This window comes from Gorilla gorilla, chromosome 11 (genome assembly GCF_029281585.2).
Source record: "Gorilla gorilla gorilla isolate KB3781 chromosome 11, NHGRI_mGorGor1-v2.1_pri, whole genome shotgun sequence".
Lineage (NCBI taxonomy): Eukaryota > Metazoa > Chordata > Mammalia > Primates > Hominidae > Gorilla > Gorilla gorilla.
In genome coordinates, this window is record NC_073235.2 from 19,539,299 (window position 1) to 19,683,477 (window position 144,179).

The 144,179-nt window shown below is 40.1% G+C and overlaps 1 protein-coding gene and 2 long non-coding RNA genes across 12 annotated transcripts; 2 read left to right on the plus strand and 1 right to left on the minus strand.

The window, feature by feature from the left end:
• Nucleotides 1–302: 302 nt before the first annotated feature.
• Nucleotides 303–61,735, minus strand: LOC129532028 (uncharacterized). Of its 6 annotated transcripts, XR_010129527.1 has the most exons (7): nucleotides 61,547–61,657; nucleotides 49,215–49,274; nucleotides 35,639–35,798; nucleotides 20,785–20,850; nucleotides 20,330–20,422; nucleotides 4,174–4,243; nucleotides 303–3,550 (listed from the first exon to the last, which is right to left on the minus strand). It is a non-coding gene; the product is annotated as an uncharacterized lncRNA (long non-coding RNA). The 6 variants fall into 6 exon arrangements; XR_010129528.1 differs by lacking the exon at nucleotides 20,785–20,850 and having other exon boundaries at nucleotides 61,547–61,653; XR_010129525.1 differs by lacking the exons at nucleotides 20,330–20,422; nucleotides 20,785–20,850 and having other exon boundaries at nucleotides 61,547–61,735.
• LOC109025911 (uncharacterized) lies at nucleotides 19,294–32,686 on the plus strand. Of its 2 annotated transcripts, XR_002004868.3 has the most exons (4): nucleotides 19,294–19,475; nucleotides 20,033–20,111; nucleotides 29,449–29,519; nucleotides 32,364–32,686. It is a non-coding gene; the product is annotated as an uncharacterized lncRNA (long non-coding RNA). The 2 variants fall into 2 exon arrangements; XR_008677616.1 differs by lacking the exon at nucleotides 29,449–29,519.
• On the plus strand, nucleotides 61,690–82,442 carry INSIG2 (insulin induced gene 2). Of its 4 annotated transcripts, none has more exons than XM_004031664.5 (6): nucleotides 61,690–61,837; nucleotides 68,967–69,355; nucleotides 75,577–75,701; nucleotides 79,143–79,309; nucleotides 79,496–79,595; nucleotides 80,693–82,442. In XM_004031664.5, exons 2-6 carry the CDS (start codon nucleotides 69,112–69,114, stop codon nucleotides 80,732–80,734), a joined length of 678 nt encoding a protein of 225 aa, XP_004031712.1. In that variant the 5' UTR covers nucleotides 61,690–61,837; nucleotides 68,967–69,111; the 3' UTR covers nucleotides 80,735–82,442. The 4 variants fall into 4 exon arrangements, with proteins under 4 accessions (XP_004031712.1, XP_063550780.1, XP_018878318.1 ...); XM_019022773.4 differs by having other exon boundaries at nucleotides 61,810–61,962; XM_063694709.1 differs by lacking the exon at nucleotides 61,690–61,837 and adding an exon at nucleotides 61,871–62,276.
• The last annotated feature ends 61,737 nt before the right edge of the window (nucleotides 82,443–144,179 follow it).

Below are 144,179 nucleotides of genomic sequence, written 5' to 3' on the forward strand. Positions count from 1 at the left end.
CTGATAACAAGACACAGTTGTTTTTATTTAAACAACAATAGTAATAAACTAGTCCTATTTACCGAAGATTTACGCAGATCACATGAACTAAAAGGCATTAAAATATTTGATCTAACTGCTTAGGTTTTCTTCAAGCAAATTGGAGCTTTTTTTCATATATTTTAGTAGAGAAATATCACATACACGTAATACATATAGACATGTGGACACACAGAGAGAAGCAGATCTTACAGCTTTTAAAGATTCTTCTAGCCAGTCATGGTGGCTCATGCCTGTGTAAACCAGAGTATCTAAGACAAGTCTCAATCAATTTAGGAAGTTTATTTTGCCAAAGTTAAGGATGCACCCATGATACAGCCTCAGAAGGTCCTAACAACAGGTGTCCAAGGTGGTCAGGGCGCAGCTTGGTTTTATACATTTTAGGGCGACATGAGACATCAATCAATATATGTAAGATGTACATTGGTTCAGTCTGGAAAGGTGGGACAACTCAAAGTGGGGAGGGGGCTTCCAGGTCACAGGTAGACAAAGAACAAACGGTTGCATTATTTTGGGTTTCTGATTAGCCTTCCACTGAATCAAAGGAGGCAATCAGCTGTGCATTTGTCTCCTGGGAGCAGAGGGATGACTTTGAGTTCTGTCTGTCCTTTGTCCACAAGGAATTATTTTGTGGACAAATTGTGAGGGAGGTATGTAGGTTTTTATCTTTGTAGCCATCCTATTTAGGAATAGAATGGGAGGCAGGTTTGCCCTTTGCAGTTCCCAGGCTGACTTTTCTCTTTGGCTTAGTGATTTTGGGGTCCTGAGATTTATTAATTTTTTCGTACCTATAATCTCAGCCCTTTTGGAGGCTCAGGTGGGAGGATCACTTGAGGCCAGGAGTTCAAAGCCAGCCTGGGCAACAAAGTGAGGCCCCGTCTCTACAAAAAAATAAAATTAGCTGGGCATGGTGGTGTGCTCCTGTAGTCCCAGCTACTCCAGAGGCTGAAGTGAGAGACTTGCTTGAGCCTGGAAGTTCAAGGTTACAGTGAGCTATGATTGTGCCACTGTACTCCAGCCTGGGTAACAGAGTGAGACCCTGTTCCAAAAATAAATAAATATTCTGCATTTTCTAGTTTTCAAGATCTCTCTCTCTCCACTTTAGACTATCAATCTTATGATTGCTTATTCCTTGCTCTAAACAATTGTTAGGTAGGTGACCTTAAATGTGCATTTCCAAAGGCATGACGTTTGTGTGAAACAAGGTGGAAAATTTATAGAACTTAGGTCTAAATGCCATTATTTGCTGCGATAAAGAAGGGCATAGGTAAAAGACTCAGTTAAGACAAGATGGTGAGGAAAATTACCTTAAACAAGAGTAAAATTTGTTATGTAAGCTTTAAGCCAATGTCTTTCCTATTGTTGTTTAGGTACGGAAAGGAAGATACCTTTAGAAATGCAGATTTCGTTTATAGATGTAAATTTATTTTTTTACAAGGAATTTCAAAATAGCTAGCTAAATGCAGAAAGTTATATTTTGGAGACCAAGTTAGTTCAACGGGCAGTCTTTTCAATTTAGCTTGTTTCTTAATTAGATTACTGACTTTAGGATGGAGTTCTTCAATGAACAGGGCTAAACAAAAAGATAAGTAGATTTAATTTTCTTATCAATCACTTAAGCTTTTTATTTGGTATTTTGTAAAAAGCCATTCAAAAGATGCAATAAATTTTTTCTGAAATACTTTTAGAAACTTATGCCTATTGAAGGCATCCCTGGGTGGGCCTAATTTGGGAGCCCTGTAGATCAGCTCTTCATGAACCACTCCCAAAAAACAGCCAAAAACCCCAGAGATTTAAATAATGCTTTGAGAGCTGCAACAATTGAAGCGGCCTCATTGTCTGGGGTGACATCTGAGGTCCGTTTTCTCTTGGCCATGGAGAGCAAGGATGCAGACATACAAAGAGTAAGGTTAAGAGTGGAAATTTAACAGGCAAAAGAAAGAGAATAGCTCTCTGCTACACAGAGGTGTCTGGGAAAAATGGGTTGCCAATTTGTGGTGAAATGCAGTGGTTTTTATAAATGACTTAAGAGGGAGGCGATGTCTGATCTACATAGGACAAAAAAAATCAGTTAGGACCAGGTGTGCCATCTGCATAGGGTGTGAATCTCTGGCAGCCCCCACCCCAATCTTTTATTATGCAGGTGGATTCTCTGCCTGAGCTTCTCCATGTTGCCCATTTCATTCTTACTGTGCGTGTGCTAACAAAAAAGGGAAGATGGAGCTTCCATGGCAGACATGCCTGTCTCCCAGGTAGCCCTTTTCTGTTGGTGCAGTTGCTGGCATTCCTCCGTGCAAGCTTCCAGCTTCCTTTTTTATGTTTTGCATCCCTATTTCTCAGGCTGCTCTTTGTTAGAAAAGACATGATTTCGAGGGCTGCTTTTTGTTAGAAGGGAAGTTCTGCCAAGGACTCTTTGCCATCACTATCTGCCTAAATAATTTCTTTATCTCTCCTGTATCACGATCAGTCTAGCCGCAAATAAGGTTCAACCCACATTTCTGTCTGGCCATATTTTGCTAGCTGCAAATGGGATGCAGCTCCATTTCTGTCTAGCCATATTCTTGAGGCTCCTAGCCTTTTGATTGGCCACCTGTATACACAGGCCCAACAACCCATGTACCCCTGACAGATGGAAAGTCAAGCCAAGTTCTCAGGACAAGAAATGAGAAGATCAGGAAAGTGATTGCTGCTCATGGAAGGGAAAGGATCAATCTTAAAGTATAATTGTTAGAGTAGGTAGTTGGGCAGATATGAGCAGGGCAGAAGAGGCCCCCCTCTACCAAGAACGTCAGGTGACTATCAGGTGATGGTCAGGCAGTTGTTAAACTGTCTCTCTAAAGTTATAATTGGTCACAGCTGTTGCCAGGGAACATGCCAACTCTCAGTAGATAGAAAACACCTGAAGCTGATGAGCAACCACTTCCCAATAAAATCTCAGGAACTGGGTGAGTGGGCCCAGGCATGCACGCTAAGAGACAAGATGGCAGTTTAATTGGTATATGACCTTCTTCTAGGAATACGTGACCGCTAAGGGAAAAATGCCTCAAATGAGCATGTGCACAATTTCGGTAAACACACTGTACATGCGGCCCCTCCCAAGTCCTGGCAGGCCACTGCGCACGCAGACAGCCCACCCCAAGGGAAGAATCGGGAAGAAGAAACGCAAACCCTGGAATCATACCGACATATAAACCCCAAGTCAAGGGGAGGCACTTGAATCTCCCAAGTTGCATGCTTGGCCCTTTTCCAAATATACTTTACTTCCTTTCATTTCTGCTCTAAAACTTTTAAAATATACTTTCACACTGTGCATTATGCTCAGATGAATTCTTTCTTTTAAGGAGGCAAGAATTGAGTTGCTGCAGACTTGTACAGATTCACTGCTGCTAACTCAATGTTGAGCCAGGTGCAGTGGCTCTTGCCTGTAGTCCCAGCTACTCGGGAGGCCAAGGTGGGAGGATGGCTTCAGCCCAGGAATTTGAGCTCAACCTGGGCAACATAGCAAGACTTCCTATCAAAAAAAAAGAAATAAAGAAATTTTTTTTAAGTGTGATGTTGTTCATCAGGAACATTCTATGCAATGGCCGCTATAATTCTGATTTTTTTAGTGTTATTTTGCCACTGTTGTAAAATTTGCAGCTTCCAGACTCATAATTCCCATTCATAAAAAGGAAGGTATAGCTGGAAAGCAGAGTACTTGGAACTTTAGAAATTAGGATCCCATTTTTACATTGCATCTTGGCTCTCTTGGAGCTGAGATGGCTTTGACCCTGACATCTTGGCCTGCATGAAGAGAAGAAATAAAGAGGCCTTTCAGTAAAAACCACTTACTGCCATCAGTTACCTTAAAAACTGCCATTTTTTTGCCAATGGCTTGTCAGTCACTGTAGACCAAAAGACCACGTGTCCTGTAATAGCACAAACTAACCCTTGCTATCCCATGGTCAAATGCCCTCTCACAGTGGAAACTAACCTTTGGTACCCCCAAAAGGCAAAGAGATCAGGGCACCAAATGCAAAAGCGAGCAGAGCTCAGATCTGAGACTGACTTATGAGTCTTAGGGCTCCTTGGGCTCCTTGAGGAAGACAGAGGACACCCCTCCCACCACCCCCTGCTCAAAGAGGTGAGTAGTACCTTATCTGTGTTCCTCATGGGGTCTCAGGTCATCAGCAGTCTCCTTCAGGTACCTTCGTGGTCACCAGATCTGTCAAAAGACAAATGTAAACACATTGAGTTGAAAGAAGTCAATTGGCTTTATTGTGATTCTAGAATTGGACAATACTTCATTCCATAAAATAGAATAAGAGTTCCAATGAGCTGAACAGAGGTGGGTGGCTTTATAGCCAAAAAAGCGGGCCAAATAAAGCAGAAACAAAAAGCAAAAAGTGGATTGATCATTTCAAAGTTACTTTCTTTGTAAGGTGGGGACAGGGAAACAGAACAATAGAAAGATAACTAATTATTTAACATTGGGTTACTACATGTTACTCTGTTGTAGGGTTAAAACAGAGGGAACTTTATTAGCATGCTGATTGAAGATTGAAACTGGCCTATTTGGATCATTAGGTTGTTATCTCTTTCTCTCTTGATTTCTTGGAAGGCTAGATAACAACTCAGTTTCCGTTTGGTGAGCATTGGTGATTGCATTCTAATTTTTAGTCTGGTCTACTGGAGCCTAGTGTAGGAGTTTAGTCCAAAACAATGGCCTCCTATAGCTTTTGTTTAGCAATGGAGAGGAAAAAAATAGTCTTGCTGTGGTTCTGAATCTTCAGAAATGTTCTTATTACACGGTGGAATCAACTTAGGTGATTAGGTGACTCACCTCTGTTACCAGGTTGCGTGGACAAAGGACAAAATTTAGTGCAAGAACTGGCACATTTCTTGTTGCTAGTGGAAGGTGTCATGGGCCATTGAATATCATTTTCTTTTTTCTTTTTCAGGACTGAGTCTCGCTCTGCCGCCCAGGCTGGAGTGCCGTGGTGCGATCTTGGCTCACTGCAACCTCCGCCTCCTGGGTTCAAGCAATTCTCTCTGCTTCAGCCTCCTGAGTAGCTGGGATTACAGGCACCTGCCAACACACCTGGCTAATTTTTGTATTTTTAGTAGAGATGGGGTTTCCTCATGTTGGCCAGGCTGGTCTCAAACTCCTGATCTCAGGTGATCCACCTGCCTCAGCCTCCCAAAGTGCTGGGACTACAGGCGTGAGCCCTGGCACCCGCCTGCTATTGAATATCCTTAATGTAGAGAAGTCCTGGGGGTAAGACGGGGGTCTTCTACTTAAAAACTGCACATGTGGACAAGATGCCCATGAGAGTGTTCATGGCAAGCATTGTTTGAAATAGAAAAATAATGAATATGACCAAAATAGTCATCAAAAGAAGAATAGATATATCATTTGTGATAACTTCATATGGTGGAATAATATACAGTTGTGAAAATGAACTAGAGTTTGTATTGAATATGGATAAACATGAAAAAATATAAATAGGAAGTTGAGTTTTAAAAAAAGCAGCATTCATAATGATTTGCCAAATTTACAAACATTCAAAATAATATCCACTGCTATGGATACATAAATGGGTAGCAAAAATGTGAGCACATGCATGAGAGTTATGATCATGACCTTGCTTTTCTCTGCAGAAACAGAAAAGGAGGGAGCAGGAAGGGAGCAGAAAGGAGGAACTGAGAAAATCACCATCTGCGATATTTTATTTCTTAGGGCAAGAAGATCTTTTAAAAAAAGACAATGTCAGTGATAAAAAGTGGGTGATGAATACATAGGTAATTATATTATGCTTATTTTCTGAATATTCTTAATTATTTTACAATAAGATATATTAAAAATAAAATAAAGAAACAGAACCACAAAAATAAGTTAGAGGCAAGGAAAGGGTTTCAGAGGGTATAGAGTCCACTTTGAAGAAACTTGGCTGTGAATAAAAGGAAAGAAATAAGAAAATGGTTAGGGGTAGCATGATTTATGAAAAGTTTGTTTGTTTTTTGGCTTTTTTCCCCTTTAATATGGCAAAGACTTAAGTATCTCATTAAATTCCAGGGAAGAAGCCAGTTGAGATTTTTTTAAAAATCTTGAAACACAAACTTGGACATTGGAGACTTAGCTTTTAGAATCCTCCCTGAAAGAAGAAAAATACATGTTTTTCTCCCCCACTATATTGTCACTTCCTTGAGGAAGGACAAGGGCTCATGTATTCTGTTTATCTGCATGCCTGGAGCCTAACCCAAGTAAGTGCACCATGCATGTATGTGTAGACAGATGGACGAAGTGATGATGGATGGATGGGTGAATGAATATGAGTGATGGGTGGAAGGATGGATGAAGGGATAATGGGTGGATGGGTGGATGGATGGCTGGATAGATGGATGAGTGAATGAATACGAGTGATGGGTGGAAGGATGGATGAAGGGATAATGGGTGGGTGGGTGGATGGATGGCTGGATGGATGGATGGGTGAATGAATATGAGTGATGGGTGGAAGGATGGATGAAGGGATAATGGGTGGGTGGGTGGATGGATGGCTGGATGGATGGATGGGTGAATGAATATGAGTGATGGGTGGAAGGATGGATGAAGGGATAATGGGTGGGTGGGTGGATGGATGGCTGGATGGATGGATGGGTGAATGAATATGAGTGATGGGTGGAAGGATGGATGAAGGGATAATGGGTGGATGGGTGGATGGATGGCTGGATGGATGGATGGGTGAATGAATATGAGTGATGGGTGGATGGATGGATGAAGGGATAATGGGTGGGTGGCTGGATGGCTGGATGGATGGATGGGTGAATGAATATGAGTGATGGGTGGAAGGATGGATGAAGGGATAATGGGTGGGTGGGTGGATGGATGGCTGGATGGATGGATGGGTGAATGAATATGAGTGATGGGTGGAAGGATGGGTGAAGGGATAATGGGTGGATGGGTGGATGGATGGCTGGATGGATGGATGGGTGAATGAATATGAGTGATGGGTGGATGGATGGATGAAGGGATAATGGGTGGGTGGCTGGATGGCTGGATAGATGGATGGGTGAATGAATATGAGTGATGGGTGGAAGGATGGATGAAGGGATAATGGGTGGATGGGTGGGTGGATGGCTGGATGGATGGATGGGTGAATGAATGAAGGATGCGGGGGTGAAGGATGAAAAGCTGTAGGCTAAGTGTTAGCATAATGTGTGCATCAGAGTGGTCACTAGGTGGCAGATGTGACAGTCAATGATTATTCTTTCGGAGAAATCAGTTCAGATGCTTAGCTACAAGATAATGGACCACAGTTATAGTTTTTCTTTCTTATTTTCTTTTTTGTTTACTTTCTTTTTTTATATTGAGATCGGATCTCACTCTGTCAGTCACATTGGAGTGCAGTGGCTCAATCACGGCTCACTGCAGCCTCGATCTCCCAGGCTCCTGAGTAGCTGGGACCATAGGTGTGCACCACCATGCTTGGCATAACTTTTCTTTTAAGTGAACTTATGTAAGTGGAATATGCCCAATATTTGAAGTGGAAATTTGGACTATCCTGTTAGCTATGGATTTTTCACTCAAATATCAGTAGGTCAACTTAGTGTTTCCTGGAGAAGGAGCTTTTGGGCCAAAAACAAAGAAAGAAAGGAAGAAGGAAAGAAAGGAAGAAGGAAAGAAGGAAAGAAAGAAAGAAAGAAAGAAAGAAAGAAAGAAAGAAAGAAAGAAAGAAAGAAAGAAAGAGAAAGAAAGAAAGAGGGAGGGAAGGACGGAAAGAGATAGAGAGAAAGAAGAAAGAAAGAAAGAAAGAAAGAAAGAAAGAAAGAAAGAAAGAAAGAAAGAAAGAAAGAAAGAAAGAAAAAGAAAGAAAGGCAGTTGCATTGACTTGTTGTTTAAAAAGGGTCTGAGCACATGTGTCCATATTTTCTCTTGCCTGAAATCCCACTGAAACGATGGCAAAAGTATGATTCTACAAGGACACAGAGAATGGAAAAGGAAACAAAAGTGCTATTATAACCACTTTCTTAAATGGATTGTACTTAATAAATAACAGGCAGGAAACAACCTGGTCATCTTCAAATTTTCTCTGTCAGATTTCCTTTCTTCCATGCTAGGATAATATCTTGTGCAGAGTCTAAGGCTTTTCTGGGCACTTTTGGAGGTTAGAATAGTCTCATTTCGGGGTATTGAAAAGTACACCCTAATATAATCTTCCATCTTTTATCTAATTTACATCTTCTCCCACTTTCTAGCTTGGGTCTGATCCTGAATTCTGCCAGATGGAAGTGGGGGTTCATGGTCTATTCTTTTTGTTTCCATCATAACCCTTCTTTCTCTATTCACCAACTGATGCTTCTATGCCCCCCTTAGTATTATGCCCAAGGGGAGCAGGGATTAGAAGAGAAAAAGACAGTCCTATATTATTGGGCAGTTGTACCTGACATTGGTACCTCTGTGTGGCAGGTGCCCCAATGCTGACCGTTTCTGCTGGGGGTGCTTTTGCATAGTTATTTTTTGCTCAGTCTCCCGTGGGACTTTTGACTTCACACTGTTCTCTCCATACTTCACTTGGTGAAACCCCATGCAGCTGAGCTTTCATGATTTCCCCTAATTCTCTTCCCAAGTACTCTTGATGCAAGCTCATTCTGTTGAGCCAGAACTCTTGGGTGGAAACTCAAGCTCATTATTACTTTCCTGGTTTCTTATTTAGTTCTTGGAAAAACTCATGAATCTCTGTCCATTTCAATGATGAAAGTTCAGACCATTCCCACTGCAGTCCCTTCTTTGTTCTACACAAGCATCTCCAGGCAGCCTCAGGTGATTGGAAGGCACTAATCCTTCTGCCCTACCACCCATCTGACCCCCTAAATCCAGAGGACATGGGTCTAGATCTCCCAAGAATACTCTTTCCCCACTCTCTGCTCAAGTAGAAGCATAGAACAAGTCTACACATTTCTGCAGCTCAGCAGCAGCTGACTGGGGACTGAGATGTTGGTCTCCACCCCTGGCAAGTAACTGAGTGTCTTGAGTGTGCACCATGAAGCCTCCCCTTGCTTGACCCAAGAGGTGGAGAGAAACTTCTACTTTAAATGTTCATACACCCACATATGACGCTCTTCGAAAAAAAAAATCCTAACTCACTCTAAAGAGTCTCTAGCCTTTTTATGGATTTTTCTTTCTTCAGACATGGACTAAAGTTGGGAGGTGGGCTATGGGCACAAGACTTATTTTACCGTAAATGCATGGTATGTTAGTCCTTCATGAATGTCTAGCATCTTCTTTTGGAATACGGACATACATGGCATTCTAGGCTTTGAGCCTCAGACACAACTCCAAATTTATGAAAAACCTCACTTAAAAGCTTGTTATACTATAATTCAAGATAATTATTAATTATAGTTAGTAATTGTATTAGTTCATTCTCATGCTGCTATGAAGAAATACCCAAGACTGGGTAATTTATAAAGGAAAGAGGTTTAATTGACTCACAGTTCCAGAGGGCTGGGGAGGCCTCAGGAATCTTACAATCATGGCAGAAGGGGAAGCAAACACATTCTTCTTCATATGGCAGCAGCAAGGAGAATTGCAGAGTGAAGTGGGGGGGGGGGGGAAGCCCCTTATAAAAATATCTTGCAAGAACTTGCAAGAACTCACTCACTATCATGAGAACAGCACAGAGGTAACCACCCCCATGATTCAATTACCTCCCACTGGGTCCCTCCCACAACATGTGGAGATTATAGGAACTACAATTCAAGATGAGATTTGGGTGGGGACACAGCCAAACCACATCAGTAACAATTAGAGAAAAAAGAAGGGGCTCTTGGAAATTAAAAAATGATAGCTGAAATTTAAAAATTCAGCAGAAGAGTTGGAAATAGAATGAAGAAAATGTCCAGGAGGTCAGATATCCTAGTATAAAACAGTAGGGGAGAGGATTTTCACAGAAATAATAAAGCAGTGTCATGATTGAAAAGATCCTCCCAATGCCATGCATAAGAAATGGAAAAATGATCTACACAAAGGCACAGACATTTCAGAACATTAAAGAGAAGAAACTAAGATTTTTACAGGGAGAATGATCACATCACCTAACAAAGAAATGAGAATCAGAGTGGCATGATTTCTTAAGAGTAACACTGGAAGTTGGAACAAAACTGAGCAATGCTTCAAAGTTCTAGAAAAATTATTTTTAAAACAGAACTTATACTCTAGGAAGCCTTTAATCAACGAGAAGGATATAGTAAAAATATATTTATTTATTTTATTTATTTTTGAGACAGGTTCTCACTCTTGTTTCCCAGGCTAGAGTGCAGTAGTGCAATCATAGGTCATTGTAACCTCAAACTTCTGGGTTCAAGTGATCCTCCTGCCTCTGCCTCCTGAATATCTAGGACTACAGGTGTGCACAACCACGATTGGCAAATTTTTATTTTTTGTAGAACCATGGTCTCACTCTGTTGCCTGGGCCAGTCTTGAACTCCTGGTCTGAAGTGATCCTCCTGTTTTGGCCTCCCAGGATGCTGGGATTATAGGCATAAGCCACCATGCCTGGCCAAAAATATATTTAAATATGCATTTCTGTGGGGTCCCTGGTGATATCCCCCTTATCATTTCTGATTGTGTCTATTTGATTCTTCTCTCTTTTCTTCTTTATTAGTCTAGCTAGCAGTCTAGCTCTTTTATTAATTTTCGGCAAAAAAACAAGCTCGTGGATTTGTTGATTTTCTGAAAGGTTTTTTCACGTCTCTATCTCCTTCAGTTCCCTTCTGATCTTGGTTATTTCTTGTCTTCTGCTAGCTTTGAGATTTGTTTGCTCTTAGTTCTCTAGTTCTTGTGATGTTAGGTTGCTGACTTGAGTCTTTCTAGCTTTTTGATGTAGACATTTCAGTGCTATAAATTTTCCTCTTAACACCACTTTAGCTGCATCCCAGAGATCCTGGTATGTTGTCTCTTTATTCTCATTAGTTTCAAATATCTTCTTGATTTCTTAATTTAATTTAATCTAATTTAAAGTTCTAGGATACATGTGTAGGATGTGCAGGTTTGTTACATAGGTAAACATGTGCCATGGTGGTTTACTGCACCTATTAACCCATCACCTAGGTATTAAGCCCTTCATGCATTAGCTATTTATCCTGACATTCTCCCTCCCCTCACCCCTCAAACAGTCCCCAGTGTGTGTTGTTCCCCTCCTGTCTCCATGTATTCTCATTAGAACTTCTTGATTTCTGTCTTAATTTTATTATTTGCCCAGGAGTCATTCAGGAACAGCTTGTTCAATTTCCATGTAGTTGTGTGGTTTTGAATGAGTTTCTTTATCTTGAGTTCTAACTTGATTGCTCTGTGATCTGGGAGACTGTTATGATTTCTGTTCTTTTGAATTTGCTTTTGAATTTGCTGAGGAGCTTTTTACATAATTATGTGATCAATTTTAGAGTAAGTGTCATGTGGCGATAAGATGAATGTATATTCTGTTGTTTTGAGGTGGAGAGTTCTGTAGATATATATCAGGTCCACTTGATCCAGAGGTGAGTTCAGGTCCTGAACATCTTTGTTAATTTTCTATCTTGATCACCTGTCTAATGTTCTCAGTAGGATGTTAAAATCCCCCACTATTATTGAGTGGGAGTCTAAATCTCTTTGTGGGTCTCTAAAAACTTGCTTTGTGAATCTGGGTGCTCCTGTATTGGGTGTATATATATTTAGGAAAATTAGCTCTTCTCGGTGAATTGAACTCTTTACCATAAAAGTGTAGTTGCTAGTTGTCTAGGCCATGTCCATTCTTTCTTGCCTCTTTTCTAGAAGAACTTGTTAGGCACAAAAATATGCTCAGTTAAAGTCTACATTTCCCATGCTTTCATGCAGACTAGGAATAGACATGTGACCCATTCTGAAAAATAAAATGTAAGTGGATGACTTTGAGGAAAAATCCTTCAAAGGGAGTAAGATTAACATACATATTGTTTGCCATTTTCCATTCTTGTCTTCCTGCCTGGAAAAGTGACATGAAGCTTGAGTTGGAGCAGCATCTTTTCCCATTTCTTTGCAAGTTCTTGTTGACCTGTATGTATCATCCTGAATTTCATGACTTTCCACTTTTGAGGTCTGTTAACTAACTTTGAAACCTTTCCCTGCTTGAAGATGATACATTCCCTCTTTGATCAATGCTGTTGACTTAATGTGTCTTATTGGTGTTTGCCTCCCCAGTGCCCAGCGGAGTAGGTTCTGAATTACAGGCCTTTGAATGAGTACATGAACCAAAGAGTGAACAAACATTATCCTCATCTATCGGCTTCCTAGACACCTCCAACTTCTTTCAAGGCTTTAGCACTTGATTCATTGTGTCTTTTCCTCACCATCATTTGCTCACAACTTCCATGACTTCAACGCCCACAAGATCCTTATAACTCCTTGACCTCAATGTGCCATGGCTTCTCTTAAGGGGATAAACTAAATGATTCCCAAGTTCTGTTTCTCCTTGCTGCATCCCTATTTTCCTCTCCCATAATTTTTTGTTGCCTCTCACGAGGGCAATTGCAATATCTTCCAGTAATTCCCTCACCCGCTATGGCACTGCAACCAGATATATCACCTGAACAACACAGCTTTCTGGCTTAAAACCCTATTTATTAAAAATTGTCTGTGCACTTTACATCTCTCCTTCACAATCTGATCCCAACATACCTTCCTCTCCTAACCTCTCACAGCCAACCCAGGCTTCTTACATCTCCTCACACCCACTTGGAACTTTCCCAGCTCTTTGCAATAGTTTGTATATTTTCTCCACCTAGAATTGCACTTGCATTCTCTCAAGCCCACAGCCATTAATCTTGCCCAATTGAAAGACCAACTCTCATGTCACTTTCTCCCATGAAGCATTCCCCAGTGATTTAAGCAGAATTAATCCCTGGAGCTGCTATGACTGCAAAAATACTTTGCCAGTATGTCTATTATAGCATTTATTAGAACAGTTAATACTGTATATGGCTACCTGCCCATGTACACTCACTGAAGAAGCTCCCTTTCTATTACCTTCACAGATTTAGCACACAGTGCCAGGCATGTAGTACACTATCAGAAAAAACTGTTAGATGAACTGAATTGAGATTCAAGGAGCTATCCCTGACTGTGAGTTAAGTCTAGTGTATTCTGGAAATAGGAAAGGCAATGAATATCTACTCCCTTAGGAACACTGCCTCATAATTATTTTTAAAGTTTTCTATTTTATCAAAGAGCCTTAGAAATCACTCCTTTTCAAAGCTCCACCAAAGCATTATTTTCCTAATTAGTTATTGTGGAGGGATAACTATTGCATAAATCAATTCCCAACTTAGTTTGATCATGATCACTAACGAAATAGATTGGAGATCTGGAGACCCAAAGAGAATGTTTTCAGATGAATAATATATTTTATTTGTCAGCAGTCCTCAGGCTCAATTTATGGTGAAATTAACTGAAAGTGGATTGCAAATAATTGTCAGTTCATTGTCAGTCTGCATTTCCAAGGCGCTGAATAGATAGAATGACGAAAGGTAATTTCGTTTTTCTTCGTAATTGCTTCTGGGTAATACCAGAGCCTTTGAAAGAGAGTGTGAGGCTGTGCATGTTGAAAATTGCAAAGAAAATGCAAAGCTTGAGTTGAATACCAAAAATTCTCCCTATGTCAGATGTAGTAGAATTAACATTTCTAGGATTCTTTGCAGTCTATTCCGCTAAAATTATCTACAACAGATAACATGGTTTTGGACTTAAGATATGAAAAACACTATTTTACGTGTCAATGGTGATAGTTAGAATGGTGATCTGACTCCCAGTAGTTTTATGGTAATTTCTGAAAGGGGTTAAAAAATACAATTTCTTTCACATAATATGAGGAGTCAGTGGAAGGTTTTTTAGCTACTTAAAATCACCAGAGAAGAAAGTAATCAATAGCCAATGAAGATGAATGAGGTTCCAAAGACAGGTGAAGAAAGTGAGCAGGTAATGGTGGTGGAAGAAATAAGGCTTCATGAAAAACAAAAGTAAAAGAACAACCTCAGCTTTCTGTCATTTCTTTATATTTATTCTAAAAATTAATTAAGATAAAGGAGGTTACTGTGTGATGTAATGCCACAAATCACTAACTAGTAGGGATTACCTATGCACTGTGTTGTAACTCTTCAGATTAACATAGTATCTTGACTTGTTAATACCGTTCACCTCACAAAAGGGTCCCATGGTTCAAATAAATTTGGGAATGTTGCATGTAATTTCCCCCTCTTAGAGAATCATAGTGCACATTAACATAGGAAACTCTGAAAAGTCCTGCAATAGGAAAACTGTGTAACTTTGTCTGAACAAATATTTCCCAAGCATATTTTACTGCAGTTTCTAATCAATGCCTCATGGACCACCGTCTGAGCAATGGTCCACTGGAAGATCAAGCTGGCTGGTTCTGCAGAAGAGTCTTGGTCTAGATGTTGTCCATTCTTAGAGTTATGTCTGGGGGAGGTATATGGGCACTATCCTGTGTGTATGTCAGACACTGACTCAGTGGTACTGTTGTCCTGAACAGAAGAGACAGGAAAAGTGAAGAGAGAAGTCATGGTTTAAGTTTATTCTTGCACTGCGATAAAGAAATACCTAAAACTGGGTAATTTATAAACAAAAGAGGTTTCATTGGCTCACGGTTCTGCAGGCTGTAGAGGAAGCATGGCTGGGGAGCCTTCAGGAAACTTACAATCATGGCAGAAGACAAAGTGGAGGCAGGCACATCTTCAAATGGCCAGAACAGGAGGAAGAGAGAGAGTGGGGAGTGGGGAGGTGCCACACACTTTTAAACAACCAGATTTCATGAGGACTGTATCAGGGGAACAGAACCAAAGGGGGAAATCTGCCCCCAGGATCTAATCGCCTCCTGCCAGGCCCCACCTCCAACACTGGCGATTACAATTTGACATGCGGTTTGGGTGGGGACACAAATCCAAAGCATATCGTGGTCTATATGAAATGAGTGCATACCCTAAATGCAAATTGGAAAATAAAGTATTGCTACAGAGACACACTCAGTTGCTAACTCAGCTAGTAAAAAAGTACTTGAACATTCGCTCTTTTCAAAGTAATCTATGACATGTCTCCTGCTTGGAAGCCCCTCCATAGGTCTCAGAGATGAGTGCAATGTCTTTATCATGGACTACAAGTAGGTGCCCTCTCTGGCCCATGCCTGTTTCACACCACAGCCCCCCGGTCACCTCCTGTGATCAACCTCTCTGGTGTTCTCTCAGATCCCACATCTCAGACCAGGCCCTCTTATGGAACACTGTAACTTTTCTTGATAGCACTCACTGCAAATGATTAATGCTATGTAGAACATTGGTTAACATTGTATTGAAGTATAACATATTCTCTACAAAGTGCCTAATCTTGAAAAACTTTTACTTGTGGATACATCTGAGGAGCTACCACCCTGATCAAGCCGTGGAACATTTCTAGCATCCCAGAAGGCTCTGTTCCTGCTGTTTAAGCCACTTAGTTTGTGGTACTCAAACACCTAGTTAGTAGTTAGGGGTGTTCTCACCACCACCACCTCCACCTCAGTGATGCAGGTGACCTGCCAAGGAAGCCAGAGCATTTCCCAGCAGAGCTGTGCCATGCCCCACCTGGAAGGAAGTCTGTGGGGGCAATGGAGCTGTGGGTCTGGCAGCCCCGCTATAACACCAGAGTGAGCTAGCCACCAGTGACAATGTTTGCGGGCTGTGGTGGCACCTAGCACGCTACACCCACATTCAGAACATGGCAGAGGCAGCTTCCCTTTTCTGCTTGCCAAACTTCACACAGATCGTCTTGTCAGCCCAGGCAGAACCACCCAGGGAAGGGGATTCTGCTAAACATAGTTCCCATTTAGCTAAGTCGCCACTGTACCAACCACCACAGGGGCATCGTTTCTGCAGAGAAGCTCTTTCAATGTCTTGCGTGGGGAGCATACAGCAGGCTCCTGGTGCCCTGGTCAAAGATGGGAGACAGGATGGGGCTCTGGCCATGCATACGTGGCCCTCTACTAATCTTCAGTTTGGGGCACAGAGCCTCATCCATTGCCTCTACTCTGACACATGTTCCAGAGTTGGGATTCTGGCCCTCTCAGGGTCTCCAGAGAACAATTCTCTGGTTACTTGTGAGAATCAGGGGGTTGGTGATGCAACTGTAAAGGATGGGATTGAGCAGGGATGGGTCCAGTGGCTCTAACAGAGGCTTTCAGACTACCTCCCTGTTTTCAGCTTTGCCTGAGCCTTAACTCCTGCTCTCCAAGCTACCTGTGCCTCAGCCCTGAAGTTGTCAGAGTTCTAAGTGGTGAATCGCTCTCTGCCATTACCCCCACTGGGCTCCAAGGTATCTCTACATTCTCTCCTCTACAATGCCAGACACCAGTTCTCCATCTTTTTTTCCACTTCTAGAAATTTGTTGACATTTTTCACTTGCTGTTGCTAATTTTTATCCATTGTGGTGTTTTCGCTTGTTCTCATTGTCCTTGCAGGTTAAAGATATATATATATTTTTAATTATTTTCCTCACACTTCAGTTGTGTCTCAGAAGGAAGTCAATGCATACACCCAACCTACCATTTTAAACACAAGACTTGAAAATATATTTTTTTCTATATGTTATTGGGGTATAGGTGGTGTTTGGCTACATGAGTAAGTTCTTTAGTGGTGATTTGTGAGATTTTGGTGCACGCATCACCTAAGCAGTATATACTCACCCTATTTGTAGTCTTTTATCCCTTGCCCCCCTCCTAACCTCCCCTCCAAGTCCCCAGAGTTCATTGTATCATTGTTATGCCTTTGCATCCTCATAGCTTAGCTCCCACATATCAGTGAGAACATACAATGTGTGGTTTTCCTTTCCTGAGTTACTTCACTTAAAATAATAATCTCCAGTCTCATCCAGGTCGCTGCAAATGCCATTAATTCATCCTTTTTATGGCTGAATAGTATTGCATTGTATATATGTATATATACACACACATATATATATATACACACACATATATATACACACACACACATATATATATACATATATATACACACCACAGTTTACTTATCCACTTGGTGATTGATGGGCATTTGGATTGGTTCCACAATTTTGCAATTGCAAATTGTGCACCTATAAACGTGTGTGCAAGTATCTTTTTTGTATAATGACTTCTTTTCCTCTGGGTAGATACACAGTGGTGGGATTGCAGGATCAAATGGCAGTTCTTCTTTTAGTTCTTTAAGGAATCTCCACACTATTTTCCACAGTGGCTTTACTAGTTTACATTCCCACCAGCAGTGTAGAAGTGTTCCCTGATCACTGCATCCATGCCAACATCTAATGTTTTTTGATTTTTTGATTATGGCCATTCTTGAAGGAATAAAGTAGTATCTCATTGTGGTTTTGATTTGTACTTCCCTGATCATTAACGATGTTGAGCATTGTTTCCTATGTTTGTTGGCCATTTGTATATCTTCTTTTGAGAATTGTCTATTCATGTCCTTACCCCACTTTTTGATGAGATTTTTTTTTCTTTTCTTACTGATTTGTTCGAGTTCATTGTAGATTTTGGATAGTAGTCTTTTATCAGATGTATAGATTGTGAAGATTTTCTCCCACTCTGTGGGTTATCTGTTTACTCTGCTGACTGTTCCTTTTGCCGTGCAAAAGCTCTTTAGTTTAATTAAATAGCTATTTATTTTTGTTTTTATCGCATTTGCCTTTGGGTTCTTGGTCATGAAATCTTTGCCCAAGCCAATGTCTAGAAGGTTTTCCAATATAATCTTCTAGAATTTTTATAGTTTCAGATCTTAGATTTAAGTCCTTAATCCACCTTGAGCTGATTTTTGTATACGGCGAGAGAAGAGGATCCAGATTCATTCTACGTATAGCTAGCCAATTATCCCAGCACCATTTGTTGAAAAATGTGTCCTTTCCCCACTTTATGTTTTTGTTTGCTTTGTTGAAGATCAGTTGGCTGTAAGTATTCGGGTTCTTTTCCGGGTTCTTTATTCTGTTCCATTGGTTTGTGTGCCTATTTTTATACCAGTACCATGCTGTTTCATTGACTATAGACTTATAACATAGTTTGAAATCAGGTAGTGCGACGCCCCCAGATTTGTTCTTTTTGCTTAGTCTTGCTTTGGCTGTGCAGGCTCTTTTTTTGCTTCCATATGAATTTCAGAATTGATTTTTCTAAACCTGTAAAGAATGATGATGGTATTTTGATGGGGATTGCCTTGAATTTGTAGATTGCTTTTGGCAGTATGGTTATTTTCACAATATTGATTCTATCCATCCATGAGCATAGGATGTGTTACCATTTGTTTGTGTCATTTATGATTTTTTTCAGCAATGTTAAACACAAGACTTTTTTTTCTACTCGTTCTTTAACCCACAGCCCCTTGGCTTTGTTCCCAACAAACTCCTGGTGTAATTCTCCACCTCCTAATTTCCAGGTCAGTAGACTCTTTCCAATCATCACTTTGCTTGAACTTTCTGCATATCTGGCCTTGCCCACACCCACACTCCTGTCTTCTGCTCTTACCTAGTGGACGCTGTCTCCTGTGCCGGGTCTCCTGGAACCCCCGATCACTCCCTCAGTTTCCTTTGCTGGCTTCTCTTCCTTTTCACTCTCCTTAAATGAAATTCCCTATAGCTTAATCTTTGGATCTATTTGCATTCTCACCATAGTTTTAATGGTCATGTTTACAGAATGATTCACAAACCTGTATCAATCAGGACCCTTTGTCTCAAGAAATAGAAACCTGATTTCAGAAACAGAAACATAAATTTGCTTTGCACGCAGAAAGAAGGCTGAGGCAGCCCAAGAAACGTGAATGACAGGAAAGCCTACTATATGCTCTCTTATGTTACTTCTCTGTATTGGCCAACTACTTATACTGAAAATGATGATATAGAAGTAAAGAGAATTGTAATTCCTTACTCATCAATAAAGTGAGCAATGTTGGTAGAATGTGCACATATCGAGTAAGATGAAAACAGTCGAGTAACAGAAACCTGATTCGAATTTGGCTAAGAAACAAAGGGAGAGGTTATTAACTCATTTATGTAACTCAGGACTCAACTGAGATGCTCAAAATCTGTACTCCTTGAAGGGTTTGTTTTTGTCTGTGTCTCTCAGCTCTGCTTTTCTCCACATTGGCCTCATTCTCAGGCAGTCCCTCTCTACCTGGTGACAAGTCCAGTGCTCTATGATGTCATGGTCCTCATGTCTCATCATCCCAGAGGAAAAGGGTGTCTCTTTCCCCACAGATGTAACCAGGTTCCTGTGGGCGACACGGCTTTGCTAAGCCTGCCTGCCTTCTGTGTCCTCCTCTGGGCCTGAGTGCAGAGGGTGAGAGTCCACATCCCCAGAACCATGGGGACTGAACAGGATTACTACAGAGCAGCAAAGAAGTGGGGCACCAAAGGAAAGGTGGGTTGTGGAAGGGATGGAAAGGGGAAGGAGATAATACATTCATTTTGACAATTTGAGGAGGTCTAGATTCAGGACATCAGGGCTGTCATCCTGGTTCTTTGGGTTTCTTGTCTTTTGTCTGTAAAATAGGAAGGTTGGAATTCTAAGGCCCTCTGTCCACCATCATCTTTCTTTAATTCTATGAATAATGGACACATAAAGCAGAAGCTTTTGAAGGTGCCTCTGGGCATAGTCTGAGGGGCAGCAGAGCACAGTGGTTAGAAGTGTGAACTCTGGAAACAGATGTGTCATTCTGTGTGTGTCCATCATCTCACGGTCTGCTCAGTGGGCGTAGTCTCACAGAGCCCCAGGCTCAGAGAGCCTCACACTTATTTTAATGCTCTGCTGTCACTGTCTTGAAATTCTCAACAATTTTATGTTTGAACTTATGTTTTGCAAGTGAATTCTGACAGACATTGGAGCATACATGAGAGTAGGGAAGATAAGCACAATATGTTAAGCTCAATAATAATAATGGAGTATCTGCTGTTCCTTGCTACCTTATTTCCTTACAGAGTACACAACACCTTGTGAACACAGAATCCTGGTGGACCCACAATATGTGGGAGTTCAGTGAGACTTAACGAGGAAAAGGTGAGCATGGCATATTGGCATATCTGCATATCTACCACTGACTTTTCGCTTGGGCCAGAACTTGCTTTGAATGCAGAAAGAAGGCCAAGGCATTCCAAGAAACATGAATTACAGGAAAGCCTACCATATGCTCTCTTATGCTACTTCTCTGTGTTGGCCAACTACTTGTACTGAAAATGATGACATAGAAGGAAAGAGAATTGTAATTCCCTACTCACCAATAAGCCCAAGGTGAGCAGTGTTGGTAGATTGTGCATATATCAAGTGAGATGAAAATAGTTGAGTTGGTTTTGTGCAGCATTTCTACCATTCTGGAGAGAGTGAAATACACACACATGAGTGACAAAATAACGAATTGTGAAATTTTGATTATTCTGCATATGAGTTACATGCTCTTCTATTTGCATTGAAAACACATTGCACAATATAAAAATGAATGGTAAAATTCATACAATGACAACATTAAATTTTTTATTAAAATAACATTAAATAGCAAATTAAAACATCATAACAAGTTGAGAGAGAGACTTAGAAAGAAAGGAAAAAGCTTTATATTTTCGTACCTTTAATGGCACTTCTTTCCCTGCTTTTGGAACAAAAGGCTCCACATTTTGATTTTGCACTAAGCCCCACAAATTATTTAGCCTCCCCCTGAATCAGCAAATGACTTTACCTCCTAGTGATTCTGTTTCCCTATTTGTAAAGTGGGCACAAACACAGCAATGTCTCCATTATTGGACTGTTGGAAGAATGAACAGTGCTTAGCATTCAGTAGTTGCTCAATAAACATAAGCTTTTATTATAAAAATGAGTTAGTATAAGACATATCTTTATAATTTGAAATAGTCAATCTTTTTTTTTGTTTGTTTGTTTTTGAGATGGGGCAGGGTGGGTCTCACTCCTGTTGCCCAGGCTGGAGTGCAATGGCATGATCATGGCTCACTGAAGTCTCAACCTCGGGGCTCAGGTGATTCTCCCAACTCAGCCTCCTGAGTAGCTGGGACTACGGGCATGCACCACCATGCCTGGCTTTTTTTTTTTTTTTTTTGTATTTTTAGTAGAGACAGGCTTTCGCCATGTTGCCTAGGCTGGTGGCTTATTAGATCTTAAATTTCCCTCGATGGTGACTTTCTGTAAACCAAATTTGATAGCAAACTCCCCTCTTCTATACTTTTCCTATGTTGGAAAAGTTTATTGGAGTAGTTTGAATTTTTCACTGTAGTTTCATTAATAGGCTCACTTAATTTACTACTTAAATGATGCCATTGGCATTAGCAGAATACTTTATGTAGTCAGCAGCAGAACAAATGAAGTTAAGAAAAATATTTTAGGGGGAGAATATTGTGGATCAATCTTTTTTAATTCCAAATAAAAACTGAGGTAAGGATTAAGCTATTAAGTGAAAAAGCAGAAAAGGACATTTTCTACTTCTCAACAACAGATGGCGATGTAGCTAAGCAAATCGAGGACATTGTTCTCGGAGAAATTCTGTCTTCAAGTGCGAGGAAGCAAAGCTATAAACAACATATGGAAAACAATGAACATTTTAATTAGGTGTTAATAACTGAATATTGAATCCTTGTCTTCCACCTAACTCACAACAATGTTATGACAGCTAATTAATAAGTGATTGTAAAGGAAATGATTAATTATTTAGAGTAATAATTAGAATAGCTTACATGCTTGTAATCGTAAAATGGTTTTAAAAGTAGACAGAGGCAAAGCAAGTTATTATTCTGTTGTTACAAGAATATTGCGGTGCCTCTTTCGGGATGATTCCTATTATCATTCTGCATTGTCTGGATTTAATAAACAGGCACCATCCTGCTTTTTTTTTCCATCAAGTTTCATTTCAGCCATGGAATAGAAAATCATGTATGTGTGGTTTTTAAAGGATTTTCTGTCATACTTATTTGAAATTATGTACATGGGAGTAAACTGAAGGCCTACCCATGTGGGGGGAACTTTTTGGAAAGATATTAACCACAGAACGAACCAAAACAAAACCCTGGACCAGAAGAATAAAGTCTCCCCCTAGAGTCTCTGTCTGTAGCGTCTGATTCTCATATATAAAATCAAAACTAAAAAGCAAGTGTATAATCCCAAACTTCTCCTCCTCTGCCTTCTCATTCCGTATTTCAAATCTCTTTGAACTGTCTCATGTCTTCAGGATATAATGAAATCCCTTGCTCTGGAAGGAAGCCACAACAGATATATTTCAAGACCTTTCCCTTTCCTTTCTGCAGGTAGCAGAGCTAATGTAGTTTACTTATTAGATGAGTCACCATGGATACTGATACACTCAAGCCAAGTCTACCCTAGTGAGGGGAATTGGAGAATTGTGGCAATTATCTCATAATTTGAATAAACAAAGCTTCCCTCATTTTGGTTTCGGTTACCTGAATTTTTCAAGTGAATGTCTAATTTTAGTTTTGAATTATTAGAGGTTGTTCTTGCCTCAACCCTCTTATTAGCTAGCAGAGCTCTGGACGGCTTTGAGGTGAAGTGCTTTAAGAATGTGCACCCAAGGCAAATGTATTCTGTGCTTTCTATTTTATCATCCCAAGCATTTCTACTTGGCATTTGGGGAAACAATGTGAATAACTCAAGTCTAGGATGAAACATTTCTGGAAGGCAGACAATATTGAGATCTGGAAATGGTTGTTTGGAGAGCCTAGATATTTCCAATCAGACAAAGACATTCATAATACCATGTCCTTCCAGACAATACGGACCCCAACACGTTTTGTGTGGACCACGTTTCTCGGCTGGCCCCAGTCCAAGCCACCACCTGTACTGAAACTTCCAATTGGGAGTTTACGGCTGATCTGGCTACCTCTCTTAATCCCATCTTTCTTCTCAGACCATGTCCCCACCTTGCCAATGTGAATTCCTCCATCTTATTACCCCTCACTTAATGCGAGTGAACATTCGAGGGAGATAGAGGAGCTTTGCAAGTGTAAGGCATGGCTGTCATTTCCGGGTCCTAAAGCATCATATTGTTATTTAATACTTATATTCAATGTCTTAATTATTCAGCACCTTTAAGCCACAATTGTTTGGCTTCAAATAGAACCTGGGTGATGGTAGTTGCTAAGGTGTGAGCCCAAAATGACTATGATCTGCATTTCTTTTCATACTGTGCGTTTTTGAAGACTGACTCTCAACTTTCAGCTTTTGCCACTGCCTGTGATATGTCTTGCTCTATGTGACTCAGCATGAAAGGCTCATCTGGCAATCCCATCTCTAATTTCTTATCATTTGCCAGCAGGAGATAGCTATGTCGCCTGTTCAGAGAAGGAGCATCTGTCTGATTGACAGGATGCTGTGGGTGGAAAGGCTAAATGTGGGTAGAAGTGGACGCTGGCAGTTGACGGACCTGGGTTTGAATCCCATCCTTTCACTTCAGTCATGTGCAATATTTCTTACCTTCCCTGAACTTCAACTTTTATTTCTGTAAAACAGGGATAATAATACATATCTGGCAGAATAGTGATTAGAAATAACTTGTGTAAAGTGCCCAGCAAAAGGTGAAAGCTTAATAATGGTAACCATTGTTAAAACTGCTCTTTATGCAACAGGAGAGAAGATATTTCTATTCTTTTGCTATTATGCCTCATTCTCCTTTCTCCACCGTAGCAGGACTTTACCCCTCAGTTACATATTTTCTAAAAACATACTGTGAGCCCAACACTGTAGGGAACACAAATAACATGTGGTGCTGTGACTCTGTCTTTAATCAATTACGCTCTTATGAAGAAAAGACAAAATGGACATGCATGAAACACAATAATAATAATATCTAATATAGATGGAGAATTTTACTCTGTGACATATTTGTGTTAATGCTTTACAAATTAGATCTCATATCATCATCACAATTATCCAGTCAACAAAAGTATTGTTGTCATCCCAATTTCACAGAATAGAAAAACCTCAGAGAGGTTAGGAGTCTTGCCCAAGGTCACACAGCTAATAGTGGCAGAATCAGGACTTAAACTTGGGCCATCTGACTCTGGAACCTGAGCCCTTAACCACGCTGCTTAATTGTTCACATGGACAGTATGAAGTGGTGCAAACAAAAGGGCTGTCAATTTTCAGAGACTGGACAGACCATAGTAGGGTGGAATTTACCCAGAACATTTTTTGGAGGGAGTGTACCTTCATCTGAGTCCCACAAGGCATTCTTTAAAAGGGAACGGTTAACAGTAAAATATAACAGTCACAAGAAGGTGAGTTAGAAGTTCCCCGTGAAACCACATGTCCATCATTTTTCTGCTTGGCTTAATGCCAGGGCCTGAATCTTCTCAAGTAATTCATGGCTGGTTCAGGTGTCCCCAGCATCCTGTGATCTCATTTCTCTTACATCAATCATTTGGACATCATTGTTTAAGGAATCAAAGGATTTCTGTGCTGGAAGGGATGCCAGGAGCCCCGTCATGACCTCGAGGGAGAGGGTGGCAGTTGCCCAAGGTGACACAGCTGCCCCAGCTAGGAATTGGGTCTCTTGACTGCCATACTCATTCTCTTTCTGCTTTGACACATTGGGACCCTGCCTTTGATGGCATCAAGGATGGTGGTATAGGTCTTACACAAATTCTTCCAGTTCTGTTTCAAGTGGTTAGCACATAGCACTGTGCAATACTCATTTCCTCATTGGTACTTACCTTCTCTTTATCAAGGCAGTAAGAATTTCCCCAAAGACGTTATTGGTCAGTCTGCATCTCCCTCATCAAAATGCTACTCTATTGTCTTGTTGAGAATCAAACACAATATGCTGGGGGCCCCTTCTCTCCTCCTCAGAAGCCATGCTTCCCCCCAAACTGGAAGCAAAGCATGTTCACACTCAAAATCCTGAGCGTTTGATTAGATTTTAAAGTTGGCTGTACACCCTCTTCCTGCCACCCAATATGTTATGGGTTTGGCTGGAGAGGCTTTTGTTTTGAACTAATGTCTTTATTTAAAACAAAAATTCAGAGCCTGGTTCGACAAATGCATAAACAGGTATCCGATTTAGAGTGACTTCTTTGAAGAGGCAGCCTCTCGCCGGCTGTCAGTGGGTCCCTGCTGAGTTGTTTGATGCATTCACTGCATTTTATATTACTTAATGTGGCTTATGTATCTGCCAATAAATCTGAAATACAGGTCACAGAATATGTAGCTCAAGGAAATCCATAAAAGTAGTAGAGAGAGGCTTCACTAACTGCTTCAGATTGCCAAAAGCTGAGGTCATTTCCTCTTGCTAAAAATGTAGAGCTCCATAAATTATTTTTATCACCTCCAGAGTCAAGCAAACAGTTTTGCACAGATGCCAAAGGGGTTTCATTGCCTTTTCTCCTCTTTAAGCTGAAAACATTTTCCCAAGTCTTCTGCAAAGTGATCGTGTTTATCCTCCCTGCACCACCCCCCGCGGCATTATTAACATCCTAGTTTATTGCATGTAAATCTAGGAACATAAACACAATTGCATCTGGCTAGGGTCTTCAGTGAAAGTGATGCAAACACCTGAGCCTAGAGGATGGTTCTGACCTTGGTTTAAATATTCCCCATGACTGGGAGTTGACATTGTCTCCTTGAAGATATTTTTAAGGAGATGTTAGGTATGCAGAGACAGTAAAAATGAGCAGTGAACATTCAGTGGAGAACTTTATAGAAAACACTACTGAATTAACTTACAGTACATTTGTTAAACATGAGCACCTCTAATAATGACATTTCATTTAACAATGCCCTTTGTCTTTTCAGTTCATCAGTTACCTATTTCAGTAATGAACTGCAGTCATACCATTCTGATTTTCTCCTAATGTAAAGGCTCAGCTCACTTCACCGCCAGTGAAGCATGATGCTATTATTCAGTTCCTGGCTTAGGAAAAAAGCTGTAGAATATATCACAATTCTAATTGGCTAACAAATATTAAGCCCTACAATTGTTAAGGGCACCCAGTGATTCTGTTTAGCTTTTGATGGGAATAAGTAAAATAAAGAAAGGGGAACGGTTTGAAGGAAAAAAAAAAGGTTAGCGTGTATACTTTATGAGCAGTAACCGAAGTATCCATTGAAAAAATATGAGCACACATTATATTTAATAGCTCAAATGTTATCTTAATTCTTTATCAACAATTCATGCAGATAGTTTAATACCAAATATTTTAGTTAGGATTAACAATCTGTGAAACAGAAGGTGTAGCAAATGAGAGATGGAATTTGTTCTACCTGCAGCCACACGAGGAGGCAAATGTAAGCTACTGGAAAGCTGGGTCATGCGTGAGACATTCTTTTTCTGCCAAGTAAATGCAGGCAGATTTGGAAAATATTATGTCTCTCGTAGCCCCTATTTATACTTCCCATGGAAGGTAATGAAGCCTGGGTCCAAATTTATTTTTGTCCCTTTTGCAAAGCTTTCCTCGGAATGAAAGATGGGCCCCTTCCTTGTTTTCCTTTCTCCACGTGGCAGAATTCACTAAGGCATCTCCCCCCTCTTTTTTGAGCTCACAACAACATCTCATTAGTAAAGGCAAGATTCAGCTCACCATAATCTTTCCCCAGCTGAGGCAAAGCTGCACAATTTACAATAGATCTTTGGAAAACTGCTTTTAACCGAGTGCTGCTGCATCTATAGATCTCTCTCAATTACCCACAGTAAATTTAGGCATTGTACAAGAGCAAATTTTACAGTCCATGAAGAGATGAAGTGAAATCTAGATGAAATTCATAGTGACAGATTCCCAGTTAGTGCTCTGATGTGTCTGTATTACAGAAGATAGACATTCTATTAGCATGGAAGCTCCCATAATGGACTGTGAATCATCTCAGGTAATAGAGATGCCAAGCAGAATGACTGAAAAGCACTATTGAATTCCATTAGAGCTCTTTGTTTTTAAATCAGTCATTTCTTGTGAATAACCAACTATACACTTCTTGACCCTATCTCCAAGTGATAATTGTGGACTAATATTACAATACATTAATCTGAGTTACTGTGCAATTAGCATTTCAGCTGCAGGCTTATTTGGGGTCTCCTAAATGCAAAGGCCCATTCCTTTGGAAGCCAGAGCTTATATTTCAAATGCGCAATTTCAGAAAGGGCCTCTTCCATGATGCCATTTCTAGTTCTGTTTCCACATTCTGGAGTTGTTCCTTGGTTGTCTTGTTTTCAAGGATTTTGTATTGTAACTTTGTGACTTCCTACCCCTTTTCATTTAAAGATTTCTGCCTACACCAGGCCAGATATCAAGGGAAAACAATTATCACAAAGGTAAGTCTATAAAGGAAACCATTTTAAATAAGCCAAGTCAGCAAGTCTTTTCTTCCTTTTTAAAATCTCAAATATGTAGCTAATCTTTAGGAAAATAAAGAACATCACATTCTACTGCATAAACAGCCCCATCTAATCTATCAATCAAATATGAGTGATCAGACACAGTGATTACTTGGATAATTAGTACAGGGTTTAGGTTTATGCAATACTCTGAAGCCTTTGGGATGTCTGCATAATTACCATTTGTACAGTAGATCGAGTTATAGGAATTCTGCTAGTCGATTATAAACATGAAGCACTTAGAATAGACAACTGGAACTAGCACAAGTTTCTTAATTCATTGCATTTGATACAAATGCAATAGCTTGTCATGAGGCAAAGCTTTATTTGGCCAAAAGCTCTGAAGTTAGCATATATACATTTAAAAAACAACCTATCTCTTCTTGTATCTAGTGTCTCCCACCTGATTTGCAAGGCAGGAGAGAGGTAATTTCACAAGGGGACGTGGCATCCAAAGCACAGCAACTTGAGTTGAGCCACTTCAATATTCTCCCATAAATTCCCTGGGACAACTTTAAAAAGAGTCGACTTTACATCTTCTGTCTACAATCATCTATTTTCACATCAAGATGAACAACATTATCCTCATCTGCGGGAGGATCTGAGACCAGCGCCTCGACACGAGGCTTTCTACTTAATGTTGTAATGACAGGTGTAAGATTAACTTTGTTAGGTGTCTAGCCACTCATGCAAACTAAATTAAATTAATGGAACAAATTTCTCTCATAATTAAGATAAAAATTCATGTCAGCTGTAACCTTGCTGTACACTAATTATATACAAATGATTTATCATCTGCTTCGCCCAGAATATTAATCCTTACCTCATTGATAACTGCAGCCAGTGTTAAGAGATGAGAGTTGATTAACTATGACAGATTGGGCAACCACAGCCCTCAGTGCCGGCGCTACCAGTGAAACCAATAACACTCAAGCAGCTCTCTGTGTTTAAAATGCATTCCCATGGAAACAGATGCATGCTTAATGAAGGATACTGGGATTATTTTCAATAATGACTGATATTGGAACAGTGGGCAGAGCTGATCAATAACAATTAACCACTTAGTCTGCTAAAGACATGGTTAGAGAAAGCAGGTTATTTACACATTAGCAGAACCTTATTCGAAGCCGAGTGCTCCATAATGTCTCTATGCTGCACCGTTTCTCTTTTTCCCTGCCTGGGAGGGGCTCCATGGTGGAGAGATTGTATTGTGCCAAGCGCCCTCCTGTCGCCTCTTAGCGCCTGCTTATGAAATGAGTGATTGATGTTGCCAGCGGTTCTTTGGATGCTCTCAAGATAGCTGCCAAATGTATCAAGGAAAGTCCAAAAGCAACTGTGACCATGAAACTAATATTGCTTTGTATGGATTTGGTTTGGTGGAAAACTTTACTGCCAAGGCGTAACTCAATTGTACAGAGATTTCTTTTGATCTTTCATTGTATGCTTTTTAATTTAATTTTAAAGAATCCAAGATGAGTCGTGCAGATATTTAAGGAAATCTTTTGCTTTGGACTCCTGTCATACTGGCTGGAAAGGGCTTTAATAACATAAATTTAATAATAGATATGGCTTTCAAAGCTATTTGGAAATTTGCACTTTTATTTTGTATTAATTTGAATCACCCCAGGAGTCAAGATCTTGCAATGCTAATTACTAATATAGACTCCCAGAATCCCTACCCTGACAGTCAGCTTGGAGAAATCCCAACTCCCTGGGCCAAAAAGTGTTAATAAAAAGTGATTAGCTACTTAGGCCAAGGCATATTATAATAATGCATTATATTTCCCTTGAATGGATGATGTGCATTCTCATTTCTCTGAATGAAGAAAACGGTTGAGGGAGATGAAAATTCAGTCACTTCGACTGACATTATTACTGAAAGAATCAAGCTTTTAAAACAAATAGGAGAATGCTGCTTTCTCTGCACTTCTTAGATTTAAGACTCAAATCTGAAAATGCAAATAAACAGAAATATACTCTATTTACCAGTCTAGTTCATCTGTTTGTTCTACTTTGCAGACCTACGTGTGAACTGATGCAAGCAGCTAATGCCAAGCCTAACATGCTCCATATGTGTTAGAAGTTTTAAGGTGAAGAAAAGAACTGGCCTTTTTCTTCCTTTAGCCCTGTGAGACAGACCTTCTCCACTTAAATTATCAGCTACAGGGCATCCGTGGCTGGGAATCCAAACAGATGCTAATAAATTTGGAACAACATTTAAGTGGCTGAACAAAAATGGATCCTAAACACCCCAAATCAAGTGCAACAAACAAGAAATAGGCTGAAACATTTCTATCAGGAAGGCAACCAGAATGTCAAACTCTTGAATGATACTGGGTGATCTCAGCTCTGTTTTATCATCTCAGTAAATAAATCTAGAGATGATAAACAACCATAAATACCTGTAACAAATGCTCCATAAAAACCAAATCTTAAATATATTCCACACGTTCCCCTCCAATCACCATCCTCCACCCCTGCCCCCCATCAAAAAATGACTAACCTTTTGCCAAACCTCTAGGTAGACATAGAATTACATTTAACACAAAGGTAGTAATAATAATACTATATTTTTGACCTACAGAAACTAGAGTACTAGAAGAAAACAAAATGACATTCTCAGAGTACAGGCTCACTGATTGTTCTTATTGGGGGTATCTGTTTACTACCTTTCTGAAAACACCATAATCTTCCCCCAGTGCTGAGGACTTGAATCCTTACTACAGCTAAAACAGTTACACCCCTCCACCCTGGCTGGAAATGCAGTAGAGGCAATTACTTCCCTACCATCTGAACAACACAATTATTGGGAAGATAATAAGATTATCCAGGCTTTTGCTTCTTAAAATTATACTGAGGAACACAAACTGAATACTGTTTCTTATGCATTCATCTTAAAAACAAATAAGGGAAGTAAAAATGTGCCTCTAAGCTAATGAGGACTGTGAGACAGAGCCATAGATACATTTTCTCACTTGCCTAATGAGCAAAGTGACAGACAGTGAAACAGTTCACACTTGAGTAATTCTCTAGTCATCAGCAACTGCAGAGGGGCCCCTCCTGCTAGGGTTGTGGAGGGGGGGTGGTCGGGAGATGTAATAAATAGACCCTGGCTCTGCTGGCCAGAATAAGTTATCACAAAGAGAGAGGTCTTAGGGTACACTCCCCAAGGAAATTTAACCCGAAAAAAGAGCCCATCGAAGGCATCTCCAGCCTTACATTCAATTAGAATTAAATTAAAACAATGGAAAAAAAGAAATCACCTGCTCCTCATCAGGCCAGCTGCCTGGAGGGGTGGGGTGGCTAGGAATCCGGAAGGCAATGACCCCTCCCCACTGGGATCTACACACTGTTTTTAAACGGCGCTGTCTTCTCTAGACCTCGCTGTCGCGGAAGCATCCTTTCCGGGGAAAATGGGGAAAGTGGGCAAAGGTTAAAGGCAGTCAAGGTGGTGAAGAAGGGGGGTGGGTGTGTGTGCACAAGCACACGTGCGTCCAAGAGATAGGTAGAAAGCATCTTTTTATTGACTACTTTCATGGGCCTATGCAAGTGTGCATATGGGAAGCAGATCTTGCAAATCCACCACGTTTCTGGTTTGATCGTTAGAAGGAAGGGAACTGAAACTTGTTCCTCGACAACTATGCACCAGGCCCTGTTTGTCCTTATTGCAACCTCCTGCTGACACTGGGTGTGGGCTCTGTGCTAGCTTAGCCACTTTAAAGGAGAACGAACTGAGGTCTCAGTCTGCTAAGCTATTTCTTTGCTGAAGCTCACATGGCCAGTAAATGGAAGCAGAGATCCAAATTTCAGCTTGCTTGGCTCCAAAGCCCAAAGCCTATGCTCTTTCCACTCAAAATCTCCCGGTATCCCTCACCAGGAGGCTGATAAAGGAAAAGTGCCGAGTGAGACGTTGGCCAGAGAAATGGGAGCTGAGCTCAAAACATGATGTCTCTTGTCCATTATCACTAGTTTATCCCTGGGCCCTAGCGGGTTGGTGTGATTCAGGACCAAAGCTCAGCACCGGGGTTCCCAGGATGCCAAATATACAACATCTGCAATCTTCAGCCATTTATTTTGATATCACTTAATATCACACGTACATATGGTTTAAAACCTGTTCAAGATATTTAGCACATTCTGTGTCTTTTTATCTTTAGTGCTTTAATTGCCACAGTATCTTCAAAATTAGTGGGCCGATTCTAGCACTTAGAAGAGAAGCCTGTTTAATGCGTGCCTGTGCTCCGTCTTCTAGAGGTTCTTTACTTTATTCAAATTACTAATCATTTAGAGCATCACTAAAAGCCTTTTTCCCTTGCTCCCCATGCATGCTTAACCTAATTAACTATAAATGAGGAAAATGCTATCCACATTAAAAGGAAATGTTAAGCTATAAATTATCCCACTATTTCTGGTGAGGCTAAGGCCTCCTTTAGAAAGCTCAACTGTGGGGCAGAATTTCAGTTTGTGTGCATTCTCTGCCCTCCCTCACTAGAATGGGCTGCAGAATCTCCCATTTCTGGTGGATTCCTCTGTCTGTATTTATATTTTCTCAAATTGACTCCCTTTGTGTTTGCTTACATACTCTCAGGAAACTCGAATAATCTATAAAATGCCCCTAGGAGCCCACTGGGGTGGAAATCTATCAAGTGACAATCTAGATTTGTCCCTCAGTGCAGAAAATTCCTCATACACTTCTCCCAGACAGATCCAGCCATAGGAAGCCAACAGTGTCTTGAGAGCCTCAGATCATAGATCCCAAAATATTCTCCCTCTGGCTGACCACATCTGACCGGGCCTTGTGATGGCTTCCTTCTGAGCCACTCCATTAGGGGGGTTGACACAAATAGGGCAACTCTCTTGAAAATTCTTGTTAGAAAGAATACCCATTAACACATTAATCTGAAAGATCAAATTAATTTGTCAAATTATCCTAGATTTGACCTTCGAGAGCTGAGGGCAGGCCTCTGTCAGAACAGAGTATGGAACGGGAAATTGGTTATGGAGCTGGACGAGAGGCTGAGAATGTGGATCATCCTCCGAAGACGCTGTCCAGGGAAGACCTGGAGTGAATCATGGGCCAAGGGTGGAGGCCAAGTTACGGGGACACAGAGGCGAAGACAAGGGCAGCAGTGCCCACCACAGGAATTCCTACCCTTCAACTTTGTTCATAGTGGTCCCTACTTTTAATATATGTAATGTATTAAGACAGACAATTCTGAGGTTGTAGTAACAAGGGAAATGCAACCGGCACAGACAACTCCTGATTCTTTTTTTCATGACCCCCCTATTCGTGCTAACCTTTGTTCTGTGCCAAGTTCATGACAAACCCCAGTTCATTCCTGCAGCAATGGGGGAAACTCTAATCTTTGAGGGTATTGGAAGGCTTCTGCCCTGCAGTCTTGTTGTGGGTTTATGCCTCCAATTCCTACCCTGGGCTCTGTGAGATGGGGAGTAGTAGAGGCTGTGATCAGGCCACTGGGGAATACCCGAGTCCAAGCAGGCTTGACATCCACATGTGCAGTCAATTCTTGATTATCCACACCAATGGTCTGTGACCCAGGCCCAGGTAATCCCAAATAATTGACAATCCAAAAGGAATTTTCTCTTTGGTTTTGGAATATGCTTTGCTTTATCCAGCTGCAGATCCCCTCTCCCACTTACACTTTCCTTGTCGGATATTAAGAATCATTTATGTTCCTTTAGTTGGGCACTTGGTCTGAGCAATGGCTTGAAGTCAGCTTCATATTGAAAATTTGCCTACTCCATAGACAAATGATTCCCTTGCAGGCAGTTGAATTTGACAGTATCATATATTACATAAAGAATCATCTGTCCAGGCTAGTGTTGTTAATTCATTCATTCACCCATTCGACACACATGCATTGAGCTCCTACTGTGTTCTAGGACTGCACGATAAATTAGAGCTATGGAGATGAAAGATGGAGCCCCAGCTCTCAAGGGATGTACCTTCTCGTGGGGCTTAATGGAATAGATTTTAGTATTTTCCTCCAGACCTGCACAGACCCACTGCATATTCACTTATTCCCATTTTCAGCTCCTCATCTAACTCCTTTTGTGTCAGGAGTTTCAGTATTTTTGGGAAAGTGCTGTAGATGATTGCTGGGTTGGACAGTGTTTCCCAGAGATGGAGAGAACCCAGGCCACTTTCATTTTTGAGGGTCCAGATATATTAAAAATAGAAGAGATGCCAAAACAGGGGTGCAAATGTGTGGTGGATTTTAAATGTTTACATTTAACAAATTAATATTTTGATACTCCAAAATTATAGTGATCATATAACTGCATTTGGAGAAAATGTCAAAAGTCTAAATTCCAAGCCCTTTATGAACGTGAGATCTGGCTCCTGTCTTTCCCCTTCCCCGCTCATGCTCAACCCCTGCCAAGAAAAGCCCTGATTGTGGGAAAGGAAGTCTAAATGGGACTAAATGGGGAGCCATTTTAACGCTCAAAGGAACCTCTACAGACATGAAGCACAGTTGGTCCATGGCTCTGTGCCTTGTGGTCACAGGGAATAGTTCTCAGCAAGGCAGACACATCTTAAGCTCTTTGACTCAAGAGGCATCAAATCAATTTGTTTCTACAAAGTTCTCCCATTCCCGTGGCATCAAAAGGACCCTAGCGGAGTGCGTGGCTAACAGCTACCACTCTGTTAAGGCCATCCCTTCTGAGTATCACCATCTTCTTCATTGCCACCTCCACACACCCCAGTATTTACCCTTAGCCCTCTTATTGAAAAGTCCACGGAAGATAAGGAACTTCTGACATGAAAATTGGAGTTAAGGCTCAGAGGTTGCTACTCATCTTATATTTTTATGTTTCTGAACATAAAACAATAAAGAGAGCATATGAAATAAATTTCTGGTGACATTTCACCCACTCAGTTATGATGGATGCTGTATAATTATTTTTATCTTAATATCCATTGCTTATTAGGAACTTAACAGGAATTCTCTCCCAGAGAAGATCAGTGTAATGTTTGTAAACCTTTTTTTTTCAGATAATAGGAACAGGAGGAGGCATTTTCTCTGTCTCTTTCCTCTTCCTAAATGTTCTGTGTTTGTTCGTGTTTGAACTCGGAAATATTAACTCTCACAACCAAGACCCCGGGTCCCCTGTGGTCTAGAAACACAGACTAGTTAAGGTGTGTAAGTTGGAAAAGGCCTTGGGATACTTTCATGACTAATTTGGTTTATTTGAAATATCTGTCTAGGAGCCAGGATTACAGCTTCAGCTCTGCCTGTAGCCCTATTAATATATAGCTTAGCTCTTTGCTTCCTGGAAGAATCAGGCATCTTGTTCTTTTTTCAACTTCCTTCAGAGTGTCTCATGCTTCATTGCAAAACATCTACTCCTCCTTTGCCTTATACTTTAGTCTTTATTTCTGCTCCCAATGCCTAATTTCTTTATTTTTCTAGTTATTTCAAACAGGAGTGATTCACAAGTCATGCAGACTAGAATCGAAATGCTTGTGGTTGCTAACAGGGCATTCAGAACTCAATCCTTTAATACACACATTTCCCACAGGACAACTTGTGGTTTAGAAGCATTCTCTTGTTCCATGTGTGTGTGTGTGTGTGTGTGTGTGTGTGTGTGTGCGTATGTTTGTGTGTGTATGTGTGTGGTTAAAGGTTTGTAGGTCGAATAGTCAGAACAGGAGGTTGGAAGCCACAAAAAGAACAAAAGGAATGGACTTGTGCTTGTGAAGGAGCAGGTAAGAGGAGAAGGCCTCATTAGTCCCTGTAGTGGGGAGAGATGAAGTTAGCACAAACTTTTGTGAAGTCAGACTCATTTTACACAGAATGTGACGATTTGCCATCCATTGAGAGAAAAACTCATGGTTTAAATGAAAGCTAACATTTAGCAAGCATTTATTGTGGCAGGCACTGCATAAGTGCTTTACATAAATGCATCTCACTCAATCTTTCTCAACATCTCTATGAACGGAACCTGTAAAAATCCCTATTTTACAAAGCCACAAAGTAGAGAGGTCAAGAATTGACCTTGGGTCTGTATGACTCTAGAGTCTGAGGGCTTGACCGTCACCATGACACAAAACACATGCTTAGGAGCTACTCTCAGAGCAGAGGTCATCCCTATCTTTTTATTGACTGGGAGAGGAAAACCAGGACTAGTGCTGTAGTCTGTTCCAGGTCCATACTGCTGGGTAACACACTGCTATAAAACTTACCACTTTATAGTATCTCACGATTGTGTGGCTCAGAAATTTAGGCAGGGCTCAGCTGGCAATTCCACTTCTAGTAGCTTTGACGTAGGTCACTCACTGGTATTCAGCAGGTGGATGGGCTGGTCTACAGGCTCCAAGACAGCTTCAGCTGCACGTCTGCTGCCTGGCAGGCACAGGTGAAATGTTGGGTTCATTTGAGACCGTGATCACCGTATGGTGGTCTCAGGCTTTTTGAACATCTCATATGGCTGCTCAGGACCCCAGAGAGAGTACTCCAAGATTCAGAAACGAGAAGCTTGAGTCCTGGGCCCAGAGCTGGCACAGCCTCACTCCTATAGTATTCTCAAGCTTATTGAAAGGAGAGTCACTCCCCGCTGACCTTCCTCCTATGGTTTCCACATGTTCCCCACCCTCAGGCTCCTGCCCCTACCAGCCCTCTGACACTGCCCTCCTTGAGGTCACCAAGGATCTCTTCATCACCAAACTCAAATATCATTTTGTTCCTGTCCGTATCTTACACAATTTCTCAGCAACAGCTGACTTTGCCAATCATTTCTTTCTTGCAACTCTGCTTTCTTGGCCATTCACACTACCTTCTCCTCCTCTGCTTTGTCTTCCCCCAGGGAGATTTGGCAATGTCCAGAGACATTTTTAGTCATCACAACTGGGGTGCTACTGACATCTAGTGGGTAAAGGTCAGTGTTGTTGTTAAATATCCTATAAGGTACAGGATGGCCCCCACAACAAAAAAATTACCCAGTCCTAAATGCCAGTAGTGCTGAGGTTGAGAAATCCTGCTGTGGCTTTTAAAAAGAGGGTACTGGAGACAGGATGAATCTTGGCACAAAGGAAACTCACTAATGGCAGAGTTTCTGGCCTCCTTGGGGAATTATCTCTGAAAAGGGACTCCTTTCTGGTAAACAACATGGTGTAATGGAAGGGGAAGGGTTTTGTGGTCAATAGATCTAGGTTTAAATCCTAACTTTCCTAAAGTGGAGGTCATAATTTCTATTTTGTGGAGTTGTCTTGATGAACAAATCAGATAACCTATATAAAGTATACAGTAAGTTCATAAATGGTAGCCCTCCCCCTTAAATCACATGATATAGCAGATGTCATGATATAGCAAGAGGTGGCTGGCACATAATAAGAGTTGAATAAATATATGCAGGATGAAATATAAATAAACTCATTGCCTTACTCCTTTAAGAAGTTGGTTGCCATGAGAGCTCTCTAGCTAGAAATGATTTATTTTTTTCTGTCCTTTTTGGACCTAAGGTTTAGAGATAAGTTTCACAACTCTGAATCATAGTCTGGCCCCATCAGTATAATAGCTAGTGAGGTTTTATGAGGCTAGGCCATTGGCTTGGCATGCAATCCTCCAATTAGAGGGCATGTGACTGCCCATAATATAAAACAGGAAATATGGATAGCTTTATTCTCTTGTGGACACAGTAAAATTGGCAGAGAAGAATAATAAATTCAGAGACCTATGTGGTATCTCTTGTCCTCAGTATTGATACTAATAGTGAAAAGAAAAGTTTGTATATTTGGGCATGGGGAGTGGTCTCTTCCCCTTTACCTTTTTGGTGTCTATGAACAACGCATCAACCTAACTTTCTGCTGAGATTCAAAGACAGAATTACCATGGAGACCACCTCCTTGGGATTTTCTGTAGTACAAAATCATTGACATTAACATCTCCCTGTATCTCCTTGTCTTGTTCTGATTCACCTTCCATATTGTAATCAGGGTAAGCTCTTGGAAACACACACTTTATCATGATACAATCCCCTACTCCCTATTAAATACATTTCAAAACATGTCATACAAGCCCCCATGTGGTCAGGCCTTTCCATCCTTTGCTTCGGACTTCAACTTATCTCCCTACATCAAAGCCCCTTCATAGAGCTGTGTCTCTCTCCTTCACGGTCCTTGGCAAAGCTATACAATGGTTCATTTGTTAGTGTCCTTCTTTGATTAGCATCAGTCTCTCTCTCATAAACTCTTTGCTCCATGACAGCTGGGATTGTGTATCTTTTAGCTTTCATAGTATCCCCAGAGCCTGGCACATCCCCTGAGCCTGGCTCAGTCAAGTCTTCCTAAATAAATGAATATTTAAACAGATTAGATGATATCATTAGTAAACATTACTTTCCTACTTCAGCCTAGGACCTAACCAAAACCCACTTTTTTTTCTTCCAACTTTTATTTTAGGGTTGGGGGCTACATGGTGCAGGTTTGTTACATGAGTAAATTACATGCCACTGGGGTTTGGTCTACAAACGATTTCATCACCCAGGTAGGGAACATAGTACCTTACAGGTTGTTCTTCCATCCTCACCCTCCTCCCACTCTTCACCCTCAAGTAAACCCGTATCTATTGTAGTTCCCCTCTTTGGGTCCATGTACATTTAATGTTAAAATCTACTTTTGTCTAAATATGTGACTACCACTTCTACACCAAGGAAGCTGTGAGATATCAATAGTACAAGTTTACTGATGATGATTATAATGATGATGATGGTAATATCTATGTAATACTAATATACAATTAAATAATACAATAATTATATAAAACAGTTAAATCTTCATTAATATTTGTTGAGTGCTTGCCCTATGCCAGATACTATACTAGGCAATGGGGATAAGCTCTTGAGCAAAATCGGACATGGTATTTTTCATGCATTATCTTATTTAATAGGTCTATTAATTAGGCACAATTATTTTCCCATTTTGTAGATGAGAAATTGTGACACTGGAAGCTTAACTAAATTGCTCATGATCATACAGCCCATAAATTGGTGTGATATAGCGGTTATTTGAACCCAGGAGTGACTCCAAAGTTATTAACCATTACATTGTATAATTGTAGAAGAAAAGAAACTAAGTTAGGCCTAAAAGGTAACATCTATTGGCAAGTGCAGCAGATACTAATAGATGCACCAGCATCCTCAATGGACTGGGCATTACTACACACCAGACACTGTTTAACATGTGGAATATATGTTTTCTCTAATCTTCACAGCGATTCTAGTGGTAGGTATTATTATCTTCATTTTACAGGTGAGTCAATAAAGGCTCAAGTAGGAGAAAGAGGCAGGGAACAGGGCAAAGTCAGGTGAGATGCTTGAAAACTTCCCAGCTCTTGAAGTCTTTACAGTATAACTTTTGAATTGTATTTTAAAGGCAGGAAAACTTCCTGAATTCAGACTCAATAAACCCAGAATTTGTAATACTGAGACACTGAATCATAGACTTTTACAACTGAAAAAGACCTGAGAGATCATCTGGTCTAAGCTCTTCATGGGACTTCTGATTGAGTATAAAATTGGATAAATCTTAGGTAGCTCAAAACTTTTATTTTATTCATATGTTATGATTTGTAGGCCAATCATGACTTGCTATTTTGAACAACCTACTCAATTTGAGTGAATTAGTAGCCATTTCAATCAATTTATAACTACATTTGTATGTAGGAAAAGTATACTTCATTATAAATATTTTACATTTGTAATATTTACTAATTCAGATAGGAGTTTACAAACAAGGTTCCTCTTGGTGGAAGAATGAGATATGAATGATATTTTATTATCCAAAGAAGTCTCAGGACCTGAGGCACACATATTCCAGGGTAGAAAAGCACATTCCCCAAGTGAAATAAAAGTCTTCTCTTTCTCTCTCCCTTCCCCGTCTCTATTTCTATTTCTTTTATTTCCATGCCACTGCTGCATTGTATTGTCTCGGACAAGTGAGGCTACGTTATGTTTTAAAACTTTTGTCCTCTGGTCATCCATAGGACCTAGAATGCTTCCCACTCCCAGGTCATTAAAAGAAAAAATAACTTGGGTAGAAAAGGTTTTGTTATTGGTGAAATTGAAGGCTCACCTGAATTTACTTTAATGGAGAACCCTAACTCCCTAGGGGAAAATGTCTGCAAAGATATCACTGGGAGCTCAGAGGAAAATATTATGTTCTAACCTTTTAAAAATTAATCCAACTATTAAGAGGGATCCCAACTGTATTTCATTCAAGCCATAATCTGAAAGGTATGATGATTAAAGCAAGACAAATGTAGTGTCATAAGCAAATGTCATGCCATAGATTTACCTACCAACAAGACATTGGCACGGTTCAGGTCAGAGGTTAATTAAAGACATCGAAAGGTCATTCTGTGATTAGGTGAAAGCAGGGTTTTAATAGGGCATCAGTCCGACCCACACTGACAGAAGATTTATGCCAGCCGTGATGACATCGCCACGAATCCTGCTGATAACAAGAGCCTCAATATTGGCCTGAACAGAATGATGAATGGAGCACATATCTCCTCACACTTCTCATTACAAGCTCTTTCACTCCTGGTGGCACTTAACAGCATTTATTTACTGAGGTTTGAAGGTATGGGACAGCAGAACAGGATATCTAATACTTTTAAATGTAGACTTGTGATATAAAAATGAAACAAGAGATAAGATTAGGTCTTTGAATAATTGCACAGCTTTTCTTCCAAGATTATATTCACTAGTACTAACATTATCCCCCCTCCATGTTCTGCCAGTGTGTGAGCAGTTCAAGAAAATTAATTGTCTGAGGCAGAAGGTCAGAGGGAAAAAATTACTGATAAGCATTAACCATGCTATAAAATAGCACCTCACCACATTTTGCCTTCCACAGCCCTCAGTATGTGAAACAAAAGATAATATAAAGAAAAGGATATACATATTTCCCCCTATGCCATATTTAGAGTTGTTAAGTGCTGTTCTTATTTGGATTAGATTAGGTAAAGGATCTAGAAAAAAGCCAAATAAATGAAAAAATAAATAAAAATCAAACAAACAACTTACAATATTCTCAGCTGAAAGCAAATATAAGAGAAACTAAAACCCTGATGAATAACGTTTACTTTTCCACGAAACTCCTTTTCAACATGTTATATATTTATCAAGCCACCAGTGTAAATTCCATGAATAAGTCCTATCATCTCTCAACCAGTAGACACCATGAAAATTGTAACTACAGAAAATTGTTAGTACTATAAAAGCGTACTTTCCATAGATCTACATATATCTATTTCTGTAATTTCACAATAGAAAATAAAATCATAATCTTTTTGCTTGGGCCACGAACAGGGGCAGGCCAGGATAGGATCCCATTACATCTAACCCCAAGCAATGCTCCCATTTATTCAGAAACAAAGATGAGTCACTCCGACGGAAGTGCTGGAGCTGGTGACCTGCGGCAGGAGAGCTGTGAGAATCTTGTCTTTCCTCTTTTGAGGCAATTGTATTTGTGGATAGAACAAATTTTAGGTGGCTTTACACCAATTAATAATCTAGCCCAGCACACACAACTGCTCGGAGCCATGAAAACGCACATATGCATGTGTCAACCACACACACAACTTTCAGTCCTGCTCCTCGGCACTGAACAAACTAAATAGACATTTTCAGTGGTGGATTTAACCCCACCTTGAGCATATAAAAGCCACTAATAAAGAGGGGGATTTCCTGGTTGACTTTTTGAAAAGAGACTTCTTTTGGCACTTTTAGCTTAGGATTTTCATTTGCCCTGACAAACGTTCATGGGAGAGGTCTAAAGAATAGATAATAAGGCCTTGCAAAGAGCTTCTTGTCCCTTCCAGTCTGATCCATTGGAGGTTTATTTATGCAAGCATCCTCCAGCATTAAGACGACAGGCAGCTGGAGAGCAGTCTTGCCTGGGATGATAGGTCTCAGCCAGGCTACTCATTCCACCAGATGCACGGAGCTGGACCGGGATTCCAAGTGGCCATTAGGAAGACTGGCGTGATGGCCATCAGAAAACTTTATTGATCAATTTTTGCCAGTCCACATTCTGTCTGCTAGTATACATGGAGAGCTTCAGTCTTGTGTGTGGCGAGAGAGAGGGGATTGTAAATGCTTTGGGGCAGTTGCAATCAGTGTACTGTATAGTTTATGGAAAGAGTACTAAGGTTATATAATTTGTGTAAAAGAAGATAATGTTTCCCCAGCTACCATGGAGAAATACAGTCATGTGTCACATAACAACATTTTGGTCAGTGATGGGACGTACATACAATGGTGGCCCCGTAATATAATGGAGCTGAAAAATTCCTATGGCTTTGTGGTGTCATAGGCATCTTAATGTTGTGGCACAATGCATTACTCACATGTTTGTGTTGATGCTGGGGTAAACAAACCTACTGCACTTCCAGTTGTATACAAGTATAGCACATACAATAACATACAGTTATGTTCCGTACATAATACTTCATAATGATAATAAATGAACATGTTACTGCTTTACTGTATTTTTGTCATTTTAGAGTGTACTCTTCAACTTATATTTTAAAAAGTTAACTGTAAAACAGCCTCAGATAGGTTATTCCAGAAGAAGGCATTGTTATCCTAGGAGATGACAGCTCCACGCATGTTACTGTCCCTAAAGACCTTCTAGTGGGACAAGATGTGGAGGTGGAAGACAGTGATATTTAGGACCCTGACCTTGTGTAAGCCTAGGTTGGTGTGTGTGTTTGTGTCTTAGATCTTAACAAACAAATTTAAAAAGTTAAAAAATATTTAAGAATAGAAAAAAGCTTATAGAATAAGGATATACAATTTCTTGTACATCTATAGTCTTTAAAGCTAAGTGTTATTACAAAAGAGTCAAAAAGCTTAAAAAGAAGTTCAGAAAGTTAAAAAGTTACAGTAAACTAAAGTTAACATACTATCGAAGAATTAAAAAATAAATTTAATGAAGCTTCAGTGTACAGTGTTTATGAAGTCTACAGTATGTACGGTAATGCCATAGGCCTTCTCATTCACTCACCACGCACTCTTACTCACCCATAGCAGCTTCCAGTCCTGCAAACTCCATTCATGGTAAGTGCCCTACAGAGGTGTGCCACTTTAAATCTTTTGCACTGTATTCTTGCTGTACCTTTTCTATGTTTCGATATGCTTAGGTACACAAACAGTTACCATTGTGCTACGATTGCTTACAGTATTCAGTACAGTAACACACTATACAGGTTTACAGCCCCGGAGCAATAGGCTATCCCATACAGCCTAGGTGTGTAGGAGGCTGTGTCATCTAGGTTTGTGTATGTATACTCTATGATGGTCACACAATGATGAAATTGCCTAATGATGTGTTTCTCAGAACATATCCCTATGGTTAAGTGATGTGTGGTTGTAAGTTGCCACCCCTTTGAGGTTTATCTTATTTTCAGAGAAAATTTGAAGCTAACCAATGTAAACAGCTTGTGTACACTTCCCATCTCAAACCACTAGACTGAAGTGGTATGAAAACAACATGACATATTTTATTTCTCCTTGTTGGCACCAGGAATAAGCATTCTTTTGCAGGGAATTTTGGGTTAATTGTGCTTTAAAAAATCAATTAGCTAGCTTATTGATAACCTGTTCTGTGCTAGATACTACAAAGGACTCAAAAAGTACAAATCATAGCCCTGCTCTTAGTGGGCTTGAAACTCATTGAGAAGACCTGTGGAAACACCGAAGTATAAGTATCAACAAGAAGCAAGGCTGCATGTGACTATTAGAGAAATGGTACAGACCAGAGTTCAGCAAGTTTTCTTTGTAAATGACAGATAGTAAATATGTTTGCTTGCATGTTGTATGTTCTGTCTTAGCTACTCAATTCTGCCATTGTCACAAGAAAGCTGCCACAGATAGTATGTACATGAACGGGCATGGCTGTGTTCTAATAAAATTGTATTTATAAAAATAGGTGGTAGGCTGAATTTGGCCAGAGGATCATACTTCCTGAACTCTGGTATCCATGTTAAATACTATGAGTATTCAGGAAAATGAGGACATGTTACAGTGGGTGGAAAGGAAAGTCTTCATGCAGTAGCAGGGGATTGAAGACTATGTAGGAATTAGCATAAAGAGGAGACATTGTTGATGGAGCACAGTGTAATCAAAAGCTACATGTTCTAGGAAGGCTCCATGTAGTGATTAGCTGGAGTAAAAATGGAAACAGTGGGCCTCTCCATGAAAGCTACCCAAGAAGGAAGGGCATTCCACTTCTGTTAGACAACTGCCCAGAAATTATGTGTGTAAGTCAGGTCCTGAGCTGTATTTTCCTAAAACCATGGTGCCCAGGTTAGGTCCTTTTGCCTTTCCACCTGGCTGTTTTTCTAGCCTATCTCTTTCTGCAGCATTGGCATTTCTGGCTCCAGAATATAGAGATGCCAGCCCACAGGAGGGATGACTTAAAGTTTTATGAGTATTTGGGAGTGTTTCTTTGTGATGTTTTCTCCATATTGTCAGGAGCTTGGTCACCAATCCAAGTGATCGAGGTAATTCTGAATGTCTGTGTCTCTGATGACAAGAGCTCCCAGTTTAAGCCAAACCCTTAAGTCAAATTGGCAGCATTTCTCAAAGTATATCAATAGAATACTAGTTTGCCCAGATGATCCCAGGAAAGAGGGTTCTTTGGTGCAAACCATGCTTCCTCTTGAAGATTGACAAGGTACACTGCTACATTAAAGGGCACGAGAAATCCTTTTGCAAAGACATCTTTTTAACTTGTACAACTATAACTTTTCCCAACATTTGACCACAGAACCCTTTTCCATGGAGTGTCTATGAACATCTCATAGAACTTATTTTGGAAAACAAAAATTTAGGGAAGCAGATGTGGAAATAAATATTGGTAACAGTTACTAGTCATGGCTTCAAGTTAACATGAAACACGCATGCACAGAGACACACATGCACAGGGGCACACACAGAGGTGAGGGAATGAGAGGAATGTAAAAACTCCAGTGACTCTTGAGGGATATAAGCAAAGGGTAGAATTGAGCCTTCTTATTTACTGTAGCTACTTTAAAAGTCTACCCACTCCTCATCCCCAATGTGCCAAGCAATTGTGGGTGAACAGGAGTACTAAAATGCTGACATATGATAGCAAAAAATGGAGAGCAGAGTATTTAAACTTATTTTCTTCTTTTTTCCTTCTTGTTGATGTTAAACTTCTGGCTTTGTTTCCTTTTTTCATATCTGTCTGGAGCCTTTGTTTGACTGAAAACATGAAAATGATTGTCATCTTGAGCTATTCTTGGCAGGCAGGACTAAGCTTAGAGGGAAAACAAATGTATGATTAGCAAGTACATAAATATCCCAATCCAGGGCTAACTCCCCTCATCTGTAGAGCAGAGAAAGAGCTGTGCAGAGGAGCAAAGCAACCATGAATTTCATTGAAGCATCTGGAGAACTCACTGGGAGATTCTGTGAAATCTGCTGCAAACAAGTCAGACATTATAATCTAATTAAACATAATCATATGTCGAAGAGGCTCTAGGTAGCATCTCATAGAATTTTCTTTTCCTTCTTCTGTATGCTTTCGGGACATCCTAATTTTTATGCACTGCATTGTTCTCTAGTTCTGTCGACTTGTTCACCTAGTATTTATTAAGGACCTACTAGATAACAAGCACTGGCAAATTAATGAAGGATACGACATGATCCCTGCCTTGGAGAAGCTGATAATCCAGATGGGGAGAGAGACACAGAAACCAACAAATGTAATCAAGCGTTATAAACGTTACGTGGATATCTGCATAGGGATGGGACAATCCAAAAGAGACAGTTGTCAGTTCTACCTGAAATGCCAGGAGAAGTTTCATGTAGGGATAACTGTAGAACAGAATCTAGAAAAATGAGCAAGTGGGAAACAACAAGCAACCTGTACCAAACAGATCCTTGCATCCTCCAGGAATATTTTGCTGGTTGGTTCCACGCACATTCGGATGATCAGAACATTCTTGAACCCATTCCATTCCTATAACACCTTGTAATTGAGAATACTGTAGCACCAGGGATCTTTAAAGTGCTTTATGTGAACCCTAGGGTGGCGGGTGTTCAAGAAGATCCACTAGACTGGGGAAAAAATGCCAAAACTTTAAAACTTTTATCTTATCTTTATGAAACATCTATTTTTGAGATTGTTTTATATGTGCATATAGCAAAATAGTACATGTTTATAACTTATAAATAAATATACCTATTGACGGTGCATAGTGTATTTTTTTTTAACTAATGGAGTGCATGATCAAAAAACTTGTAGACCATCAGTATTCATTATTCATCTATGAAGTGATTGCATGCTGAAGTTTTAGGTGGACATGGAGTTTTGAGAACACTCTTCAGCTCAAACCAATTTAAGTATATATGATTATCATTATTATAATTTTAGAAACAGGGTCTTACTCTGTCACTCAAGCTGGAGGAAAGTGGCACAATCATAGTTCACTGTGGCCTCAAACGCCAGGGCTTAAGTGAGCCTCACTCCTCAGCCTCTAAGTAGCTGTAACTACAGGCGCACACCACCATGCCCAGCTAATTTTTAAATTCTTTGTAGAAGTGGGGGTCTCATTATTTTGCCCAGGATTGTCTCGAACTCCTGACCTCAAGTGATCCTCCGACCTTGGCTTCCCAAAGTGCTGGGATTACAAGTGTGAGCCACTGTACCCAGCCCTAAATCTGTATTATTGATATGCAAAATGCTATATTAAGTTAAAAATGCATTAAATAGCAGTATGCCTGGTGTGGTTCCATTTTTGTGTTAAAAAGTGTATGTTAATATTTGTGTATACATACATAGAAAAATGTTTGGAAGATCATACACCAAAATGCTAATGATTATCTGTGTGTGGCAGGATTATGAGTGACTTGTTTTTCTCTCTATTCTTTGCCATACAGTCTGAATGTTTTGCTATAAAGAGAAAATTTAAAAAAAATTCTAATTCCTTTTTTTTTGAAACAACTCCATTTTTGGCTCAACATTTCCCTAACATTTTAATGATGAATTATGAAGCCCTATATCATTGTAAGTATCATCAATACTTTTGATGCTTACAGAAAATCACTTGGGGAAAAAATGGTTAGAAACGATTTTGCTTTATGTTTGTAAGAATAGCACTTCATCAGCTATGTCTTTTGTCACTATGTGTATCCCTCTGTCCCCCAATTAACTACAAAAAGTCCCTAAGTCCAATTTTTAACTTCTTGGTTATGGTTGTACATCTTTTTCCTCAAAAGAATCTTTAGATATCAGGCAAAAGATTTTAAAAGCATTTTACAGTGTGAATCAATATCTCTTTAATTTTTCCACATGCAAAACTTCATCTTCTCACTAATATTGTGACCCAAGGAAAAGATTGTCTTAGATTTCTTTGCCTTCCTACTGTGGCAACCTAGCTCTGAATAGAAATCAGCTAAAAAAAAGTGGTTATCTGAATGACCAATCTCTATATATAAAGATACCTTTTAAAAATAAATGTTTGGGCCAGGTGTGGTGGCTCACACCTGTAATCCCGGCACTTTGAGAGGCTGAGGTGGGTAGATCACTGGAGGTCAGGAGTTCATGATCAGCCTGACCAACATGGTGAAACCCTGTCTCTACCAAAAATACAAAAATTAGCCAGGCATGGTGGCACATGCCTGTAATCCCAGCTACTCGGGAGACTGAGGCAAGAGAAGCACTTGAACCCAGGAGGCGGAGGTTGCAGTGAGCTGAGATCACACCATTGCACAACAGCCTGGGCGACAGAGCGAAACTCCATCTCAAAAAATAAATAATTAAATAAATAATGTTGGGTTTCCATAATTATCTAATGTTTCATGAGAAATGGAAAGGTTTTCCCTAGTATATATGTCTTTTATTTGCCGCAAATCTGTTTTTCTCAACATCTTAGTCGTTGATATGATACAGTCAGCTATTTGGATGGAATTATCTCTCTACTTGCTATTTCTATGTTAGAGTTCCAATCCCTAGGAGTATTTAGACTATTTTTGTCACTACCTTTGCAATTTTAGTTTCATGTTTTGCAACATGAAAAAGGAAAACTTTGGAGACTCTTAAAATCAAGATTAATGCTGAGAATATTAACAGATGTATATACAAAATCGGCTATGAGTCCCCTACCAGGCTGAGAACTCTTCGAAGGCACAAACTGGATTTCTTTCCCTACTATAACCCATGTGTAGCACCTTACTGTGTAGATATCTGCCATTTTTCACTCCCCTGCATAGCTGCAGATTTTTTAATAGGCCCTTGAGCCCTCTACACAGTTGACCCTGGAATGACACAGGTTTGAACTATGCCGGTCCACTTACATGCAAATTTTCCTCTGCCTCTGACACTCCCAACACAGTAAGACCAACTCCTTTTCTTCCTCCTCTTCCTCAGCCTCAACAATGTAGGATGAGGAGGATGAAGTCCTTTATAATGATCCACTTCCACTTAATGAATAGTAAATATATTTTCTCTTCTTTGCAAGTAATATCACTTTTTTCTCTAGTTTATTGTAAGAATAAAATATATAATACATATATAAAATATATGCTAAACAACTGTTTATGTTATAAGTAAGGCTTCTGGTCAACAGTAAGCTATTGTAATAGTAGTTAAGTTTTGAGAGAATCAAAAGTTATGCATGGATTTTTGACTATGCGGGGGGCTGGTGCCCTTAACCCTGCATTGTGCAATGGTCACCTGCATTTGTTTTTTGTGTGTGGGGAGAGGAAGGCTAATATCTCCTACTGAACCATCTTGGTGATGTCACTGCTCTGTACCTAGCACCATATCTGGCCCATGGCGCTCACTGAATGTACTTGCTAATGTGACTTCTAAGACTCTAGACCTCTCAACAGCCTTATTAGACTGAAATTCTGAATATTCCTTTCCCATCAGGGATGAGCAATGACAGTGCCTGGCTGAGGCCAAGGAGAAAGAGGGCCAGGAATTTCTTCTTACCCTGCTTTTGAGCATGCAAACTCTCCCTTGGGATATAAAGCATGCAAGTGTCTTGTCCCCCAGCTCTGGACACACTTACCTCTAGCCTGTGATTTAGGGATGCAAGAAGATAAGCAGTGGGAAAAGGAATTTCTCTAGTGAGTATGAAAAGAATTAAAGATCAAGAATATACTGCCAGCTCCCTATGTATCCCACCCACCTCAGTCATCAGCCAGACACAGCATGTGAAACAATCCCTCTGCTTCTGCACCTCTAAACCCTGCCATACATATTCTCTAAAGGGACACCATGTTTGAACACCATGTTTGGCTCCTGGGGTGAGCAAACCCATGACACACATGCTCAGACAATGTCCACGAGCTCCACCAACCTCTAGGAAGAGTGTGGTGACGGACTGTGCTCACATATTATTTGGTGAGTGTGTGGTGAGGGGGTGGTTGGGGACAGCCAGGGCCAAATAGGCTCAGTGTTTCAGGAGGGGGGCAAGCACAAATACTGGATCCCATTATTTCCTGGAGAGACTGTGAGGACCCCAGAAGAACTTTGGTTTACACAGTGGGGGCAGCTGTTGCTTCAATGCCAATGGTAATTTCTTCAGTGGAGATAGTGAGACAGAGTCCTAATTGTAGAGGGAATTCTCCATCCCTTTCTCAGACTACATAAAAGATACAGTGCCAAAGCCTGCTGGCTGTTATCATTGTGTGACTGCTGGCATGCCTGAACTTGGTATTGTTTTAGCAATTATCTCTCAGAGAAAGGAGGTAACATTTGTTAAGAGAGGAGAACAGATTACCTGGTGGCTTCATTTAGAACAGTCTTCCAGATAATATCAGAAGTAGAGCACGCCTTCTTGCTAGAATATGAAAGAAAAGAAAGCAGCTGAATCAATTGGGAAGCTAAATAACTGAACAACATCCCATATAATTATTGGAGCAGCAAAGAAATGCCTATGTTAGTTATTTGCAACACTTCTTGCTTCAAAAAAAGAGAAGCTTAAAAAACATCAATAAAGACAGATGTAAAATCTCTGTTTCAAGACTCCCAGTTGACACTGATAGATTCCTATTGAAAAAAAAAAGATGTTTCCAAAAAGTAAAATAAAATCTTACTGCAAATATAGTAAAATTGCAAAGGAGGGGAGAAAAGTAGCCTCAGATCTGTGAGAAATGTCAATCTGCAAAGTCCATTATCCAAAGACCTTGTACATCAATACTAGATTTGAATTATGGAGCTGAGTTGCGCCTTCATTTAGATGGTGTTTCCCCAAGTAGCCAGATGATATCAATATCTTGCATTTATATGATGATCATCTTCCCAGATGGCTTCATTAAATTGTATGTTTTATGAGACCCACTTTCTGAAATGTGGTCATCTCTGAATGAGAATGATGCCCCTGGGTAACTCGGGGCAAGGGAAAAATCGTGTTTTGCATTTATGCTGTCTTTCTATCAGTGATCATAAAAATCTTCAGTTAGCAAGCATTTCCTGAGCATCTGCGTGGGAAGAGCCCGAGACGAGGCTCTATGTGGTAACATACGGAAGATTAAAAGGTGTGGTCCCAACCCTCCAATACCTCAGTCTCCATTAAGAACAATTTTTCTGTTTCACAAATGTGAAAATTTGTGGCCAGACAAGTTTAGAGAATTGGAGAAGACGATGTAGTAAATTTGTTCCAGAGATAGGAGCCCTAATTTCTAGGATTGGGTCTACACGGTTTTGAGAATAACATCTAAAAATATTTAAAACACGTCAAACCTGCATTTAAGTGTTCACACTTTGGTTTTTGTTAAGGGAGAAAAGACTAGTTCCCAATTAGGAAAATGAAAAAGGGTCTGTTACGTTGTCAATATGAATTTGTAAATATTTCTAAATATCTAAGTCTTGTGGTAATTGTAGTGGAGGGACAAAAGGAGGGCAGGCTTCCAACTCTGAAGAATTTGGCTGATTTTAGAAGTAAAATCATTGCTGATATGCGGTAATTTCAAAGAAATAAGAAGTCTCCCTTGTGCCTTGAATGAAGATTCACTTTGTTGGCTTATTTCTTCCTACCTTGTAAAATTGCTAGTACTCTAGGAGAAGTCCCACATTCAGCCAACCCAGAAAAATGTCTGGCACACAGCAATCACTCCATGAACAATTATGAGGAATTCACGCTGTGTAGATGAGTTTCTCAGAGCCTTTCCTAAGAACCTAGATTTTAATGGGTTTGGAAGTAGGGTGGGGTGGGGAGAGGTCAGAGGTAATAGGTGCCAAGGAAGGAAAGAAGAAATAGACAAGAGTGAAAAGGATAGCCTAGGGGATGGGGAAAACTTGTCTTTTTAATCTTGTTTAGGGACCATGGTGTGCAATGTACTGTATATCTAGAGATACGGAGATATAAGACTAGTATACTTAAAATACCTGCAAGCTCAGAGATTAGAAATCCCAACTCTAATTCTGATCGATTTGGGATTTGGGGCAAGTCACTTCACTATACCTGGGCTACAGATATTCCATCTGTTAAGGATATAGACTAGATAATCTCTAAGATCAATTTCTTTTACATAGGATTCTGTTATTCTAGCTACACGAGAATATCGGAGCATTTGAAACAGGAAGTAGAAGAGTTGTTCTGATGCTTACTTATCTAGATGGAGAGAAGAGACAACATTAAAATCCAAAGGCTAATGATCCTTTCTTAATGTAAGTCTAGTCTACCAATCAAAATATATTGGATTCTATACTTTGGATGAAGTATGCGTTTTTATTAGCTCACTATGATCGCTGAGCTGATATGGGGAAAAAAATGGAAACACAAACTCTGATTACATTTATTTCAACCGAGAGATGAAGGAAACAAAGGTCCAGATTGGGTACTAACTGGCTCAAGGTCACCTAGCTAGTTAGCTGAAGTACAAGGACTTGAAGTTGATCTAATGTTCTCTCTCCTACCTCCCTCCAATACCCCATCGGAATTGAAATCATTGCAATAGCCACTGCCAAGTACTTAACAATGGATATTTGATGGTGGTCCTTTAGGTCTGTACCAGGGTGGTTTTCAGTTTTTTACTTCATCAGCACAGGAAGGCAAGGACATCACACTGACTCTCATATTTCATCCTTAGCTCTCGATTCCCTTGGTCTTACATTTCTGACTCTTCCTTCAGTTTCTTGTAGGGCTTTATGATTTAATTTAATTTCAGCTTATGGCTGGCTTTCGTACCCAGAAGAGTGGTAATTTGTCCTTTAAATTATTCACCCAGGGGAGTCGGTGTTCTTAGAAAACGAGGCGGGGAGAACCTATAAGCTTCATCCCAGCAGAGGGATATATGACACACACTGATGCCTCATTCACTTGTTCTTCTCCCACAATACCTTATCTCCCATGTTCAGCCTTGGTTCCTATAATACCTTGTATTTCTGCAGAGCTTTTCACATTAACAAATAAAGCAATTTACAGCATATTTATACACTGACTAGTGACTAATTATACACCTGCAAGCACTGCAATCATTCCAGACAAGCAACATTCCTCTACATTAGCTTCCCTGTAGGAAGGTGTCTTAGAGCTATTTGCAGAGAGAATTTGGGGCAACAGTCAGTCTCGGCTCTGACACTCAATTGTTGAATGTGGGGGCAGTTATATAATCTAGGATGCACCTCTAGACATTTTAGCTCGGAGCTGAGCTAGGGGCTAGAAAGATTACGAAAGAAAAGAAAGAGTGGATGAATCTGACCCTAGTAGAACTCACTAAAATTGTTGATAAAACCAGGCAAGGCCAGGCACAGTGGCTCACGCATTTAATCCCAGCACTTTGGGAGGCCGAGGCGGGCAGATAATGAGGTCAGGAGATGGAGACCATCCTAGCCAACATGGTGAAACCCCATCTCTACTAATAATACAAAAATTAGCTAGGAGTGGTATCATGTGCCTGTAGTTCTAGCTACTTGGGAGGCCGAGGCAGGAGAATCGCTTGAACCAGGGAGTCAGAGGTTGCAGTGAGCCAAGATTGCACCACTGCACTCCAGCCTGGTGACAGAGCGAGACTCCGTCTAAAACACAAACAAAAAACCAAAAACCAGGCAAAAACATATGCAACAACTCACAAAGAAAACATGACATTACAAAATCATCTGCCAGGGTGTTAGGTATGTTTTAGGTGGAACTGAAGCACGGAATGGAGGAGACTATTGCAGTTGTCAATTAAAAAGATAAGAGATGAATATTGGTAAGAGCTACCATTTAATGAGTGCCTACTATGTATTTATATTTCCTCAATACCACTGTCATTTAACCCCCTCATAATCTCCAATTATCACATAAAATTAATTGAAGTTCAAAGATGTAAAATAATGTTCTCAAGATTAAACAGATATTAAGGGAGAGCAGGAATTAAAACCCAGGTGTGTCTGACTCTTAACCACTCCATTATACCCTCTTCAGCCTAAGAAAGGGATGGCAAGCATTAACAAGATGCAAATATCTAGTATGTAAAAGTGGATTGTACAGAGAGAATAAGAAAAGGATTAGTAGAATCCATTTAAAGGGGTGCTAAGAAAAGAAATTAAATATTTTCAAAGTTTAAGTTTTGGCAATACAGTGGGGCGGAAGCAATGGAGGAGCTCCTAAGAAACTAATATGGGCTCAGAGGATGTTCTCTGATGAATTTAAACAGAAAATAGACAAGTAATCACATTTAAAGATAAAGTAGCAATATAAGCCTGTAAGAATATTAGATGCTAATGTCCAGAATGTAAGTGAGCTATATGAAGAATGCTAAGTTAGTAAAAGGAAGCCTACACGTCTATGGAGACGGGAGAACAAGTAACAAATATCTTTACTGCATGGAGCCTAGGCTCTGTTTGTTGGGCTCTGCTAATCCTAGTGCAGAGGCTTTAAAACTTGTCTACAAATGCTCTCACTCTCCTCTCATTGAAAGGTGGAGTCCAGATCTCCTCTTTTCTCCTCTCTGGGATAATCTCAGTGACTGGTTGGCCAACACAGTATGGCAGAAGTGCCCATGTGTAACTTAAGAGGTGATACAGCTGCTACCTGGTTTGATACAAAGCAATGAATAACTGAAACACCTGGTGAGAATGTCAGAGCAGAGAAAAGCACACATTTGCTGATGTGAGGCATTTACTCCTGGGAGACCAAAGAACAAATTCAAAGTGTGATAAGTATCAGGTCTAAGGAGTGAAGTAAGGATGAAAGATGAAAGTAAGTATTAAGGTCAGGCTGGAAACAGGTTAGGCTGTGGAGTGCAAGCATTCATGACTGCACTCTATGAACAATACCAGTGTAATTGGGTCAGGACTGATGTGATGAGCCATACAGGGCGCATTTTTGTGTGTGACACAGAAATATTCCCAAGGTCAAAGGAGCCTGGTAGTCCTAGGCACTCACAATGTTAACAGATAACAGGAGGAAAGGAGAACTCCCTAACTGCTTTAATTCCTATTTTCTCTCCAGATGAACAATTGTCACATAGAGAAGGGCAACATTAACACTGGTTTTTAAAAAATAAGGTAGATGAGGAATCTATAAGTAAGCACTGGCTACTGAAGCTGTGTGTAAGTCTCACAACCTAGATGAGGTACGTTTCTCAGACACTAAAAGAACTTTAGGATAAAACAGAACTCCTGTCAATCATCATGAAGAATCTTGAGAATCAGGGAATCCTGAAAGTGGGTAAATGTCTTCTTCTAAAAACAGAGGTGAATCCTGTGAATGCTAGGTAGGTGGGCTTCAGATCTGGGTTATCTTTCAGAACAAATCCTCAAAGAGATGATTTATAAGCCTCAGCAAAGGAGTCAGCATGAGTTAGTGAAGAAGAAGTGGTTAACCTGAATTTCTTTTTTTTTTTTTTTTGAGAGGGAGTCTCGCTCTGTTGCCAGGCTGGAGTGCAGTGGCGTGATCTTGACTCACTGCAACCTCCAACTCCCAGGTTCAAGCAATTCTCCTGCCTCAGCCTCCCAAGTAGCTGGGACTACAGGCGCCCGCCACCACGCCTGGCTAATTTTTTGTATTTTTAGTAGAGACAGGGTTTCACCGTGTTAGCCAAGATGGTCTCGATCTCCTGACCTCGTGATCCACCTGCCTCAGCCTCCCAAAGTGCTGGGATTACAGGCGTGAGCCACCGCGCCCGGCCGGTTAACCTGAATTTCTATATGAATTTACCAATCTCTAATGACATGATTCTGAATATGAGCTGGGCACATAGTGAGAATGGCTGTAGGCAAATAATGATTTCTGATGAATGGATTTATGTTAACCAAAAGGCACACCTCCAGAGTCCACCACAGGCCCCTGTCCTTAGTGTTGCATTATTGAAAATGTTTATTACGAATAAGGTTCTGATGGCAGGATGGCGTGCTGACGCAGGTTGCACGGCGCACTATTATACTGAATGCTGGAATCTGTACCAAAAGTATCTTGATAGGTAGTAACTATGGACATGTTTTAAAAAGGAGAAATTCAACAGGGAAGCCCTTTTGTTTAGGACCTAGCCCTCACTCCCAATAGAAAAAAAAAATCCAAATGCCCCCAAAGTTTCACCCCAACAATAAAAGAACAGGATAGAAAGAATATGGTTTGTGCGCATGGAAAGGATTTAAGAGTTGTCTAAATTTAACAGCTCTATACAACTTAATAGTGGGATGTGGCTGACAAAAATGCTACTGTGATGGGATGTTATGTTAAAAGAAGTATATAGAACAAAAGATGTGATGGTGCAGCTCTGGTGTTTGTTCTGAAAGTGGTCCTGTGAAGGGATAGTGACAGACTGAAGAATATCCAGAAGAAAGCAACCACTATGGTTAAGGGATGGAGAACAAGTCATATGGAAAATGACTAAAGAAACTGGGTATATTTAGACATGACAAGGATCTTCGGGGAGCATGGAGCTGGAAGCAGATTTAATAATTTAAAGGCTGGCATACAGAATTGAGTGGCAATGTGTGGGAGCCATAAAGAAGCTGGAGAGACTTGAACCCTAGGAAAAACTCTCTTGTACCTGGACCTATGCAAAGATACAAGCAGTTTCCTCAAGAGGTGAGGAATTCCCAAACTGAAGGCATTCAACAGACATAGGAAGGTCATTTGTCAAAGATAATATCAAAGCGAATAAGAATAAATCTGCAAAACTATGACCTTTTACCACTACTTTATCACACTTACTCCTTACAACAGGAGGCACTTGTATGATGAAGAAATTGAAGAACAGAGAAATAACTTGTCCAAGAATATGCAGCTGGTAGTGGAGAGCACAGCCTGCAAGGCAGATATGCCTTATTCTAAACAGTGCATATGCCCCAGGCTTCCTCAAATAAAACTGAGCTCTTATTTCCAGGAGAGGACACTGGAGCAATCTCTAAAAGGAGAAATGGGATCCACTGAAGCTAGAGTAGCTAATACATCCTCTGAGAATATTAAACATCACCAGGAGTCTTCAGGCCATTGATGAGCTACACATACGGTTTCTCAGTTTGGAACGGCTTTTCTGATGATGGTTCTATCATAGCTCAATACCAAAATTAATTTTATAAATCTAAGATCTGCTTCTTAAAGTTCTTTTAGTTTTCTCCAATCATTACCAAAGTATTAATTCCTAGCCTTTAAAAAGAGTAATGCTTCTCAAATTCCAAGGGGATTAAATTTAAAATCATTTCACATAATTTCTTTACTTTAATGGGAAATTCTTTTGATGGTTTTTGGTTTTGGCAAGTCTCAATCCCAGAACAAATCTAAATTCAAGTCCTTGAGCTTCTATAGTGTGTTTTATGTCTGTTACATGAGCTAGCTTTATACATTTTTCTTTGGGTAAGTTTAATTATTGGATCATCGTGTCCTTCATCTGCTTTCAAATGAAACCCTCTGCTTTTGTGAACCAATGCATATAAATGTATACATACATATAATTAGCAAGTCAGAGGAAATTCTCTGCTACTTCCATCAGTGTCTTATAAAAATAGTATACATTCTTAGACAACCATGAGTCTAGCTTAAGTTCAGTTAGAGATAAGAATACATACATTGTCTTCGGGAGGGACCTAACATTATATAAACCCCATTATGTGTGAGTTCAGTTTGAATGGAGTGTCCCAGAGATGAAACAACAGTACGGTGAATTAGCAGGACAAAAATCTTTTAGAGAACACTTTGTTATGTTTTCTGACCTCAAATTGTATGGGCCCTTGTAATAATTAATAGCTAGTGTCGCTTTTATATTCTGGGTCTCTATCATTGCCTCTGTGACAAAGAGTTTATAGTCTGTAATCTTTCCAGTTGTCTTCTCACTCTGATGTTTTACACCTCAGTAGCTTTGTCTTAGAGGCGTATTTTGCATTTGCTTGCTCATCCATAGTGACCTCGCTTGGGCTTTGTTTAGTTTATTTGTTGCCTGATGATACATACCAAGCCTTACAGGGACCATTTGACTTTATATACATTCAATTTATTGACTTTAGGTGTCATTGCTTCTGTACAGACCCATCCAAAAATGCCCCCAAAGTGCTATGCCACTAAAAGATAAATGTCCTCATTCTCCTTTTTTGGAGCTGTTGATGTGCCAACCTCTCCCTGCCCCCTACCATCCACCTCAATATTGATGACATTATGCATCAATTTCAAGATGTCCTTTACATTACTATACTTTTAAGCTTACTTACTTTATGCTTTTCTTCACAGTGATTTTGCAAATATTTTGCTTTTATGATGTATATGAGCTTAAGCCTAAGAATTCTCTCTCTAGTTTTATGTTTAGAACACTGTAACTTTTTTAGGTTTAAGTAATATTACGATCAAAATAATTTCAGTCAGTATGAGGGGTACATAAAAATTATTTGTGTGAAAACACTGTTCTAGGATATTCCTATTACATTTCTGAATGCATCATATAGCATTATTCTTAAATATTTAGCCAATATTTAAAATTGGTTTGCATTCTCTGGCTATGTCTCATCTATTACATTTGCTATGTGGCCAAGGAAAGCCTGGAAAGTATTAAAAACTCATCATGGATAATCACGAATTGATTGTGTTTAATACCACTGTAGATAAAAAATAGCTTTATTGACATATTCGAGTATGGCAATGTCAGGGTTTTTCTTTTCTTTCTCCTATCTCTATTGTCTTTTAAAAAATTCCAAACACAGCATACACTTTATGCAAGGCATGTTTTCAACTACCTCCTATTAAGTCAATAATTCCAGATCTTCATTTCTAGACCAATCTGGGGATTCAAACTCCAGATGCACATTTCCACTGCTCTACTAGACATTTTTACCTGAATGTTCAACAAGTATTTCAAACTCATTCAACCTGAAATTCGATTCTTGTACTCTTGTTCTAGATCAATGATGTTACTTTCACTCAGTCTCTCAGGCTCAAAACTTTGAAATCATCTTCCACCTTCTTTTCTTTACTCCTAACATTAGCAGTCATCAAGTCCTGATGATTCTTTGTATCCTCTGCCATTGCCTTTGTTAAGTTTGCACCACCTCTCAGCAGACAATCGCACTAGCTGCCCACGTAGATTCCCTGTCATCAGTTACCCACATCAATCTAGCTTCAAATAGGAAGAATATATCTGATCTCATTGAGAGTTCTCAGTTGACTTGCTTCTGTAGATGTGGGCTGACCTAACTTCTGCATTACCAGGCTGTGAATTTATTGACGGCAAGAGATCTGTCTTATTCATTGTTGTGTCTCAGTGTTTAACAGAGTTCCCACACGTAACTGCTGCTTACTATGTGCTTTTGAATGTTGACAGGGCACTAGTGAGAGACTAAGAGCATAGGGTTTAGAATCCAATAGATCTAGGTTCAATTTCTACCTTCTCTGCCACTTAGCTATGAAGTGACCTTGGACTGATTAACACTAAGTCAGTGATTCTCAACGCTTAGGTGGGGCTCGGGCACTAGAACTTTTAATAAATCTATGGGTGATCCTAATATGCAGCCAAAGTTAAGAATCACTGCTTTTAGCCTTAATTTCTCATCTGCTATTTGGTATCTATTTCAAATGGGTTTTGAGCATGTGAAATGAGATTTAACTTAGCACAGTGCCTGGCACACAGAAAGTGATTAACATCAATCATGATGTTAAAATACAACTTCAATTTGCAATTTTCTTTTCAATTGCTACCCCCAGCTCTGCCTTTCTTTCAATTCCCAGAATGCACCAAGTTTTTCAGCTTTTGTGCCCTCACACCTGTTCTTCATCCTGCTCTTAGCAGATCCCTCTCAATCTTCAGCTCACGCATGGTCTCCAGTTATTCCCCTTTATTCTCCATCACAATATGGAGATGTTCCATCTTCATGGCACTTGTCTCAGTTTGTAATTACATATGAATTCCACCATTTACTGTGTTTCCCCCACAGGACTGTAGCTTCACAAAGGAATGTGGCTTGTCTGTATTGATTTCCTCCTAAAGTCCAGTGCCAAGTGTCTGGTACCTGCCAGGTGCTCAGGTGATAGCTGGCTTAGTAAATAATCCATTCTGATCTCTCAAAAAAGCACAATTCCTTGACTTTCTATGTCCCTCAAACATATCTCACATCAAAACACCGTAACAAAAACCAAAACCAAAAAAGTAGAATGGTCTGTAGTGTGTGGGGTTCTAGCTACTGAATAGGAAAATTGCAATAGTAAAAAAGTTATCTTGGATGTTTTTAATTTGGGTAATGTTTCCAAGTCCAAGGTTCTTAGAGGCTTACTGAATGGCTTAGTCATCAACCTGTAGGCAATAATTAATGTGACTCCTACAATATCTCACTCCAACGAAGTCAATAAACTTTTGTGGGTGTTTGTATTAGCTAAGTAAAGGGCTTTTTGTTTTCTAACTTATCTTTGACCTTCTTGGTTGGGAGACCAAACAACATATAAAGCTAATGGAAAAAACCTTTCTTGAGGTCAAGAATTATCAAATTCTTGATACTTCTACCTATGAAAAAGACCTCAGAAATCATCTAAACCAATCTCTCATTTTACAGATGAAAAGAAGAAAGCCTAAAAAAATGAATTTATTGCAAGTGATTACACACATACTGTCTTAGTGCTAAAATACAATCCAGGTTTCAAGGATCATTCACCAGCGTTCCATTGACCACATTATACCAACTTCAAAATAACTCAGTTATTATGATTTCTTGATGTTCTTAACCAATTTATATTCTGGCATCAATTAATTTAGGATTTCCATGTTTCCATAACAAAAATTTAGTCCAAATTCATGAGCTTGATGTTTAGAACTCACATGTCTCACCATACCTCTTTGTACATGCCAGACTCTGCAATCTGTTTCATGTTTTTCCAACTCTGAGCTTCCACCAGAATGCACAGGCTAACCATATCTGCATATTTACCCTCAATGCCCACTGAAAGACCACATCTTCCATGAAAACTTTCCTCAAATCTGGTCAAAGAAGACAATGGCCCTTTGTATTTCTCCTAGGGATTTTATATTCCTCCTTGTACTGCAGTAGGAATAACTGCATTAGATGTAGGAACCTTGGAACTGGTGCTATATGGTTTTTGCTTTTTAGGTTCTGTCACTACTTGCAATTAATACATATTTAAATGAAAATAAATGCCCCTCTAGGTTACAATTTTCCATAAGGATTTTCTTGAAGGCAATTTCTAAGTGTCTGAAAAAAGCTCGGTTGGAGTAGGCATGAACTGGACATACAGGACTTGTATTGCTTTAAGGAAATACATGATGTCAGAACATTTTCAAATTATTGTCTCTTTTCTGAATGCTTTCTCTATTCTTTTAAAAATCATCGTCCATTCTGTATAATTGGCCCAGATCTTTCTTACTGGTAGTGTAAAAACTTACAGGAGTGAAATTTGAAAGCTACAGAAAACATTAGAGAAAACACTAAGATATAGGAAATGTTAGAGAAGCATCATGCAAATACTTGCCTAGAAACATTTTGTTGGAAACTCAGATTCTTTTTCAATTTTCAGAAGTAAATGTAGATAAAAAGGTCAAAAAACAAAAATCCATCTTATCGTTTATCAGTTCAAAGTAAATGAAAGGAGTTTACCATCTGACAGTCCTTTGGAAAACTATTATGCAATTACTCTCGGCCCAGATTTCATCTAGAACATTCAAGTCCATTGTAATCTTACCACATCCATACACGTTTTGGGTTAAGCCACCTCCAAATGGAATAGCTCAATAACTAATACACTCAACAGAGATTATTTTTTCTCTCTTTTTAAAAAGAGTTGCTTAAACAAACAAATTCAGGGGGCAGCTCATGCCTGTAATCCCAGCACTTTGGGAGGACGAGGCGGGCGAATCACGAGGTCAGGAGTTTGAGACCAGCCTGGCCAATATGGTGAAACCCCATCTCTACTAAAAATTCAAAAAGTAGGCAGACATGGTGGCATGCACCTGTAGTCCCAGCTACCGGGGAGGCTGAGGCAGAAGAATCACTTGAACCCGGGAGGCAGAGGTTGCAGCGAGCCGAGATCATGCCAGTGCACTCCAGCCTGGGTGACAGAGAGAGACTCCGTCTCAAATAAATAAATAAATAAAAATAAATAAATAAAAATTCAGAATAGGGAAGCAACTCCTCCTTATGACGAGTACCTTTCGGCACTTATATGGGCTTGCTTTTGCATTGATGGCACCACTTTCATTCAAAAAAAAAAGTTCGCTTGCACAATCTGCAAAGATCTGTTTGGCTTGGTTTCATGTTCTAAAAGTATGGTTTTAGATTAAATGAAAAATAATACTTCTGAAAAATAAGCGGTTATAAGGTTTTCAAATTTTCTCTATGTTGGTGTAAACTTATAAAGCCCTTCCTATGAAAACTGTCCCCCAAATCACATTACTTGGTCGTCCTCGAGGAACGATTTTGAATGAAAAGCACATAAAGTGCTGTAGCATGGAGACGAGAGACAAATAACTATGCCCTTCTCCCAGAATAAGTTATGACTTACTAGGGGAGGAAAAGGAGCAAAGAGTATAAAGCCCGATCCTCTGCGGGAAGTACCCGGAGGCCTGCCCCGGAACGCGCTCCTTTCGGCTACGAGATGAGGGGCACGCAGACGGCCGCGCCCCTCGGTGAGTGTGCGTGTATCAGTGCATGATTCCTTTACCCCGCCCACAGGGTCTGGGCATCCGTCATTACCTACGGCTGCCTGGTCAGCAAACAACTGCAGATCCGACAGCCGCCAGTCACCTCGACGGTCCACGCCCACCGCTAGCCTCCAGTTTCCCGCAGACCGGAAGCCCTTTTGCCCCGGCTCGCAGGTCCACCTCTTATTGACAGCAGGAACCGGAAGCTCTTCTGCCCCGATCGCCTGCGCGCGGCCTCGTTGGCCGCACAGGCGCAGTGGAGCTCGGGCGGAGTTGTGGGAGTGGAGGAGGAAGAGGCGGTAGGGGGTACGGGGGCTGGTCCCAGAAGATGGCGGAGGCGGGGGTGAGTTGGGGGTCTCCCGGCGAAGCGCGGGTGACGTGGTGTTGAGGAAAGCGGCCTGAGGAGGAGGGTGGCCCTCGGGAAGAAGAACTACTTGTGTTTTTGCAGCCTGGGAACCCTGGTGGCAGGTGCGGGGGGCCAGGACCACTGATGGGCCTGCAGGGCAAGGGGCTCCGCTTACCTGAGAGGGGTCCGGAAGGTCCAGAAGGGGACTGCGGGATCGGGGAGGGGTTATAGGAGGCGTCGAGGCTCTCCGGACAGTGGATGAGTGTCTGAGCGGGAAGAAGGCTGGAGGACGGCGAGAAGGGCGACCCAATGGTCTGATGAGGTGGAGGTCAGCGAGCTGTCAAGCATAGAGCTGCCAGGACTTGGGGACTTGTAGCCTGGGAGAGAAGACTCAGACTTGGGCGGGGATTGGATCCAAAGAAGACAGGTTGTCGTAGTAAGTTTATATTCCACTAAAGAGATAGGGCGTTGGGTTGAGGAGTAATACTCTGGCATTTTTGACTGGAATTGGTTACCTATGGAATAGGTGTTTCGGTAAAACCAAATAATTCTTGCCAGGGCCTAGAAGTGGATTTGATGATAATTAGTAGATTTTAGGGTTGCTTAGTGGGGATTGGCAATATGGAGAAGGAAAGCAGTGTGGATTATGGGAGTGGGCGCGGGCAATGGCGCTAACGCTTAAGTGATAATGACCCATGTCCAGTTAACGTTGGAAAAAGTTGTTAAAGTATGATATTAGCTAGATGCTCTAGGAAAATATACCATGAAGAACTTGCTGTTTTGTAGGATTGGTGAAGAAATGCTTTAAAAAGGAATGGTTAGGCTTGGCAGCTGGGCCACTGAAACTGTTTGGTATCAGTATTGCGGTGGAGCTGAGGACTGCAGGGGAATGCGTGCTCCGGTCCTGGTGCAGAAAAAATAAAAGCAGCCAAACAGTAGCTAGATGGTGTTTTGTAACTTTTGGGTTTGGCCCTGATAGTGAACCACTGAATGAAGATGGATGAAGGGAATGCTACTAACGGGGGCCCCAAAGAAAACAAAAATCAGACGTGTGCTCTTCCTGTTTTCTCTCTTTCATTCTTTCCCTGTACTTTGTGCTCAGTACTGTGTTTTGTCATTGTGTTATGTCGTAGTTCTCAGTTCACATCTGCTGTACAGTGACCAAGCTGTGAATCATGTCCACTTGGGAAAGAGGTTGATTCTGTTTAACTGACAACTGTTGCTTTTGCAGATGGTCACACGGAAAAGGAAAGGATAAAATGCAGTTCAGTAGTTTTAAGACAGTTTTCTTTGTTCTCAGAAACTTATCTCGAAACGATGGAGTAACTTTTTTAGGCACTGAGATGTGACATTTAAAAGCTGTAAGGGGCTGTAAATGCAGCTAACTTACTGGTTTCTATGTTTGGGTTTTAATGAGAGGAAAGAGTTGCAGTGTTTATAAGGCAAATATTGCTTTTCTTCCTAGAAATTTTTAACGTCTCTAGCCCATGATACATGTAGATGTGTTTTTATTTAGGGAGAATTAAACTGTTGCATTGATTTAAGTCTGTTTTTTTCTAATGTTAGTGCTTATTCTATTTCAAGAATGCTATTCTAATTAAGAGAGCATATGATGAAAAATATGTGAGGTAGTAATTTAACTTTATTATTTAGTAGCTTACGTGACCTGAGCACCTGAAGAGACAGGGTTATCTGAGGGAGTAAAAATACTTCTTTTACGGCTAATCATTGGAAGAGGAATGGTCTTGTCATTTGGTTTTAAGGGGTGTTGCAGTTGTTACAATGCAACAGGTTCTTAAAGTTACTAGAAGATTTTGTATGTGTGTTTGTTTTCAAATGCTTGTTGCCTCTAAGTTGTTTCAGTGGCCAACATGAACCTTGAGTTTTATTCACAAAGCTCATAATCACTTATAACTCTTTTTTAACCTAAAAGTAATAATATCAATCCATTAATAGGCAGCCATACACCTGGAATAATGTTTTTCCAGTATTGATGATTCATCATTGATCTATGCAAATTATTTCAACTTTTTTTCTTTTTGTTTAGTATTGTACTTTCCAGAAATTTTAGGCCAGGGCTCAGCGTAGAATTTTTCAAGTCTGGTGGAAAGTTTTTCTTTGTGAATTGTTGAACACATTTTGGTATTAATAGTAGTTTACCAACATGATTTTAAAAACGGTTTCTTGTGTGGCACTTAAATTGTTTTGTACCATGTTTGTGAATGGAAGCAGTGTGGTGAAGCAGGAAGAACTCCGGACATGGGGTCAGAGTGGGTGAGCCTAGTCCTGGTGCTACCTGGTAACAGTTCTGTGATCTTGGAAAGTTACTTAACCTATTTTATTTTGTAAAATGGAAACTAACAGCACCTGCCTATTTACCAGGATTGTTTTCGAGAATCTATTGACATATTGTCCTTTAAACAGTATCTTTATACCAGAGACTTTTTCCCTGGTCAGCAAATTTTTTGTCAAGTAATCTAAATTTTTCAAATATAGATTTTTAAAAAAATTTTGGAGCATCAAGTTTATCATTAATGTAAGACTAATATTTAAAGATATAGATCCACTTTGTTTTAAGAAAATGGTATCAGTACAAAATCAGAAAAACAAACTTCAAAGTAAACTAAGGGAGCTTACTTTCCCTTGAAAATAACCCACTCTAGTGTGCAACTGATATTATAAACATGCTTTTAAAGGAATTTCATTGTTGCATGGTAGGGGGTGAAATGGTTTTGTGGAAGCCTCTATCCGTTTGATGAGTCTGGACATTTTCTGGCATTCACTATACATGTTTGTGGTAATAAGAACTGATGGTACTGTCTTAATCTTGTTAATCCAGTTGACCACTTTGCATGTCATTGGCCTTGCTAATAGAGTGAGAGAATTGTTAGATTACTGATTCTTTACTTTGTTTGGATCATGGACTTTTTTTGAGTACTTTATATAAATTATGGAACTTTCATCCCAGAAAAAAATGCATATATATACAACTTTTTTGTTTTGTTTCGCATGGGGGTCTCATACCCCTTGGAATAGATGATTTCCCAGTTCCCTGCTATTTCTTAAAGCTTTTTTTTTTGTCACCAGTAATTATATACTATTGTATTATGATGTAGTTACAGAATTAGCTTTTTGAATCTCATTCAAATAAACATCAAGCAAATGTGTTATTTTTAAGGAAAACTTTTGGGGCGAAGTAGAAAACTAAACAAGCACTGCCAGGAAAGGTTAAATAAGCAGCTGTGGTAGAAAACAAATAAACAGAAAGCCTCTAGCTGTCTTGAAATAGAATGAAGTCTGTAGCAATCAGTGGCTCTCATTGTGGGGACAATTTTGGTTATCACAAATAGGGGAGGGGGCATTTAGTGGGTGGGAGCCAGGGATGCTAAATATTTTGCAATGCTTAGAACAGTCTCATACAGCAAATAATTGTCCTGCCTAAAATATCAGTGCCCTTTGACAAATGCTGGTCAGTGTGAGATGGGGGCTAGCATGACTGAAATAGCTTTTTTAAACTGAAGTTATTTTCCTTTTTAAAAATACTATTAAACATAAAATACCCCTTTCCATTAATTCCCTTTTGGAAAAATCACAAACAGAAACAAATGATACACTGTCTCAATGTGGGTTACTCAAAGTATGCCCATCTTCTAGCAGCTGTTAGCAGCACGTGAGGGCAACGTGCTGTGTCTACTGGGATCTGGGGAAGTAAAGAGTCAACTAATGTTCTCATACAGAGTGTTAGTTTGCTATTTTTTCTTTTTACTTTAAAACATATTTTTACACCTTGATCTCATACTATTAAAGAAAATTTCAAGGTGATTTTACATTTATTCTCATCGTCTTTGTGCAATTGTATAGTCACCTACTTGTTTTGGCTTACTATGTGAGAGTGTATTATAGTTGAGATGGTATTTCAACATCTAACCATCTTTTCAGTAACCAAACACTTTTATATAGAACCATCTGCTGAAAAAGAAGTCTGAGCAGTTGAGATGGAATGGAATTCAAGGTATAGAGGCAAGAGGATGGGTGTTGGAATCAGACCTGAAGTGAAATTTCAGTTTTGATACTGCATGTCATGTGACCATAAGCAAATTGCTGAATCTCTTTGACTTGGTAGCCTCATCTGTAAAATGAGGATGATAATGCCTACCTTTATGTTTGTTTTGAAGAGTAGAGTTACTATATGTCTGGCAGGGAGTAGGCCTTCCATAAATGGGTGCCCTATAAAGAATAATGATGATGATGATGATGATGAGGAGGAGGAGAGTTCTGTAGCTACTGAACCTTGTTAAAAGCAACCAGATGATGATGATGAGGAGGAGGAGGAGAGTTCTGTAGCTACTGAACCTTGCTAAAAGCAACCAGATGATGATGATGAGGAGGAGAGTTCTGTAGCTACTGAACCTTGCTAAAAGCAACCAGATGATGATGATGAGGAGGAGAGTTCTGTAGCTACTGAACCTTGCTAAAAGCAACCAGATGATGATGATGATGAGGAGAGTTCTGTAGCTACTGAACCTTGCTAAAAGCAACCAGATGATGATGATGATGGAGAGTTCCGTAGCTACTGAACCTTGCTAAAAGCAACCAGATGATGATGATGATGATGATGATGATGACGATGAAGGAGAGTTCCGTAGCTACTGAACCTTGCCAAAAGCAACCAGATGATGATGATGATGATGATGATGGAGAGTTCTGTAGCTATTGAACCTTGCCAAAAGCAACCAGATGATGATGATGATGATAATTATGATGAAGGAGAGTTCTGTAGCTACTGAACCTTGCCAAAAGCAACCAGATGATGACGATGATGATGATGAAGGAGAGTTCTGTAGCTACTGAACCTTGCCAAAAGCAACCAGATGATGATGATGATGATGATGATGAAGGAGAGTTCTGTAGCTACTGAACCTTGCCAAAAGCAACCAGATGATGACGATGATGATGATGAAGGAGAGTTCTGTAGCTACTGAACCTTGCCAAAAGCAACCAGATGATGATGATGATGATGATGACGATGAAGGAGAGTTCTGTAGCTACTGAACCTTGCCAAAAGCAACCAGATGATGATGATGATGATGATGATGGCGAGTTCTGTAGCTACTGAACCTTGCTGAAAGCAACCAGAGTGCATGGCATGCTCATATGCCTGGATTCCACAGCAAGGAATGGTCTGCAGGATCAGGTCAGGAGGAGATGTTTCAGGGCATTTTCAGTTGGTATTTAGAGTATGTTTTCCCATGAATTAGCTATACTGTGGGTTAGTTTTTTTAGTCCTTTAAGCCATAGAGTTCAATTACATTATAGACTAAGTAGGTCAGTGAGGACTAGCTTGGAAACAGAATTTCCTCTTGAATGTTGAACACAGAGCTTTGATGTGGCATAGCCCCAGTAAAAAGGCCCGTTGTCTAAGTGTTTATCACATGGAACTGACAGGTTGTGGAGGTTACTAGAACTTACAGATATTCTCATTTTCATACTAGTTATTTGTAATTCAGCCCCACTCTCTGCGGTTTACATGAGGGCTTTGTTCCAAAATTCATTCACAGGTTGTTTGATACTGGAAAACTCAGAGGAAATGTATAAATTTTAAGTGATGATTAGGAGCTAGGTTTGCTCTCAGAAAGGCCTACTTTACCCTATATGGTTTGATTCAGAAAGAGTTAACCCAATTTAATTAAGCAAATATGATTATGTGGAGCTCCCACTGTGGGCTGAGCAGGAACTTTTCTGGGTGCATAGGCACAGTGATATTAATACAATAGTGAATAAGACCTTCATAAAACATTTGCAATCCATAAAGCAACTATACCTTTAATTAGAAAGTAGTCATTATAAGTGCTACACTTTTTAAAATAAACTGCTTTTGGATTGAAGGAAATATCATTTCTGTACCGATTTATGAAAGTGCCAAAGATATATTGTTGGATGGGATAAAAGTAAATTACCTGTGTAGTATTTTTCCCATTTAAAAACTGTTAGTATTCATAGAAAACATATCAAATATGTGACAGTTTGGGAGACTGAACATCATGGTAAGAATGAGGGCTTTGGAGTCAGACTGCGTGGTTTTGAATCCCAGCTTGGCCTCTTACTGGAGATGTGAACTAGGTCAAGTGACTTAACCTTTCTTTGCTTTTTTTGCATCACCTATAAAATGTACATAATAATTGCACTTACCTCTGAAGGTTATTGTGAGGATTAAATGAATTACCACATGTCAGGTGCTTAAAACAGCACATAGAAAGCCCCAAAAGGAAAGATCACTTTGGTTAGAGGAATGAACAAGTACCTAGACTGATTGTAGTAGCAAAGTTTTAGGTTTTAGGAGTCAGGGACCAAGTGGATAAAACTCCTTAGAATCTAGCCATTAGATTGTTCTTCATTTTCTTCACTTCCTTTCTTTTGCTTCGTCCTCCAGCTTTCTTACAATCCCTTCTGTGATTGCAACAAGGGCAGACTGTTGAGACAGGAGTGGGATACAGTTGTGCCCCTGGGGAGAGTGAGTCAGGTCTGGTTTCTGTGTTTGGTGTATATGTAGGTGTGTGCGTGGTGGTCTGGTTTTGTAGAATGTTTTTGTGCAGATAACCAAATAATAAACATTAAAGCGGGTTATTTTGTTCTTCTGTGGAGGTTGTCCTTGTAAGCAAGTAACATTTTATTGCAAAAAATACAGCGTCTTCAGTCAGAATATGCTTATCTGTAAAATATAAAATACAGTATTGTAACTGATAGGCTTAGAGATTTAGGGAGAAGAAACAGAGAGCAGGGTTTTACCCTCCGGATTCTAGTGGAAGTGTCAGATTACCTGTTCTGCTTTTCTCAGAGATGGAGCAAGCTGTTTCTACTGTGATTCTAACCTTCAGGTCTCTTAGGTCATGTTTTCTGTCCTAGGAAATGTAAGGGTAGTACTTTATTTTTTATTACGTCTTGCATATAAAAATACTTTTAAAACTTTTTCTTATTCAATAAATAACTGTTAGTAATTTGAATAAATTAGTATACAAGCTTGTCATTTTCTTATTTGTCCATTTAAATTAACTAGTATTGAAATCAGTAAAATTACAATAATCATGTATTAGATACACATTAATTTCTTTTTTCTTATCTCTTGCAGGATTTCTGGTAGGTCCTACTTTAGGACAAGATGTGGTACCGTTGAAGCGTCAGTCTTTGATTCACAGACAGTTGAGCTTTTCAGCTGGGAAGCCTTTCCATTTTTTTTTTTTTTTTTTTTAACGGCTTACTGAACCTATGAAACCATGGCAGAAGGAGAGACAGAGTCACCTGGGCCCAAAAAGTGTGGCCCATATATTTCATCTGTCACTAGCCAGAGTGTGAACCTGATGATTCGAGGAGTAGTGCTATTTTTTATTGGAGTATTTCTTGCATTAGTGTTAAATTTACTTCAGATTCAGAGAAATGTGACGCTCTTTCCACCTGATGTGATTGCAAGCATCTTTTCTTCTGCATGGTGGGTACCCCCATGCTGTGGCACGGCTTCAGGTATGTGTAGGATGTTTCTGTAATGCTTAGAAAGGAAATAGGGTAAATGAGTATGGACGTTGTCTGAGCAATAAACCTTTTTAAAAAAGAAAATATATTTATTGAGATATAATTTAGATATAATACCCTGGACCTGTTTGAATTGAACAACTTGATGTGTTTAGGCAAATGCGTACAGTCACGTGGCCACTGCCAATCCAGCTGTGGAACATTTCCATCACCCTCCAGAGTCTCTCGTGTCCTCTTGCAGTCCATTCCCCACCCGCAGCCTCAGGCTACCACTGATCTGCTTTCTGTTGCCATAAATTATTTATCTCTGTTCTAGAATGCAATATAAATGGACTCATAACGTATGTACTCCTTTCTGTCTCATTTCTATCTGTCCTGTAAACTTTTAACATTTAATTCTGAAAAACAATCCTGTTTCCCTTAGGGATGAAGCATTTAACCCCTTAATTTTGTTCTTTCTTCAACCCATCTCATCTAAGTGTTATTTTAAGTTATTTTGATCATGAGCACCACCATTTGGTTTTAAGGGTTTGATGCGTGTGCTGTAGTCTTGTTTCTGAAGTAATAAAAACTTGAATAATTAAAGTTTAAAGCTTCATGTTGTATTTTTGTAAATGCTTTTTTCCTTGGTATCTTGTTTTTATAAGTACCTTAGAATAATGAATATTTAAAGACATCTATAAGGTAGACTCTCTTTGCTTAAAATTATTATCCTATTTATTACTTTAGATATTTTTTTGGTGGTAGGCAGTGTGTAATGCATAGAGTAGAGCATTTCACAGTACTTTATTGCTGCCATACTTCCACAGTGGATAGCACTTTAGTGTTTTCTAATGACCAAGACCAATAGATTAATACTGTTTTTAATAATAAAGTAATAAAAGGAAACCATAATCATGTGGTAGAAGATAATTCTGATTGAAGGAGAAAATTGCTTTTTAAATACCCATTTGGTGTCTCATACTTAACATATATGAATGAATATCTTGCAACATAATATATGTCCTTCTTGGCTTCCATCCAAGAGCGGGAGGTTGAAGGGTGAGGTTGCGCTTTACGGAAGTGTTAGAATGGCCTTGTGAAACTTGCTGGACAATTATAGAATCCTGTTGCACAGTTAGAGGGGCACTGTTGTAGTAAGGCTTCAGTGTTTATATACTGATGTCTCACTATTACAGCGTTCACATTAAAAGTGAAGTCATGAAGGCAGTGATTCTTAGTTTCCCCAGGGTTATCATTCTCCAAGAGAAAAGGCAAAAAATAGTCCAAATAAAAAACAAATTAAATTGTATCACTCTGCTGTATGTACTGGTCCTCATGCATTTTTCTTTCATTTAAATTCAGAAGAGAAAACGTTTTCTCAACAACTTTTCTAGTTCTTTGTTTCTTTTCTTCTATAGTATAGTCTGGCTGCCAGTAGAAGCTTTTTGGGACATGGAAGAACATACATGTCTTTTCAGGATAGAACAAAGGGAAGGGAAACTGTTGTTTATTGAATGTCTGCTAATGTGCTAGGTACATCCTGTAATCCCAGGGTTCTGTAGAGCAACTTTGGGAGAGAGATGTTTGGCATTGTGCCTGTTATGGGGAGATGAGGACACTCACTGAGATGAAGAAAGAAAACCAGTGAGCCCAGGGTCCCAGAGCCAGTGAGTGGTGTGACTGGGTCCACATGTCACATGCTGGGGAAGGGAAAAGGAAGCTACTCACACTTTCCCCCATACTCAGGATGCCACTTTTCAAGCCTCCAGACTGGGTGCCAGACCTAGATGGAATTCCCTGGCGTGTGTTGTGCATTTGGGCTGGGGCAGGAGAACTTAACTGAGGTTTCATCGTGCCTCCACTATGAAGAGTAACAGGGCTGCACCTGCTGTCTTGTCCTTCTGCCCCTTTAATGTCAGCACTTTTGCCATAAACTTACATTTTAGGAAGGAAAATTTCAAATGCTAATACCACAGTTCAGCCACTACTTTCCTTCCTATTCCCAGCCACTAGGTTTGTCACACTTACGAACTTAACCTCATTTGGGGAATTTGCATTTACATTTCTTGCTTAAGTATTTCTTCTGAAAGCAGTTTGTACCATAAGGTACTTGGGCAAAAGAAAGTAGAGAGACATTAGGAAATCTAGATTCCAGCCAGTTCTGCTACCAATTTTGTTAGTTAAGTCATGGTGTTTAGTAGATGAGAGTGAAAGATATCAGATTTGTCCAAGTTGCCAGAGATGGAAAATGGATTCTCGCAAAATCTCTGCTCTGCCATCCCCTGCATCATTATTTTAGGGAAAGTATCATGGGAAAAGAAGTAAATGATTTAAGAAACATAGTGTGTTTGAGTTTGTGTGTGTATGTAATATGCATATGTTTTTGTGTATATGTGTTGGCGTGGATTTTCAAGACCTCACTAGGGTCTTACCATCTTAAGTCAGAAAAACTGATAATCATCCTTTGATTTTCCTGTTCAACTAACATTCATAGATAGAGCAGCCACCTTTTGGAGGGGCTCCAGAATCACCACCTTCTGTGTGTAGAAAGTGCTCCTTGTTATTTGCCACCTTTCTCTATAGCACAATCCTGGAAAATTTGCTAGTGGTGGTTCTGGTGGGACAACTAATAGAGAACTTTGGTAAACTAATTTTGATGACTTTTTTTTCTTAATTCCATATTTTTAGTTTGATAATGCTGATGTTACAAGTTAACTTCCTTATGTATGCCACACACCAGAATTGGAATTAGAAATCTTTTCAGCATTATTGAGGGCCACAAAGAAATCTTTCTAAAGAATAAATAGAAAAAGACAACTCGTGTGGATAAAATAAGTAGAGAAGTTGCCTCAAAAATCACAAGTAGCCTGGTTGTGTCCAAACATATGAAAATAATATCTAATGTAAAAAGAAAAGAAAAATCTTTCCTGTTTAGTTGTGCAGTCCATTGCCCTATTCCTGTAGAGCCTTGTAAGATCCCTTGCTTTCTCTCCCTTTCTACATCCAGTTTCCAAGTTTTACATCTTTCCTCTGTCTCTTTCTTGGTCCATCCCTCAATGGCTGTGCTTGGAGTCTTTAGTCTTTTCCGGCCTCTAGTTTTGCACCCACCCTTTTCTCAGCCCCCTTGTGTGGTACCCTCACTGCTAAGAAGATGGCCTCTCTCTGGTACAACAGTGATGACATTGTTTTCCTGATTGCCCATTGTCTGCAGGGTAAAGTGTTTATAATATGGCCCTTGACTGCTTTTTTCTTCTTCAGAGTCTTTCTGGACCCTGCAGCTCCCTTTGTGTCTGAAGCTTACAGCTTCCTCGTAACACCAGCAGTTTCCAGTTGTCCATGATTGTCCTCAGTCACCTCCCTTTAATGAGAGCACTATTTCTGCACCATTTACTGCTGAATGCTCCTGCCTCAAGGGTCACCTCTTTCTGTGAAGCTTTTCTGACAGCCCAGCACCTTGCCTTCCCCTAGCACAGGCAAGGAGAAGCCTGGGACCCCTCTGTCCTGTCAGCTGCCCTTAATGCAGGATTGTATTTAATTGTTTCTGTGGTCACTTTGCAATTGGAATCGTATCTTACTCTTTTGCCTTTTTTTTTTTTTTTTTTTTTTTTGAGACGGAGTCTCACTCCGTCACCTGGGCTGGAGTGCAGTGGCGCCATCTCGGCTTACTGCAACCTCCACCTCCCAGCTTCAAGCGATTCTCCTGCCTCAGCCTTCCGAGTAGCTGGGATTACAGGTGCCCACCACTATGTCCAGCTATTTTTTTGTATTTTTAGTGGAGACAGGTTTTCACCATGTTGGCCGGGCTGGTCTCAAACTCCTGACCTCGCGATTCGCCTGCCTCGGCCTCTCAAAGTGCTGGGATTACAGGTGTGAGCCACCACGCCTGGCCTTACCTTTTTAAATCTCCAGCAAATACCAAGAACCAGACATATTGTCAGGGCTTAAGTTATTTGTTGAAGGAAAATATTATCTTATAGTTTTGCATCGAAGTATATACCTCATGGAGTGTTTTCGTTTATTCAGTTCCTGTTTTCTTACAAAATGTCTGACTTTGTGTTCCTTTTAGTGCCTCCCTGCATTTAAGCACACTCCCGTAAAAAAGTGATGACTTACTACTGATGTTTTACAAACTTCTTTAGTGTTTAGCTTTGGTAGACTGTAACTAGTCACTGGGAAATAACTTAAAGGTATCACAAGAAATGTGATTTTTGCATCAGAGAACCGTTTGATTTATAAGCAGGACTGTGTTTGCATATGATTTTACACAGGCATGATTTTAACAGTCTTTCTTGTTTTTTTAAAAAAAAAGTACAAGAAGAGGAAAAGAGGCCCAGACATACTCTGTTGAGCTCTCAAACAGTGGAACCTCACAGTGTTGTGTATATTGCTATCAGACTCTGCCATGCCTTTATTTAAAGGAAAGAAAGAAGACATTTAATGGGAAGTGACAAGCTTCTTCGAATTCTCCCTCTCAGTGAGCAACTGAGAACCATGCATACTCAATGGATTTGATTTTTATTGGCAAATCCCAGGGTTGGCAGTGTGGCAGTTTAAATTTCTTTTTGTGTTTTTGCTTTCTCTCCTCAGTTGTCTCTCACTTGCAAGTCTGACATCACATGCATAAAAATATAGTCGATTTTACTTATTTATATCTTTGCACATACATGTCAGTATTCTCTATGTAATAATTCTTTACCTAGGCATCAGTTGCTCAGGAAAATTGACTTGGAATGTCTGCTCTTAGTTGACTTTACTCAGCAACAGGCAAAGGGAGGATATATATGGTGGGGGGACGGGGGTGACAAATGAGCTGTTAGTTTTATGACCCCTTGAGAAAAAAAGAGGTGATATTCGTTTAATTACATTTCAACTGTTAGGGATGCTTGTTGCCATTTTATTTGTATAGAAATTTTAAAATCCTGTCAGTTAATCTTCTCAGGATTTTGGAGCAGATTTTTAAATAGGAATATAGTGTGAAACTTCTAGATTTACTAATAGTTATTGGAGCTCTGCATTGCCGAGATACGTTCTTAATCTCTTGATGTTCTGTGAGCCATCTATACTCAGCGCATGCCTAACTCAAAAGAGTTGTGGACTAGAAAATGCATACAGTATTGCAGCATCTCATCTCCAGATAGAAGGGTGGTCACACGGCCTTTTTCAAATGCTGCACCATTGGTCTGCTAGGCTGTGATTTTTGATACTAATTGGTTTCTGTTTTTCTTCGAAGAGTGAATGCATTGCCTGTGAGATACAGCTGGCTAATACTGGGTAGGGGGAGGGCCTCTTGTCCCTCAGGCACTTAGATTTTGGCGTTGTAATTTCATGATTCCTCTTAAGTGGTATTGGTTATTTTAAACATGCTTTTCAACGGATGTGACAGTAGTGTCTTTATTGCCAGAATGGCACAACATAATCATCCTGTTTTTAGGAAGATTAGAATGTTTTCATTAAATAGTCTTTTTAATAACTAATTTAGCACTTAAAATTCTTTCCCACTAAATGAATAAAATGTTGAGGTTTGAGAAATAAGAAAGGGAACCTTGTTTCCTCCATTGTTTCTATGTGCAGAATGAGTCTTACCTGTAGATTTCTGTTGTGAGTTTTCCTGCTTTGACAATATGACCTACAGCCTCATTAAAGGGCTAGAGTGGAAAGGAGTGTCAGTAAAAGGTGCTAGATGCTGAAGACTAAAACGGGAAGCTGGTAGGGGCGAGACTGATCTACGTAAGAGGCCAGCCAGAACCTTCAGAACATTGTGTGTATGATGAGCTTGTTGTATACTTTTATGCTTCTAGATTCTCTTTAGATTTGTGGCATATAATACATACTTTATGGTTTGGAGTTTAGAGAGAACATTACTTAACTGCTAACTGGTTTGATACTTTTCAGGTCTCGTAGGTATCAGTAGTAGAAAAGTAGCATGAATCATTTAGTCCAGTCTGCTAAATTGTGAATCATACATTTGAAGAGTATTTTGTTGATTATAATTTAGAATGTTGTTGTAATCATTTGCAATACTTTCTTCATTGGTGTTATCCTCATTTCATTTCCTTTGGAAGGTAAGTTAGAAAATATCGGTGATTGATGTGAAATAACTTGTTTTTTTTTGTTTTTTTTTGTTTTTAAGAATCTTTAAAATGCTTGTGGTGGTTGTAGTGATTCTTTTAGCTTAAGTGTTGCCAGTACAACATTGGAGGTAACTTAATTTTTTTCTTTTTTCCCCACAGCTGTGATTGGGTTATTATACCCCTGCATTGACAGACATCTAGGAGAACCACATAAATTTAAAAGAGAGTGGTCCAGTGTAATGCGGTGTGTAGCAGTCTTTGTTGGTATAAATCATGCCAGTGCTGTATCCTTTACTCTGTAATGAAATGCATAATAACAAAGCGGCTTCCAACAAACCAAAGGTTAAACAGCCCCTTACAACTTCACTGTTGTCAAATTATGATATGCCCACTTAGTCAGAAGAAGAATGTCAACCATATTGTTGAAACATCGGTGTAGCAGCTGTGCAATTATAAAGTGGGGTATAGCCTTTCATTTCAGTGTGTATTTTTCACTATCACTTAGAAACTTTGCAAATTTGAAAACTTTACTTGTTTTTCTTAAATTTGGTTACTTAATTACTTTTGTGTAGTTAATCCAAAAATGGAACAGGTACATTTTCAGAGGAGTTTTTTCCTCTCTTTCTTTGTTAAGAATTGCTAATAAGTACATGTGGTAGCTTCAGGTGCTATTTTGTCTTTTGTTTTTCTTAACTTAAAGAAGCTATTTTTTTTTTAAAGGTAGATGCATTGGTTTTAATCAATACCGACAAACCACATAAACGGCATAAGTAGAAATACCAACTTAGACCTTGGCGAAAAATAAGTTTCTTCCCTAGTACATATTTTTAAAGTTTTATTGTTTGAAGATTTAGACTTTTTATTTAGTGGTTAATGAGTATTTTTACAGTGTCTCAGGTAGCCCCTGTTCCCCTTCCCCTTTCTACCTTCTCTGCCCAGAAAAAAATGTTTGCCCTCATAAGGTGTTCCTCCTATCATCCTCTTTATTTCCTCTCTTGTACTTCCTCCTCATTCGCTCTGACTTTCCTTGGTAGAAGAGGAACCAGGAAATGCTATTCTTGTCTTCTTCTAGGAGATGTGGTTTAGACAATGAAGGTGGCAGGAGCCTTGGGTACTTGGAAAAGCAAGAAGTGTGACTCAGGCTGCCAAAAGCTTGCTCTTATAACTCTGCACTGGACTCGGGGCAGGCAGAGTTAGCTAGCTGGAGGGAGAGGGTGGGTCATGTGTCAGGTAGATCCCTGTGTCTTTCACAGAAAGTATTGAGGTGTTTTGGATAAGCTTGGGGACAGAAACCATAGAAAAGAGCAGGGTCCTAGATTCTGAAAACACATCTGCCTTCCTCTGCACAGTTGTGCTGGCTGTTGCAGGTCTGTGAATTTGGAAGTCTCTCAGTGGCTGTTATTATTTTTAATTTCCGTTTGTATTGAGGACATTTCCACATGTTTATTTTGGTGAACTTTTTGAGATTTAAGATTTTATAAAAAATCTAGTGGTCAGGAGGGCTTAAAAAGATAAAATCATATACTATTATATCTAGAAGAGAACTTAGAAATCACCTAGTTCCACATTTTATTTGTAAAGATAATAAAACAAACAGAAGCTAGAGAGGTTAGGTAATTTACTAAGTCATTTATACTGCGACATTGCAGCAGAGCTGAGAACAGCCCTGAGACAGCCTGACTAAAGTCTACAAACATCTCATTTTCCTACCCAGGAACCTCATAACTGTGTCAGTTCCTCTCTGTCCGGTGGATTAGATCTTTCTCTCTTAGACACTTCCACTTTGATTTTTGTTTTTAAGTAGAGAAATTTAAATAGCCTTTTCTGAAATTTTAAAAACTTAGTAAGTTCAAATTCTTTGCTTTGTTCACTCTCTTTCTCAATGAAATACTTAAATACAGCAATCTTAGATATCCTGTTGTCCTTTAAGTGAAGTCCAAAATGTTTACCAAATTTATAGCATACACTTCTAATATTAGGTTACTTAGACTTTACAAAATCATGTGGCACTATTTTTTTATTTTTTGAGACGGAGTCTTGCTCTGTCATCCAGGCTGGAATGCAGTGGCACAATCTCGGCTCACTGCAAGCTTCGCCTCCCAGGTTCACGCCATTCTCCTGCCTCAAGCCTCCCGAGTGGCTGGGGCTACAGGCACCCGCCACCACACCCGGTGAATTTTTCTGTATTTTTAGTAGAGATGGGGTTTCACCATGTTAGCCAGGATGGTCTCAATCTCCTGACCTTGTGATTCGCCCGCCTCGGTCTCTCGAAGTGCTGGGATTACAGGCATGAGCCACCGCACCTGGCCCATATGGCACTATTTTAAGATTGATATATCTATTTACTCTGGAAGCCTCCTTACTTCGCTGTGACTTTTAATTAAGTTTAGTTAGCAAACATGAAACTCATTTAATACCAAATTCCACTCTTTACATGAGTGTTTATTTCATAGGGAAATCAGAACTCTAAACCTTTTCTTTGAACTTTAAGTATAATGACAGCATAAGAATAAGAAAAGCTTTTCCAGAAGCATACCCATATGAACTGTAGGTTTCTTTTTAAATCAAGCCTTAACAAGGAAGGACCTTGAGGGAGTTGCCCACAATAGTCCTGAGATTCTGAGAAATAAGCAAGCTGGGTGTTTAGGATACTTGCTTGGTAGGGGTGGGGAAATGGTGAAAAAGAGTGTTAAAGGAAGTGGGAAATGGCTTCGTATGCAATTTTTTTTTTTTTTTTTTTTTTTTTTTTTGGATTTCTCTATACTTGCAGCATGGTCATTTTGGTGATTCGTGTTCTCCCAAACCTCCCCCGCCTTCCCCAGTAGCTGGTTATAGAGCCAAGATGTGGCCTTTGGGACATAGATAATGCCCTTTTAATGACACTTGAAATTAATTCCTTTAGTGTAATCCTCTAGCAAAGAGATGAGAAAACTGAATTTGTAAAGCTTAATTTTACCCAGAGATTTTGTTGTAGAAAAGGGCCATACATTTGTGAATAGATGCTTAAGTAGGTGATGAAAATAAAATATCATTTGAGCAAACTGTCCTATACCAGAAAGTCTCAGGCACCAAAATAGCTTGGCAGGTTGTAAGATAATGTTCACTTCGAGGCTTTATCCTCAACAAATTAAAACTAGAACAGTTGACATAATAGAAAGGGATACTGTGTCCTTGGTACTCTTGTTTCTGAACTGCATTATTGTAAAATGTGTCTGTCAGTAAATCATAGAGAGAATGTGGTACCCTGTTAAATAGCTGTCAACTCTTCTATTTTCAAGTTCCTGTATGATTCTCAAGTAATTCTAAACCTGTTGGAGAAGTAATATTGGTTTCCTTTTTTGCAAAAGTGTGTTCCTTTAGTGATACTTGTGTTCTGAGGCTTCCAGTTACATTTTTAGCAAAGAAAGCATTTCTTAAATAATGGGTAAAGCCTTATAATTGGGAATGTATGTAGACTGTTCTCTTTGTTTTGTTTTGTTTTTTTGTTTTGGAGGGGTTACAGTTGGTAGGATCTATTGATTAATGTCTTTTGTGTATCTGGTATTGGGTAAATACTGGAGACAGTTTTAATCCCACCTAGCTTCATACATTGTACTAAGAGACTGATGTACTTGAGTAGAAGCAATTAATTCCCTTCTCAACAGAGGCATCTCTTATTTAGAAAAATGAACAGGTGATATTATTTGGTTACAACTTTTAAGATGACTTCTTAACACTGATCTCAGAAAGTGGATTTTGATAACAACATACAGTTGTCTCTCACACTGGCTGCACTATCCATTGGACTGTGGTGGACTTTTGATAGATCTAGAAGTGGTTTTGGCCTTGGAGTAGGAATTGCCTTCTTGGCAACTGTGGTCACTCAACTGCTAGTATATAATGGTGTTTATCAGTAAGTATTAATCCATCAATTTTTGGTGCTTGTTTGCTAGATAAATAAATGATAACTGCTTTCAGAATTGAGATTATGAAATGAGGTTAGCCAGTTTAATCTACAGAGTAGTTTATTTTCATTGTAGTTATCTTAAGTGTCATTGCAGTTCCTCTGTGGGTATTAAAGACATGTCTGTTATTCTAGATATACATCTCCAGATTTCCTCTATGTTCGTTCTTGGTTACCATGTATATTTTTTGCTGGAGGCATAACAATGGGAAACATTGGTCGACAACTGGCAATGGTAAGCTGATGCTTATTAATCACTTTTCTGAATGAGATGTGGAACAAATGACAAGTTTTCTCTAAAAGGTAGTCCTTTAAGGGAAAGCAATTTGTGAAGACAACATTCTTTGATTGCTTTTTTGCACTTCCATTGAAATAAATCATTTGGAAGAATTTAATCACAGGTGTTTTAAAAGTTGAGGAGCCACTGGAGAGAAAAACTCAAAATGTGTTATGGATAGGGCAATATGATTTATTGGCCATATGGGGGATATTAGTGGTTTTTAAAAAACTAATCTACAGGTTTCCACTATATCCAAAAAGGACAGTTTTAAAAGTTAAGAAGGTCACTACGAATAAGTGTGTTGCTACAATAGGTATACATTAGGACCATCGCTAACAAATCAAGGCGTTTGATCATTTTAGTTATGAAGGAAAAGGAAAAGGTTAGGGAGTGACATTCAGAGGCCACAGCAGTTTTATGAATAAATGCTGTCACTTTTACCTTTTTAGCCAGGTTAGGAGAATTGAGTGATTTACTTTGCTGTATTTTTGGTAAAATAGCCAACCAATTATCTTATCCTGTTGGTTTCCTTTATTTTGAATTGTGGGTGTACATTTTTATAGCTGTACTTTAAAAATGTTGTTTTGACTGGAAGCTTTTGTTAATGTAACAGATTTTTTCCTTTATATCGTATAGCAATTTGAAAATACAGTGATCTGAGTTCACCACAACAGCCCTATCCTTAAGTTCATGAACTATTCTTTGCTAATTTGCCTTATTGAATACTCAAAGAAACCTGCTTTGCTTCCTTTCAACATTAAAAGATTGATCTAAATTCTAAATCATATACTGCCACTATTTGCTTGTAATGCAGAAATCTCATCTTTCTCTTGCTTTTGGCTGTGGCTTTTTCACTTCCAGAATGTGAATTATTTTTTTCCCTGTCACATTTGTCATTTAATCATAGTAATTATGTAACTCTTGGATTATTTGAGGAATAAATGGGCATATAGTAATAAAATGTTCATTTTTAGAGCTTTTCAGTTTATTTGGAAGTTGCTATTCAAAAGAAGTCTTAATCTGTTAACCTTTTAACCTTTTAATTTTTGCAGTACGAATGTAAAGTTATCGCAGAAAAATCTCATCAGGAATGAAGAAGGCAAAAAATATCTTTTGTACAGAAAAGCAAGATGAAAAGGATGTGAAATGGTAGATATACCAACAAAACTTCAGACTGTAAAATTGCCAGGATGCAGTTTTCCCCTTGATTGGCGTGTGTGTATATAAGGATAAATATATATATACACACACACATATTACTGCAATCTGTGATTGCTTCATCTGTAAATCAGTTGCAAACCTTTACATATTTGACTTAAATAACTGTAAGATATATATGTACTACATTAAAAAGTGTTGATTAATAGATGAAATTTTTAAATTAATTTTTTAAACATGCCATACATTGTATCACAATGTTAATGTGCCAAAATATTGTTCCTGTCATGCAGAGTATCAGAATGCTTTGAACAATTTGTAAACTTAATGAAGTAAAATAAGAGGAAAGCCAAAAACAAACAAACAAAAAGCATATGGGGAGCTGGTATTTTCTCTTTAGCTTACTGTTGTGCCTTTTTATTTTTCTAATCACAGCAGTATGAGTTATGAGTGCCCTAATTTGTGGTTAGTTTCTAATTTAATGTTGTTTCATAGAGTTTGGAGTGTTTTGATACAGGGTGAAAATGAACTTCTGGTTTCAAACCTGCGTTACTGGAGACAGCCCGAAGAGTAATTTTCTGTTTTGACAGATTTTACTGGAAGTATATGTAATGAGCAGAAGAGGTTATCAGCATCAAATTGTTTTGGTTCTAAATTTGGAACAGTATATATAATTAAAAGTAAGGACCATTAGAGGATTTAATTAGAATAAATACATGTTTTGGAAATACAGTGACCTCTTGCAGTGTCACAAAAGTGCAAAGTGATATTAGCTGTCATCTGCAATACAGAATCTCATTGCTTTTGCACATGGAGCATATAGGAAACTCCAAACAGATCACAATGAGGTTTCTAAATCTGTTGGGTTCTGTCTTCTATTGGGTTCTGTGAAGCAAACCACTGTAGCTTTAGCTGGGTTCAGTCATATGACTCATTGTTGGTGGAATGCCTAGGTTTTTCATCTTACATGCAGTCTTGGGGGTGGATGAATACATAATTTCTTATGTATTCGTGTATCCATTAGTGAATAGTTCAAGTCTGTTTAAGAATGTATTGAGATGGCATTCTGTGCATGTTAAAGATCTTAATGGCAACCAGCACCTCTTAAGTATGGTTTAAACATATTCTTAGCTAATTTTTTCCATTAGTTTTTGAAATTGATGGCAGTTGTCTGATCCACAGGGGCAAGATCTTCTGAGTACTCTGGGGTGTGAGTATGTGTGCACACATGTGTGTGTTGGAGTGAGTGAGAGAATGTGTCTGTGCATGTGGCCATGCTTTCCTAGAATGTCAAGTAGATATTTTTACACTTTGAGTTTTAAAACAATTACTATCAGACTGAGATCTTGTATGCCAAACTGTAATCTGCTTTTATGTTTTCAGGCTGAAGGTGTGAAAATCCTAAGAGGATTTCATATTGAATATGTGTACACAATCTTAACTATCGTGGTGGAAAACATACTACTATAATTTATTATTATATCTTCCAGATAATGTTATTCATTTAGAACAAATAAGGTATATTTTTTAGAATCAACTTTGTAAGCACTATGAAATCTTTAATAAGTTATAAGGTCTATGATGTGTTTACTTTAAAAATTGCTGTTAAAAGCAACACGTATTAAATATGTAATTATCATCTGGGTTAAGAGTCTGTTTTTCTTCTTTGTGGTAAGTCTTAGAATATGGTACTGTGGATTAATCTAATGAAATTAACATATGTGGTTGAAGTTACCAAGAAATGATGAAAGGAAACTAAATATAGTTGACCCTTGAACAACAGGAGTTGGGGCACCACTCCCCAACATAGTTGAAAATCCATGTATAACTTTTGACTCCTCCAAAACTTAACTACTAATAGCCTACTCTTGAAGGGAAGCCTTACCAATAAGAAACAGTTGATTAACACATATTGTGTATGATATATGTATTATATACTGTTTTCTTACAGTAGTGTAAGCTAAGGAAAAGAAAATGTATTTACTCTTCATTCAGTGGAAGTGGACCATCATAAAAGTCTTCACTCATGCTATCTTCCTGTTGAGTAGTAGGCTGAGGAGGAGGAGGGGTTGGCCTTGCTGTTGCAGGGGTGGAAGAAAATTTGCATTATTAGTGGGCCCACACAGTTGAAAACCATGCTGTTCAAGGGTCAACTGTATATAGTATCGGTGACATTGAATGATTATCGTTGGTGTTCTTAAATTATTTTCAGGTCATCTAGAAAATAAGATAATCATAGCAAAAAATAAAATTGTTTTGAAATTTTGATAAATCTATAAATGTATAGAACCTATTTTTTTCAATGAAAGAAAATGGGAAACATTTTTTAACATTGCTAGATTGGCAGTGCTTTCTTTTATTATTTCAAGTTATGGAAATTTGCGCAGTTGAAAACGGGATAAATTCTACAAAAGTGCAAGAAAACAATTCAAATTAGCCAGAGCCCTGCTAAAACTTTTAATGTAAAATTTATTTATTTGCACTGAGCTGTTTTACCTTCTTTAAGGCCATTGGGACCTCTCAATGGTGCATATGTTTCATACATCTTGTATTTTCCAGGCAGAAGTCAGACTTGGTTAATAGCAATAAATACTTCTGTAATCCTATTGGCTCACTTACCTTTATAATGAAGTATATTCTGTGTAAGGTAATTCTTCCAGTGATGGTCTGAGTAGTAGGGTCTTAGCTTTGTGTGTCTGAAAAGGTCTGTTTCATTCTGAAGAGTAATTTAGCAGGCTGTAGAATTCTATGTTCATAGTTTTTTTCCCTTCCTCAGCACTTTGAAGATTTTTAACTCATTGTCTTCTGTCACCTAATGTTACAGATAAGTCTGCCATTACCGTAATTTTCTTTCCTTTGTAGATAATCTATCTTTTCACTCTAGGATATTTGCATGATTTTCTCTCTATCCTCTAACGTTTTTCAGCTTCATTATGATTTGACTAGTTGTAGATTTGTTATTTTTTTTTTGCTTGGTATTTGGTATGTACTTTCAATCTGTGGGCTCATGTTTTCAATTCTGGAAAATTCTTAAATGTGCCTGCATATTGGAATCACATGGGGACCTATAGAAAATTCTGGTGTCTGGGTTCCACCCCCAGAGACTCTGATACAATTAGTTTGGGGTATGCCCTGAGCATTAGGATTTTTGAAAGTTCCCCAGATGATTCTGATGTGCAACCCAGGTTGCCACTCACTGGTGTAGTTATGCATAAAATAAGGGGTAGAGTCCAGGTGATAGAGATGAGATGGGTAGTAACATTGGAAATGAAGAATGAGGGGCACATTTTGGAATAAAATCACCTGAACTTGGTGACTTGGGTGTGAAGGTTAAAGATGAGGAAGAGTCAATGGTAAGTTCATTTTTTTATCTTGAGAAACTAGGTGGATGATATTTCCATAAACCAAAAGAGAATGTAGAGAAGCAGGTGAATGGGTAAAGTTAACAAGTTTGGTTTGATATGTTGAGGTTGAGTTACGTAGGGCACATCTGATAAAGGTATCATAAACACTTGGATATTTGAGTCTGGGCTGTAGGATGTAAATGTGGAGTCATCAGCATGTGACCATAATAAATGGTGCCTTAGGAGTGGATGAAATCACATAGGGAGCATGTTATGGTGAAAAGAGAAGAGCGATCAAGAGTAGGAGGAAAGCTCACACCTGTCATCCCAGCACTTTGGGAGGCTGAGGCAGGTGGATCATGAGGTCAAGAGATCGAGACCATCCTGGCCGACATTGTGAAACCGTGTCTCTACTAAAAATACAAAAATTAGCTGGGTGTGGTGGCGGGCACCTGTAGTCCCAGCTACTCGGGAGGCTGAGGCAGGAGAATCACTTGAACCCAGGAGGCGGAGGTTTCAGTGAGCCGAGATTGTGCCACTGCACTCCAGCCTGGAGACAGTGAGACTTAGTCTCAAAAAATAAAAATAAATAAATAAAAAGAGTAAGAGGAAAACCAGAAGAGTGATGGGATGAAGCCAAGGTAGGAGGAAGTTTCAGGCAGAGAGTAACTGGTACAATGAAGTACAATTGGAAGGATGAATTAATCTTGATGATAAAGGAGAAGGTGTTGTTTTACATTGAAAATGTTTTTCTAACCTGCTGTTTCTTAACATATAAAATATCTCCCTGTATACTAACAAAATAGCTCACAAAATAAAGAAAAGCCTGATTATATACTGAGTCTTTTATTGGGAGAGAGGGGATCTGGGGCAACTAGGGAACTTTGAAAGAATGATGGATGTTTGGACAATATCTATGAAGAATGGACATAGTAACTGACTAAAGATGAAGAAAGACTTGCCAGACAGTTTTGAGGCCATCAAGGATCCATGTGAGGATAGAGGTCAGATATTTGCAGTAGAGCCAATTGACATTGTTAACGCCATGTCTTAGTGGGCTCAGCAGCCCAGGAGTGTAGACTTGTCATGATGAAATACATTGATTGTAGCTGAGAATTCACTGGTAGGCATGGCACAAGGATATGTGAAAAATCAATAGAGACTCCCAGTGAAATATCTGCAGACATTTTCATGGGATCCAGGCACATTGGGGAAGGAAGTTGAATCAGCAGTGCTGACCTGATGGCATGAGGAAATAGGGTGAAGTCAAATGACTGCAAGTGTTGAGATTAAAAATCCAGCCTAAGGGTAAGGGTGGTAGGTTTGGGGTTTGTAAGCAGAGAGGAATGTAGTGGAACATTTCCAGATCTTGATAAGGTCCAAGGAGTGATCTAAACCACTGTATTTACATAGTTCACTGAAGTGAGTAGAAATGAACAGCAGCGGAGTAGAGGTCCAATGCGTGGGTGAACAGATTTTGATGTTGGTATTGATGTTACCTGGAGTGATCTCAAAGGTCAGGTGGGAAGGAAGGGTGTCATCTATACTCTTTTTGACCATTTGAGCAGGTACTTATCTCAGTGCCTTGACTGTATTGGGATTTTAATTAGAATCCCTTTCCCCCTCTTTTATTTATTTATTTTTATTTTTATTTATTTTTTTCGAGACAAGGTCTTACTCTGTCACCCAGGCTGGAGTGCAGTGGCACGGTCTCGGCTCACTGCAACCTCCACCTCCCGGGTTCAAGCGATTCTCCTGCCTCAGCCTCCCCAGTAGCCGGGATTACAGGCACTCACCACCACGCCCAGCTAAGTTTTGTATTTTTAGTAGAGACGGAGTTTTACCATGTTGGCTAGGCTGGTCTTGAACTCCTGACCTCAGGTGATCCACCCGCCTCAGCCTCCCAAAGTGCTGGAATTACAGGCTTGAGTATTTATTTATTTTTTAGATATTTATCATCCTAGGTGTTCTGAGATTTTACTACAATATGTTTAGGAGTGAGTCTTTTTCTGTTAATCACGTTCAGTCAGATATATCTTTTGAATTCTGGGAAATTTACTTCTATATTTGCTGTTAGTGTTCCTTTTTTCACTTTCTCTTTTCTTTTCTTCTAAAAGTCCTCTATTCTAGACATATTTGACCTTCTGTTTCTGTTTTTTTATATAGCCCTTAGCTTTTCTCTGTTGTGTTACCTTCTAGAAGAATTACATAACTGTTGTTCCAGCTCAGCGAGTTGCTCTTCAGCTGTATCCATCCATTCAGCCCATCAGTTGAGTTTTTAATTTTATTGATAGCAATTTTAATTTCTAAGATTGCTGTACTTTGAAATGGAAGTATATTGCCCTTCTTGTATTTTTTCTAAGGATATTAATTGCTCTTCTAAAGTTCTAAGCACTTCTAAAGAGCCATTGCAAGGAAGGGTGGGATGAGCCTGCCACCAGCTGATCTCCAGATGTGAGTGCCCCTGGTTTGCCTTGGGCACATCGCCATGCTTCTTGAGACTGTCCACACTTAACACTTACATCATGGGGTAGATACCATGCTGTCTCTGCCTGGTCCAAGGTTGGCAAGTAGGAGAAGTGTAGAAGGGTTGGCCAGACTGGCTGCTTTCACAGAAGCCTGGTGGAACCCATAAGGTCAGTTGCCCTTGGCATTTCCAGCTCCCAGCATCAGCTACCTCTGAGCTTAGGATGCCCCTAGTTTCATATTTAGCAAGTCCTCTCATTGAGTATTTCAAGCTGTGGTTTCCCTCCATCCAGCTACTCATTCTTGCTTTCAGGGATTCCTTGTAGTTTCTAGTTCACAGAATGTACTTATTTTGCAGTATAGTTGTGGATTCCTTTTCTTTTTAAAAATCTCTTTTCTTTTTGTTATTTCTGTGGATTTAGGGTAGGTGGAAGAAGCTGCAGCATGCCTGCCCGGCTGACCTGATTCAGCTTTCCCCACTACTTTTTTATACCACAAAATCATGCTATCTCCCTGGTCATTTGTCTTTACCTTTCAAAAACTCGGTTTAATTAGGAGCTGAGATAAATAGGTTAAGTCAGTGGTTTCTTACTGGGCCTCATTAAAAATTGGGATGTAGAGAGGTTTTTTCCTCCTTGAAATACATATAGTTCATTCAGTTCATTGTGCCAGCAAGTATACTGGCATCTGCTCTTTTATGCCTCCCTTCTTTTTATCACTGATGAGATCTGTGAAACCTGTCATCTTTGTGATTTACAAGATAGACTTTTCCAGGCTATGTCAACTGTTCTGAAGACAATGTTGTTAAGTATCAGATTTGGCAGATCAGATAGATAATGATGTGCCTTGGAAAGACTGGGCTATTGATGAGCCTCGTGTCAAAACTGATTGCCATATATGGGCGATTTTTCCTTTTCACTGTTACCCTGGTTTCAGTTTCTGTGAGGATTTTCTTGAACAAGGGCAGTTTTGATTCCAAATCAAAATTGTGCTCTAGTAACCGTGTCCTCTGCTGCTTTCACATGGCAGCATTTATAGCTGCTAATCATTCTGTGGCCTCCCCGAAGGTGGGCTTTAAAAGTAATGGGCACTTGGGAAACATATTGCCATTTAAAAACAATCATTTTTGATTGCCATTCCGAAAACCATAAATCCATCTACTGCTACTGTGCTTCCATGAGACTGTTTCATTTGCAAGATTTGCTTCTCTTTTAGAAACACTTTTTGAGGAAACTTGCACAGAATGTGATCATGGACCAATTCATTGTGATGAGCAGTTGAGTAGACAAAGCAAAGAAATAAGTGCTGAAACTGTTTGTTTCAGAAGAAAAGTTTCTAAAATGCATTCACTGGGAATTTCTGCCATTGGATCAAACTCATTTCTATTCCCTTTATAGTCATCACATGTCACTCCTAGATCTTTTGGGAATGTCTGCTCCACCAAAGTATGACAGTGGCAGTTCTGTTTTGAAACGATTCTTTCTGCTTATATTAATAAAAAAGCTTGAGATTTTCTAGCAGGACATTACAGAGAGGCAGAGTGCTGGCCCATCACCTCAGGATCAGCTGGATGCACCTGGGGTGCGTAGTCTCACACCCTGGGCTTGAGAAGCTTGCAGACTGACAAATTTAAGATGAAACTTAAAGATGTTTATAAAGACAAATCTTTGTGGAATTTTCAAAGTCCCAGATCCTAGTGCATATCAAGATCATGTCTGTCCTTAAGAAGGCACGTCAGGGCATGTTGAAGCGTGTCTTCCCAGAATGTGTGTAAAATTCATACTAAAGTTGAGTTTGGTTCAGCTTTTTTCCCCAGAAAGAATAAGTTAGTGATCCTTAAATATTGTTTGATAATCTGATTTTGAAATGGCAGCTTGTTTTCATTGATGTGTAACTTGGCTTTACAATAACCAGGTTTATTTCCCACTTACGTGACATGTACAGTCCGGTTTGTGGGAGACTGTGCCCCACTGCAGACAGGCAGCCTCACTCGCTTGCCAAGGCAGGGGAAGAATGGGCATGGGTTCTCATACTCTTCTCTGCTTGGGCCTAGAAGGAATGTACTGCACTTCTGCTCCGCACATTGGCCAGAACTAATCCTGTGGCCCTAACTGCAAGGGGGCTGGGATGTGTAACCCCTCCTCCAAAGGGAGAGGAGAACCAAATATTGGTGATCCCTGGTAATGTCTGCCACAGTTGTAAAACGTTTTGCGATGCTCTGTTCACAATAGAATACTTTACTCCCTTAGTGATTGATAGTGAACATGACTATAAGAAAATAGTTTTTGGTGGCAAAGTTTAAAACAAAATTATGGTCTTTACCTAAAGTGTAAACTTTGTATCTAAGTCTTGGAGTGGTGAGAAAGAAGGAAGGGATTCACTTTCATCTTTTCCTCTCACCTAAAAGGAGAAATGTGTGGGAGGGAATGAACCAGGTGTCTTCCTGGTGCCTCCTGGGAATGTCCCCAGCACACTTCTGTGGGTATTGACGCCATTTTATGGCTGCCAACATCCACATTTTTCTGGGTGGCACAGCAGAGTTTCAAACCCTGGTTTGACTTCACTCCAATGACCAAAGACTTTCCTCATCACCACAGACCTGTCTGCTGTCCCTGAAAGTCCCTTCGCTGCTCCTGCCTCATGTTGCATATGCATTTCTGACGGAATTCTAATGCCGTCGCTTAGAATAAGTGACTTGGCATTGTAGGCATTGCTGATAGGAGTGCAATCTTAGCTTTTTAGTAGAAAAGTGTAAGACTTTGTAGACGTATTCATGTTGAATGTGTTCCTCCACTCTGGAGTCTGAGTTTCTTTAGAAAGTTAATAAAAAGCATTTCTAGAAAGCCTGGGAATGACCTTGACTTGGACCTCAAGCCCCTTTCCATAGCAGATGTTCTGCCCTGCTGCAGCTTCCAGAGACCCAGGCCCATGTGGAAATCTGACAGATAGGAAAGAGATAGGTTTTTTTTTTTTTTTTTTGAGAGATGGAGTCTTCCTCTGACACCCAGGCTGGAGTGCAGTGGTGCAGTGGTGTGATCATGGCTCACTACAGCCTCAACCTTCAGCCAGGGCAAGCAGTCCTCCCACCTCAGCCTCCCTAGTAGCTGGGACCTCAGGTGCGTGCCTGGCTAATTTTGTTTACTTTTGTTTACTTTTTGTAGAGACTGGGTCTCAGTATGTTGCCCAGGCTGGTCTCAAACTCCTGAGGTCAAGCAATCCTCCTGCCTCAGCTTCCCAAAGTGCTGAGATTTCAGGAGTGAGCCACTGCACCCAGCTGAAAAGAGACAGTCTTCACAGGTTTTGACTTCTCACCTTGTTTAAAGGTTAAGTGTGAGAGAAGTCTGTATGAATGATTGTGCTGGATGGTGTCATTGTTGATGTGACCCGTACTATATAAGTGGCTAGTTTTGTAGGAGCCATGTGCCTGGGCTGTATTGATGGTGCATTTTGTAAGAGGAAGAGCAGCCTGTTGACACTGATCAGGAAAGCTCTGAAAGGTGTGGGCATAGGTACCGATGGGGTTCAAAGGAAGGAGCAGACCCAGCTGGAGGAGGCCAAGGCCTTTCTCCTTGGATGGTATGGACAGGAAACCCACGTGGACAGATTCGTGCATGTTCTCTCAAGAACCGAAAGTCTGGTCTGGTGGTAGTAAAGTCACAGGTAGAGGAAGTGGGTGGAAGGGAGGACTTTTAAAACATAGGGATTGGCTTCTCTTTGAGGATTTAAATGGCTCCTGCACTCATGTTTCTCCTCAGGCAGGGCATGCTTCTGCTCAGGCAGGATCTACAGCTGTCCATGGGGGTTCCTTTTAGAAGGCCTGCAAGTAAGACTGCCACACCCACCACAGTTCCTGGAGTTCCCTTTATTAAGCAGCATCATTGCCAGGCTCTTATGTAAAAAGAAGGCCAGGCGCGTTGGCTCACGCCTGTAATCCCAGCACTTTGGGAGGCCGAGGCAGGCGGATCACCTGAGGTCGGGAATTTGAGACCAGCCTGACCAACATGGAGAAACCCTGTTTCTACTGAAAATAACAAAATTAGCCAGGCATGGTGGTACATGCCTGTAATTCCAGCTACTCGGAAGGCTGAGGCAGGAGAATCACTTGAACCTGGGAGGCGAAGGTTGCGGTGAGCCAAGATCACGCCATTGCACTGCAGCCTGGGCAAAAAGAGTGAAACTCCGTCTCAAAAAAAAAAAAAAAAGAAAAAGAACATTCTGAGTCTGATCAAGGTGTGTGATCTTGGGTTGTGGTGGAGAGAGCCAGGGAAGAGTCAGCTGTGGGAGAGAGATAACGCAGGCTTTAACTCTGGGTGAGTTACTCGCAGACTGGGATGCTGGGCATGTTCCTCATGCTTTCTAAACTTCAGGTTGCTACCTGTAAGATGGAGACAATACCACTTTTGTCTGAGGGCTGTTAACATTAACTGTGATAACATTTCAAAGGCTTAGCTCATAAGGGCTTTCCAGTGAAATATTAGTTCCTTTCCCTCTCTCCTCATTCACTTCAAAGCGTGAGTGCGGAGCCAGCACATTGGCATTTACTTTGGATTAGGTTGCTTCCCTGATGTTCCTGTCAAAATGAGAGGAAGCATAGTACACGAATCACTGTGCTTGCTGACACCTTGCCACAGCTCCACTCATCGGTTAGTTAACAGGGAGCAAATTCTTAAGGACATAGGACAGAAACTGGCTGGTTGTTATTATACTGATTAATTGATTGATTGACGGCAGGGATGAGGGTTTGGCCAGTTCAGGCAGGGGCTGCTTCCATGGAGGGAAGCTTAGGTAGGGTGCCGCAGGATGGCATGAGTCTGCTGGAGAGCAAAGAAAGGAGGTGGGAGGTAGGAGATAGGTTTTGTCAGCATCTTATTTTCACCTAGGGATGATGGCTCTGTCCTCATACTTTATAGTGTCACCACCGTGAGAGTGCAGTCTCCTGAGGGAGGAGTTACATTTTAATTAGCCACAAGGTACCTGATTTCTGATGTATCAGTCCTTTTCTCTAGGCCTCATTGTTTCGGATTATTTTTGCCCATGTCCTCCACTTGCCTACTCCTTTCATTTGTATCAGAAGGAAACCACCAAGCAGCCTGGAAATCCTGTTACCAGACCTCAGGATATTAATTGTCAAGTTCTCCCCCACGGTTACACAAGTCTAAAAAAGTGGTTCTCTTTCAATAGTGTCTTGTCAAAATGCCAGGCACAGTTTGTTTTTGACGTTTGCTGCTATTGTTAAATAATAGTCTTGCTTCTGTCGTAGCTAATGTTGACTTGAAGGCATTTGGAGGGCATTTCTCAACTCCAGCCTTAACAGCAAGACCTGGGTCTTGACAGATATTTTTCTTGCTTGCCCAAGGCAACTGAGTGTAAGGGTTGCAACCTTTGCTTTTCTAAGCTCCAAGAAAATTTCAGCTGGGTATGCACCACCTTAAGCCATAGATCCAGTTGTATTCACACATGCACACACAGACATAAACCCACAGACACAAAGACACACACACACAGACAAGTTGAAGTTCTTGAAGTTTTGCCATCCTAGGAATCACATTTAAATAACTTAAACAGTATCCCATATTAGGACTCCTCAAATCCAGCTGTTCTGCCTTGGTAAACCTCTATCAGAATGTCATACTTAATTACACATCTGTTTAAAAATCAACATGCATTTTTATTGTTTCTGTATTTGCAATGGAGCAAGCCCCTGAACGCTGCTTATCTAGCTGCATGCATGGCGTACCATCTGTTAGAGAGAAGCTGGGTTCTTCATGCACAGCGCTTTCTTGTGTTGCTATGTCCATTAGAAATTTCATTTCTGCTCCCTTTCCCACTTTTATGCTAAGGCATCTTTTGAATTTTTCCTCTCAAGCCTTATAGGTGACATGTAGAGACCTTATTCTAATGGGATTGTTATTTCTGAAATGTTCACCATTTATGAGGTAATGGAGAGGAGGGCAAGAAAAAAATGGGCAGAGTGAGTGAGAACTACTCAAGAATTCTGTGGAACTGCGTAGGCGTTGGCATTATTTGTATGTGAAGAGGCCAAGAAATGCACAGTTGGTTTCAAAATAAATACCAAAGGAATGGTTAATTACACAAGTCTGTTTTGCATTTCTAGAAAAATAGAAATATGTCAGTCATTCGTATTTCCAATAACTAAGGCAACTTGGGTTTGGAGGCTTATTTATATATGGAGTTGCAGATTGTAAACCTAATGGTGTGTTCTGCTACATACTTTTCTGTGAGTATCTCTATGTCCCTAAATTCAATTTCACTTTCTACCTTTGAGAATAATTTTTAGAGATTTCCAAAATTACAAAATGTGAGCATATGAATTATTCTGTCATCACCTCTTACATCTCTCAATTTTTAGAGATTTCCCAAATGACAAAATCTGAGCATGAATTGTACTACCATCACTTCTTTTTCTTTCATGAGGTAATATTATTTGAGAGACTAATTTTAGATGTCAACAGTTTGTCTTCCTCCGAGAGGAGTATGGGTTTCTTTACGATAAACATGCAATTATCCCATGATGACTCGTATATATTAAACAGCCATTTAACTGACATATAAGACTCAGAAGAATGGTAAAGTTGGAAGAGGCACTAAAATTCATTTAGAACAGCCCAATCTTGTCATTTTACAAACGCAGAAGCAAAGCCACAAATTGATTACATGTTTGTCCCGAGTTATACAACCAGTCCGTGGCAGAATCAGACATTTCAGTAGCTTTAGCAGGATGTTACATTTCAATTTATGAAAGATGGAAATTTAATTTTATAACTATGCAAGGTTTACAGCAACATAGCATGTATGTTGACAACTGGTAGGAAATGGACATTTATGAATTATGAATGTTTCTATTATGAAGGGCAATTATTACCTTAAGTAGTAGCTGGTAATGAACACTGAATGCCTACTATGTGCTTTACATACACCACCTCATTTCAAGTCCCCAATAAAGCCATAAAGTTGATATTACAATCTATAAAGTATAAGGTCAGTACTTCGTATGTGAAGAAACAGAGGCTTAGAGAGATGATACACAACCTGCTAAGGCCACACAGCTAGTATGTACAGCTGGGCATAGAGCCAGGCCCTTGTTCTTTTTCCCAGGATGCAATCTGCACTGCCTGTGGGTGTCAACACAGAAAGTTGGTGGAATCTGGTTTATTCCTATACAATGTTAGATGTGGAACTTAAACATATATGTGGAAGTTACGCTCTTGCCCTTTCTAAACAAGTGTAAGTTTTAATTGAGGCAAGGAACAACTTCACTAGTATAATTCTTGGCAAAGAAAGGAGTTCTGAGCCTGAGATTTACTATTTTGTGGTGCAGTAAGTTGGATGTCTTGAAACAAGAGGTTTGGAGAAAGATTATTTGCGTCATGACTTATTAAAGTGGAAATATTTCTAAATCAAAGAATTGGGTTATATGGTCTCATAATGAAGAAGCAGAATGTAAGGTACACCTTACCAGATGCAATTTCATTTATGACTTAAATTTGAACCTCTAAGTCATTAAATATAGTCTTCAATTTTAAGACTGAGGTTGGCATGTCCACAAGAGAATAACTATGAAATGCACACATCGTTTTCTCAATTTTCATTAGACTTGCATATGAAAAAAATCACAAGCATTATTTATGAAGTTTGAAGTGATTTCTGCATACTTTGATCTTTTATATTTTGACATTCATGACCTTAGTGAAGACAGGACAGTAAAAATATGATTAGGCTAATTGTCAGATCAAGGACTCTGATTAATGAAAATAAATGGAAGAGGTTGATTATTTTTTTCTTCCTCTGCCCCCCTTTACCCTGGAAAGAATAGATTATTTTTTCTTCCTCTGCCCCCCTTTACCCTGGAAAGAATATCCTAGAAACCACATTAAGCTGCACTTCCCCTGAGCACATCCTTCCTAACTAGGCTAGTCGTGAAACTGGAGCACAAGGCCAGGTGGAGGAATGGGGTTGACTCAATGGCAATCCAAGGCTGACAGCTGTGCTAATGGATGACTTAGGCAAGAAATAAAGTGATTGACTCATGAAATGAAAAGCAGGAGTGGTCTCACGGACAGCTGGGATTCAGACTTCAGAAAGCCTCCATCAGGACTTAGCTTCTTTCCAGCCCTTCGCCCTTTCTGCTGTGTTGGCCTTAGTCTTGCGCTTCACAGTGGCAGGATGGCTTTGGCAGCTCCATCCTCGTGTCCTCTCCCCTCCACATCCCACCTCTCTGAAGTCTCAGCAAAAGTCTCATGATTTATTGGCTTTGGTCAGGTCAGGTGTCCATTGCTGAAAACCAATTCCCATGGCTGGTTCTCCACAGAAAAAAATAAAATATGACAAAAATGAGGGTAAATGTAAAAAACAGAAAGCAAACAAAAAAACTGTCCTATGTTAGAGCCAAAAAATCATAATGAAGTGGAAGCTGCAAAAGCAAGAGAAAGGCATGAGTTACAGAGAGAAACAGAAGTTGGAGATGAGGAAAAGGGGAGGATGGGGGAGAGCGAGAGGGAGGGAGGGAGCAAAGCATCTGACATTTTTCTACTTCCCCTGAAACCTGTGCTTTCCTTCCAATAAACTCTTTAAAAATGATTTAAAAGTTGAGTGGTTTTCTGTTCTTTGTAACCAAATGACCATGACTAAGATATTTTGCTAATGTTCCCTTTACCAAGTAAGGCTGGATTCCATGTGACATGTAAGTTATAGAGGCCCTACGGTTGACTGTGTTCCTCTGTGGGAAGAGAAACCTGCTTGCCGAACAGATCAGAGATTTTTTCTTTCTGGAGCAATTAGATATATGGTTTGAAATAAATGATCTTGGAGGCCCATGAAATTTGAGGTTCTGGGGTTCTCTGGTTTTCAAACAATACCTACACTCAGTTTCATGCAAAACTAACCATTTTTCAGCCCAGCCCAACTTTCTCACTTGGTGTAGAGGAGGAGTTGCTGTGGTTAAGCATTAACTGGCTGCACTTCCTCTTAAGTGGAATCTTCTTTGCAAGTGAGAACATTTAGGCCAAGGGGGTTGGAGACACCATTGAAGCAATTCTCTTGAATCTGAGCTGAACCACAAGGAGACCATTTCAGAATCTTATTTGAAATGAAAACTAGGAGAACTGGGAAAGGAAATTCTAGAATCTCTCCAAGAAATTCATCCCAAATTTTAGCTACTTTCATCTTCATCTTGCGTTTACCACATACTAATATTAGGTTAGAGGGCTTGTGAGTCAATTTGTTCTTTAAGATAATAGGAATGCATTTTATTCAGTTTCTGCTGTAGGGCCCAAAGTAGGCAGGTAGTGGGACTACTTTATAGTGTCACGATTTGAGATAAAGACCACTGTTTCTGTTCCCATACCCCTCACAGAGATTCTGTGTCACTAGAGGGCCAGGTTTCTGGGGCTTGCTGTCGATCTCACCTTGCTGGCTCATCGTGAATGAATGCAGGTGGAACACCACCACTCGCAGCATCAGAATGCCTTTCTGAAAGCCTCCTGTGTGGATTGTCCAGGAGTGTCACCCTTAGTCATCTGGCTTAGGTCCCTGCCCCACCCAGCTAAACAACTTTGATTTTTGTCAAGTCAAGTAATTCCACTGGGATAGGATGTCTTTGGAATTTCCGAATGAAATTCTCTTATCTTGCCAAAACCGTTATGTCCTTTCTTAGTAAAGTTGATACACTGGGTCAGTCTCCCCAAATATGTCATAACTCCTTTCTTTTTTCATAATTACTGGAATGAATGTGGAATGGAATGAAAAAATAATAAAAATCTCACCATCTGAAGCCAAGCTATGCAGGGAGATGTTAGATCACTTTTGGCAACAGAGAAAGGCTCTGCGAGCTGGACTTGGAGATAAATACCAGCAGCTCATCCCTTTATGTACTGTATTTTAATAGCCATCCTCTCCCCTGAGGGCTGACTAGTATTCTCTCCTATTGGCTAACATTAGTTCTTACTTGTTCTGGGAAAATGCCCGTTTCCAAGGGTGACACCCACAATCTATAAACAAAGAATGAAGGTCATGTGCATGGGAATTGGAGAGAGAGGAGGTGCTTATAAAAAATACAAGTCTTCCCACCTAGAAGGATTTAGCCCTTGTAGAATTTTAGTTTTCTTTACTTACAATCCCCCCAGTCCTAAATCATTTTATATATCCTAGTAATATTAAACATGAATGTATTCCACAGCTGGGTGATTTATTCAGGACTCAAAAAGTATACATTATTTAGATAATATTTGATTACATCATCTTTATTTCTCCTATGGTGCTGGCCCTGCAGTCCTGTGAGGTGAGGTAGGCAGGGGTTGCTGTTAAACCATTAGCCCATGTCATCCAGCAAATGACAACCTCTTGCTGCCACAAATACAGCTTCTGTGCATTGTGAGGGGCAGCGATGCACAGCAGGAAGGCTCTGGATAAAGGTCCAAATACCAGGGGTCTAGTTTTAGTTCTCCCGGCAGCTTGCTTAGCAGACTCAAGTCCCTGTTTCTTCACGCATGTAGTGAAGCCAGTGGGTGAGTTGGTCTCTAAAAGCGGCAACAGAGCACAGTGTCTCAGGCTGGGGTCCTGGCTCTGCCGCTCACTAGCAGTTTGAACCTGGGCAAGTTATTTTACATCCACGTGCCTTGCTTTTTTTTTTTTTTTAAATTTGTAAAATGGCAGCATTATAAATTGATGTAAGAATTAAATAATCTAAAACATACAAAATATCTAGAAGAGAACTTGTTTCATAGTAAGTGCTTAGGTGTAATTATTAGCAACATCACCATTTAAAATCCCCCACCAAGCCATGAGTAGGACCTTGTCCTACCCACCATGGAGATAGAAAAGGAGGACTGAATTTTCCAACTTGATTTGGGAAACAAAATTTATGTATAGGAAAGATAGAAAACAATAAAAAATTACCCGATTGAATAAAAAGTTGATTCTTCCTCCTTTCAAATAATACCAATAAAAATGAGAAAATATAGACCTTGTTGAATTCTGGGGAGGGGCCTTTCTTTACGGCCAGAGTGATGTTTGATTGGAGATGATCTACAGACCCTGTGATTTCTCCATACTCTACCTTCCCGCAGGAACTGGCACCTCCTCGGCCTCTCTACATCTCAGTTTCGAAAAAGCAGCACATCCTCTCAAAGCAATTCGACTGAAAACAAAGATATAAAAAGACCTAAGCGATAAATGTAGATATGATGGATAGATGTCATACTATGTGCCCTGAAGTTAGGGAATATATTTTAGTTTCAAGTGCCCATGGAACAGCCACAGTAATTAATCCTACCATTGACCATTGCAAAGAAAATCTCGATGTCAAAAAGTAGCAATAATGTAGACATCATTTTCTGTTCACAATGCAGTAAAATTAAAAATTAATGCAGAATTGGAGAATTTTATGAAAGTTGTTATTTAAACAACTTTTGGGTCAAAGTTGGCTGCAAATCCAATATGCAGATTCCTAAAAGACAATGATAATGAAAATACGACATATTATGTTCTGAATCTAGAGGATAGAACAAAAGCAGTACTCATAGGAAATGTCATAGCCTAAAATAATTTTATAAAGGGAATGAAATTGAAGAAATTAAGAATGAAACTTCAAAATTAGAAAAAAAAGAGGAACAAAATAAACCAAAGAAAACTAGAAGGAAGAAAGTAGAAATAAAAGGATAAATGAGTTAAATAACAGAAGGAAAAGCAAATTAAATGATAAGTGAATAACTGGGTCATTGGAATAAAAACAACAAAATAGATATGTCTTATCAAAAATCAAGAACAAAAGAATAGACATAATAAGTAACAAGAAGATAACGCAGAAACGAAGGAAATATTTAAAACTATTTTGCACAATTTTATGTACATAAACATGAATCTGAAAGATATGGCTACTTTTCTAGGTGAATATAATTCACTGAAACCAACTCCAGAACATGCAGATAGACCGATTTTCATACAAAAAGTTGGAGAAAATTAAGAAGGAACTAATATTCAAAAGCACCAGGGCTAGAAGTTTCTCGAATTTAACCAAATCTTTAAAGACGGGGCCGGGCGCGGTGGCTCACACCTGTAATCCCAGCACTTTGGGAGGCAGAGGCGGGCAGATCACGAGGTCAGGAGATCGAGACCATCCTGTCTAACACGGTGAAACCCCCGTCTCTACTAAAAATACAAAAAATTAGCCAGGCGTGGTGGCAGGCGCCTGTAGTCCCAGCTACTCGGGAGGCTGAGGCAGGAGAATGGCGTGAATCCAGGAGGCGGAGCTTGCAGTGAGCCGAGATCAGGCCACTGCACTCCATCCTGGGCGACAGACTCAAAAAAAAAAAATAAATAAATAAAAATAAATAAATAAATAAAGACGGATGACTCCAACATTATTTCAACCATTTCTGAGCCTAGACAAAAGGAACAAAAGACTTCCAGCTTCTTTTATCAAGAAAGGAGAACACTGATAACAAAGGCTGTACAAAAAGAAATGATAAATGAATTTCACACATGAATATTGATTCATAAATCTTAAATAAAACATTAGCAATCAGAATGCAGCAGCGTTCCTAAAGCATAATACTTCATGACTAAGTCAGCTTATTCTAAGAATGCAAAGACAGTTCATCAAAATAGACCTAAGGAGAGAAACAACAACAACAACAACAATGAGTAATAATCTCTATAGATACTAAAGATGCTTTTGACAAAATCCCACACATGCTTGTATTTGCATAAGAAGCTCTGGAAGGACAGATGAGAAACTAATGATTCTGGTGACTCATGGGAGCACAAAATGGGGCAGGTAAAAGCATGAGTGGGGCAAGGTTCTCAATGTACATCTTTTTATATCATTTTCCTTTTTGAGCCATGTAATCACTTTATCTGTTCAAAAATTAAAGTTCCTCACCAATGCTAAATATTTTAGCTACCATTTTAGCTCATACCAGGCACTCTGAGCTGTGTTCTTGTTGCAAAATTAAACTCCAAGTGAATCACAGACAAGAGAAGTATTATGTCACAGAATTTTAGGTCAGTGTTAAATAAAGACCAAATGTGCTTGTTAATTTCCTTCTGTAAGGTCTCTTTGCTTCACGTGGACTACAGGGAATATATTTTAGTTTGAAGTGCCCATGGAACAGCCACAGTAATCGATCCTACCATTGACCATTGCAAAGAAAATCACAATGTCAAAAAGTAGCAATAACTTCAGGCTAACTTGGACTTGTTCTTGTGCAAACAGCCTACGCATGGGTTCTGATAAACCATATACCATCCCAGGCCCATAATGTTGGTCTAACGCTCGCATTGGATAAAAGAGGAAAACAAAACCTTAAGTGATTTGCTCAAGTCCTCCTGGCAGAGCCTCGACCTCCAATCTTTCCATTACTTGCCTCAAAAAGGAACTGCAAAGTGGTTAACTGGGCAGTATTGCCCAAGACCACCCAAAGGGTCCTGATGTATCCTTAGACATGTATTGCAGCATGCTGCAGCAATTCCACTGTGTTTATCGAGGATCTACTCTGAGCCCGAACTGGAGACATAGAGCCAGAAGATACGCCCCCTTCCTCCAGAGAGCTCAGACTTAGGGATAGACAGGCTGGGACACCTGCAAATACCTGTTACTACAGAACTGCACTCAAGATGCACAAGAAGCCCACAGGAAACCTGCAAAACTAGCCCTGGAGGTCAGGCAAACCTTCCCAGAGTTTTAAGGGATAAGTTGGAGTTTGCAAGATAAAGAGGTGAGGAGTGGTGCAAACCCAGTGTGAGAAGAGAGACTTTTGCCAAGCTGCCTCTCTGTCCAAAGGGCCCTCCACCTCCCCTGCCGACCATTTTCACTCTCCAAGTTTCCCCTCCTCAGAGACAACCCAAGAAGACACCCTCTTCTTTCTCACCCACTGATTGGTGGTTTGTTGTTTGTCCTTGTATCCCTGGCCCAGTTCAATGCTTGAATCTAGTAGGTGCTTGGTAAATATTTGTTAAGTGAATGAATGATTTATAAGTTGTGTTCTTGAAGGAAAGCTGGCCAGAATTTTTGCATCAGTGTGTTCAGTTTCTCCTGTGGCTAGCATGAAAAGCCATTCAGGTGCTTATTGTTTTCTGAAAGAGCCTGTGCTAAGTGTGTGAAGGCACAGCTAATGACTTAGAATATTGGGGTTGAGAACAGTCATTCCCTAACCTGAGTCCTCTTATCCCTCTTTGCTTTGCTCCGCCCCCACCCCTCTCTCCGCGTTCCACACATAACTCATTCTCTGCTCACAAATCAGCAAGGATGGCAAGGAAGTCTTTTGGTGAAAATTTTGGGGGGCTGCCTGAGGGCTATATGCATATGTTCCATTGTTATTTATTATTTGCTGTGTGATATTCAGCTGCTCACTTAACTTCTCCAAGGCTTAGTTTCTCCCTCTGCAAAACAGAAATGTCGTCATGTCTACCTTGTTTATTGGCCATGTTTTTGCAACTCATAACAGAACACCTTGTATGTAATAGATGCTCAATAAATGGGGGCTGAGTCAGTTGCTACTATTATTGGTGATGGTGACAGTGTGTTTAGCGTTTCATTCATCAGTCTCAGCACATCACAAATACCAATGAGCAGAACCTCCTCGTCCATCCCGTTACGTCTCTGTGTGCAGAGAGCAGTAATGAGTAGACAAAGATATTGAGAAATTAATTAATCAGTACTAAATGACTGAGGCAGTGAAATGTGAAGTCTGGAAAGACAAAGACAAATACAAAAAATAAGACTAAAAATAAAGACTTTTTCTATCACAAGGAAAAATTCTCCTCTAGGTTAAGGACTCAGGACTCTTGCTGGAAGTAAATTCTTGGTGTCTAACCTAAATTCGTCACCCTTCAACTTCCTTTGAATTCTTGGAGGATCCTCACTTGTTTTCCTCTTTCTCTTCTGCTTGCTTGTGTCAGATTTCCCTGGGCTCTGCCTCCTCGGCCCTCCCTTAAATGTCAGCATTTCCCAGATCTTCACCTTCGGATCCTGCTGCCTGCCATCCTGACCCACCCAGTCACCCAGAACAGGGACCTCTTTTTTTTTTTTGTTTAAGACAGGATCTCTCTCTGTCACCCAGGCTAGAGTGCAGTGGTGCGATCATAGCTCATTGCAGCCTCTTCCTCCCGGGCTCAAATGATCCTCCCACCTTAGCCTCCTGAGTAGCTGGGACTACAGGCATGCGCCATGAATCCTGGCTAATTTATTTTTATATTTAGTAGAGACAAAGTCTTGTTATGTTGACTGGGCTTCAGTAGTCACTCTTGTTTCCTCTTCCTCTTTCTCTTTCACCAATTGCTATATCTTAGCAGTTCTCAAACATTCCGTCCCCTATGCCACAACTCCACCTTCAGATACCAGTCCTAGCAGCTGGATTTTTGTGTCAGAACTTGAACTGTCTCTCTGCCTCCAGCTATTGCCCATAATCCCCTCTCCTGGTATGTCAACCACACTGTAGTTGGAGTGAGCCTTCCAACACATGCTAAGGAACCCCAACTCTCTTCTGAGTGTTTTTCTACAGAGGTGGAGGTCAGGATGGGTACTGGGTGGTGGGAGGTATGTGCTTGTCTAGCTTCCCAGCAGAGGTGTTACGGGGCCACCGTGGGGAAAGGCTGAGAACCTATGGGAAGGCTTGACAAAAAATGCTCAGGAGCTTCATGGTGGGACCAGGCAGGAGGGAGGCACCCAGGATTCCCCTCCACACACAGTGCGCCTCTGCACTCTGCTGCCCTCAGAAGACAGTTGGGGCTTCTTAGCATGGTGCCCCAGCCCTTCAGGACCTGGCTCCTGCCACATCTTCAGCCATACCCTGCCCCTTCTCTCTGTCCCTCCCACACTGAGGACAGCAGTTCTGCTCTCAGTTCTGGGGGCTTTGCTCATATTGCTCTTCTTGCAGGGCACAATTTGCTCCACCTTTTAGCCAGACCTCAGTTCAGGGACCATCTCCTCTAAGAAGACTTTGCTGACAACTCCCCCACCCCCTCACTCACCATACACCCCCTTATTATCCCAGGACATCAGGCACACTTACTGCATTGTAACAGGCTCACAACATTTATGACATCAAATTGTGGTTGTCTCTTAGCTGACTGTCTGCTTGTGTGGGGTAGTGGTGAAGGTGCATTCTCTGGAGCCACCGTGTCTGGGTTCACATCTGGGCACTACCACCCATCAGATGAGTGGCCTTCTACAAGTTCCTTAACCCCTCTGTGTCCCTGTTTCCTCCAACTGAAAAATGAAGATGACCATAGCACCTGCTTCTCAGGTGGGCATGAGGATGAAATGAGGTAATAGCCATAGAGTGCTGGGAACAGGACATGCACACAATAAGCCCTACAATAATGTGACATTATTATTAGACTGTGATCACCTTGAGGGCAGGGTGATCTGCTTTATCTGTCTCTGAATCCATAGTTTCCAACTAAGCCCCAAATTAGTGATGAATAGTAATAGCACTAACAATGATAAGAGCAATGAACATCTGCAGAGGTTACACTTTATAGCCTATAAAATGTTTTCACAAACAGTATTTCATTTAGTTGTCAGCACACGGCTGTCAGGTACCTAAGATTATTCCCATTTCACAGATGAAGCAACTAAGGCTCAGAGAGTCCTGGATGAGTCCAGTATGTTGGAGGATTCCAGACAGCCATCTGAATTCAATACTCATGCTTTTGGAATATGGACATTTTAATAGCCAAGACTGAGTCAGCATCTTCTCTTTCTTTGGAAGTCTCTCTTCCAGATTCCGTCTGGTAAATTTCCACTTGTACTTCAACTCCTAGCTTCGAAGTCATCATTCCAGAGGATCTTACTGCCTCTTACATGCTGCCTCAGCTATTCAATCTATGCCACCCAATTGCATTTGTCTTTTCCTTTCTGTTTTTTCCTGATGTTCCCACTACGCTGTAATCTCTTTAAAGGCAAGGACCATTTATGGTTCATCTTAGTATCTCCCATGCCTAACACGGCATTAGCAGATGAAGGTGCTGGAAACAAACTGAACTGAAGCTTGGTTCCTTCAGTATGTGATATGCACACAGAGTAGAGTATGATGTGGATTGTAGGCAGAAGCACAGTATGTGTGGAGGAAGGCCCTGGACTCCCTCCTGCCTGGTGCCACCATGAAGCTCCTGGAAATTTTTTCTCAACCCTCCCCATAGGTTCTCAGCCTTTCCCCAGGGCAGCCACAATAGTACATCTGCTGGGGAGCTGGACACAGCACCCCCCTCCCACCTCCCAGGACCCATCCTGACCTCCACCTCTGTAGAAAAACCCTCAAAGTCTGAGGTGACTTCACTGTAGGAAGCCAAGAGTGGCCATCAATGCAACTACTTCACCCTAAAAGAGAGGGAAAAGAAAGAAAAACTTGTTTTGCCCTTTCAAAATGCTGCCAATCCTTTTGTGAGCCTTAGTGGAAGGTGCATATCCCAAAACTTTATCTATTGATAGAAGATAAGAGCAGCGCCTTGTATTCAAAATACTGTTTCCTTCTCCTTAAAGCCTGGTTCTCCATCAAATACAAGTCTCAATGGCCTCAGCCCAGAGCCGCGCACTCCCTGAAATCACAAGAATAATGCCTGGCTGAGATTTGGACCATTAAGAAGGTCCCTCCCCGGAATGGTTAGGGAACTTTAGCAACTGATAATGGTGCTGGAGTTCAATTTCAAGGGCTATCCAATGTGAAGGGACAGATGATTTTAAGTAGTTTATTTCTTCATGTTTTGGAAACTTGATATCCTCTTTTATAAGTTGGAGTCCATGATATTGTTTTGCAAAGTGATTGAAAAGATGAAATAACATAAATAGATACAGTCATTGTCCTCAGGGAACCTCTTGGAAGCCCAACAAGTGAGCCAAGTCTTCTGCAGACTAGGTGTGACTGGAGCCGGTAACGGTCCCCATCTTCACCCTCACTATATTCATGTCCATTGCCATGCATCTGTGCAGCGCTTTCCTACCCAGACTCTGGGCTCAAGTTGGTGGTTTATGTTGGTCAGTGGAATAAGGCAGACAAGATGGTGTGCCAGTCTGGAGACTAGGCCTCAAGAGCTCCTGCATGCTTCACTTTTCCTCTTTCACTGCTTCCATCGTCGTGAGAATGACATGACTGAGGTAGCCCGCTGATTCCAGAGGTGGGTGAGAGACACCCGGAGCAGAGCTGAGTCACTGCAGCCAAGGCTGGCCTAGGCTGGCCAAGCGATAGCCAAGCCCCAGATGCCTCAGTGCTCCCAGCCGAGATCAGCAGAGCTGTCCAGTCAAGCCCAGTGCAGAGCAGTGCTGGGCTCTGCAGACATGTGCCAAATAATGTTCGTTGTTTTAGCTTCTGAGGTTTTGTGCAACAAAAACTGCCTGAATTGAGATCAGTGGTGAAATAGAATGAGAGCATTGATATGAACGTGGTTTACAAACTTTTAAGGACTATGAAGATTATTCCAAAGGAATGCAGGAACAAGGAGAGAATTGTGTCAACAAAGTCTGGCACATGGCAGGATTCCACTCACTTTCCACAAACTTCGAAGGAAGAAGTAGCTAATTGAATCTGAAGTTTCATTCACTAGAAACTAATATAGAGAATTTACAATAACTTCTCCTGGATGGAAAGTAAGATCCATCGTGTATATGTTAAACAAGAGAAGCATTTGATCCCTTATCTTCCTAGTTAACATTGATCTTCAACACTGATTATGTGATAGTCTTCCTAATACAAAAACTGCCTGATGCCTGATACCATGTGCCTTAACAATTGGGAGGATAATGAACACGGGAGCCCACAGGCTGGTTAGGGCACAAGTGGTCCGAAAAACCCCAGGGCCTTACGAACAGTTTATAGTTCATAACTGCGTGTCTCTAGGTTTGACTTCTCTTGGTTTGAATCTTGCCTGAATATAGTCAGATTTTCCGATAAGCTTTGTGATTGTAGAGGTTTTCCTAGGTGACAGATGGTGGTGGAAAGGAAGTACATGCAAAAGGGTCTCTTTTTTTTTTTTTGAGACGGAGTCTCGCTCTGTCGCCCAGGCTGGAGTGCAGTGGCGTGATCTCAGCTCACTGCAACCTCTGCCTCCCCGGTTCAAGCGATTTACCTGCTTCAGCCTCACGAGTAGCTGGGACTACAAGCACACACTACCACGCCCAGCTAATTTTTGTATTTTTAGTAGAGACAGCGTTTTACCATGTTGGCCAGGCTGGTCTCAAACTCCTGACCTCAAGTGATCCACTGCCTCAGCCTCCCCAAGTGCTGGGATTACAGGTGTATTTTTATATCAACAAATTATCTCCTGTCTCCATAAAGCTCATCAAAACTTTGTTCTTATCTGTGTGCTCCGCAACCCCATCCCCCTTGCTATTTGTATTAGGAAGACTATCACATAATCAGTGTTCAAGATGAATGTTAACTAGGAAGATAAGGGATCAAATGCTTCTCTTGTCTAACATGTACATGATGGATCTTACTTTCCATCCAGGATAAATTATTGTAAATTCTCTATTAGTTTCTAGTGAATGAAACTTCAGATTCAGTTAGCTACTTCTTCCTTCAAAGTTTGTGGAAAGTGAGTGGAATCCTGCCATGTGCCAGTCTTTGTTGACACAATTCTCTCCTTGTTCTTTCATTCCTCTGGAATGATCTTCGTAGCCCTTAAAAGTTTATAAACCACGTTCATATCAATGCTCTCATTCTTTTTCACCACTGGTCTCAATTCTAGCTGCCTGACTTAATGAGCTTGGCCATCCTTCAGCCTGGGTGTATGTCTGGCCTGGCTAGTTGCTGAGTGATCTAAATCGAGTTACTTAAATTCTCTGAACTCTTGTTGCTTTATTTCTAATGGGGTTAAACAGTACGTAGCCAGAAAGGTTGTTGTATTAACAGCACCCAGCACAGTGTATGGCATAAAATCACACTGAAGAAGTGTCAGCGTCTTCCTTCCTTTCAGTCTCCCATCTCTGCCTTTACTTCATTAGTTTAAACTCAACTCTCCCTCCTCCTTTGAAACCACCGCACGTGTTGTGTCTCCCATTTATTTGGCAGCCAATTGGCCTTCCATATCTCGGACTCCACATCCAGGATTTTAACTGTGAATCAAAAATATTCGAGAAAACAATACAATGAAAATAACAACCCAACAATAAAATATACAATATAATAAATCTTTACATAGCATTTGCATTGCATTAGGTATTATAAGTGTTCTAGAAATGATTTAAAGTATATGGGAGGTTGTGTGCAGGTTACATGCAAATATTACATCGTATTATATAAGGGACTTGAGAAACTGTTTATCTGGGTAGCCTCAGGGGGTCCTGGAACCAACTCCTCTGAATACTGAGGGACGACTGTATTACCACATAACAGTTCCGATATTAGGTCTTCTATTATTCATTCCATATTGTATTTACATTTATTTTTTGACAATATTTATTGAGCACCTGTTCTATGCCTAGTGCTAGGCATTAAGGTTAGAAGAGTAGATAGACCCAGTCTCTGCTCTGAGCTTCCCAGGTAGATTGCTTACTCCCTGAGAGCAGAAGCACTCTAACTAACTCCTTTAACCTCAATTAATTAGGACTGTTTTTGTTGTAAGTTATAGAAAACCTTAGCTGGGCATGGTGGCTCACGCCTGTAATCTCAGCACTTTGGGAGGCTGAGGCGGGTGACACCCTGAGGTCAGGCATTTGAGACCAGCCTGGCCAACATGGCAAAACCCCTTCTCTACTAAAAATACAAAAATTAATGGGGCGTGGTGGCAGGCACCTGTAATCCCAGCTACTCGGGAGGCTGAGGCAGGAGAATTGCTTGAACCCGGGAGGCGGGGGTTGTAGTGAGCCGAGATCGTGCCACTGCACTCCAGCCTGAGCAACAGAGTGAGACTCCAACTCCAAAAAAGAAGAAAAAAAGAAAAAAAAAGGAAAGAAAAGGAAACCCAACTCAAACAGGCTTCATCAATAAAGATCACCTAGTGGCACCCAGATGGAAGGCACATAGGCATGGAACTGTGGCTATGCAGGTTGATTGGGGTGATATTCCTCCTGTTTGATTTATCTATCTGTCCCTTTCAGGATTTTTGCAATGGTTTAATACCACTAGTGCTATTAGCAATATTTTCTTAAAGTGATTTACTGTTTCCCTAAATAAACTTACTTTAAAAATAAACTTTAAATCAATACTCTAAAGGAAAACAAATATCCCTGCCATAGGAGGTAATGACAAAATAAGTACAATGACAAAAATAAGTACAATAACAATGATCAAATTCTGACCAATGTTGTTGGCCCAAGCCCCTGAGTCTGAGGCCAGCTTGTTCTTTATTGAAAAGGGAAATCAGAAAGAGTTGGAGTGGTGTTTTTAACCACCAAACTAGCATCAGGCTAAGACTTTCTCTTTGATATAATCACAATTGAAAAAATAATTATTTTCTCAATATAAGATTCAATGATGTCTAATATAATGTCCAAGCTCTACCTAAATTTCACTGCAGGTGAGTTATATCCATTCCATATAAAGGCACATACCATGTAATGAGAGTGTAGTCAGAGACTTCTAGGATTCATGCTAAGGGTCAAAGTGATACGAGCTGCCCGTGGTGAGGTGAATTTCACTGGCAGGGGCTGCTTGAAGGGGTAGACCATGGGGCAGACATGAGGCAGGCAGTAGGGATGGGCTTGATGAGAAAAGAAGACAGAAGATACTCAGGGATGATGTCTCCAGGGCTTGGAAACCAGAAATTAGGTTCTGAGGGGAAAGCGGGTACTTAGAGGTGTCTCAAAGAGAATCTCTAACATAGTAAAATAACTGAAGCCAGGCCCAATGAAGAGGGCAAAAGATAACTGAAGCAATTACATTGCCTAAAACATAATGGCCTCTAAATCATGGTAAAATAGTGGGCAGAGGGTAGGAGTCATGGGTCACTGGGCTAGGATTCCGAAAAGCTGTGAGCAATCTGGTGTGATTTCTCACCGCTTTCAAGTTCAAATACCTGCATGTGTCAGGCAGGTAATAGGAACAACTAGTTTTCATGGGTGTAAGATAATAGTGGGTAGTAGGGGTTGGGGCAGAACACACACCACACTTAAAGACACTCAGATTCTGTGAAAGCAAACTGAAAACACTGGACCTGCCAAACAAGCTGCATCCAAGAAACCTGCCCCTGCACCCCCCCATGTCGTCGGACTCCGGCCTGGATTATTTCTGTGTGTTCCCACATATTGGAGTCACTACTCAAGATCCAGGTGAGTTGTGTTGGTTCTGATCTTCCAGAAAGTGGACCCTAAGACATGATTAGACTTGTGGGAGAGTTACTGGGGGAAATGCCTGTGAAGGAAAAAGGAGAGGAAGCCAGAATGGCAGGGAGAGCTTTTAAGTACAGGTACAGGTGTAAGACCTGGGAAATGGGGCATGGGAAGAGAGAGTGTGTAGGGGTGTCTCAGGCTGCAGGAAGGTCTCAGACGGGCCGTCGAGTAGTCCTCAAGCCAAAGATGTCTTCAAAGGGGCCCATGTCTGCGGGAGGGGGCATGCCTCTTAATATCCCTGCTGCCCTCAGTCACTTGCTGGAAGCAGCAGGGCAAGGGTGGTGTGAACTCAAGGATGAATCAGGAAGGCAGCAGCTGGAGCTGTCAATCATAACCCCAGAGCAGGAGATCTGAGTGGTGCCTTTCATAACCACAGCATGGCTGAGGGGGATCTGATGCCCCCCAAGTAGCAGGCTTCTTGGCTACTATTCAGCTTCTGTGCTGGGGAGAAAGATCCAACCTTCCTGTCTCCTTTGGGATCCCCCATCCCAAATAAGGAGAATGATTGGATCTTGGAAGTCGACAAATGATAAATGTCCATTATCAAAAGAGCTCTGTGAATTGATATTGTCACCCTTCCCATTAAGAAAAGAAGTTTCTTAGCCAAAAATGTTTGAGAAACACCTATTTTTAAACAAACATTAAATAGATTTCCAGGATTTCCCAGAGCTGTTACTAGGCTGATGTATATCTTGAGTGTCCATGAGAATGAAACAGTATGTAGAGTTTGTGACATTTATTCGACCATTGACACACACTCCCAAACTCCAGTTTTTTATTATATTTTAATAGAGCATCTTGCAAGATGCATTTCACTGTGCTGTACATGCTGCACATCTTCTGTTTGTCCCCCCAGATCCACTCACCATCCTTCTCCTTTTCCTCTGTGCCCCAGAGGATAAGCTTCATGAACAAGGTCTTGACCCTCTTTTACCCTTTATTAGCTTTGCCCAGTAGAACGTTTACTGATGATGAACATGTCCTATGTCTACCCTGTCCAGGATGGCAGCCACTAGCCACCAGTTATTGAGCACTGAGGAACTAAATTTTTAACCTTATTTAATTTTGATTAACTTAGATAGCTAAGTGTGGCTAGTGGCTCTCTTACTGGGCAGCACAGTTCTGGCTTCTGGTTGGGTCTGGCCGGTAAGAAGCAACAAGAGAATCCTGGGGAGGAAAAGCAGGGTGAAGAAGGTTGTTTATTTCCCTGGGACCTCTCCCTGTGTGGTTACCATGGGTCATCATGTCCTCTGCAAAGGCCTCAGCTCTTGTCAGACATCCCTTGCCATACAGCCACTTTCTTGCCAGATTCAGCAGAGACTTCCTTTTCCTGGGCTTTGAGGACGAGGGGTGGTCAATGCAACCTAATGCTGGCGGCTACTGTGCCAGCCTTGTAGGTTTCCCTACCCTAGCCTGCCCACACAATTGCAAATGGTCCTGTTAAAATTCTGCTCAGTTACTTGGGTTGAGAATATAATCTGTTTCCTATCAGAACCCTGCCTAGTCTAAAGCAGTGAAATAAAACTTGTTTTTAATTTTGAAAAATATTTTCTTGTAGTAATAGTAAAAACATCAGAAAGGACTTATGACAAGAATCACCAATCATTTTCCCCTAAACACTCTTTGTCCCTCCTCCCAATGCCTAGAGGCAAGAACTTTTAATTCTCTTCAGTTTTACCTTTGATGGTTACCTCCATACCTCAAAATAATAGGTTAAGGCCACTCTTAGTGCTATGTCAACTGGAGACATTATCCATTTCTCCCAATGGGCTACATGAGGATTTCCCTCACTTGCACCACCCCTACCTTCCCTTCCTCTCTCCTCCCAATTTTTGATAGCTATATTAGTATTTTAAACTTCCTCTACTGCTTACCACATACATTTAAAGAATAGATATAAACTACTATTTCTTGTTCTGTTGCTTTCAACTGCATCTCTTGACCCCCCGTTTTGCAAAATGAAGGTATTTCCTTCCCAACCTGTTTTTCTTCCCTTTTCATCTCCCTGTTTCTGTCAAGCTAAACCTTTATTTTTTACATGGTGAGTGTGGAGAACATGTACATTTTGTTTTGTAGCCACTCAGTTTTCTATGCTTTGTCTATGAGAATTTCTAAAAATTAAGAGCCAGAAATGAACATCTATGTTATGTTGATATTGTTTAGTACAGGACTAAGGAGCGTGCATTTTCTTTTCTCCAGGCCTAATATCACAATCCCTGTGCTAGTCAAAGAGAACATTTCTAGCATCAGAGCCAAATGTACTTCCCCCCACTCCTCTAATTGCTCAAAATTATACCATATTTTAGTTCTTCCTAAAGAACTAAAGATCTTTTGTTCTTTCTTTCTATTTATTTATTTATTTATTTTAAATTTCAGATTTATGGGGGTATATGGGCCGGTTTGTTATATGAGTATATTGTGTAATGGTGAGATTTGGGCTTCTTATGAACACTTCATCCAAATAGTGAACATTGTAACCAATAGGTAATTTTTTTTTTTAATTATACTTTTAAGTTTTAGGGTACATGTGCACATTGTGCAGGTTAGTTACATATGTATACATGTGCCATGCTGGTGCGCTGCACCCACTAACTTGTCATCTAGCATTAGGTATATCTCCCGATGCTATCCCTCCCCCCTCCCACCACCCCACAACAGTCCCCAGAGTGTGATATTCGCCTTCCTGTGTCCATGTGATCTCATTGTTCGGTTCCCACCTATGAGTGAGAATATGCGGTGTTTGGTTTTTTGTTCTTGCGATAGTTTACTGAGAATGATGATTTCCAATTTCATCCATGTCCCTACAAAGGACATGAACTCATCATTTTTTATGGCTGCATAGTATTCCATGGTGTATATGTGCCACATTTTCTTAATCCAGTCTATCATCGTTGGACATTTGGGTTGGTTCCAAGTCTTTGCTATTGTGAATAATGCCGCAATAAACATACGGGTGCATGTGTCTTTATAGCAGCATGATTTATAGTCCTTTGGGTATATACCCAGTAATGGGATGGCAGGGTCAAATGGTATTTCCAGTTCTAGATCCCTGAGGAGTCGCCACACTGACTTCCACAATGGTTGAGCTAGTTTACAGTCCCACCAACAGTGTAAAAGTGTTCCTATTTCTCCACATCCTCTCCAGCACCTGTTGTTTCCTGACTTTTTAATGATTGCCATTCTAACTGGTGTGAGATGGTATCTCATTGTGGTTTTGATTTGCATTTCTCTGATGGCCAGTGATGATGAGCATTTTTTCATGTGTTTTTTGGCTGCATAAATGTCTTCTTTTGAGAAGTGTCTGTTCATATCCTTCGCCCACTTTTTGATGGGGTTGTTTGTTTTTTTCTTGTAAATTTGTTTGAGTTCATTGTAGATTCTGGATATTAGCCCTTTGTCAGATGAGTAGGTTGTGAAAATTTTCTCCCATTTTGTAGGTTGCCTGTTCACTCTGATGGTAGTTTCTTTTGCTGTGCAGAAGCTCTTTAGTTTAATTAGATCCCATTTGTCAATTTTGGCTTTTGTTGCCATTGCTTTTGGTGTTTTAGACATGAAGCCCTTGCCCATGCCTATGTCCTGAATGGTAATGCCTAGGTTTTCTTCTAGGGTTTTTATGGTTTTAGGTCTAACGTTTAAGTCTTTAATCCATCTTGAATTGATTTTTGTATAAGGTGTAACGAAGGGATCCAGTTTCAGCTTTCTACATATGGCTAGCCAGTTTTCCCAGCACCATTTATTAAATAGGGAATGCTTTCCCCATTGCTTTTCTCAGGTTTGTCAAAGATCAGATAATTGTAGATATGCGGCGTTATTTCTGAGGGCTCTGTTCTGTTCCATTGATCTATATCTCTGTTTTGGTACCAGTACCATGCTGCTTTGGTTACTGTAGCCTTGTAGTATAGTTTGAAGTCAGGTAGTGTGATGCCTCCAGCTTTGTTCTTTTGGATTAGGATTGACTTGGCAATGCGGGCTCTTTTTTGGTTCCATATGAACTTTAAAGTAGTTTTTTCCAATTCTGTGAAGAAAGTCATTGGCAGCTTGATGGGGATGGCATTGAATCTGTAAATTACCTTGGGCAGTATGGCCATTTTCACGATATTGATTCTTCCTACCCATGAGCATGGAATGTTCTTCCATTTGTTTGTATCCTCTTTTATTTCATTGAGCAGTGGTTTGTAGTTCTCCTTAAAGAGGTCCTTCACATCCCTTGTAAGTTGGATTCCTAGGTATTTTATTCTCTTTGAAGCAATTGTGAATGGGAGTTCACTCATGATTTGGCTCTCTGTTTGTCTGTTGTTGGTGTATAAGAATGCTTGTGATTTTTGTACATTGATTTTGTATCCTGAGACTTTGCTGAAGTTGCTTATCAGCTTAAGGAGATTTTGGGCTGAGACAATGGGGTTTTCTAGGTATACAATCATGTCGTCTGCAAACAGGGACAGTTTGACTTCCTCTTTTCCTAATTGAATACCCTTTATTTCCTTCTCCTGCTTAATTGCCCTGGCCGGAACTTCCAACACTATGTTGAACAGGAGTGGTGAGAGAGGGCATCCCTGTCTTGTGCCAGTTTTCAAAGGGAATGCTTCCAGTTTTTGCCCATTCAGTATGATATTGGCTGTGGGTTTGTCATAGATAGCTCTTATTATTTTGAAATACGTCCCATCAATACCTAATTTATGGAGAGTTTTTAGCATGAAGTGTTGTTGAATTTTGTCAAAGGCTTTTTCTGCATCTATTGAGATAATCATGTGGTTTTTGTCTTTGGCTCTGTTTATATGCTGGATTACATTTATTGATTTGTGTATATTGAACCAGCCTTGCATCCCAGGGATGAAGCCCACTTGATCATGGTGGATAAGCTTTTTGATGTGCTGCTGGATTTGGTTTGCCACTATTTTATTGAGGATCTTTGCATCAATGTTCATCAAGGATATTGGTCTAAAATTCTCTTTTTTTGGTGTGTCTCTGCCTGGCTTTGGTATCAGAATGATGCTGGCCTCATAAAATGAGTTAGGGAGGATTCCCTCTTTTTCTATTGATTGGAATAGTTTCAGAAGGAATGGTACCAGTTCCTCCTTGTACCTCTGGTAGAATTCGGCTGTGAATCCATCTGGTCCTGGACTCTTTTTGATTGGTAAGCTATTGATTATTGCCACAATTTCAGCTCCTGGTATTGGTCTATTCAGAGATTCAACTTCTTCCTGGTTTAGTCTTGGGTGAGTGTATGTGTCCAGGAATTTATCCATTTCTTCCAGATTTTCTAGTTTATTTGCGTAGAGGTGTTTGTAGTATTCCCTGATGGTAGTTTGTATTTCTGTGGGATCGGTGGTGATATCCCCTTTATCATTTTTTATTGCGTCTATTTGATTCTTCTCTCTTTTTTTCTTTATTCGTCTTGCTAGTGGTCTATCAATTTTGCTGATCCTTTCAAAAAACCAGCTCCTGGATTCATTCATTTTTTGAAGGGTTTTTTGTGTCTCTATTTCCTTCAGTTCTGCTCTGATTTTAGTTATTTCTTGCCTTCTGCTAGCTTTTGAATGTGTTTGCTCTTGCTTTTGTAGTTCTTTCAATTGTGATGTTAGGGTGTCAATTTTGGATCTTTCCTGCTTTCTGTTGTGGGCATTTAGTGCTATAAATTTCCCTCTACACACTGCTTTGAATGTGTCCCAGAGATTCTGGTATGTTGTGTCTTTGTTCTCGTTGGTTTCAAAGAACATCTTTATTTCTGCCTTCATTTCCTTATGTACCCAGTAGTCATTCAGGAGCAGGTTGTTCAGTTTCCATGTAGTTGAGCGGTTTTGAGTGAGATTCTTAATCCTGAGTTCTAGTTTGATTGCACTGTGGTCTGAGAGATAGTTTGTTATAATTTCTGTTCTTTTACATTTGCTGAGGAGAGCTTTACTTCCAACTATGTGGTCAATTTTAGAATAGGTGTGGTGTGGTGCTGAAAAAAATGTATATTCTGTTGATTTGGGTGGAGAGTTCTGTAGATGTCTATTAGGTCTGCTTGGTGCTGAGCTGAGTTCAATTCCTGGGTATCCTTGTTGACTTTCTGTCTCGTTGATCTGTCTATGTTGACAGTGGGGTGTTAAAGTCTTCCATTATTAATGTGTGGGAGTCTAAGTCTCTTTGTAGGTCACTCAGGACTTCCTTTATGAATCTTGGTGCTCCTGTATTGGGTGCATATATATTTAGGATAGTTAGCTCTTCTTGTTGAATTGATCCCTTTACCATTATGTAATGGCCTTCTTTGTCTCTTTTGATCTTTGTTGGTTTAAAGTCTGTTTTATCAGAGACTAGGATTGCAATCCCTGCCTTTTTTTGTTTTCCATTTGCTTGGTAGATCTTCCTCCATCCTTTTCTTTTGAGCCTATGTGTGTCTCTGCACGTGAGATGGGTTTCCTGAATACAGCACACTGATGGGTCTTGACTCTTATCCAATTTGCCAGTCTGTGTCTTTTAATTGGAGCATTTAGTCCATTTACATTTAAAGTTAATATTGTTATGTGTGAATTTGATCCTGTCATTATGATGTTAGCTGGTTATTTTGCCCGTTAGTTGATGCAGTTTCTTCCTAGTCTCGATGGTCTTTACATTTTGGCATGATTTTGCAGCGGCTGGTACCGGTTGTTCCTTTCCATGTATAGTGCTTCCTTCAGGAGCTCTTGTAAGGCAGGCCTGGTGGTGACAAAATCTCTCAGCATTTGCTTGTCTGTAAAGTATTTTATTTCTCCTTCACTTATGAAGCTTAGTTTGGCTGGATATGAAATTCTGGGTTGAAAATTCTTTTCTTTAAGAGTGTTGAATATTGGCCCCCACTCTCTTCTGGCTTGTAGGGTTTCTGCCGAGAGATCCACTGTTAGTCTGATGGGCTTCCCTTTGAGGGTAACCCGACCTTTCTCTCTGGCTGCCCTTAACATTTTTTCCTTCATTTCAACTTTGGTGAATCTGACAATTATGTGTCTTGGAGTTGCTCTTCTCAAGGAGTATCTTTGTGGCGTTCTCTGTATTTCCTGAATCTGAACGTTGGCCTGTCTTGCTAGATTGGGGAAGTTCTCCTGGATAATATCCTGCAGAGTGTTTTCCAACTTGGTTCCATTCTCCCCATCACTTTCAGGTACACCAATCAGACGTAGATTTGGTCTTTTCACATAGTCCCATATTTCTTGGAGGCTTTGCTCATTTCTTTTTATTCTTTTTTCTCTAGACTTCCCTTCTCGCTTCATTTCATTCATTTCATCTTCCATCGCTGATACCCTTTCTTCCAGTTGATCGCATCGGCTCCTGAGGCTTCTGCATTCTTCATGTAGTTCTCGAGCCTTGGTTTTCAGCTCCATCAGCTCCTTTAAGCACTTCTGTGTATTGGTTATTCTAGTTATACATTCTTCTAAATTTTTTTCAAAGTTTTCAACTTCTTTGCCTTTGGTTTGAATGTCCTCCCGTAGCTCAAGAGTAATTTGATCGTCTGAAGCCTTCTTCTCTCAGCTTGTCAAAGTCATTCTCCATCCAGCTTTGTTCCGTTGCTGGTGAGGAACTGCGTTCCTTTGAAGGAGGAGAGGAGCTCTGCTTTTTAGAGTTTCCAGTTTTTCTGTTCTGTTTTTTCCCCGTCTTTGTGGTTTTATCTACTTTTGGTCTTTGATGATGGTGTTGTACAGATGGGTTTTTGGTGTGGATGTCCTTTCTGTTTGTTAGTTTTCCTTCTAACAGAGAGGACCCTCAGCTGCAGGTCTGTTGGAGTACCCTGCCCTGTGAGGTATCAGTGTGCCCCTGCTGGGGGGTGCCTCCCAGTTAGGCTGCTCGGGGGTCAGGGGTCAGGGACCCACATGAGGAGGCAGTCTGCCGGTTCTGAGATCTCCAGCTGCATGCTGGGAGAACCACTGCTCTCTTCAAAGCTGTCAGACAGGGACATTTAAGTCTGCAGGGGTTACTGCTGTCTTTTTGTTTGTCTGTGCCCTGCCCCCAGAGGTGGAGCCTACAGAGGCAGGCAGGCCTCCTTGAGCTGTGGTGGGCTCCACCCAGTTCGAGCTTCCAGGCTGCTTTGTTTACCTCAGCAACCCTGGGCAATGGCGGGCGCCCCTCCCCCAGCCTCGCTGCCGCCTTGCAGTTTGATCTGAGACTGCTGTGCTAGCAATCAGCGAGATTCCGTGGGCGTAGGACCCTCCAAGCCAGGTGTGGGATATAGTCTCGCGGTGCGCCGTTTTTTAAGCCCGGCGGAAAAGCGCAGTAGTCGGGTGGGAGTGACCCGATTTTCCAGGTGCATCCGTCACCCCTTTCTTTGACTCGGAAAGGGAACTCCCTGACCCCTTGGGCTTCCCGAGTGAGGCAATGCCTCGCCCTGCTTCGGCTCGCGCACGGTGCGCGCACCCACTGACCTGCGCCCACTGCCTGGCACTCCCTAGTGAGATGAACCCGGTACCTCAGATGGAAATGCAGAAATCACCCGTCTTCTTCGTCGCTCACGCTGGGAGCTGTAGACCGGAGCTGTTCCTATTCGGCCATCTTGGCTCCTCCCCGCACCAATAGGTAATTTCTTAACCCTCACCTCTCTCTCCCTCCCCCATTTTGGAATCCCCATTGTCTATTTTTTTTGAGATGGAGTCTCGCTCTGTTGGGCAGGCTGCAATGCAGTGATCTCAGCTCACTGCAACCTCCGCCTCCCAGCTTCAAGTGATTCTCCTGGCTTAGCGTCCTGAGTAGCTGGGATTACAGGCACCTGCCACCACGGCTGGCTAATTTTTATATTTTTAGGAGAGATGGGGTTTCACAATGTTGGCCAGGCTGGTCTCCAACTCCTGACCTCAAGTGATCTGCCTGCCTCAGCCTTCCAAAATGCTGGTATTACAGGTAGTGTCTATTATTTTAGTCTTTATGTCCTCGTGTACCCATTGTTTAGCTCCCACTTACAAGTGAGAATACGCGGTATCTGATATTCTGTTTCTGAGTTTGTTCACTTAGAATAATGGCCCCCAGCTCCATCCACATTGGTTCAAAAGACATGATTTCATTCTTTTTATGGCTGCATAGTATTCTATGGTGTACATACACCACATTGTCTTTATCTAATTATCTGTTGCCGATTAGGTTGATTCCATGGTTTTGCTATTGTGACTAGTGCTGCAATAAACATGAGTACAGGTGTATTTTTGATATAATAATTTATCTTCCTTTGGTATTCTATTTATATAATAATGCTCTTGTACAAATTTTATTTCCATGAGTTTTGATTCTTTCCATATTTTCTTGTAGAAGAAAGAACATACATCTCTCTGACTATATTCCAAATATCATCCAGCTCTGTAGAAATTTTATTAATTTCTCAGACTTGTTCTCCTTAAGACAATCTTCTTGAAACTCAGTAGTTTTCTATAATTGCTTTCAAGACTTTTAGTAGACTTCCTATCCAGGGAATTCTTTTCATCGACATTCTGGTTGGCTGTACACTTTTCTATAATTCATAGTTCTGTCTTTCTTGGGTTTTGCCAATTTTTCCCTCCCACCTCCTTTTGAGGGAGTACATCCTCAGGTAAATTTATATATATGTAAATAGATTCTATGTATATAGATAGATAGTACATCCTCAGGTAAATTTATATATATGTAAATAGATTCTATGTAGATAGATAGATAGATATAGATATAGATATAGATATAGATATAGATATAGATAGATATACATATAGATTTTTTTTTTTGAGACAGGATCTTGTTTTGTCACCCAGGCTGGAGTGCAGTGGCACAGTCTCGGCTCACTGCAGCCTCAACCTCTCAGGCCCAAGCAATCCTCCTACCTCAGCCTCTTAAGTAGCTAGGACTACAGGCATGCACCACTGTGTCCAGCTAATTTTGTTATTTTTTGTAGAAACGGGGGTCTCAGTATATTGCCCAGGCTTGTCTTGAACCCTTGGGCTCAAGTGATTGTCCCATCTTGGCCCTCCAAGGTGCTGGGATTATAGGCATGAGCTATCATGCCTAGCCCAGGTAAATTCTTTAGAAAATGTATGGGTGAGGTAAATATTCTGAACCCTTGATTGTCTGAAAATAATGTTTTTTTTTCTTATTTTATGGTTCTTTCTTTCTCTGTTTCTTTCTTTCTTTCTCTCTCTCTCTCTTTCTTTTTCTTCCTTTCTTCCTTCTTTCTTTTTTGCAACCGTAACATGTTGAAGATGTATTTTCCTCATTCTTAAGCTGGATATAGAATTCTAGGTCCAAAATAATTTTACTTTCATATTTTGAAGCCTGTATTCTAGTGTCTTCTAGCATCCTTCATTGCTGATGAGAAGTCCAGTCCTGTTAGATTCAAATTTCTTTACAGTTACCTGTTTATTTCCCCATGGCCACCCAGTATCTCAGGGGTGCTATCTTGGGTGATTTGCTATTTAACCATGGCATGGCGAGGTCTTAGTCTTCTTTTAATTGATTCTGATCAATATTTGTGTTTCTCTTCAGCCCCTGGAATTATGTTAATTGTTACTTTGCTAAATTCCTTCCCTAATTTCTCTCTTACTGCTTTCTGAACGTCTCTGAAATAGCTATTGAAACTCTCACACAAGGTTGTAGGCTGTGAATAAAAACCACAAGAGAGGATCTCCTTTTTTTATTTTTAAATTTTACTTTAAGTTCTGGGATACATGTGCAGAACGTGCATGTTTGTTACATAGGTATACATGTGCCATGGTGGTTTGCTGTACCTATCAACCCATCAGCTAGGTTTTAAGCCCTGCACGCATTAGGTATTTGTCGTAATGCTCTCCCTCCCCTTGCCCCCAACCCCACGACAGGTCCTGGTGTGTGATGTTCCCCTCCCTGTGTCCATGTATTCTCATTGTTCAACTCTCACTTATGAGTGAGAACATGTGATGTTTGGTTTTCTGTTCTTGTGGAGGATCTCCTTTTTTTTTTGGTGAGTAATGGCAGCATCATTTGAAGTGTCTGCTTTCCCAAGGTGTGCACTGTAAAAGGGAAGATACTCAAGTCAATGTAGAAAATGAGCCTCACTGTTTTATAATCACCCAGCCTGCATTACCTTTTTTGCTGTTTATAAAAATTATCACTGTGAGGTAGATAATGAAAGTTGTCATTAACAGTACCTACTTTGTAAAGCCAGTAACTTTATATATATGATTTATTGTGTTTTCTTATAACCTCCACTTTTAGATGAAGAAACTGTGGCTCAGAAATTACAAAAAGTGTCTAAGATACTAAGCTAGGAAATGGCAAAGCTTAAGTGCAATAGCAGGTCTACCAAACCACAACTCTGAGCTCCTTTCACTGCACAATCCTTTTTGGACAAGTACTACTTTCTTTTATTTGTGAGGAAACTGAGCCCCAGCAAAGCAAGGCATCGACCAGGGTGATAAACTCAGTGATCTGCTTCCTGATCCCCAACTGTTGCTCCAAACTTTCTCCTCATTCCTATTTTCTGACAAAATCTTTCTAGGCGATGGTGGTCTCCACAGATGATGCCTATCTGTCTGCGTGTGTGGCAGGCACAGCTCTCATGAATGCTCTTGGATAAGGATGCACAGTCATCTGCATGCCTGTCCCTTGCTCAATGCAGCCTCTGGCAGGAAGGTAAGAAGTAGGAGCTCCAGGGCCGTGCTTGTGCAGGGAGCCTTTGGTGTCCTTGTGTCCTGGCTTTTACCTTGTTCTTATATTTCTTGGTCCTAGTCTAATGCGAGTTGTCCATTTAAGCCTCTGACTCTAGATTTTCTCTTTCGTTTCTGAGTTAGACTTTCTTTCTTCCTACTGAAGCCCAGAAGGGACAAAGCCTCTTGGGCTTTTCCTCTTTTTGGAGGTTTGTTCATCCCGTTGGGGCTGTCAAAACTTTAAGCAAGTGGAATGTGGAGGCAGAGCTTTCTCCCACAGAAGACTGTGGTTCAACCAGTCTGGTTCCTGAAAAGTGGGGCATAAGATGACACCCAAGGGGATACATCTGATAAGGGAGGGGACAAAGGTCCAGAAAAAATGATTCCAGGCACATACGAATGTTTTGTGTGTGGGTGTGTGCATGCATCAGGGGTGCTGGTAGCTTTAATAGAGAACCTGAGGACTAAGACTGGCAAATAAATGCTGACCAAAGTCCCCAGTTGTGTAAAAGTCATGCCTATTTCCACAGGTAGCCAGTGCCATGGATGACAGGTCTGGATGACCCAAGAAAATGAGAACAGGAGGGCCTGGCTACACCTGACATTACTGCAGGGGCATGCTGGAACCTCGGCCCTTAGGCATAGGTCAACCAAAACGTACTGCAAAACACAGCTGGTTTGTGAACTTGCGGCTCTTTATAGACTGCCCTATTTGATTCCCATTGGTTCCAGAAGGCCCCGTAGGCAGCCCTCAGATGGATGCTTATTGTGAACACCAGTGGTGTCACAGAAAGGGGTGAAGCCAGTCGGCACTGTCAAATGTCTGTGAAAGCCCCAGGCAGTGCCTGGCTAGTGTTCAGTAAGAGTTTGTTACACACGGAAACTAGCTGTGGCAGGAGATTATACATCTGTATAAATATTGAAATATATCTATGTCTTTCTGTGTGATCAGATCGTGCATAAAGGGATTATGATCAGCTGTAGATGTGTGGTTTTCCCTGATGGACTGTGGATCCATTCCCTTATCTATGACTCACATCCCTGTTCTCTAACACAGCAAAAGGTCTCAGGCTTCATTTTTCTATAAAAGGTTTCCTTATCCCAGCACTTTGGGAGGCCGAGGCAGATGGATCGTGAGGTCAGGAGTTCAAGACCAGCCTGACCAATATGGTGAAACCCCGTCTCTACTAAAAATACAAAAATTAGCCAGGCATGATGGCACATGCCTGTAATTCCAGATACTCAGGAGGCTGAGACAGGAGAATTGCTTGAGCCTGGGAGGTGGAGGTTACAGTGAGCCAAGGTGATGCCATTGCACTCCAGCCTGGGTGACAGAGCGAGACTGCATCTCAAAAAACAAACAAACAAACAAACAGTTTACTTAGCTGAGCTGTGGATATTAAGTGCTTACATTATTACTTTGTGTTATGATCTGTTTATCATGTTGAGGCATGTGGTTTGAGAACCTTCGTTGTGGAAGGTTTGAATTTTTAAATGAAGAATTAAGAGTTTCTCCCTAGGTTATGTGGGCCATGACATATTTCTGGGTGAGGAAACAGCATGATCAAAGCCATCCTTGGAACCCAGCTTCCTATATTTCTTATCCTTAAAAGGCATTCTGATCCCTGTGGCTGACTTTTGCCCCCTGCCTTCGTCTTGGACATTTGGTCTTAGTTTTTGCTTATTACTGTATTATTTGCGTAGGGCTGCTGTAACAAACAACCACAAACTGGATAGCTTAAAGCAACAGGAAATTATTCTTTCACAGTTCTGGAGGCCATAAGTACAAAGTCAAGGTGTCTGCAGGGCCATGTTCTCTCTTAAGGCTCTAGGAGTCCTTCTTTGCCTCTTCCTAGTTTCTGGTTGCTGGCTGGCAATTCTTGGCAATCCTTGGCTTGTAGCTGTGTCACTGCAATTTCTGCTTCTGTCTTCACATGTCTGTCTTCAATTATGTTTATGTGTTCATGTGGATTTCTTATAAGGGCACCAGTCACTGTATATAGGGCCCACTCTACTCCAGTATGACTTCGTCTTAATTAATTACATTTATGATGATCCTATTTTTAAATAAGGTCACATGCTGAGGTTCTGGGTGGACATGAATTTTGGAGGGACATCATTCAACCCAGTACACTTACAGGTCTCCGGAATATGGATCTATTACTTTTTGTAGGGACTCATATCTCTGCTCCCTAACTCAGGTTTTGCAAGAATAAAGTTTTACAGAAGTACATCCCCCAGTCTGAAATCTGGAGGAGTTCAGAATTTGAGTAACTGGGTCTGTCCCTGGCATTGCTATAATTAGGTTACCTTTATTCCTTTATGAATCATTAACTTTGAAAACTGCTGGTTCCATCTCTGACAACCAGTGATACATCATCTTTAACCAGTCTGTACCACCATAAAAAAAAAATGTTGCTTAAGTCCTAATTTATTGCTCCACGACACAAGTGGTGCATCTCTTACAAACTCAGGCAATTTTAAGGATGATTTCTGGGCTGCTTAAAAAGGCTTCTACTGCCAGCTTTTGGAAAATCTTGCGTTACAGATTATTATTTTCTGTTTCAGGACAAATCCACGAATTTGGCCTATTCGTGTTAGCTATAGTGAGATGATGCCTCTCTTGTCCATAAAACTTGAATACCCGGGTGTCATAAGTGATTTTTCTGAAGTTAATTTTTCCCATACTTTGAGTTATCAGTTTCTGACGTGCTGGTGTGCATTTCAGTTGAGGTTTTATTACATTGTGTTGGCAGCACATTATGTTTTTTACACATGGATTTGATTGAGAAATGAAACTGGAATAAGAATGAGGTAGCAGCAGCATCTGCTGCAAGACTCAACTATTGCTGTTGTCAATCAGCCTGATTGATTAAATATGGTGATACACATTTTTATTAAAATGAAATACTTCTTTTGAAAAAATACCATTATGCCAATAAATTATGTGATTTTCCTGAAGAATGTGTCTGAGGAAGTGGTCTGTTGGTGGAGCACAATAACTCTAGATAGCTGTGACAAATAGGAGAGTTCAGATTAGATTTGGCTGATTTTGCAAATGGAATTTTTTTTTTTTTTTTTGCATATGGAAGAAGTGAACCAGCATTTTGGGAGACTAAACTGTGTGGGAGGGTTGGAGTTTGACTGGATCCCCAAACATTGTCCCTTAATTTCTTGATATCCTGTGGTCTACTTGGTTTTAAATCATCTGGTGTCACCCAGATCTTCTTTGAAATAAGAGAAAACATCCCGATAAACTGAAGTTTCATTGCTTTCATTTTTAACTCAAACCCATTTTAGTTAGCTGCCATTTTACAAATCTGGAAAACTGAAATCCAGAGATGAGAACAGGGATTCTTGAGAATAAGAGTGGATGGATTATTTCACTGACGTGGATCAGTACCCAGCAAACATTATCCCTGCCTGCAAAACTCTGAAATTTGTAGGAACTTCAAAGAGGAGGTGGTGAGAAGTCGAGTATTTGATCATTATGAGCCCAAAGAGGTAAAACAGAAAATCTGGACTGCTTCTTGGAGGGAAAAACCAATGACTTCATTGGTCCTGTTCAATTTTAATTTGGATGATTTTTAGTCTTGTTATGGTCACTCTGGTCTCCTTGGCTGGGGCTGAGTCTTCTCAGAGTGTTGATGATTCACATTGGCTCAGGTCAGCCAAAATTCCAGGGACACCCCCCCTCCAACCGAAAAAAATGTCTCCTGTTAGAATCCATCAGGGATGGTAACCCAAAAAGGTGTTGCATTGATGTAAAATGCAGAGTTTCGAAAGAGGGCTTTTCAAGCAAGTAAGTGGACAATAAGAAAGGAAAAGCATTTTAGAGTAATTCCTTCAGCACACAGAATGCTTCTACTGCAGGACTTGTGTCAAGACTCGTCCTGTAGGATTGAGATATTTTCAGCTGTATCTAATTTAAGTTTCAGCTTTTCCTTACAGATGGATTGCTCCTGAAACAATCTTTCTCACTGCCCTCCCCATCCCTGTCTTCTAAAGCCTGTTTGTAGATTTGGGGATTGCTAACAGATTTTAAGAAGAGCCAGAAATCTCTGAAATACCATACAGCTGAAAGCCAAAACTAGGAACATTTGAGAACTTGATTTAATTTTTTTTTGAGGGGTGGTCTCAAGCTCTCAGCCAGATTTCTTCTCTGGACTCAGCCATGAAGGTTGAAAACTCCACAGAGATTTGCAGGTTTAAAGTTGGAGTTTCCTGTAGTATACAAAGGCTTCCTTTCAGGGGGTGACCTTTTCTTTTTATTCATTTTCTTCATATTCTTCTTGGCATCTTGTCAATGCCAGACCCATGAACAGGGCCCACTAGATGAACAGCAGGAACAGAATATTCAGCACACAGTCATCCTGGTTTTCCAGCCAGGAGTCTAGAGTTGTGCTGTCATTGGAGATCACGAAAAGGCAGAGCATCAGTACTAGATGGGCAGTATGCAGGCAGACATGTGGGCAAAAAGCAAACCAAAGTTCAGGAGCCCTGCAAGCCATGCAAGTTGGATCAGACTTCATCATTCCAAACACTTCTGGGACCTGATTCAAGACAAAAAGTCTAGTGGGTAAGCGCATGAGTCAGTCCCACCTCTAATGCAAAGTTCTAATTCAGTATCTCTACCTTTGCGCAAATAGCTTAATCTTTCTATGTATTACTTTCTTCATTGGTAGTGGAGATTACACATCTTATAGAGTTATTGGGAAGGTACAATGAAGTAATGCTCTCTTCTCATCAAAATTCCTACCCTATGAGTAGCCACTATTCTGACTTCTAGCAGCAGAGATTAAATTTGTTTGCTTTTGGGCTGTATGTAAGTGTAACCATGTACCACATGCTCCTTTGTGTCTGGCTTCTTTCAGTCAGCATTTGTTTATGAGGTTCATTCATACTAAGTCCTGTACATGGAGTTCATTCACTCTCACTTCCTATAGTATTTCATCATGTGACTACATCACTATGTTCATTGTTGGAGGATATTCAGGTGGTTTCCCATTTAGGGATATCGTGAATAGTGCTTCTATGAACACCCTTGGACATGTCTCTTCATGGACCTGTGTAGTTTTTTCTCTTGAGCATATCCCTAAGAATGGCATTGCTGGGTCAGCTATGGAAGAGGCTGTCAGTTTTTCGAAAGTGATGACCAGTTACTCTGCCAGTAATGTTTGTGAATTTCAGTTGCTCTACATCTTCCCCATCACTTGATATTGCCTCTGTTGTTTTAATCTTTCTAGTAGTTCTAGTATACTGCACTATGGATTTAAATTTGTACTTCCTTGGTGACAAATAGAGTTGGGCATATTTTTTGCTTGGAAATCTATGGCTCAGAAAAGCTAAAGTTCTCTCCAAAGATGTACAGTTATCAATGGCGGTTCTTATGACACCCTATGCCAACACTGCTTTTGTAAACTGAGGTGTGGGTTTAGGTCATAATGATCAGTGTGGGGGAGGCAAGTGTTCTTCACACTCTGTATCACCTCTTTGCATCTTGAGCAGTACTTTTCTATTCTGGGCCCTGCATTTTAAGAGGGATGTGGGTGAACAAGGTGATGTTCACCGGGGAGTGATCAGGTCAGCAGTCAGACCGCTAAGGTCTGACCATCTGATCACCAACCTCAGAAGTGGGTGAAGACAAAGGGGAAAAATTGTTGTCTAATTTGTGGAGGGCTACCTTCTGAAAGAGGGGACAGGCTAGTTCTGTGGGGTCCATGAGGCAAAATAAAACCTACAGGAGTGAAGTTTACAGGATAGCAAAGTTCAGCCCTTTGCTATCACACTGTTGGTCTGGGGTTGGCCTAGACAATAAAACCAGGGCAGTTTCCCTGGAAGGCCACAAAATGCTCTCATGCTCATCTAATTTGCATAGATTCATTAGGTTCGGTAAATAGTGGTTATCTGAGAATACAAATGTCACTCACTTCATAATGTTATCCCTCCCAGTAAATATTTATGGAAACTTCTCAAGATGCAGGGCCTAGACCTGAGTTGCTCACAAAGGACAGACATAACTAGAGGTCTCCACGTATTCACTGATGAATTCCTGCAAAATTAGGACTTGTAAAACAGAACTAATTGGAGCCAGAACAGGCAATCAAACAAGGATAGTTTAAGAAAACCTCTTCTTATGCTCAATGGACTCAGGGTGAGTGAGAGATGCTGACAGCCAGGAGTCAGGCCAAGGCTGCACAAGGCTAAGGAAGTTTGAGAGGCCTCCGAAAGGACACAGGGAACAATTTGATTTCAAAGGAAGGGATGGCTAAGCAATGGCTATTGGAAAGGAGCAGGAAAGGCAGGCCAGGCAAAAAAGGGAGAAGAGGTCTGATATTTTTTAGAGGCAGAAAAGAATCAGGTTCAAACGCAAGGGAGATGAAGTCCTTCAGGAAGAGTGCCACAGGACGAAGGAAGTGTGAGCAAAGGGGATGGAGGGAGAGAATAAGGAACAAAGGATGGGAGTTATTTCAAGGGATCTGAAAATCCATTTATACATCAAATATTGTCTGTATGCTTGATATATAATGTCACACACAGATATTTATGCTAATTTTTAAATATGTGCAGATGATACTCCGGTTTATATATCTTAAAAATGTGACACTAGATTCATAGTTGATTTTGTCATGTGGTTTCTCAATCAGTGGATTTTAAAAGTCCAGCTAACAACGTGTATGCTCAAGAGGAATTTTTTTGTCATGAAAAATGAGCCTTATAGTTGCAACCACTGGTAATCATTAGCCTGGAATATGGTTGTTGGTGTCAATCTACAGAGAACTGGAAATATGCAGAATTAAGTAGGGGAAAGATAGATGAAGTCCGAAAGGGATTTTTGGTGTCTCACTTATCTCTTCCAGGGCTGAAAATTATCCAGAGAGCTCATGTGATACCTTCCCCTCTTTCTGGCCAGGGTCAAATCCCATCCATCCAAGGCAGATGACAATCTATCTAGTTCTCTATCATTATTTGAATTTGTTTCCCAACTTTTTGTGTGTGGAAATCACTGCAGTGGATACCATGGAAATACAAAAATAAATAAAATATGTTCCTTGCTCCCTGAAAAGAGAAATGCAGCTATGTACCTGGATCCTTCATTTTGAAGTGAGCGTCCCTCTCTAGGATGTCTTTACTGAACCTGTGTTTGACCTTTGTGAGACTGTCATGGAGTGGTCTCAGGATTTACATTTTCTTCTCTAGGGGAACTACGAAAAGACACTTGATGCTTAAAAGACAGGACAGACAAGAGGCTCGATTCTCTCTACACTCTATTGTATTACTATCCATAATATTATTCCAATACCAGTGGAGAAATGTAGTAAGGACACTGAAGGAGCCTAGCTAGAGTCACAACTATGAGAATGACAATGTCTTTCCCCGTCCCCCTCCCAAGCACATGTGCACACACACATGCACGCGTGCATGTACACATGGACACACACATACACACACCTTGCAAATTATGCACTTGTAAAACAAGCTAATCAGTACTCGAATGGGCAAGCAATCAAACAACAACAAAAAGACATTTAAAGGAAAGCTCCTATTTTCTCAGTGACAGGACACACATTAACTAAACTTAGCAACAGCTGCTCTGGTAGGAAGATATTTTTCTTTGGGCTGTCAAGAAGTTTTGATTTCCTTTTCCCCCATTCTCCTAGCATATATCAAGAAAAATTTCTACATGATATCACTATCTCAGCATTAGAGGAGAAGGTTAGGGTAATGCAGGAAATATTCTCCATCACTTTCTGGATGGAATAAGGAGGTCATTTAACTTTTCTTATCAGCCTATAAACTCTGGGTACAGGAACACTACCATTCCAAAGAATAGCAGACCTGGAAAGAAATTTTCCAAAGGTAATAATCTTTGAGCTGAGCTTCGAAGAATAAAATCTGCCATACCTTCCATCACAGCCTGGTCTATATTACTAGCTCAATTTGTGGTTATTCACTGATTGAATTAATATGACCAAAAAAGACACACATATATGTATATTTAACAGAAAGATAGTGCCATGCATATATGAAAATAAAAGGGGAAGCATGAAGGATATTCAAGGTTGGTAGCAGGATTAGTGGTGCTTTGTACTGATTAAGCCAAGGAAAGTGAGAAGTTAAATTGGCCTCAGAGGATCAAAAGGCCATATGTGCTGGGATGGATCCAAAAGCTATTCCATGGAATTGAAAAGGGAGAAAGGTCTGTTGTTTGGGAAGAGTGAGAAAGACAGCCCAACTGGAGAGATGGTTTCTCGCTAAAGAGCAGTATGATATATTCAAAATAATTTATTAAATACTTAGAAGATACAACAAAAAATGAGATGACTCCTGTCCACAAGGAACTCCTAGTCTGATGTAAGAGATAAGTGCAAAAGCACACAAATTAGAATACAGGGGGATAAATGCTGAAATAGGATAGACATAATGTTTTATGAGCTTATGTAGAATGGCCACTAACCCCATCTGTCTTTAGGTAAGAAAAGGCTCCTCTAGAAGTCAGTCAAGCAGAGAATGCAAAATGGTTTTCCTGGCAGAGGAAATTGCATGTGTATGAGAGTACGATAAGTTATGGTAGAGTTTCTTAATTATGATCACATATTACAGCCAACTGGGGGACTTTAAAAATAACCAATCAACTTCTACTGCTGGCTATGATAAAATAGCTTCTATGAGAATATATTTCCCCTTGAGAACAACTATAAAAGCTTTATAAAAATAAAAAAGCAAACTACTCCTTGAAGGCATTGGAGAACAACCAAAGCAGCCAGGCCTTGAGGGGCCATGATCCTGAAGAAAAGTCAAGCTCAATATTTTCTGGTGCTTTCATTTTTGAGGTATTGGCTGATTTACAAGCAGAACAAGGCCAAGAGATTGAGAGAGAAGCAATGAATCAGAATTTTTGGCAATCTCGTGGGCAAAATTTGGAGTTCAGGGCACTAAGGCAGATGTGGACTTGGAAGATTAGGATCCCAGAGAAAAGAGAACCTCAGAGAAGTGACCACTCTATTCTGCCTTGCTTTCACCTGAGGTATTTGCCAGTTTCTAAGTTGCATGGGCCAACATAAAGTGACTATAAGCAACAAAGCAACACAGGACTTTCTGCAATCTCATGGTACTGCAGGGAGATGTAGAAATCAGTGGAGTTCAGGATACAACAAGTAAGAGGAACCCTGTAAAAACTAAGGCCTTCACTTGAGATGTCTAAAGGATATACCTCAGAATTAAGGGCAGACCTAGTATAGATGAGCCCTTATGAAAACCAAAATCAAGTCTTAAATCATCTTAATCATTGCTCAGGCAGGTGATTTTTTTTCAACTTTAACTGCCAGCCAGAAGAAAATTAAAATTTCTCTGGAGAAAGATAACATCACCCAAATCTACAATTTCTTATACATAATGCTCAGCATTCGGTTAAAAATCACTAAACATGCCAGAAAGGGAAGCAAGAGAAAGAAACAGACAATAGAAGCAGCCAATCTCAATCATTACTCAGGCAGGTGGTTTTTTTCAACTTTAACTGCCAGCCAGAAGAAAATTAAAATTTCTCTGGAGAAAGATAACATCACCCAAATCTACAATTTCTTATACATAATGTTCAGCATTCAGTTAAAAATCACTAGACATGCCAGAAAGAGAAGCAAGAGAAAGAAATACACAATAGAAGCAGCCCCACAGGCAATTCAGATACAAAGGTATTGGACACAGTCTTTAACTATAATTAATATAATTTAAAAATTATATTAATTATAAAAATTAATGGAATACTATGAATTAATATGCAAAAATTAAATGGCAACAGAGAATTTCACCAGACATCTGGAATCTATAAATAAGAATTAAATGAAATTTCTACAACTGAAAACTACAGCAACTGAAATAAGTAACTCAGTAGATGAACTTGACAGAAAAATAGACATACCAGGAAAAATTATTAGAGAACTTAAGTGTAGACCAGTTGAAGATGTCACAATGAAACACAAAGGAAAAAAAGTTTGGAAACCACCAAAAAAAAGGGCATAAGAGACATATGGGACATGGTGAAAAATTTTAATATACCTCTAAGTGTAAACTATGAAAGAGAAGAGAGGATGAGACAGAGGCAACTTTCTCAGAGATACTCTCTGAGGATTTTCCAAAACTGATGAAAATTATCCAGCCACAAATTCAGTAAACACTGCAAACTTCCAGTAGAATGAATATACATAAAACCATATGAGGAACACCCTAGTCAAATGGCTTAAAATCAAAGACAAGAGAAAATCTTAAAAGAGGCCATATTGAAAAGTTACATTAACCTTTAAGAAGCAGCAATAAGACTGACAGTTAACTTTTCAACAGAAATACTGAAAGCCAAAAGGACAACTGGGTGAGATGTTTAACATGCAGAAAGAAAATATTTTCTATTCTAGAATTTTATACCCACCAAAACATCCTTCAAATATGAGGGCAAAATGAAGACATTTTTAAACAAACAAAAGTTGAGAGAATTTGCTACCAGCTGATACACTAAAGTAAAAACTGAAAGGAGTTCTTTAGCTAACAGAAATGATCTCAGATGGAAGCACAGAAATGTCAGAGGAAATGAAGGCAGTACAAAAGGTAAATACATGTATAAATTAAATGAATATTTACTGGGATATTATCACTGAGATAAAGAAAAAAACTAAACGAATATTTACTATGTATTATAACAACCACAAAATAATGTCTTTGGAGTTTAAAAGTATGTAGAATTTAAAATGCCTGAAAATGATAGCATGAAAGTAGAAACAAACATAAACAGTGTTAAAGTAGTTTAAGATTGTTGCATTTTAAGAAATAGTAAAAGTATCAATCTATAGTAGATTAATAAATACAAAATAGAACCAATGCACTTCCATTAAAAATCCCATGGATTTTAATAAATTGGCAGGCTGATTCTAAAATGTATATAACTTTCTATGGGGTAAAAATTAGAAAGACAATCTGTAAGAAGGACAAAGCTGGAAGACTTACATTGTATTAAAACTTACTGTAAAGCTACAGTAAATATGTTAGGTGGTATTAGTACAAGGATAGACAAATAAACCATTGAAAAGAATAAAGAATTTATAAACAAACTTACACATACATTATCACTTGACTTGTGAGAAAGAAAGAATTGTCTTATCAACAATTGGTTCTACAATAATTAAATATCCATTTGGAGGAAAAATTAATTCTTACCTTATATCACATGCAAAAATTCTTTTCATGTAGATTGTAGATCCAAATATGAAAGATAGACAATAAATACAACAGAAAATAATATGGCAGAATATTACCTTGTGTAGCAAATATTTTAAAAATAGGATATAAAACCATAACAAAAGATTGACAAATTAGACTCCATTAAAATCATTACAATTAAGAACTAAAAATCATCAGAAAGATGCTCACTGAGGGCAAGGAAACAATGCATGAACAAAGTGAGAATTTCAAAAAAGAAATAGAAAATATTTTTTTAAATACCACACAGAAATCAGGGAGCTAAAAAAATACAATAACTAAACTGAAAACTTACTATAGGGGTTAGAGAGCATACTAGATTAAATAGAAGAAAGGATCAGTGAACTGAAAGACAGGTCATTAGAAATGATTCAGTCAGAAGAGCAAAAAGAGAAAAATGAAAAAGAATGAAGAAAGTTTAAGGGACATAGAGGACACCATCAAGTGTACCAATATATATATACATTATGGGAGTCAAGAAGAAGAAGAAAATTAAAAAGTGCAAAAACTCTTATTCAAAGAAATAATGGCTATAAACTTCCGAAATCTGGGGAAGGAAATGGACAGCCAGATCAAAGAAGGCATAAGAAGACCAAATAAGATGAATCCAAAGAAATCCACACCTGGACAAATTATAAGCAAACAGTCAAAAGTCAAAGGCAAAGACAGAATTTTGAAAGCAAGAGAAAAGCTACTTGTCACACGTAAGGGAAACTCCATAAGATTATCAGATTTTTCAGCAGAAACCCTGCAGTCAGAAGAGAAGGGAAATAATATATTCAAAGTGCTGAAAGAAAAAAAATCCTGCCAATCAGAAATACTATACTCAGTAAAACCGTCATTCAGGCATGAAAGAGAGATCATTTTTTCAATGAGGCAAAACCTAGGGAGTTCATCATTAGAACTGTCTTACAAGAGAAGCTACAAGGACTTTTCAAGTTGAAATAAAATGATGCTACATGGCAACATAATAGCATAAAAAAGTATGAAACTTATGTAACTTAATGATAAAGGTAAATACAAAGACAAATGCAGAATACTGTATTACCATAATAGTGATATGTAAATCACTTTTAATTCTAGTATCCAAGTTAAAAGACAAAAGTATTAAGTAAAACTATAACTAAAAAAAGTTAAAAGATATGCAGTATGACTATATGTAAATTATAACAAGAGTAGCCTAAAGTGTATGTGTGGAGGGAAAATGTTAAAATGTAGAGTTTTTTTCTGTGTCATTGAACTTAAGTGATTATCATCTTAAAATAGACCATTATAACCACAAGATATTTTATGTAAACCTCAAGGTTACCATACCAAAAATTACCTATAGACGTATATAAAAAAAGACAAAGCAATAAAAACATATTAATACAAAAATATCAATAAAACACAAAGGAAGATAGCAAAAGAGGAAAAGACAATGAAAACTATAAGACTAACAGAAAACAAAAGTGGCAATAGTATATTCTTCCCTACTAATAATTACAGGTAAATTAAACTCTCCAATCAAAAGACAGAGAGTGGCTAAGTAGATAAATAGAATAAGACCCAACTATGTACTGCCTACAAGAAACTCGCTTTAGATTTATGGATATACATGATCTGAGAGTGAAGAAATGGAAAAAGATATTCTGTGAAAACCAAAAGAGAACGGGGTGGCTATGTTTACATCAGACAAAATAGACTGCAAGTCAAAAAAGTGTTACAGGTGACAAAGAAGAATATTATGTAATGATAAAAGAGTCAATTCACTAGGAATATACAACAATTATGAATATACATGTACCCAACATTAGAGTACCTAAATATATAAAGCAGACATTGACAGAACTGAAGAGAGAAATACATAGCAATACGATAATAGCAGGAGACTTAAATATCCCACTTTTAATAACAGACCGAAGATCCATACAGAAGACCAATAAGGAAGCAGAGAACATGAACAACGCTAGAGGCCAAATGGGCCTAATAGATATATACAGAATATTTCACCCAGCAGCAGCAGAATACACATTCTTCTCAAGCACACATAGATCTTTCCCCAGGATAGATCACATTTTAGGTCACAAAACAAGTCTTAACAAACTTAAAAAGACTGGAATTATACCAAGTATCTTTTCTGACTACAGTGGAATAAAACTAGAAATCAAGAGCTTAAAGAAAACAGTAAAACCCACAAACATGTGAAAATTAAACAATACTCTTGAACAACTATTGGGTTAAAATAGAAATCAAAAAGAAAATTGGAAAATATATCAAGGCAAATGGAAATGAAAACACAACATACCAAAACTTGTGTGATGTGGCAAAACCAGTTTTAACAGGCAAGTTAATACTGATAAATGTCTACATTAACCAAAGAAAGATTTCAATAAAAAGCCAATTTTATACTTCAAGGATATAGAAAAAAAAAAGAGAACAAACTAAGCCCAAAGTTGGAAGAAGGAAAGAAATGATAAAGATTGGAGCAGAAATAAACAAAATAGAAAATAGAAAGACAATAGCAAAAAAATCAATAAACTAAGAGTTTGTTTTTTGAAAAGATAAACGAAATTGCAAACTCCTGCTACACTGAAAAAAAGAAAGAAGACTCAAATACAATTAGAAACAAGAGACATTGCAACTGATATCACAGGAATTCAAAGGAACATAAGACACCTGTTTTGAACAATAACATACCGTCAAACAGGATAACTTAGGAGCAATGGATAATTCCTAGAAATACACAACCTACAAAGACTAAATTATGAAGAAGTAGAAAGTCTGAACAGATCTATGACTAGTATGGAGATTGAACCAGTAACCAAAAATCTCCCAACAAGGGAAAGCTCAGGACCAGATGGCTTCACTGGTGGATTCTACCAAACATTTAAGGAATTAATGCCAATTCTTCTCAAACTCTTCCAAAAAATGGAAGAGGAGGGAACACTTCCAAACTGATTACATGAGGACAGCATTACCTTGATACCAAAGCCACACAAAGACACCACAAGAAAAGAAAATTACAGGCCAATATCCCTCATGAAAATAGATGCAACAAAATACTAGCAAACTGAATTAAACATTAAAAGGATCATACATCATACCCAAGTGGGATTCATCCTTAGGATGCAAGGATATAAAATCAATTTATGTGATACACCACTTTAACAGAATATAGGATATAAATCACATGATTGTCTCAATTGATGCAGAAAAAGCATTTGACAAAATTCAACACCTCTTCATGATCAACAAACGAGGAACAGAAGTGAAATATCTCAGCATGACAAACACCATCTATAAAAAGCCCACAGCTAACATCGCACTCAACAGTAAAAAACTAAAAGCTTGTCCTCTAAGATTAGGAATAAGGCAAGGATGCTTACTTTCACTTTTTCTACTGTAGGGGCCAAGGGAAAATTTCTCTTTATCTTCAGATGGTTCACTGAAAAATCAACTGATAAAGGTGGATTAATTGGAGAAAAGGCATACAAATTTATTAACTTGTATATGGGAGAGAACCACAGCATAATTACCCCAATCACCCAGTAGGTTTCAGAATCTTATGTGCCATCTTGAGGTTACAGAAGGAATGGGGGTTGGATATCAGCAGAACAGATTATGGGAGGGGGAGAAGAGGAAGCCTGGCTAACAAAGGTGGTCCTGCTATGTAAATGAAACATCACAGGTAGTAGCCTTCAGAAAGAATTAATAATGAATGAATGTTTTCTTCAGATCTTTTTTTTTTTTTTGCATGTGTGTGGAGACAGGGTCTTGCTCTATTGACCAGACTGGAGTTCAGTGGCACAACCATGGCTGTCTGCAGCCTTGAACTCCTCGTCCCAAGCAATCCTCCAGCCTCAGCCTCTCAAGTAGCTGGGACTACAGGTACGCACCATCACACCTGGCTAACCATTTTTTTTTGTTTTGTTTTTTGAGATGGAGTCTCACTAGATTGCCCATGCTGATTTTGAACTCCTGGACTCCAGTGATCCTCCTGCCTTGGCTTCCCAAAGTGCTTGGATTGGAGACATGAACCACTGCACCTGGACTTTCAGACCTTTAAATGTATTATACTCTCAGTTAATCTTTTGTAGATAGGACGAGGGAGAGCCCCAGAGAAAGCCTGGCAGCATCAATGCAGATTTCCTACAAATGCAAATCTCCCCTCCAAAGACAGCTTTGCAGGGCTACCTCTGTTTGCAGACTTGCTGAACAGCCACCTCAAAATATGTCAAGGAAGTATATTTGGGGATGAAATACTTTGATTTCCCTCACTCTTCAATGCAACATTGGAATTCCTATCCAGAGCAATTAGGCCAAAAAACAAACAAAAAGGCATTTAAATCACAAAGAAGTAAAATTGCTCCTATTTGCAGATGACATGATCTTACGTATAGAAAACCCTAAAGGCTTCATAAACATTTTCGTTGGAACTAATAAATATATTCAGTAAAGTTTCAGAATACAACATTAACATACAAATATCACTTGCACACACATTAACAATGAATATGAAATGGAAATTAGGAAAACATTCCCATTTACACTAGCACCAAAAAGAATAAAATACCTAGAAATAAACTTAACTAAGGAAGCAAAAATCTTGTATACCAAACACTACAAAGCATTGTTGAAAGAAATTAAACAAGACACAAGCAAATGGAAAGCCACCTGTGTGTTCATGGATTGGAAGGCTTAATATTGTTAAAATGTGCATACTTTTTAAGACAATCTGCAGATTCAATGCAATCCCTAAAAAAAATTTCATTGGTATTTTTTACTGAAATAGAAAAACAAAATTCTACTATGCAGCCATAAAAAAGAACAAGAACACATCTTTTGTAGGAACATAGATGGAACTGAAGGCTATTATCCTTAGCAAGCTAAAGCAGGAACAGAAAACCAAATACCACATGTTGTCACTTATAAGTGGGAGCTACATGATAAGAACTTATGAACACAAAGAATAAAACAACAGACAGGTCTACTTGAGGGTGGAGGTTGGGGGGAGGGAGAGGAGCAGAAAAGATAGTTATTGGGTACTCTGCTTAATATCTGGGTGATGAAATAATCTTTACAACAAACCCCCATGGCACTTGTTTTCCTATGTAACATGTACCCCTGAACCTAAAAGTTAAAAAAAGAAAAAAATTCTAAAAATAATTTGGAACCACAAAAGACCAATAGCCAAATAAATCTTGAGAAAGAATGACAAGGCCGTCATCACACTTTCTGACATCAAAATATAGGACAAAGCTATAATAATTAAAACAGAATTGTCATGGATAGATATATAGAAAAATGAAACAGAATAGAGAGCCCAGAAAAGAATAACTATGCATATATGTTTAATTGATCTTCAATAAGGGTGCCAAGAATATACAGTTGGAAAAAGATCATCTCTTCAACAAATGGTGATAAGAAAACTAGATATCCATATGTAAAAGAATGAAATTGGCCCTTTATCTGACACCATACGCAAAAATCAGCTCAGAATGGTTTAAATGATTGAATGTAAGACACAAACCTATAAAACGCCTAGAAGAAGGCATTGGGGGAAAGTGCCATGACAATAGTCTTGGCAATAATTTCGTGGATATGACAGCAAAAGCAGAGGCAACGACAACAAAATAAACAAGTGGGACTACATCCAACTAATAAGCTTCTGCACAGCAAGAACACAATCAAGAGTGAAAAGACAACATATAGAATAGTAGAAAATTGATATGATTTGGCTGTATCCCCACCGAAATCTCACCGTGAATTGTAACTCCCACAATTCCCATGTTCCATGGCAGGAACCCAGTGGGAGGTGATTGAACTATGGGGGCAAGTCTTTCTTGAGCTGTTCTCGTGATAGTGAATCAGGCTCACGAGATCTGATGGTTTTAAAAAGGGGAGTTTCCCTGCACAAACTCTCTTCATTTGTCTGCTGCCATGTGAGATGTGCCTTTCACCTTCTACCATGATTGTGAGACCTCCCCAGCCATGTGGAACTCTGAGTTCAGTAAACCTCTTTCTTTTGTAAATTGCCCAGTCTTGGGTGTGCCTTTTTTTTTTTTTTTTTTTTTGAGTCGGAGTCTCGCTCTGTCACCCAGGCTGGAGTGCAGTGGTGTGATCTCCACTCACTGCAAGCTCTGCCTCCTGAGTTCACGCCATTCTCCTGCCTCAGCCTCCTAAGTAGCTGGGACTACAGGCACCCACCACCATGCCCGGCTATTTTTTTTTGTATTTTTAGTAGAGACAGGGCTTCACCATGTTAGCCAGGATGGTCTTGAACTCCCGACCTCAGGTGATCCACCCGCCTTGACCTCCCAAAGTGCTGGGATTACAGGCGTGAGCCACTGCGCCTGGCCGGGTATGTCTTTATCAGCAGCGTGAAGATGGACTAATACGGTAAATTGGTACCAGTAAAGTGGGGTGTTGCCAAAAAGATACCTGAAAATGTAGAAACCTTGTAACTAGGTAACAGGCAGAGGTTGGAACAGTTTGGAGGGCTCAGAAGAAGGCAGGAAAATGTGGGAAAGTTTAGAACTTCCTAGAGACTTGTTGAATGGCTTTGACAAAAATGCTGATAGTGATATGAACAATAAGGTTCAGGGTGATGTGGTCTCAGATGGAAATGAGGAACTTGTTGGGAACTGGAGCAAAGGTGACTCTTGTTACATTTTAGCAAAGAGACTGGTGGCATTTTGCTCCTGCCCTAGAGATTTGTGGAACTTTGAACTTGAGAGAGATGACTTAAGGTATCTGGTGGAAGAAATTTCTAAGCAGCAAAGCATTCAAGAGGTGACTTGGATGCTGTTAAAGGCATTCCAGTTTCAAAAAGGAAACAAAGCATAAAAGTTTGGAAAATTTGCAGCCTGACAATGCAGTAGAAAAGAAAATCCCATTTTCTGGGGGAGAAATTCAAGCTGGCTGCAGAAATTTGCATAAGTAATGAGGAGGCAAATGTTAATCACCAAGACAATGGGGAAAATGTCCCCAGGGCATGTCAAACACATCTGTGGCAGTCCCTCCCATGACAGGCCCTGAGACCTAGGAGGAAAAAGTGGTTTTGTGGGCCGGGCCCAGAATCTCCATGCTGTGTGCAGCTTAGGGACTTGGTGCCCTGTGTCCCAGCCGCTGCAGCTGCGGCTGAAAGGGGTCAATGTAGAGCTTGGGCTGTGACTTCAGAGTGTGCAAACCTCAAGTCTTGGCAGCTTCCACATAGTGTTGAGCCTGTGAGTGCACAGAAGTCAAGAATTGAGGTTTGGGAACCTCTGCCTAGATTTCAGATGTATGGAAACACCTGGATGTCCAGGCAGAAGTTTGCTGTAGGGGCAGGATACTCATGGAGAACCTCTGCTAGTATGGTGCAAAAGGGAAATGTGGGGTGGGAGCCCCCACACAGAGTCCCTACTGGGCCACCACCTAGTGGAGCTGTGAGAAGAAGGCCACCATCCTCCAGATCCCAGAGTGGTAGATCCACTGACAGCTTGCACTGTGTGCCTGGAAATGCCACAGACACTCAATGCCGGCCCATGAAGGCAGCTGGGAGGGAGGTTTTACCGGCAAAGCCACAGGGACGGAGCTGCTCCAGACCATGGGAACCCACCTCTTGCATCAGTGTGACTTGAATGTGAGACATGGAGTCAAAGGAGATCATTTAGGAGCTTTAAGATTTGACTGCCCTGCTGGATTTTGGACTTGCATGGGGCCTGTAGCCACTTTGTTTTGGCCAATTTCTCCCATTTGGAATGGCTGTATTTACCCAATGACTGTACCCCCATTGTAACTAGGAAGTAAGTAACCTGCTTTTGATTTTAGAGGCTTATAGGCAGAAGGGACTTTCCTTGTCTCAGATGAGACTTTGGACTGTGGACTTTTGAGTTAATGCTGAAATGAGTTGAGTCTTTGGGGGACTGTTGGGAAGAAAAGATTGGTATTGAAATGTGAAGAAATGAGATTTGGGAGGGAACAGGGGAAGAATGATATGATTTGGCTTTGTGTCCCCACCCAAATCTTGTCTTGTAGCTCCCATAATTCCCACATTTTGTGGTGGGACCCTGTAGGAGATGACTGAATCATGGGGGCAGGTCTTTCCTGTGCTCTTCCTGTGATAGTGAATGGGTCTCATGAGATCTGATGATTTTAAAAATGGGAGTTTCTCTGTACAGGCTCTCTCTATCTTTGCCTGCTGCCATCCATGTAAGATGTGACTTGCTCCTCCTTGCTTTCCACTATGATTGTGAGGCCTCCCCAGCCATGTGGAACTGTAAGTCCAATAAACTTTTTTATTTGTTAAATTGCCCAATCTTGGGTATATCTTTATCAGCAGCATGATGGACTAATACAGTAAATATTTGTAAACCAAACATTTGATAAAGGAGCTCCTATACCTCAATAGTAAAAAACCAAATAACCTGATTAAAAAATAGCTGAAGGACTTGAATAGATATTTCTCCAAAGAAGACTTACAAGCAACCAACCCATACATGAAAAAGTTCTTAAAGTAACTAATCATCAGAGAAATGCAAGTCAAAACTACAATGAGATATCACCTCACACCTCTCAGGATGGTTATTATCAAAAAACCAAAAGACCACAAGTGTTGGCAAGGATGTGAAAAAGTTGGAACACTTTCACCCTGTTGGTAGGAATGCAGAATAGTGCAGCCACTATGGAAAACTGCGTGAAGGCTCTTAAAAAAATAGAACTACCATTTAATTTAGCAATCCCAATTCTGAGTATTTATCAAAACAGTTAAAACAAGGATCTCAAAGTGATATTGACGCCCCAATGTTCACTATAGCACCTTTCACAATAGCTAAGATGTGGAAACAACTTAAATGTTCATGGGTAGATGAACGAAGGATATGTGTTATATACATTGGATATGATACTATTCAGCTTTCAAAAAGAAGAATATTGTGCAATATGTAACAACATGGATTAACCTTGAGGACATTATGCTTAGTGAAATAAGCCAGTAACAGAAAGACAAATGTTACATGATTCTACTTATAGGAGATATTTAAAATAGTCAAATTCATAGGATCAGAGTAGAATGATGATTCCCAGACTCTGGGGGAGGAGGAAATGGAGAGTTAGTGGTCAATGGGCATAAAGTTTCAGTTAAGCAAGATAAATAAGCTCTGGAGAGCTGCTGTATAACATTGCATCTATAGTTAACAATAAGGCACTGTATACTTGCCATTTGTTAAGGGGGTAAATCTCATGTTATATTCTTACCACAATAAAATATAGTGAAAAACAAAAACAAAAAAGCCCTAAAAGACACCAAAGAGTGGACAGATAAGCCACAGGATGAGAAAAGATATTTGCAATACATATATCCAACAAAGGACTTCCACACAATATACAAAGATCTCCTGCAGATCAATACACAAAAACAGACAACAACTTCACAAAAGAGGGAATGGTTCAAATGGCCAATAAATATATTAAAAGATCCTCATATTTATTAGTTATGAAGAAAATTATAACAACAGTGACATAGCAACACAGCCATTAGAATAGCTAAAATTATAAAGAAACTCAAAATACCAATTTTTGGAAGTTGTGGAGCAGATGAAACTTTTACGCCTTGTTGGTGGGAATGTTAATACAATGTTTTGGAAGACTGGCATTACCTAGTAAAAATGAGCGATTATGTATCTTAATGATTCAGCAATTTTATCTCTAGGTATACATATTCAAGCGTGTGGCCACCCATTAGATGTTAAGAATGTTCAGCAGGGCATGATGGCTCACACCTGTAATCCCAGCACTTTGGGAGGCAGAGGAGGGAAAATCTCCTGAGCCCAGGAGTTTGTGGTGAGCCGTGATTGCACCATTGCATGCCAGCCTCGGTGACTGAGTGAGACTCCATCTCAAAAAAACAGCAAAACAAAATAATGTTTGTAGCAGTAGTATTCATAATATTCCTAAATGGAATATTCCTCAAATGTTCATAAATAATAGAATGGATACATAAATTGTAATACAGTCACCCAGTAGAATCCTATATAGCAATGGGAATGAGCAAGTTACTATTAGGCACAAAAACATGAATGGGTCTGATAAATTATCGAGCTGAAGAAATCAGATGCCAAAGAATACATACTATGTGACTCCATTTATATGTTGTCCAAAAACATGCAAAATTTAAACTTTAGCAATGGAAGGAAGAACAGTGGTTACCTGGAGGTAAGGGGTGGGTGCGTAATGACTTGGAGGGAGCACGGAGGAGATTTCTGGGGCGCTAGCATACTCGATGTCCAGATATGGTGGTAACACAAGCATGTTCACTTTGGGGTTGGCTGACTTGAGCTTGAATCCTGGCTCATGGGGAGTGTGACCCCAACTTAAGTAACCTCTCCAAGACTCAGTTTCTTTATTTGCAAAGTTCAGATAATGAAACCGAGAAAGATTAATGACACGACAACAGGTAAAGCTCCTAGCCCAGGCCCTGGCATGAGCTGGGGCTCTGCAGTTATTCATTTCTTTCCCCTCGCTCTGTGGTTATGCGCACTCGGCACTGCCTGACCTAGTTAAACAAGATACCACCCCTTGTCCCCTCTTCCTCCTCTACCATCCACACACATCAGTGAGGCATTCTTTTTATTTTTTATTTATTTTTATTTTTATTTTTTTTAGATGAAGTCTCACTGTGTTGCTGTTGCCCAGGCTGGAGGGTAGGGGCCCGATTTCAGCTCACTGGCTCACTGCAACCTCCACCTTCCTGGTTCAAGTGATTCTTGTGCCCCAGCCTCCCAAGAAGCTGGGATTACAGGCGCATGCCACCGTGCCCAGCTAATTTTTGTATTTTTAGTAGAGATGGGGTTTTACCATCTTGGCTGGTCTTGAACCCCTGACCTCAGGTGATCCATCTGCCTGGGCCCCACAAAGTTCTGGGATTACAGGTGTGAGCCACTGCACCCAGGCAGTGAGGCATTCTTTATGAAATGATTTATCTTTTATGAAAGGGTAGAGGCAAGGGCAGACATCTATGCAATAGGGACTCTGTCTATGGCTATTCAGCAGAGTAAAGATATGTAACTGGCCTAGAAGCCAAATCTATAGGCTTGGCTTTCTCAGGCTGGGCTGCAGGCTGTATGTATAGTATGTATTCCTCAAATGTAAGGATCTTTCCTAGTTCCAACTCTCTTCATGGGGAGGGCATGGCCTCTCACATGCAGATAGATGCCTGTCACTTGATTCATTCAGTCTCTTAGAATAAAGGATGAGGCAATGGCGTGGAGGGTATCCCAAGCATTTGGCAGAATCCCAATGCTCAGGATTAACTTTTACCTCCCTGACCTCTCCCTGCAATTCCTTTTGGATCGGGTGTCCTTAGCTTCCTGTCCTAAACTGTTGGAGGGTGGTTGCCGGGCAGCTGTGAAACATCTGCCACCACATTCCACCTTCATTAGAGAGGTGGGCAAAGTGATATATGTGTGAATTTTCCAAATATTGTGTGTGTTTGTGTGCACTTGTATAAAATTTCATTTTTAAGGCCCTTCACAGAGTCTCAGGGATGAAAGCATGGAGTTGATGCTATCATTATTACAGTGAGGCCCTCATATTGCTTTGGCATATATAATGTTTCCCAGGCATATAACATTTTTCATTTAAAGAGGCAGCCTAGAGCACATTCCAACTTCAAAGATTTTCCTTTCTGGATGGTGGTTTTCTGCCCTAAGTCCTTGGGAAAATGTTGCCACATTTTTTTTTCTTTTTCTTTTTCTTTTTTTAACCCAAGTGATTGACTTTCTTGAAAGGAGGAGATAGAGCTCTTGTAAAGATTTAATTTTTATGAGTTCTCTAATTCTCTCCAGAAAAAAACAGATTACTCCTCAAAGTTACTTTATGGGGTGTAGAGCCCCAGTGGCAAGGCAGAGGCCGGCCCATGGGTGTGACTTCCTGTTTGGTGCCAGTGGTGCATTGCAGGCTGTGGAGCTCAGGGTCAGAGGGAAGAATGCAGTCTCTGGCAGAGCCGGCTTCAATTCCGGTTCCATTTCTTCTCAGCTATGTGTCCTTGGGCTTTTAAGCTCATCCTCAAAAACAGAAACACCATCTCTGCTCTGAAGGACTAAATAAGATAGTGTACATAGGTGGTTTTCAACTGGGATGATTTTGCCCCCTCCCACCATGGGGTACTGGGCAATGCCTGGAGACATTTTTGGTAGTCAGGATTGGAAGTGGGGTTTGCTACTGGCATCTAGTGGGTAGAGGCAAGGGATGCTGCCAACATGCTACAGTGCCCAGGACAGCCCTGCAACAGATAATGAATCAGCCCAGAATGCCAACAGTGCGAGGCAGGGAAACCCTGGTGTATATCTCCACTTGGGGCAGAGCTGTCCTTTAGTGGATCTTCCCTTCCTTTCTTTTTTCCTTTGGTCTGTAATTTCTTACCCAATCATTTTCCCCATGGGGGACCTTCTTGGAATTTTCGATGTTTTTTTTTCCAATGAGTTCACCCCCTGCT

Coding starts and splice junctions, on each gene's coding strand:
- INSIG2 (XM_004031664.5), top strand. CDS start 69,112: ATGGCAGAAGGAGAGACAGAGTCACCTGGGCCCAAAAAGTGTGGCCCA. Junction 79,310..79,495: donor GTATATAATGGTGTTTATCA/GTAAGTATTAAT, acceptor CTGTTATTCTAG/ATATACATCTCCAGATTTCC. Junction 79,596..80,692: donor TTGGTCGACAACTGGCAATG/GTAAGCTGATGC, acceptor TAATTTTTGCAG/TACGAATGTAAAGTTATCGC.